The 123,345-nt window shown below is 40.1% G+C and overlaps 6 protein-coding genes and 2 non-coding genes across 13 annotated transcripts; 2 read left to right on the top strand and 6 right to left on the bottom strand.

Annotated features, from left to right (window-relative positions):
* Positions 1–2,282: 2,282 nt before the first annotated feature.
* LOC120443512 lies at positions 2,283–4,044 on the top strand. Its single transcript, XM_039622344.1, has 6 exons — positions 2,283–2,409; positions 2,552–2,644; positions 2,763–2,831; positions 3,295–3,412; positions 3,517–3,840; positions 3,974–4,044. The coding sequence occupies exons 1-6, from the start codon at positions 2,311–2,313 to the stop codon at positions 4,042–4,044; spliced, it is 774 nt and encodes a 257-aa protein (XP_039478278.1). The 5' UTR covers positions 2,283–2,310.
* A 1,179-nt stretch (positions 4,045–5,223) lies between these two features.
* Positions 5,224–11,881, bottom strand: zgc:112083 (uncharacterized protein LOC550461 homolog). The gene is made up of 10 exons (XM_031760107.2): positions 11,536–11,881; positions 10,866–11,050; positions 9,482–9,708; positions 9,276–9,387; positions 9,044–9,196; positions 8,870–8,944; positions 8,523–8,643; positions 6,446–6,584; positions 6,236–6,360; positions 5,224–6,106 (listed from the first exon to the last, which is right to left on the bottom strand). The coding sequence occupies exons 2-10, from the start codon at positions 11,014–11,016 to the stop codon at positions 5,680–5,682; spliced, it is 1,530 nt and encodes a 509-aa protein (XP_031615967.1). The 5' UTR covers positions 11,017–11,050; positions 11,536–11,881; the 3' UTR covers positions 5,224–5,679.
* A 3,594-nt stretch (positions 11,882–15,475) lies between these two features.
* map6b (microtubule-associated protein 6b) lies at positions 15,476–25,769 on the bottom strand. 3 transcript variants are annotated; one of them, XM_039622299.1, is made up of 5 exons: positions 25,309–25,769; positions 24,483–25,235; positions 20,704–20,917; positions 20,094–20,142; positions 17,124–17,252 (listed from the first exon to the last, which is right to left on the bottom strand). In XM_039622299.1, the coding sequence occupies exons 2-4, from the start codon at positions 25,214–25,216 to the stop codon at positions 20,098–20,100; spliced, it is 993 nt and encodes a 330-aa protein (XP_039478233.1). In that variant the 5' UTR covers positions 25,217–25,235; positions 25,309–25,769; the 3' UTR covers positions 17,124–17,252; positions 20,094–20,097. The 3 variants fall into 3 exon arrangements, with proteins under 3 accessions (XP_031615959.1, XP_039478232.1, XP_039478233.1); XM_031760099.2 differs by lacking the exon at positions 20,094–20,142 and having other exon boundaries at positions 15,476–17,252; positions 25,309–25,762; XM_039622298.1 differs by lacking the exon at positions 20,094–20,142 and having other exon boundaries at positions 15,476–17,252; positions 24,483–25,762.
* A 96-nt stretch (positions 25,770–25,865) lies between these two features.
* Positions 25,866–32,912, bottom strand: thap12b (THAP domain containing 12b). Its single transcript, XM_031760088.2, has 5 exons — positions 32,132–32,912; positions 31,258–31,378; positions 31,003–31,110; positions 30,852–30,888; positions 25,866–29,355 (listed from the first exon to the last, which is right to left on the bottom strand). The coding sequence occupies exons 1-5, from the start codon at positions 32,218–32,220 to the stop codon at positions 27,449–27,451; spliced, it is 2,262 nt and encodes a 753-aa protein (XP_031615948.1). The 5' UTR covers positions 32,221–32,912; the 3' UTR covers positions 25,866–27,448.
* A 14-nt stretch (positions 32,913–32,926) lies between these two features.
* On the top strand, positions 32,927–32,998 carry trnap-agg. Its single transcript has one exon. It is a non-coding gene; the product is annotated as a tRNA-Pro (tRNA).
* Positions 32,999–33,259: 261 nt separating this feature from the next.
* On the bottom strand, positions 33,260–33,331 carry trnap-cgg. The gene has a single exon. It is a non-coding gene; the product is annotated as a tRNA-Pro (tRNA).
* A 132-nt stretch (positions 33,332–33,463) lies between these two features.
* Positions 33,464–44,910, bottom strand: dyrk1ab (dual-specificity tyrosine-(Y)-phosphorylation regulated kinase 1A, b). 3 transcript variants are annotated; one of them, XM_031760059.2, is made up of 12 exons: positions 44,071–44,910; positions 42,202–42,271; positions 40,543–40,739; positions 40,173–40,265; positions 39,611–39,799; positions 39,273–39,420; positions 38,877–39,163; positions 38,581–38,727; positions 38,159–38,299; positions 37,727–38,030; positions 37,315–37,439; positions 33,464–37,163 (listed from the first exon to the last, which is right to left on the bottom strand). In XM_031760059.2, the coding sequence occupies exons 2-12, from the start codon at positions 42,209–42,211 to the stop codon at positions 36,576–36,578; spliced, it is 2,229 nt and encodes a 742-aa protein (XP_031615919.1). In that variant the 5' UTR covers positions 42,212–42,271; positions 44,071–44,910; the 3' UTR covers positions 33,464–36,575. The 3 variants fall into 3 exon arrangements, with proteins under 3 accessions (XP_031615919.1, XP_039454147.1, XP_039454148.1); XM_039598213.1 differs by lacking the exon at positions 44,071–44,910 and adding an exon at positions 43,238–43,986 and having other exon boundaries at positions 36,576–37,163; XM_039598214.1 differs by lacking the exon at positions 42,202–42,271 and having other exon boundaries at positions 36,576–37,163.
* Positions 44,911–56,157: 11,247 nt separating this feature from the next.
* Positions 56,158–101,929, bottom strand: LOC116335954 (CD166 antigen homolog). Of its 2 annotated transcripts, XM_031759744.2 has the most exons (16): positions 101,641–101,929; positions 70,661–70,767; positions 70,230–70,446; positions 70,054–70,118; positions 69,552–69,639; positions 69,149–69,313; positions 66,538–66,662; positions 66,274–66,406; positions 65,831–65,943; positions 65,615–65,741; positions 64,905–65,026; positions 61,731–61,863; positions 60,921–60,950; positions 60,359–60,470; positions 57,877–58,016; positions 56,158–57,780 (listed from the first exon to the last, which is right to left on the bottom strand). In XM_031759744.2, the coding sequence occupies exons 1-15, from the start codon at positions 101,699–101,701 to the stop codon at positions 57,914–57,916; spliced, it is 1,701 nt and encodes a 566-aa protein (XP_031615604.2). In that variant the 5' UTR covers positions 101,702–101,929; the 3' UTR covers positions 56,158–57,780; positions 57,877–57,913. The 2 variants fall into 2 exon arrangements, with proteins under 2 accessions (XP_031615604.2, XP_031615612.2); XM_031759752.2 differs by lacking the exon at positions 60,921–60,950.
* Between the last annotated feature and the right edge of the window lie 21,416 nt (positions 101,930–123,345).

Genomic DNA, 123,345 nt, shown 5'->3' with positions numbered 1-123,345 from the left:
ACAAATGGACACCTCGCAGTGGTATGGGTTCATCAGGCAAGTTAAAAACGATCGATAATAGCTTAGACCACATACTGGAGAAAAGGACAAGGTTGCAGTAATTTAATTTCATAATAAAGTTTAGTTTTGCTCACTAACAAAACATGTTTTATTAGTGTTGAAACCACATCGACCTGCTGAATCTTTACACGTTGCGCTGTCCTGCACGATGCTGGACGGGATTCTTTTAACAATAGAAACGGCTGGAGGTGCAGCACTTATTTGCATGCCAGATTTGTATTGTCTCTCTTTGTGAAATCCCTTCTGCTGCCACACAAGCTGTCTTTTCCTAAACTCAATCACAAAGATTTATATGGCTGATGGGATTAGTTTAAGCCATTAGGAGTAGTTAATGGTCTTTCCCAGTGTTGGTAAGTAACACTGACTAATTGACCAGGGCCAGCAGACAGCTGACACCGGTTCACAGCAACAGGTGGTTCCTGCTGACATGAAGTTAGGACCTGCAGAGGGACAACAAACAGGGTTCACACTCCTGCATGCTCAGCTGAATTGATCTGGATTTTTCCCCTCACCATTTAGCTGAAATTTAAATGTAAGGAAGGATATCGCTTTGCTGGGTGATAATCAGGCTGGATGTTATTCAACCATCCGGCGGCTGAAGGACTTGGTGCTCACAGGTAAGACTCAAAAATTTATATAACATACATGACTTTGGAAGGGAAAATGTCAAATATTAAAATGTGAGAGGGACCCCTGCTGTAAGACGGGAACAATTTATATATACTGTGTAAATTTACTTCTCAAACATAAAAATACATCTATTTTCCCCATGTTATGTTAATTAGGTGATTCAGGTGATTCAGGTGATTAAATCAAATTAATTTGTGTTACAGTTGCTCTGATACTGCAAGTGATAGCTGTTTTTCCATTTTTGTAAAGCTGCTTTTTGACTAATTGTTTGACCAATAAACTGCCTGAAAACAGTAAATGTTTCTTAGAAGTTTAGTTCATGATCATATAAAACCAGGAAATATTAACATTAGAAGCAGTGAATTAAACATTTCTCAGAAACGACCTTTAAACTGTTCAGCTGTCGTTTGTGCCAGTTTGTTTTACTAATGACATGTTAAAAAATAAAGGATTCAAATCAATAACCTTTTTTTTGAGCATGAAAAAAAAGAGCACATGTCATGTCAGAGGCGAGCCCCGGTGCTATCTGCGCCCTCCGATGACACAGCAAGATGTTTCCAAAGCCTTATTCACTCTGTTTGCTGTTCGCCTAACAAACAGCTCCTTTACAAGATTAAGGGATTTCTGTGGCACGCTGACATGCACGAAATTTAGAGAACATAGGATGTGTAGCCTCTCGCTAATCTTGTCTTTATGAGAAAGGAGGGATCAGGCTATTGGATTGCTGCAGCGAAGACAGGTTGTTGGAAAGGAGTACACCCGACTGTACGCAGGTTTTCTTTTTTTATAGTTTTTAAATGTTTGTTGTCCCAGTGACCAAAACTACAGAGCCCACTGTGCATTGCAAGCACAGAGACCAATACAGTTGTCTGCCACTGCGTTAATACTGTGTGCTGGTTAATTACCTGTTGATATGAATGAAATAGGTGAGGACTGTCTTATGATCAGGTTATTTTCTGCTTGTTTCCTATGTGTCCCACATTTACAATAAATCACCAGAGAGGAATTTTCTCTAATTCAACACAGATCACTTTGCTCCCCATTCACTAACAGCATTACTAATCATGTGTCCTTGAAACGGATGGATTCTAAATTAATTAAATGGATTGGCACACAAAATGCCTCAATTGGATTACCATCTGTAATGCAACCTAACAAGATACAGTCATTTGCATGTGATTTGCAAAGCAAATTGCCTAAAAGGTTTATTCAATACTGTACAATATGTTTTAGAAAATATTCTTACTGGCTGGTGCCCTTACATCAAAAACCACAATGAACTGGAGATCGGGGAACTCCGTAGTATCCAAAACTTCCCAGGAAAATCATCCTGTTTGAAAGTTCTCTTCAGTTTCAATATAAGAGACGGTGAAACGCCTTAAATGGGATTTTCTGATACTCTAAATGAAGCCAATTTACCAAAATGTAAACAGATATAGGGCAAGAAAACAAGGCTTATGTTGTGGTTAACTAACTTGCACTTGCTGCCCCATAGACTTTCAAATCTCCTGCTCTACAGCATGCGATCTGCCATCTTAGCTCAGAAACTAAAACTCTCACTTGTTTCTATCTCATCAGTCTATTTCCTGCGACCACAGCCTGCACCGTCAACTTCTCCACATGCATCAGAACATTCCCCAGCATGCCTTCACTCCCGTCCTGCACCAGTCCTCGAGCATCCTGCCAAATCCAGCATTGATGGGACCTCAGGACGGAAATGTGAGATGTGTATAAAATTCAGATTTTATCAATTACTTTAACTATCCTCATGTGAAGCTGCTCAGACTTGGAAGTTATCCCAGGCCCCTCACCCGCTTTTACCTACTCCTCACTGATATCCATCTTTCACATTTTGCTACAGTTTAACACAAACCTGCCCGGACAAACAATGAGGACCTTCTTTGCACCCATCACAGCCTCGCACAGAGCAACAAAAAGATCCTTTAACTCAACAGTGAGTAAAAAACTCAAGAATCTCATCAATACAGTAACTAAAATATATAAAATGTTACTTCAGTTTTCTTTTTAATTGATGAAATTGTTTTCATTAAAATGAATGATTTCTTTTCCAGAGACGAGGGAGATGGGGCGCACTGCACGTGTGTATTGCGTGGAAAATTTACTACCACAAACAACTCAAGGTGAGCGCTAAATGCATTTAATTGCTTTTTTTTTTTGTTGGGATTTGTGGTAGTTTTGAATGTTTCTGCATGTTTTGGGAGTTCATATGTGTGGAATCATTGGTGATCCCATGCAAACTGTAGGCTCCAGTTCCTGCTCTCAGCTGACAGAAGTGCACCCTGGTGTGGTCTTCTGCTGCTGTTGCCCATCTACTTTAATATTGGACTTGCTGTGTATTCAGAGATGCTCTTCATCACATCCTCATACTCTTATTTTGAGTGTAATTCATTTCCTAAAAGATAAACTAACTGAGTTTTATTGTTTTTCAGCTCAGAGTTATGTCACAGTAATACTGTTATTGTGAATTGTATTGCTCACAGTATAGTGAAAAGTTCGCAGAGGGATATTATTAATGGATCTTACTGATCTTGTATTGCACAGCTGATCTGTCTTATAAACAACATGTAATATTTAATTTATCAGAAACTGCAACAAATGCACAGCAGTCAACAGGAGCTGACACCTGAGTGTCCTGCTAGCAGTCCCTCTGCCTCTGTGCAACAAAAGGAAATACACCAGCCGTGTGCACACTCATGTTCAGGTGAGTTTCACACCAGTAATGATTAAGTCGTTTTTGCAGCAAAAACAGAAATGTAGCACTGATCCTTTTCTTGGACTTAGACTCTTCATCTGAATTTTCTTCAGGTGGAAGCAAGAGTGTAACTGCAAGCTGTGACAGTTCTGTCTCCGACCTTCAAACGCCTCCACCAGTGTCTACCCACAGCCGTGCAAACTGGGAGAAACTTGACTGTGAGAAGCAGGACCGGCACTCAACACCTGATGAGAAAGAGAAGCACCAGATCCGCCAATCTAGCCCAACAAAGGATTTAACTCATAAAGAGAAGTTCAGGGAATTAATAGTCACTTCTGACCTTGATGGCAGACACAGCAGATCGCTTGACAGGAAGAGGCAGTTTGAGTGTGAAGCCATCAACAAAGCAAAGAGAATGAGGCACGAAATGTTCAACAGTCCGTTTGGTTCTTCTCAGACTTTGCAGTATTATCCATCTCCATTCATCACAACTTATACACGTCCACCAGCACACAACATGCAAGTGCAACACACTAACATGAGTGATTGCTCTTTCCTGTATCCTAACAGCATTAGATTTAATGCGTCTTATCCAGGCACCAAGTCGCATCCCTGCCAAACTTCTTCATGGGAGACAATGAGGGACACACACAGTTTCCATTTAAGGAAACACACCCTTAAAGACTACTCGCTGAATACCTGCAAGGCAATCAGGAAACCTCTTGTAACAAGAGGTATCACGTCACCTCTTTATTTCCTTCGAGGGAGGGAGACACTTCTGTCGAGAGAAGTGTCAACACCCCTGCAGATGCCAGCGGCCTCATACTGGCTTTCTAGCAATGCAGTATTGGGACCCTGAGTCTCCAGAGTCTGGCTGAAAGGGAGAGCTCACATTCTCAAATTTCATCTCTCACTTCAGTTTTATTTATACAGAGCCAAATAAAAACAGTCACATCAAGGCACTAGGAATCTCTGAGTAATCAGCCACAGTGGGAGAAAGTACCTCTGACAGAACCAGGTTCATCGAGGGCAAGCATGTCCTGGAACTGGGTGAAGTGAAGGAAAAATTGAAGATAATGGAAAAAACAGCAACATTTCAAACTCCAAGAGAGAACACACAAATTAAAGACATAAAATAATGGCTTATAAATGCATGTTGAATGTTTTCAGGGAAGGTCTCCAAGCAGTCTGAGCCATTTGCTTCATAGCTGAGGGGTTGATCCACCTCTGAATGTAAGCTTGACCTAAAAACTAAGTTTAATCTAATCTTAAAAGCAGACTGGGTTTCCCAACTCAAGCTGGGAGCTGGTAACAGAGGACTCACAGAGATCATTAGGACATGATGGGTACTATGAGGTATTTAAAAAATATATATTTACAGCGCTTGTCTTGTGTTCACTGGTCATTTAGGTTTCTGTGGTACTCCACACAGTGAGCAGCACTGATTATTTACACCTTCAGTATAAGCAGATTCAGATTCATGTGCTTACTTTTTTTTTTTTAAGTTGGGCTCAGATTGGCCTCTAAAAAAACTGGAATATGAAAAACTGCAGATTTATGGATTTTATACAGATTCTGTCTGTAAGGCTGTATTTTGCACATAAGCTTTGAGCTAAATGCTAAAAATGAGGATGTTAAAAAGCTTGCAGTGCTGATGTCATGTTCAGGTCAGACACCTGACTGAATGTCAATTTTGACCTAATGATGGAAGTATATGCAAAGTCAAGTGAATCGATCCAGTACGAATAGATGTGGATTAACCCTCATTAGCATCCGTACAACCACAAAGCCACAAAAAGACACAAAAACATGGCACAAACTTTTCTTGTTTCAAAAATGTATTTAACTGTGTAACAATAAAATTAAACAAAGGTCACAACAAAAAATAAAGTCTTCAAAATTCAGTGCCTGGAGAACATTTCATGGAACAAGCTTTCTAGTGCTTTTAACTCCTCCCCCATTCATAAAAACGTTAACAGAAATTTTTACCTGGGGTTCACATTTGTACGGAGCCTTTAAAAGCAAGGTTGTGGTATTTCAGTCTATAAGAGCTGCTATGGTGTGCGAATGATGCATGATCTTCTAAATATCTGAAATGCTGGAGAATGTGAGGAAGGGTTAGGATAAATTAAAAAAAAAAAAAACAACAAAAAATACAGCTGCTCCAATGATGTCTCCACTAACAGCTCCACAACAAAATATGCAAAAACAAACCAAATTAATTGCATATAGCCAACACTGGGTGTGGGTCATCTGACCCAGTGCACAGTGAACATTTAAACCACATCCATGCCGAGGCCCCTCGCAACCTCCGTCAGAGCCTGGACGGCTCCAGAAGCCCCAAAACCATCACAGTCCTCCTGCGTCAGTCCTGCAGACTCGTCCTCAATGTGAGGAATGGTGCTCATCACACAGTAGACAGGAGAGTCGCTGCCTCTGGGGCTGGCCTGACACGACATGTCCTCACCTCCTGAGAACTCTGAGGAGTAGGAGGAGCTGGAGGAGGGTGAGGAGGATCCTGTGGGAGAGCTTTGGCCGCTCTCCGGCGTGACAGCAGCGCTCTCGTCCTGACTGCTGCCACTCGGACTTTTCTGAAGGCTCTGAGGCTTTTTGGCCATGTTCTTCATGATCTCCTTTGTCACTTCAACAGTCTCAAAGCGCACCATGTTTAACTTCAGGAAACCATCGACATCCTTCCTGTACCTGTATGATAAGACAGGAGAGGAATCCATTTGAGTCTTTACTTTTTTTTCTCAGATCTACTTAAATTATATTTGTCATGCCCAGAGGACTGTAAAGCAGAGAGGATGACTATTACCACAGGTGACTCACCTAAAGCGGGAATGTCCAGAGGGCCACTTCAGCTCATGCTTCTTACGAAGGTGAAGTGTAAGAGTGTAACACCAAGAGAACACCTTATCACAGATATGGCATTTATATTTAGCCATCCCCCCAACCTGTTGGTCATTAACAAAAAACCATTAGTATATCTACAGTGATGATCTGACCAGGTAATATGTTGGACAACACTGTGTTACAAACCTCATGGACTCTCTTGAAGTGCTGGCTCATTGTTTGGAACGTATGACAAGTATAATCACAACCCTCCACTGTACAGCTGTACATGGTGCCCTCATTGTGAACCTCTGTGTGCTTCTGCAGATCGCGCTGGTTCTTAAATCTGTGGGGAAATAAAGATGGAAACAGTTAAAAAAAAAAATGGCAACTGTAGGTTTTACCCCTCAGCCTCCCTGTAGATGCACCTCTGGTATAAATGTAAAAATCAGAAGTGATTTTCAGAAAAGTTGACCTCACTCAGATTCCAACTTGTGGGAGATTTGGTGTCAATTTGAAATACTTGGTGACATCTTTTTCGAGTTATCGCATTTGCAAGAAAACTTTAGAAAACTTGACCTCTGACCTTGACCACCAAGTCACTGAGTTTCAAACTCATCTGAGACTTTTTGTAGAATCACTTATGGAATTAATTTAAAAATCCTACGTCGCCTCCTTTTTTGTATTCACAAATTTGGGTGTCCAAGCTGCCTGCCCGGCAGAGTTACGACAATACCCCATCAGCCTTTCAAGGCTGAGGGGTAAAAAACTGATTTCTGTAATAAAGATGTGGCTCTGCAGCATTCTCACTCAGATGTCGCGTGTTTGAGCCTCTTACTTCTTACTTAGAGTTGTTTACATTTTCAATACATAGGAGTTAATAATTGCACTGCTACTTAAAAAGTCTCACATTATGGCCCGTTTCTACCCTCATGTGTTCTATTAATATGTATGTTCAGCTAAAAAAATACTAATTCACTAAGTCACTAATTCTTCCATGCCTTTATACCCCTGCTTTTAGCTCTCCTCCAAACAGGCCGTGTCGGGGAGCTTTAAATGCAAACGAGCTTCTGTGCGACTGAGCTCCGGCCAGGAACAGTCAGAGCACACAGCTCTACTGAGTAAATAAAAGAAATAAAATTACACACTGCAGAGTTTTTCCTGGCTCGAAATGGGCTCTTCTGGGGGATGAATATGCACATAAGCATGACTGGTCAGCATAAAGTTAAGGCAGTAAAGTCTGTGTTACTGAACAGAAGTGCCTCCATCTTCTTGTTCTTTGTGGTTACTTCATGAATAAAAATGTCTATTATGCTTGAGTAAACAACGCCCCAAATCAAACAAAAACTGTTACAAACATCTGTATGTCAATCCTGCTGATTTTCCTTTGGGGGAGGGTCAGCTGGAGGTGATGCTTAGGCTGTTCTGACATCACAGGAGACTGCAAACCAATATATCTCATCCAGAGACATAAATGATTGAAAGACAATAAAACAAGGAAGTGGTTTCTTTTTTCATATTTTGTGGCTCTTTCTTAAAAAAAACCCTTTAAACACAATATTTTAACGAGCCTTTCCTAATAGTTTTGTTATGGTCTTATTAGGAGAATTCCTTAAAGGGTATACAATATTTTTAAGATACAACTAAAGACTGGTTACATTTGAAGCAGATATTAAAGGGAGTATTTTGACTAAAAACATGTAATAAAAAGATCTAAAGAGCAGATATTATCCTGAGCTCATTTCCAGCTCCCATTTTTGTTCTTTGATGCTATACTAGAGTAGCTTTGCATAAATCACAGTTAAAAATAATCCCTGTTTATTATATACCAGGCCCACAGTGCACCCACTTTGTTCTTCCTCAGTCTGAAAGACCTCTTTTAGCGAGTCCTGTATTCACAGACAGAGCTGTGTACCTGAGAGCACCATGTTAAGGATACTGACAAGCTAAGAGCAGAAAACTGTTAGAAATCAAGCATTTAAAGTCACCTCAAGGCTGAGCTTTTGCCTCACAGGGATTACTTACACATACACAAACTGAAGGAAATAATGAGTCAGCTGGAATGAAAACTTCTTTCTGACTTTGGATGTCAAAAATGCTACATGGTTCCTCACAAATACACGATTTAAGACGTTAATGATAAAAACATTTTATGGAAGAAAATTTTACTGAAATAAGTGAAACTTGATAACCCAGCTTTCACTGCCATATTAAAGAAAAAGATGGAGTTAAGAGTGTGTTTGCTGTTAACTGAACACTTGATCAGCTGTTTTTGAGAATCTACCTTTTGTCACAGAAGTCGCACGGGAACGGACGCTCATCACAATGGCGGAACCTGATGTGGATCTTCAGAGCAGCCAAAGTGGTGCAGGTCATGTCACAAAAGGGGCACTTCACCTGATTCACTGAGAGTAAAAAGAAAAAACACCTGACCAACCAAATGACATGGCTCAGTATAAAATAAGAGCTCAATGAACCACACAGTAGGGAGCTTGACAACAGAAACAGAAGAAAATCTGTAGCAATGTGAGATAAACTGCTCGTAAACCACTCTCTCCATTTCTAATATTTCAAGATAAACAGCCATAAAAACAATTTAATCCCAAAAGAAATTTTAGAAATAAAACTCACCATGCTGACGAACATGATCCCTCAAAAGCCTCTCGCTGGAAAAAGCTTTCCCACAGTGGTCACAAACCAGCGTCTCTGTTAGGATAAGTACACATACAAACATCAGCAATAAGGCGGCGCAATTAAAACATCAACATCATAGAAATTTAATGCGAGCTTAAGCGTCCGTCTTACCTACTGGCTCAGCTTGCCTGTGCAGGTGGTCAAACAGCTTTGTGTTGCTGGAGAACATGCTGCCACACGTAGGACAGGCGACAAGTCGCTCCTGAGTATGGCTCCGCATATGTTCCCTCAAACGGTATTTGATCTTGAAAAAGGCGTCGCAGCCTGTGAACGAAACAGGAAATGTCACACGGTGTCCAAGAGGATAGCGTCTCATGAACGTTTAAAAAACTCCCGGTCGTACCCGCCCACTGGCAGAAGAGCGCCTGCTGTTGTTGAGGCAGAGACTGTGGTTCAGCACTTTCTACGTGGTTGTCCACATGTCGATAGAACCACTCAGGATTATTAAATGTACACTTTAAAAAGGAATAAAAGGACAAAAATATAAATCCCATGATAATATATCAGTCGTTTAGTGAAGACTGGATAACTTAAACAAAAAATACCTACATCACATTGCTCCCACTGGCAAACATATCCGTCTGATCCTTCAGGGACCAGATTGTTGCTGTGCATGCCTTGGTTGCAGCTGGGAAGATCTGGACGGGACTTGAGCAGCTGTGACCCAATGAACTTGAGCTTCCCATGATAGTTGTGGAAATAAGCATGGACCTCCAGCTCTGCAGGACTACCCATGGATAGAAATTCACATCCATTCCAGAGACAAGCATATTCATCTAACGAAAAAGAAAGAACGAAAGAAAGAAAGAAAAAAAGAAAGAAAGAAAGAAAGAAAGAAAGGGAATCAGTAATTATTGCAATGTTATTACAGAATGTTCCACAAATTAATTTCGTAAAACTTTAAAGGACCCAGATGTCCAGTAACATGAAAACGAGATTAACTGGTGATCAGCATGAGGTTGAGAAGTATCCCACTGTGTAGTCTGGTGATGAGTAGAGACAAATGTTGGACAACTAGCAGTTGCTGTCACAAAACAAAACTAAAGCTATTTACCGGCAAAATCTGACTGTAGATACAAAAGCAGTTTTCAGCTCACCTGTGACTCATAAATACACCGTGAAGCAGGGGGCTTTATAGCGCACTCTGCAGCACCGTTATTTGTAACATTTGTAGTATGAGCAGGTTATGATTAGATGATGCAGAGATGACTGGTAGGGCTCAGTGATCAAAATGAGCATTTACCAGTAAAATAGTACAAACGTCACAAAAAAATTCAAATAATCACAATTAGTTTAATCTATATTGAGATGATGGTTATTTAACAGGAGTTTGCAAAATAGTTTAATAATACTTACTAAATGTTATGAAAAGAATAAACTTAACTTATTAACTTGCCCCTTTCCTGATTTTTATTATTTGCATATTTGTTTCAGAACATGAGACTAATTTTAATATTAGCTAGAGATAATCTAATATCCAGAAAGGTAGAATTACTGAATCACCAAAATTACTTAAGAGCGCATCAGCGACTCATCCAAGAGGTCACAAAAGAACCCAGAACAAAAACATGTGCCACAGCCTGGCCGATGGAGGGACAAAAGTATAAAACAGAGGATGAGCTGAAAGGCAAAACAAGAGAAATAATGCAAAACAGAAAGCAGCACAATGATATTTTTTATCTCTGTAATGTTGTTCATATAAATCACTGGAAGCCAAAATTTTAAATGACAATAACATCCAATCACTTGCACTGATCTACACACAACAACAATGAGAGTTCAGTAACAGAAACACCTCCTTGTAAAATCCAACAGGCATATTTAAACTGGACAACACTTGGACCAAACACTGACCATTAAACCCCATGCTAATAAACTTAATGTGCTGCCCAACAAAAGCTGACCCCTCGCCCACCCCTGCAAAATCGCTTACCCAGCTCCTCCAGGGCATCGTTGTCCCCCAGGTAGTCCTTCAAATGCAGACACATGTGGTCGCTGAGCTCCTCCATGGAGCGGCCCGTGAAACTGCACGAACCCCACTCACAGACCACCTCGAAGTTCCCGAGTCTCTTTGTTGTCATCATGACGGAGAGTCCTGTGAGCTCAGCTCGTCACACCCTAACCAGTCACACAGAAAGTAGGCACATATGTTTAACCCAGGGAGAAGAGTAAACGTTGAACTACGACATCTAAATTAAAAACGCCGTTTTGCTAGTTAGCATGTGCTAACGAGGACTTATGGAAACTGAAACATGTTTGTAAATGTTTGAAGAGTCATTAGCTGAAATTAGCGCCAAAGTCCTTACTATCTGACTGAATGAATAACTAAAACCACACCAAAACATATATTTTTTAAAACTACATAACAGTTAATGAGGCCGTTCCCAGCTAACAACAGTTTACTTCATCCTTAAGAAGTTGTGTTTGTGTAGATGTTTATCTGGCTAACAGCTTAGCTCCCGCGAAACCTGTCACAGGTCTGTGCTCTTTATCCGACTTTTCCTGAATGAATAGAGTTTGTACATTTTAACCCGGAATTGTATAAATTCATACTGTTGTTTCTAACTCTAGTGATACACAAGATTTTCATAAATGTTTCTTACAGCAGTTAATATCACTTGGTGCCGCAGATCTGAGCTCCTCCTTGTTCTTCCCTCCTCTTAGCTTGTTTGGCTTTGTTTATTTCCTGTCGCCTCTTCTTCGTTTATTATTAAAACTGTGCCGGGAAAGCTGAGCATATCGCCACCTACTGCACTGGAAACCAGAGCAAACTAAAGCCTGAAGTAAATAGCATTTTGTTTTTATACACTTCTTCTTCTTTTTATCCCCCTCTTCTGCTTCTTCTTTTTCTTCTTCTTCTTCTTCTTCCAGCTTCTCTCTTTAGACGGTCCCACAATGGATTATCTACATCTATCCTTCTATCACAAATCACCCCTGAAGCTCATCTCCACCCACTCCACCCTGTCTGCACTCTCTTCTTCTCTGGATGGCTGATTCCAGGTATTTAAACTTATCCAGCTCGAATTTTATGGCGTTATTTTTGTGCCACGCCATAGAATTTCAATTTGAAATAAATACATAAACTCAAAGAAAGGTGAAAGAAAAGAAAAACTGATTCTTAATTTCTTAAAACAAATCCTCACATTTATGAGAAAGATGTATTTTGTAGTGGAGGAGCAAGTCAACCGTTCCCTTTGTATCCTAAAATTAACTTTAAAAAGGTCCAATTCAAGACCTCCTTAAATGCTGTGATGATATCATGATTTTGGGCTACAATTAATATTTCTTCATTGTATCAGACTAAAAATATAAATATAATTTAATTTGGTTATTTACTGCAGGGATAATACGCACACTACACACACACAAATATACAATTTTTTATTTTAATTTGTTCTTATCTTGTATTTACATTTTAATAACCATAAAACATAAAATAACAAGATCCTCTGAATGAATATGGAGTAGTATGGTTTAGTTATGGAGTTTCATTTAAGTAAAAATACTAATAAAATACTTCAGTACCTGCCCTGAGTTCACTTAAAGTACTACTTAGGAAAGCATCAAAAAAGAGGACATAAAATAGTCACAAACATAAAATCTTTTATATCATAAGATTATTCATATGCGGTTTAAATCCAGCCAGTTTAGTTTAGTTTAGATGTTGTAATCGACTTTTTAGAAAAAATATATATACATTTCTATATTAATTGATCAGCTCAGTCATGATTTTATAGTAAAAGAAACTCAACCCTGTGTTTAAGTGTAGCACTTAAGTACCGGACACATTCCACCACTTGTAACCTCGGAAAGCCTTCTGTCTGCTTTGTTCCTTTTTTGGCAGTGCAGTTAAACCACAGCTCTTATGCCTGTTTTTATCTTTAAACGCCAGACCAAACTCCTCCCAGGAAGTGACAAGAACTCCTTCTCCCCCCTGTCAGCATTTCCTCATGACACAGAGTGTGAACAAAGAAACAGACCTGTACAATAAAGACTGCTGTGACCGTGCTATTTCATGTACAGTGGACGGATTAAATGATAGCAGTAATTTTCACTGTTAAATAGTCCTCTCTTGTATAAATTCAGAAATGTTTCCTGTCAGTCTGAAAATCATCCATGCATGCAGCTTTATTCTTTATTTTATTCACTTTATTTATTTGGAATGATTTCGATCTTTGAGCAAAATACCTGCATTTTTTTTCTAGTGTGGTTGATAATTATGACCCAGGCTTAATTATTCCCCTTCTGTCGTGCTGTACTTTACTGTATTCTAACACTGGGAAGGTTTCACATGTTGTTAATAGACAGAAAAGAGATGATTTACACCTGAAGGAACTGGTTATCCCTACCAGCCTGAGAAAGCCCTGCCAACAGAAACAGGAAGCTACTGTAAGCAGAAGGAAACCTGAGCTCAGCCTGCAGCCACCTTTCAATCAAGGTTCACAAGGTTCACTGTCAGATTGTGCCATAGATCCCCTCCACTAGAGGTCATGATTTGCTGACCGTCAGTCCCTTGTCTGTCAAAGAAATACAGTATTTCACGAGAGCGCATGTCTCCTAATGTGAAGTCAGTGCTACACTAATAAAGTTGCTCAGTGTTGCACAAAATGCAGGTACTCATAACAGCAGCCTTATACTGTGGTGCGAATTCAAGGTGATTCAGGCCTCTGTGTTCTCAACAATGAGCTGCTATAAAATGAATAAAGTGGGAAATCATCTGCAGTCTCTTCTGTGCTGTGAATATTTAATACAAATATTGTACATGCCATTTTCCCCACACATGCATTCAAGCCTAAACCCTTTTTACTGTCACAGCTCCTGTTTTGTTTGTGACGGTCACTGAAGTTTATCGTTTCCAACATGATGAGCTTCAAAAATATACAATACAATAAGAACTCTTACTTTCACCGACAGTACAATATAGGGAGGGACCATGACCAGCCAGAAATGTGTTTTAGAGTGGGGGGGGCAGAGCCTAGGCAGCTCCAGCGCCATTGCTGATCTCTTATTCAATATTTCATGCTGCTCTGCAAACACGAGGGCCCATAACGACTGAATTATTCATGCAGATTTATGTCAGGATGACTGATTCACAGGAAAATGACCACCAGACACCAAAAAGGATGATAAAGGGTTAAATTAATGTTTCTGTCCCGTCTTACATCCGCCCTTTCATGATTTCATTAACAGTGAGTGTTTTGTTTTCAGATGAGAGCACTTTGGCTCTAAACCGAACTGAACGATGCTCGCATAAAATATATTTTATGCAACCTTTAAATGGCTCTTAATTTTACCAGAGTTTGGAGGAGGGAACATCTGCAGAGCACAAACTGTAAGGTCAACAGAAAACAACAAAATCCAGACTTGAAGGAGAATGTCTCAGATTTCTCTTCTGGAGAAATACAAACCTGCAACCCCAAGTTAAATAGCAATTCAGTACTCTTGCTTAATTATTTAGTTCATGCCTTGGCACAGATACCTTAAGTTTTCAGTTGACTTGGCTTTCTTTGGAAATTCTTTAAGTTACAAGTATCTCTTGATGTAAAAATAATATTTTAGGAGGTGAGATCTAAGTTGTAGAAAGATATTTCAAGGAAAACATGAGTAACCACACAGATTTACAGGTTTTATCATGACTTCAGTTCTTCTGGACTCTTGTGGGCTTCCCCTCCTCGCATTTTTATGTCAGTCTACACTGGCCACTTTATTAGGTACAGAAAGCTAGTGCTAACCCCTTTTGCCTTCAGAGTCGTCCTTATTCTCGGCATAGATTCAATAAGGAGCTGGAAACATTCCTTAGGGATTTTTGATACGATAGCATCACACAGTTGCTGCAGATTTGTCGACTGCACATGTGTGATGTTGATCTCCCGTTCCACCAGATCCCAAAGGTGCTTTATTGGATTGAGATCTGGTGAGTGTGGAAGCCATTTGAATACAGTGAACCTCATGTTTAAGAAACCAGTTTAAGATGATTTAAGGTATGTGACATGCCGCATTATCCTGCTGGAAGCAACCAGAAGATGGGTACACTGTGGTCATAAAGGGATGGACTTGGTCAGCAACATTAATTGAGTGGGCTTTGGTGTTTAGATGCTGCTCATTTGGTTACTAAAGGAGACCAAATTGGGCCAAGAAAATACCCCCCATACCATTACACCACCAGCAGCCTGAACCATTGATACAAGGAAGGATGGATCCATGATTTCATGTTGTTTGCACCAAATTCTGAGCCTGCCATCCGAATGTGAGCAGAAATTGAAACTCATCAGACAAGAAGACGTTATACCAATGTTTTATGGTCCAATTTCTGAACTGCAACTTCAGTTTCATGATAGGAGTCATGTGATCTTCTGCTGCTGTAGCCCATCTGCTTCAAGGTTTGACATGTTGTGCATTCAGAGATGCTCTTCTGCATACCTTGGTTGTAACAAGTGTTTTTTGAGCTGTTGCCTTCCTATCAGTTTGAAACAGTCTGCCCATTTTTCTTTGAACTCTGGATATTTGTGATAAATAAATTCAACAAGTCACAACGCAGGATTCTGCATCACTTTAATCAGTTCATTCAAAGCAAGCTGAGAATACAAGCACAATATCACAACAGCAGTATGACATACGCATGTCATATCATCACTTCACTCTGGTCTGACGCCACGCGCAGTCCAAACCAGACAGCATATAAGATGAGAGATATAGCACCAGAGTGTCGGAGTGCATAGCAGCACTTGTAGTGGTTGGGTCAGACTTGATGCTTAGCAGGCAGCAGGCTGAAGAGGTCAAACACACACACAAAAAAAAAAACTTTCACTCAGTTTATCACTCACGCACTCACACACACAGAAGCTAAAACTGGAAGCAGAGCCACGATGGCTAGTGCTAGACTGGGCCCTCACACACTGCGGCCGTGTCGGCCACTGAGGGTATCACGGTATACGTCTGTGTTTACAACCAGAGAGGGAAGGCTGGGCTGTGATGACTTTTTGAGGTAGAACACCTCATGTCACGAAGAACTCATGCGAGTTTTAGATTTTCAGACAGCAGCAGTTTAAAGAGTCCTGGCCCATTCCTTGTCCTTCGACACATCAGCGCATTCAGAGTGAAAAATGTTGAGCAAATCTAACTAGTTCTGTCTCTCTTTTTTTTTTAGGCCTATGTGTCTTTTCTTCTTTTTTTTTTTAATTATTTAGCACAACTACAGCGTCACAGCTCAGAGGGGAGGGTGGAGTACAATGCCACAAAGTACTGAGTCATCGTGAAAACTATGGTTTTCTTATTAAATCAAGGGAGTGGATCTCCATTTAGATTGCTTGTGGGTGAAACCATATTGCTGGTGTGTTTATTTTACAGCTTTAATAGCCACTAGACTATGATTTTACTCACTGTATGTACCTTTTTGGTGTGATCAGAATCTATTTCTACTCATGCATTATGTTTGAGAAGGATTTAACCCTATACATTTATCTTTGAAAGCTCAATTTACAAGCTAGGATGTGACTGTGACAGACAGTCAGCTAATCAACCGAAAACAGGGTCTTGCATGCAAGCTGTAGTAATTATATTACAGTTCACTTTCTATCTCAGCAGATATCATCCAGAACAATGAAATGAAAACCAGGACCATACAGCAGAGGCACTGTAATTCACTGTGAAACAGATTATGCACTTTTCACAAAAATCCCTTCATGTGATACAGAAAAACAAAAAAAAAGCCTCTCTTTGACCTTTTTCTTTTTGTTTACAATCATTTTAACACTGAGTTCATCATCCATTCAGACAAAGGTAAAAATTCCCTTTCATACACACACTACATGTGTACCGATGGCTCCTTTTTAAGGTTTGCTGTCGAAACAGAACTCATAGAAACAATGTGCAAAATTATGTGCTCGATAATAGAAAGCAGTTCTGTGCGCCAGAATACATTCACGTACTTTTCACACATTCACACACGCATAGTTTGCCGTGAAATTATTTGCATTATTCTAAAAGCTCAACATCGGTGCCCATTCAAAGGTGAACTATATATGACCGGACAGCAAAAACAACAGGTAAGGAAAAAAACCAAGGGGAAGTGATTCGCCTCATGTGACCACGTTAGCTTGTTTTACTGTTTGCCCGCCTCTGCCAGTCTGTTGCTGATCTCTTTGCTCTTCTTTGTGACGGCTCCGCCTGGTTTGGGTTCTGAGGCGCCCAAAGAAGGTTTCTTCTTGGCTGACTGGGAACTAGAAATCTGCTTCTCTTTAGCTTTTTTCTGCATCCTCCCTGTTGTTGTTGGTGTTGATGATGACTTTTTTGGTTTGGTGCGGGAAACTGGTTTATCCACCTGAAAGAGAGAAGAGATGCGAGAAGAGATTAAACTGATGTCAGAGAAACTGATTAATACTTTGGGAAATGGAATTTATTTTGTTTTCTTGCTTGGAGGATGACAACATCATCATTTAAATAAATCTATTGGCTATTGGCTTTAAATCTAAAGCCAATAGCCAATTACCTTAGCTCAGCTAAGCACAAATTCTGGATAAACACCTGGCCTTATTGTTTTCCTCTTTAGACACAATCGAATACAACAACTTAAATATGCAATATGAAATCATGTTGAAAATTCAGCAGCACAAACTGCTGTCAGTTTAATAAAATAATTGATAAATATGTGACTACAGCAGATTCCTAATAAAATAAATAACCTGGTTATCTTCTGATCACAGATTTTTTCTCTGCCTTCCTGCTGAGCTTGACCGGCTCCTAACCACATATGTAAATATCCAGAAGCATCCAGTTCCATTTACTTAAACTTACTGCAGACTTCTGAAGTTTAAGAGTCAATGAATGTTTAAAAATGACTCGCTCTGTAACATGTTTTACAGCATCATGTACCACAGATACTAACTGTGAATGGTGCATTCAATGACAATGGGGTTAGGGTTGATCAGGAGTGTGGCTACTCCACCTCTCTCAGCCCATTACAGGTGGTGCAAAGCCAACAAACTGAGCCAATCACATTTGTTCAAATGCCTTATAGCCAGACTTTCTAACTGCAGGATGGTGCAGACTTTAGCCCCAATGCAAAACTGCCATTTTAACATGTTGAAATAACAAGTTGCAGATCTCAGCTTAGAAGGGAATTCTGATGCTGATGATCAGGCATGTCGTTGACACTGTGGGAATATTCTAGGATTCTACATTTTATTTAGTTTAGTTTTTCACGTTTAACCAGCGGGGGTGACATAATGAAACCAACCAACAGCACCATCACCACGTGGGCTGTGACAAACTAACAGCTAATGACAGTAAGGTTTAGACCGCTATGACTGCTAGAACAGCAGAGGTGAAACTGAAGCGATACACTTTCTTGGAAATTTAAAGTGTGACTTGCATATAAATTAAATGTATTGTACATTCATGTATTCTTTCCACATACTGTGTTACCATGGAATGGCACTGACTCGCGGACCACATTTTGAGAACCTTTGTGCAAAGCTAAGATAATTAAGCCAGCAGTTAAGATAATTAACTGCTGGCTGTGTTTTTCTTTTTTGTAACAGATTTTCTTAACTCCAAGCAAAAAAACAAATAAGCATACTTCCCAAAATGTTAAGCTAACCATTTACATCTTTACTTACTGTAGGCTCACTGATAGATTATGAATCAAGTCCTATTTTATCATGCAATACAAACCTTCTTTTATCTTGCTACTCAAGATAATTTCAGGCAAATGACACCATATGCTATACATGATACTTGCATGATTGGGTTAGTGCAATGAAGATAAAGGTCCAAAAAAATAGCACAAAAAGTGTGTTTGTGCCTTTCCTTCTCTAAAAAGTGGTTCGTGCAGTTGCTTATTTAATGAATTTTTAAGGAATATAAAGCATACATGGTATTTAGTTTATATTACTATATGATGTTAGTATTATGTTTTATAAAATGAAGTAATTTGGTTCAACTACTAATACTGGTGGAGGCTTGACAAGCAGGCCTGCATCGGTGAGATTTGTTCAGATCAAAAGATTGAGTGGGGAAAAGTGGGTGCAGAGATAAACGTGGCCTCAAGCCAGGCGCTTAGCTCATTTCTGCTCTTGAGCTGGAGTTGCCTTAGCGATAACAGAGGGATGGAGGGGCTCCCAGCTTTTATAAATGAGCATCAGCATCCAGCGACAAAGTTGCAAATCATGCTCAACTTTTGCTGAATAAATAAACCTTACAAACAATATTGTAAGAGATGGCAGTGAAAGGTTATTTCTGACTATTAAAAAAAATGTGGAGAGCTCTATTTCTCAGAGTAAAACGGCGGTCGTGTAAAGTAAGTGAGGCGTCGCCATGGCAAACCTTGTTAATAAATTTTGTTGCCAGAGACGGTCAGTGTGGGATTAGGAAGACTATGTTACCATGGCACCAGTGTAAAATAAATAAATAAATGCACTGCACTCCATCAGGTTTGCCAGACATTTTCAGAACAAAGTCCAGATTAGATTTAACACTTTAAATATTTTTTGCTTCTTATTGTTGATGACGTGGGTTCCAAAGAATACAATTAGATCCACGTGGCTGTGTCACACTGACCTGCACACTGCTGCTACATAAATCAGACAGAGGCACAAAGGATATCAAAAATGCACTGCCATATTCCTAGTATTCCTCTTCATAATCTGTACGCCAATTCATGGTCAGCCACTGCATGAAGAAAAAAGAAAAGTGGCAGCTTGCCCAGTGTAGCTTTTACTAACAAAAAGGAGCCTCGAACAACGGTTTTTAGGTCCACTGCTGCAACAAATGTTTTGATTCTTATCTGATACATGTTGATAGCATCTCTGCTTCATTGTTTCCTCCAATCCCATCCTTTTTTAATGTTTTTTTTTTCTTTCCTAACCCCATGATGAACCGTTAAAACTACAAATCTCCACAAAAGGTAGTGGCTGGTGCAGGCTGAGAGGTGGGCAAACAGTGAACAAATAACTTTGGGAGGACTGCATCTGGCAGCTGGGTGATAAATGTGACTGAGGCTCACACTAGCCAAGACGCATACTGTGTGTGTGTGTGTGTGTGTGTGTGTGTGTGTGTGTGTGTGTGTGTGTGTGTGTGTGTGTGTGTGTGACAATATGCATGTTTTGGCCTTATCAACCTTGAGGTCAGCCTCCATGCCTTCTAGAAGAAACAGAGAACACACCTGACTACAGCAGATTTAGAACAGAGCTGCTCTCAGTCTCTGAGAAGTCCTACAAGAATGAGAGAAGGAGTGGCCACATGAACACACCACTGTAGACACATGACTAACCAATTCAAACCCATTACATGCAAAAAGATCTTACTGTATGTGGGAAATATCTTCAAATGAAGGGATTACGTCATATTACCATAATCTAATGATGGAATGTTACTTTAGCTTCTGAAATTGATGCAGTGGCCATTTTACTATTCATTAGTATATGCAGCTTGCTAAATACACAGTATGTATGCTGATTAGTCGAGCGTAGTGTAGCAGAATCATGTAGCAATGACAAATGCACATCATGTAATTAAATAAGAATATTGAGACATAAAGCTGTTCTAGTTTGCGTTTATGGTAAATTAGACCACGTGTTATTAGGCACTGCTTGTATATTGTGTATAACGAGATAACACTTATGGGTTTCAGTGAGTAAGAACTCAAATCAGGAAATACAAACTCTAGCATACAGCCGGGTTAATTTAGGTTTGATATGTGTGCAATTACAAGAAGTCAAAATGGAGATGGAGAGGTATAGTTTCTGCAGATCCGTGCGTGGACGTCATCTCACCTTGGCAGGCTCCTTGCTGGGTTCACTGTACAGGCTGCGTATCCTCCTGCGCTCCAGCAGCTTGTTGTCCATTGGGTGAGCCTTCACCTGCTCCCCCTTGAATGTGGCACTATAGCTGGTTTCCAGACTGGTCTCCTCCCCAGGGGGTTTATACTGGGATGGAGCTTTGATGGGCTTCACTGGCTTCACATCCTTATATGCCTTGAATTCAGTCCTAAGAACAGTGGAAACAAGATTTAGATGTTTTTTTTATTATTGAATATTTAAGAAAAAGTAAAAAATCATAGTCATTAAATCAACTGACTCTAAAATAAATTGAAAACTGATCAATGAATCAGTTATTAAAACTGAACACAGCTGCGGTGCTCGTCATACAACATTAAAATTAATGGCTAGCCAAAATTAAGCATTGAATTGAGAGAAGAGCGGCCACTGATTATGCTGAAAAGACAGAAGGTTTACAAATAATGATAATAATGATAATAATAATAATAATAATGATAATAAAAAGCTTTCTATGAAAGGTTTGCAAGGTACAGATTATCCTTGGCATAGAGGCCTAGGATAATTTGACATCACCACTAGAGGCTATCCTCACTTTTATGCAGACGCTCATGTACCAACCATTAGACATGCACACTGTATTCATGTTGATTACAGCTCAGCTGCAGGTTCTGCAGGACTGTCAGTTTATTTTTAGCAGTCAAATCAAAATTTGACCTTCAGATTTATTGTCCACGCTCTGCAAGACCAGGAAGGGGCAACACGTGCTTTCTTTTCAGGTACACGTGGACAGGAAGTGGACTCGTGAGACACAGCTTACACATGTTTTCTATTACACAGCAGGAAATTAATTAGGAATTCTAATTCAGATTCAGATTATTATTATTATTATTATTGTTATTGTTGTTGTTATTATGCCCCTGAAAATAGTTTTTGTTTGTTTTTTTAATAAATGGAAGCTTTTATTGCAATGTGTAACTGTGTTTTATTCACTGCACAAATGGAAGCTTCAGGTTTCCACTCAGCCATTCAGAAAGATCATTTATGCATACACTCACTAGTCACTTTATTAGGTACACCTTGATAGTACCCAGTTGGACCCCCTTTTGCTTTCAGAAGTGTCCTAATTCACTGTGGCATAAATTCAATAAGGTGAAATTATTCCTCAGAGATCTTAGTGATAGTATCAACCAGTTGCTGCAGATTTGTCAGCTGCACGTCCATGATGCAAATCTCCCATTACACCACATCCCAGAGGAGCTTTATTAGATCTATTAGATTGAGGTCTGGTGACTGTGGAGCACATGTGAGTACAATAAACTCATTGTCATATTTAAAAAAAAAAAAAAAAAAAAAAAAAAAAAACACAGTTCAAGATAATCTGAGTTTTGTGACATTATCCTGCTGGAAGCAGCCATCACAGGATGGGTACAAAGTGGTCATAGAGAGACAGACGTGGTCAGCAACAGTACTCACTTGGTAAGGGGCCCAGAAGGCAGGATGGATCCATGTTTTTATGTTGCTAATGCCAAATTCTGAGCCTACCCTCCGAATGTTGCAGCAGAAATTGAGGCCTGGAGTGGGCACCGTTTTTCCAGCATTTATTGTCCAATTTTAATGGAGGCTATGAAAAACTCAAGCTCATTAAATTTATCATTCTGGCAGCCACGTGATTGGCTGACTTGATATTTGTGTTGATGAACAGTTGAACAGGTGTACTTAACAAACTGGCCAGTGAGTGTGTGTTCTGGGTTAGAGAAACTCTTGTTTACGCCTGTATACATGGTTTACTCCTTCATTGGTTTCACATTTTAAAATTCTCTGATCCAAACTGTTTCTACTTCACTGCCTGCAAAACACAGTGAAGTAGACTAATTCAGTTTTGATCTGTAATGAGCTTTTCTCCATGAAATTTCTGTGAAGCATGTCTTCTCAACTTGCATGCCTCGCCTACTCAAACTTGGAGGAAGCCTGAGCAGAAAAAACCCTGTTAAGGCGCACATGATTACATTCAGATCCTTTTAGTGGTTTTACTCATTCATGGCCCATGGCATTGATTTGGTAGTACTCCCAGGAAGGCTGAAGCAGAAAAAAAAAATCAATACTGGAACCTTTATCTGTAGAAGTGTCAGTTTACATCTGATATCACTGGAGATTGCAACAAGAGACCCTTTCAATAGCCTACCAAAAAATCCTCTAGTGATTTTTGCGTGACAGCTGAAGTACTTTCAGGGATGCTGTGTATATTCCTGCTAACAGCCTCTGCTGCTACAGAGTGCACAGCAGTAGCGGTTTTAGATACGGGCGACACGGGCGGTTGCCCGGGGTGGCATCGTGATGGGGAGCGGCATCACGGGCATCGGCAAAAAAAAAAAAAAAAAAAAAAAATGCTCGTACTCATGCTGCCCCGACAGCAGCCAGCGATATTGGGAATGTCATAGGCACCGATCGGTTTTCTATCGCCCATTTGCTGGGAGTAAGGGCGCCCTCCGCTTATGAGGTGCGCCTGCTGCTTGCGGCACAGGGAGGAGAGGGCGGGGCATGGGGATTCTCTGGCTGGCTGGAGCAGCATCTAATAACCAACTCGCAAAATAAAACAAAATAAAAACAAAACAACAAACACGAAAACAGCAGACATTATGATACAGACTTATAATTTGTAACCGATGTTTTTTCGAAATTCTATACACGAAAACTGAGCGCGAGAGCCCGGGTACGCCCTGCGCTGCTGAAGTCAAAGTAAACTTTATTGTCATCTCCGCTACATACAGTCCAGTATATAGAGAGACGAGACGACGAGGCTCCAGTTACAGTAGTGCAAATAAACGAACAATAAATATAGTAGAGTAAGAAAATAAATATACACTTTAGGACTCGGGGTAAAGGGATCAATAACAATTTAAAATTTATAATTTACAGTTTGATGATTTAAAGTCTCACACATAACCCGTCGAAAGGGAGGGGACCTGCTGCTTCCAAATAGAGCACATTTCATTCATAATGTTGTAAATCCAAGCCCATTATGTATTCATGATTTGAATCCTGGGTTGTGTGAAATCCCAGAAATACACCTTAGACAAAGTTAATCTGTGAACTAAGGTGTAGGTCTATTAGGTTATGTTGTGGTGATCCTCTGGTTGAGGGATGGGTGTTCATACTGGAGTGCAAAATTAAAACCAATGGAAGATGGACAAGAAAAGTTCAAAGCCATCAGGTGCTCAGTTTAGAAAAAAGAGAAAAGAAGAGGAGAAGAAACGAACAAATGATACAGGTAAACAGATGTGTCATTGGATAATGGCAGGTCATCCTGAAACAATCAGAATCAGAATACTTTATTAATCCCTAAGGAAATAATGTGGGTTACAGTTGCCCCAAGAAGAAATGGTAAAATAGTAACAGTAACAGACTAAACTCCAAACAATACATTATGTTACAGATTTTAATATTAATTAGTCATTGTCAATTGTTGATTTGTCCTGTTCTCATTGTATGACTAATTATGATGGCTGTTTGGTAGCCGTTTGCATACTATGCATACTCTCTCTCTCTTCATATGTGTGTGTGGACAACAGTTTTATGTTAATGTACAATCCTTAACATGTTTTGTGTGTGTGTGTGTGTGTGGGGGCGCCAGAGGGAGTGTTCGCCCAGGGCGCCAAACAGGCTAGGACCGCCACTGGTGCACAGTAACAGTTACAGAAAATCAAACATGTAATAGAGTGTAGAATAAAAAGTGTTACCTCGAACAGCGCATTGTCACAGTCTTACACTCTTACCTGTAGCTGCTAGAAGTCGACATAACCTCCTTTATCTGCCTGTTCAGAGCGTCTGCAGCCGCTCTGCCTTTCCTCTGCTCCGCGCTCACATCTGCAGCCACCTGTCCCTCCGTCTTCTCACCTGTTTTCCTCTCCGATGACTTTTCCCTCTTCACGCTTCTCTTGACCACCTCCTGTGACTCCTTCTCCTGCGTCTTCTCCTCAATCTCGCTCTTCTCCACCCCGCTCTCGGCCTCAGCGGCCACCTGCTCCAACTTACCGCTTCCTGCGCTCCTTTCCGGACCGCCGGCGGTGGGGCTCGATTTGGGGATCCATGGGTGGTCATGCTTCTTCGGTATAGGCCAGGGCTTGTAATCCTTCTGATACTGAGTTTCGTTGTTGAAAGGGGCCGGCGATGGCTGGTACTCGTTTCTGGGCTTGCAGCTGGCCTCGGGGCGCACTCTCCACGCCTTGAAGTCTTGGCGCATGACGGACGCAGTAGAGCCATCTTTGCCCGCTGCGGCACCCGTCGCGGGCGGTGCCTTCCCAGCCTCCTGCTCGCCGGGATGGGGCTGGGTTTCTATGGCAATGGCACCGGCCTTCTTCAGTTTCGGCTGCGGGTGATGGGGCACATGCGGTACGTCGGCCACGTCGGAGTATCTGGCGAAAACCAAAGGCACCGCGATGTCTGCTTTATCCAGCTCGGACCAAAAGCGATTGATGCAGCAAGCACGCGTAATGCACGGCCATGCCATAATGTTCGATTCTAGGAAGCTGACCAGAGAAAAGATGCTAAAGGGTAAGGAAATAAATCGGGGATAAACACGTAAATAAACGTCCTACTCACGAATCGAACACTCTTCGTTTTTTGTCCAGTCAGGATTACTCTCGCGTTATGCAATTCCGATGAGCAGATCTAATCTTTGCCCGAGACTTACGGGAGAAGCGCCCACACGCCTCCCTCTCTGCCTCCTCCTGCAGGATGTTTGCTCTTGTTCAAGTTTCACACTTTGGGGGCTTGCTGTGGAGTGTATACATTGGTGTCTGGTTGCGCATCAAAGCGACCCCACCCACATTTGTGTGATGCTTCGACAGCCCGGGGGTCTGCACTGAGTATGCACGATGAACTATCACCTGAGCTCGTCAGCGTCTGGCCAGCAAAGAGGGAGGAGACACGGTTAACCCCAATGCTGCCATGTCACAAACGTAAACCCACAGTGGATGCAAGCCTCGCAGAAGCCCATTGTTCCGTTTTTAGGAAATGGCCGAAAAAAAAAAAAAACCGTGGCTGAAAATCAGAACAAATAAAACGAAATTCACATCGAGTCAAGTCCCACTGAATGCAGCGGGCATGATTAAAGGTACAAAATCTGATGATGAAATATTTAAGAAAACAATAAATAATATTTTGGTCACTGCCTGCGGCTTTATTGGTCTTCTTTACAGAGTCTTATTTAAGCAAAACAAACTTTATATAAAATGCGTGGAGGTGAAAATGAAACCATCTTTCCATAAATGCTAATCACAACAACAAACAAACCCATTTATGCCGACTCCTATCCTATCCCTGCATCAATCTGCACAGTGAAGCAAACATTTAACTGCATTACAATCAGAACAGTGATGCACGACCATTTAAATCATGTTAGCCTGTACAGGGATGAGCTTTCCACAGATTTGCACTTAACTGTACAAAATAATTGACATTCTAATTCACTCTACAGTAGAAAACATTTCCTGAGCATTAATTCAGGGATGCTGCTGATATTGATGGAATTGCTCCCTCTCCTGCTCTTCCTGCTTCCTGCACTGTGAATCAACAGGGGCATCTGCCTCCATCATGTGGTTTGAATTAAAAGCACAATACAAAAACAAAAAAAAACAAACAGAAAACAAAAATCAGGCCATCAGTTAATCTCAGTAGTAAAACCCATCAAGCACAAAACATAGAAAGCCCTTAAAAGTGGACCCATTTCCTGTCATATATGACATAAACTAAATGTTAAAAAAAGAATGCTCATTTTGATATGACCAAACTTTCAAACAATGAAGCCAGCGACTAATCCCTGTTAAGACTTCAGTCACACAGGCCTAGAGATCAGTAGGCAACCCTCTGGTTACTAGCAAAAAGTGTGTATTTATTACGCAGTTGCTGGTCGTCAGTAGGTGAAAGCAGCTGCAAAGAGGGTGCTGCACAAAAAAACCCTCCTTGCTGTACTTTGCATGAAAGTTGTTGACTTGTATGCAAACATTACAGCTTGACGGTTAGTTTGTGACTGACTGCAGGCAAGTTAGGATGCTCCATGTACACTACAGGAAACTGCAGCAATCTGCCAGCAGCTAAAACATTTGCAAAAATGTCACTGACTGGTCTCTAGGCCTGTGTAAATAAGTCTTTAGCAATCAATTTTGCAGCAACCGATCGGGAAATAAACATTTTTCCCTCCCAACTGGAAGCTCATTGATTTTTGACTAAGATAAAATGGCATGTTTCAGACACAGGATGAACTAAGGGGCTGCAGTTGATTGTTTTGAACTGCAAATTATATAGAGCTACTCTAGCAGAGATCAGTGAAAGAAACAGGGAGCTGTAAATGTACTTGACAGATCTACTTTAAGATAAAAAAAAATATATAAAAATTTACAGAAGACTCTTGTCTAATAACACAAGTTGACACAGAATTTGAATGTTTACAGATCTTTTTTTGATTTACAATTTTCAAAAAGTTCACAAGGAATAATGAGTATTCATTTTGTTCCAGACAAATTTGTGAATTTGTTTACAATGCAAGATTAAGTGTGTGGTGTATTTAAATACACCATTTATTCATTTGACCAAATACAATAACAGCTTAACTTCAGAGATGAATGTCAAGCGCTAATTTACATCTCCATTAAAATTTACTAGTACTTGTATCCACATGTTTTTACACCCCCGAAAATTATGCAATCAATTCAGACTGTTCTGTTCAGCTCACTGCATCACATCATTTCATCCCAGCATCTTCCTCGGCTACTTCCTCGGACTCTGCGTCAACTTCAGTGTCATCCTCTGGATACAGTCTGCAGTATTTGTCCACCATGACATCCAGGTCATGTTTGACATGAGTGTTAACATTAAGCATCGCAAGACTTTTGTTCCATTGCTGAGGAGGCATGCTGTCGAGGTAAGCCTGGAGCCTTCCACTTGCCGTGTCACTTTTGCTGTCCTCTAGCTTCAGCACCGGCAAGGTGGAAAGTACCTTGAGGAAGGAGTTCACATTGGGAAAGAATTTAACGTCTGGGAGCTGCAAGGTTTCATGGATGGTGGTGGGCAGGCGCACCTCTTTGCCTCTGTGCTTCCACTTGATTCTCCAACAGTGAAGCTCTGCAGGTAACGTGTCAGGATTGGGGAGGTCATTCCGGTAAACATCTGCGTAGTTCTCCTCAGTGGTGTTGAACTTCATTTGGCCCATGACAGCCGGAACCAGCGACAGACACTTCAGGGCTTTGAGGTTAGTCTCAGAGAACATGTCCTCCACCTCCTGCATGATCCCGTGGATTACAGGCATGGTAACATACTCCTTAAAATACGGCTCAGCTTGAATTTCACCCACATCGGCTGCACGCTGTTTCCGTAGAAACAGCCTCGGAACTTTGACGGGTATCTCGATCACGGTAGCCACGCTCACAGCTTCCTCGTACCAAAATTCATGGTAGACATCTATGTTATCGTTGACCTCATTAAGTGAATGCAGGACAGCTGTTAGACTGTTGGCAGCAAAAAACACATCGAGTGTTTCCCCTTGGAGATTCCTCCCAAAGGCTCTAGTGAAGGTAAGGACATTCTTCAGGATGACAATGGTGACAACAATCTCAAAGTCTGCAAGAGTTTCTGCTATTGAATATCCATCTGCCACCACAGAGGCAGCAAACTTTCCTTCTTCATTGTCTCGAATATTGTCCATGCACAGCAGCAATGGTGGCAACATATCCAGCAGCACATCAAAGACGTTGTGTTCTTCTGTCCAGCCTGGGCTACAAGCTTGTTTTAGTGCAGCTCCTTTCTCTTCATTCTTCTGGTAGTGAGTAGAGATGGCTTTCTTGAGCTCATCCTGAGTTGACTGGGTCTGAAAGAAAGCACCAATCCTCCTCAGGGTTTCCATGACCACCTGGACATTAGGGAATGGAAGGCTGTTGGTCAGGTGAACGTTCAGTGCCATATGGGAGCAAGGCATGTGCAATGCCAAGGGATACTTCTCCATCAGTAATACTGCTACTGCTTTCATCTTGGTGGTGGAAATCCCAGTGGCCTTATGGGCCTGACCACGGCAGTCTTCCATGCTGAGCCCCCAGCGATCAGTCAGCTGGGCCTCCAGTCTCTCGACCAGTGCAGGCTCATCACCATCAAATGGCACAAAGTCCAAAAACTCCTCTCGGAGGACGTTCTGCTGGTTCACAAAGCGTAAAAACAGAGGCAGGTGCTTCTCGTTGGCAAATTCCACAAGGTCGCCTGTCACTAGGGAGAAGAAGCGACTCTCTCTCACTTCCATTAGCATCTCCTCCCTCACCGTGTTCTCACAAACGTCCAGGAGCTGACTTTGCTGGGTTACAGAAAGGTATTCAGAGTTCACGGCCGTTGCCTCAAAGCGCTTCTTCAAAGCTTCATCTCCAGCGTTCATGCGATAATCTAGGAGGGCCTGGAAGTTGTTGGGTTTAAGTTCTGTTTCTGATGCTTTAAGAGGCATTAACGGTATGCTTTGTTTTCCTAACATGACCACGGCTTCAAACAAAGATCTCAGGTATTCCCGAAATGCCTTCTCCTCCGTGGACAGCTGAGGTTCATCCTCATTGGTTGTTGTGCTATCTTCTACTGCATCTTTTTTGGAAGCAATCTGGTCAATAGAAGATGCCACTATGAAGAGAGATGACACAACAACAATCTTTCAAGAAAACTGATAATAAAGTTGGAACTAGAGATGGCACGATACCACTTTTTTATGTCCGATACCGATATCATAAATTTGGATATCTGCCGATACCGATATGAATCCGATATTGTGTGTTTTTTAATCAATAAAACTGTTTTTTTTAATATCTTGCTGCATTTTGTATAAGTTCATACTCAAGTTTAAATAAACAACAACACTAAAGCTATTCTGTTATACCTGTGTGTAAAAAATATACTGCACCCAAAATATTTCATAGTTCAGCAACACTGATCAATCTAATAAACCTTACCTAACTTAAGACCTAACTTAAACCTACTCCATCCTCCCTATTCTGGTATTTTAAAGAGTACTTAGCAGAAATATTAAGCAACCTAACTAATAGGGTTGCAAACTCCCAAAAAAAAAAAAAAAAAAAAAAAAGGGAACCACCCGCACCCTCCACCTCATGATGCTTAATCGATGTAATCAACTTTAATTTGATGCAGGGTGAAAAAAATGCACAGAAACAAATTATTTTTCAAGAATAATTAAATAGATTCAACATCTTTCTTCAACAGAATTGCAGAATTCACAGACGGTACCTTCCCAAAGGAAAAAGTACTATAGCTTACTAGGGTATATTAGACTTAACAGTTACTATATGCAGTAATGGACTTCTATACATTTTACATCAGATTAAAACTTTGGGTGTAAGATTCAGATAATTATTTATTAAAAGCTAGACATTTTAAATGAGAATAAGAAAGAAAAGTATGTCTTTGTGCCCCCTTTTCCCTGTTCATGCCCTATCGGCCCCCCTGGCTAAATTTTGCTAGATCCGCCCCTGCACAGTTACCAGCTGTCAGCTGCGTAGAAAAAGATCCTGGTGTAGAAAGTAATATTAAATAAATTCTAACAACAGCTTATCAAGGTTAAAGGTGCTGCTGTTGTTCAGCCGCTGGTTTCCTCTTTCTGGCGCGAAGTGGACCAAAAACAAAGAAGAGAGACGGACTCCCGACAGAAAAGCCGATCAGCTGATCGTTAAGCAGTTTCACGATTGAAGTAGCGGCAGGAGAGGGAGGGAGAGGCGCAGTCGCTCCATATATCGGTTGTTAAGCTTAACATGGGAATGCTTTACAAACATTCAGAGATGAACTTACACACTTGCTTTACTTCTCTCTGGGATAACTTCCTCAGAGATGAAATGCTGGTTTGGTAGCGAGGCTACAAATACACACAGCCGCTCTATCACGTGAGCACACTGCTGCAACGTGCTACGGTTATGAGCCGAGTTATGCAGTGTTGCAAGTTTTGTGAGGTGTTTTTTTTTATATTTAATGGATCGGATTACATTTTTTATTTTTCGCCGATATCCGATCCAGTAATTTAGGTCAGTATCGGACCGATACCGATACGTAATATCGGATCGGTCCATCTCTAGTTGGAACAAAAAAAAAAACAAAGTAATTTAATAGCTTACATCTCCTTTCTTTTATCTTCCGTATATCTTCTTCAGTCTGCAATTAAAAAAGAAAAGAAGTTATTTACCAAAACTAAAAACAGTCAAGTTATTAACCTTATTTAAAAAGAAAAAAAAAGGTGACCAAAAAGCTATCAAATATCTTCCTTACAAGCTCTTTAATCCGCTTGCGATGTCTGGTGTGAGGATTTTTTAAATGGCTTGTTAGATCAAATATTGTTGGAATTGCCGTATCCTTCAGCACAGTCCGATAAGGGCTCTGGGAAAAATATAGAAAAAAACTAAACAAACAAACAAAAAAAACTCACATAATTCAAATAAGCAACATTTAAAAGATGCACATATTTGAGGAAATAAATGTACACATACTGCCAGAGAAGGCAGGCAGAGCTCACGAAATACTCACCGTTTTGCACACCATAGCCGGGTCAAAGTGCTTAGCACATAGTCTGTAGTGCTTATTCAACTGGTCTGATGTTTTTGCCTCTAGATCGGCCCTGCGACAGTTCTCTACCCAGATTCTGCATCTATAAGAAAATGTGGCACAGGTTTCATTTGACATTCTAAGATACAGAAATGGATTGAGACGGCAACTGTCCATATGAGAGCTGAGAAGAAAGAAAAACTACTGAAACAGCAATATATCCTACCAGTTTCCTTTGCAATACATCAATAAAAGTGCAATAAAGCATTTCTATTTCCACTACAAATCAGGTACTCCAAATGCATTACTCTAGCACTTTTACTAAATTCAGAACTTAATATTTGAAGCAGCACCTCTCAAACCTATCATTACAGACAACTTATTAATTCAAATGACTTGTTATTAAAATGGAATAACAACAACATAATCAAAATAAAACTGAAAATGTGAGTTAAGAAATAATTTGCTTTTGCTACATTTTGAATGTTTGTCTAGAAAAGGAGATGCAGACCATAGCAGAAACAACATTATACCTACATTCCCATTGTCAGGACCTAGTTTACACGTCTTAGATTACATAACAGAAAGTTAGCTCTAAACTCGGTCTGCCATAGAATCTATATATACATAATCTAAACACTTTAAGTTCAGTTAAAAGCTAGTGATTAAACACAGCCCAATAACTGGAAAATTAACAAGAAAATATTTATCGCGCCTTGTTTGTGGTCTTTACGGATTGGTTGCTGGTGTTATGATTTCTCACTCATTTCAGTACAACTTTAGGACACTACACATGGTCTTCCAGACTCTTCTGAATACTAAAGCTCGTAGGGTACTGTCATATTTGCAGACTCACCTCTCCGGGTCCCGTGGAAACCGAAAAAATGCCAAATCAGATTGCGTGCTTTTCCGCGTACAGTTCGGGGCCGCGCAAAAATTCGGCATGCTTCAGGCTCGGTGGTTAGCTTAGCTAACTTGGCTGCCTATTGTCATCCGCGGACTTCAGTGGTTTTCTTGTAGAAAGCTGAGTGGACGATGGGTACGGCTAAAGCTAAGAGATGACTAACATGATCTCAGACAGTGTCTGGCAAAGAAAACACTTAAAAGATACACAATACACCAACACACATTCACAGCGGTTAAATTTGGGATATATCGATTTTAACAAAAGGATGTCCCGCCCCCGGAGCCTCTGATTGGACGTACCTAAGCTGCCCGTGATAACTACTGGACGCCACAGATAACCTGTCAACCAATCAAAAGGCAAAAAACAGAGTTTTTCTTTTTTCTTCTTCTTCTTCCTGAAATGTAGCGACAGCCGCGCTTCCAGGGGCACTGAGCTCACCTCATTAGCTAACGTCTCCGTTAGCCGCTAGGGCAGGACGACCTGAAGAACTACGGGTGTCTTTACTGTTTTTACTAGCCGGCAGCATGTGATTTAAATAGGTAGCTAACAAATTAAAGAAATATGCACATATTAACGCGATGTGTTTTCATAATTTTTCCCCTTACTGAATCATTCAGGTCAGTATTAACTATTTAAATAGTAAGGGTGTTTTCTGTGGTTAGCAACATTACGTGTATTTTGGAAGTAGGCGTTCGCAGCTGGCTGAGGCAGTAATAACTTGCAGGAGTGAGTGGTCGTGCATGTGGCTCGTTGGTCTAGGGGTATGATTCTCGCTTAGGGTGCGAGAGGTCCCGGGTTCAAATCCCGGACGAGCCCGCCTTTTTTGACTTTCGGCTTATCAATATTTATCATAAAAGTATAACAAATGAGTCCAAAAGAAAACCACACAAAAAAACCATGAAAGGCCTCGATTAATGTCAACTACCGCTTTACAAGTGTAAATGGACAAGACTTTAAAACCCAAAGTTATCTCTAAGCATGACAAGTAGGGTGTCTGCAAGTGAGACGGTTTACCATTTATCAGGAAGAGTTCTTTCTTCGTTTAAATCCTATACATTCTCCCGAGTAAAACATTCAGGGCTCGTCCGGGATTTGAACCCGGGACCTCTCGCACCCGAAGCGAGAATCATACCCCTAGACCAACGAGCCGTCGCGGACATTCATATCCTGTATCCCTTTCTAAATGTCGTGTTTTCACTACGTTTTCTAGCACTGCATGTTAATATGCATCTGAATATTTTACATAGATGGCCCAAGGGACAATAAAGACACACAGAGCAATTCAATTAACTTCTTTTTATATATCATACATAAGACTGTCTTAATATAATACAAAGGGCATTGTCATAAACACAGCAAAGTCTTGACTAGATCTTACAATCTGTGGATACATGGACTTATCCTTTCCCCCATGCTGTTCAATTCTATAGTGCATGTTGCATGTACAAAAAAAGTGAAAAAATGTGAACTCAAAAATGAAAAGGATAAATCCAAATTAAATAAGAGGATTTCAACTTCTGTCGGGTGTTCAGATATGTCAACAAGTATACGTGTTTGTGTGTAACCCACAAACTGAACAGGCTTATGAACGATGGAACCTTTTTTTTTTTTCCTTCCAACCATGTGCTTCTCATATAACCAAAAAGTAAGGTTTGTGATGTACATGCACTTACAATATACCCTGTGAAAATTATTAAGGTTTGAAGATCTAGCTTTCCCTGTTTGATTCAAACCCTACCTCATAGTGTTGTCCTGATGTAGTCAAGTACCTTTGCCAAAAGGCAAGGTTTTGCCACTAAGAAAACAGGAGTTCCTGCCCACTGAATGGTCACCAAATTGACAAACATAATCAACATACCAGCAGGAGCAAGGTAGTGAGTTCTATACTTCCTTTATTAAAAAAATATAAGTATATACATAAATTCTATTTCAACTATTAAAAAGGGGCTGCATTTCATGACAACTGCTCTAAATAAGAGGTCAATCAGCATGATCTGAAATAGGCGCACACTTACGAGTCACTGCAGTCAAATTTTTTTTCTTTCAGTCTTTATTTTTGGAATGTTTAGTACCAGTATGAGTGCCAGCAATAAAAACCACCGGCTAATTCTAAATTTCTCAAATTCTGCGGGGTATGAAAAATGATTGCAAATTTGCAATTATAACCTTGACATCCAGATAAAACTCCAATCTCAATATAGGTAGCTTTACATTTGTGTTTATGGAAAATGCCAAGCATGATTTCGTATGATGGTTTTCCTTTAAGATGACAAACAACATGACCTGACCTGCCCTTAAATTTGAAAGGTGGCTGTGGGCAGGGTTTCTTTTCTTTTTTTTAAATCTAATTTCAAAGCTGGTAAGATGAGCAACAGAAGAAAGAAAGCACTTCAAAATCCCTGATATAAAAAAAAAATTATAATAATAAATCTGGTAATTGACTTTAATGTTTTGAGGACATGCTTTTCTGCCTAGGCAAGGCATGTTATTGTGGGCTGACAGACACCCTTTCCCTTTGAATAGGACAACAATCGTGGGGATCTGCCCTACCAAATCAGAACAATACCATTCAACACAAACTGGTTTGCCACAGTCTTGCTTCATGGCAGAAACTAGCCAAGTTGACCAAATGATGTATGAAAGGCAGCAACACCCTTTGAAATAGTATGATGGGGGCAAAAGAAAAACGACGACACAGAAAGAACGCATTAGTCTCCTTTGTTTTGTGTTTTTTTTTTAGTTTTTTAGTTTTTTTTTTTTTTAGTTTTTTTTTTTTTAAACCATCAGCCTCTATCTTGCTACTCCGGAGCCTGCAGAGTAACTACCAAATTCTCTAACATACCAAAGTTTTAAAAGACTCCCAAAATAATCTACCAATTAATATGGAAACAGTTTTGGTAAAACGTTGCAAACAAATCTGGCCAGAATACACAATAGCCAACGGTCTCGACAACGGTCTCCAGTTTTGCTAAAGTAATATATTGCAGCTGTTTGTGTTGACGTTAAAATAAGATCTTGATAAACTTTGCGTCAAAGTGGTGAACTGCTACATTATTGGTTACAGACACCTATATGCTATAAAACAACTGCTTTGGTATAAAAACATATCCAAAGGGAAAATAAATTCTTGTAAAATTCACAGCATAATTTGAGGAGAAAAAAGGCAGTCACTTAACTCATTTTTTTCTTCAGTTTCCATGTTTTGGATGGAGAGACTTGTGCAGGTGGTTCTGATGAGGAACTACATGCAGAAGGGGGGGAAGAAAATAACAAAACATAAAAGGGTAGACTCTGGAATAGATAGTTCTTTCCACTGCAAAATCCTTAACCAGTAAATTTCAAGGAATTAATGTTTAGGAGGTTGTTGTGTACAATAAGACCCTGTTATGTGGGGCCCTGCTGAAGACGAAATCTTTGTCGAGAAAGGCCTCAAATTACCATTCGTGTTTACCTTTTCTAAGTTGTTTTAATTTCTTTAAAGAATTAAGGGCTGTGTCTAGAGAGAAAAATAGAGAAAAGCCATCTTAATTCAAATGATAATGTCCAGCTCCATCCCATTCCAAGTCCATGAGTCATAAGGCCAAAGGGTTATCTAGAACCAGCCACTGACTGTCTTCCTTTCACTGGGCTGGATCCTTTCGTCTCCCACGCCCATCGCTGCTCTCGCCTGTGCCGGGCCCGGTTGCAGCTTGCAGGACTACGGGGCCTCTAGGCCTGAGGGGTGGTGCTTCCCTCTTCTTGGACCCCGGCTGGTGCCAGTATCCACCTGCGGGGTCTCCTCTCCACCCGGCCAGCACACGCATAGGGACTCCACTGCTATGTGCTCCCCTTTGACAGAGTTACACAATACCGACCAACAACAAGAAATATCACCGCAAACACTTCCCCTCATTGTCAAGCTACAGGATTTACAAGCAGCTTTTTACGTGAAACTTCACAAAACAAAAAAAGGGCAAAAATAATTAAGAACCAGTGAAACAGTAATGTCAGGCAGTCCATGGTTTGAACCGAAGGAGGACGCCAAGCATTTCATCACCAACAGCTACCTGCAAAACAGCTTCAAACTTTGCTCTGAAATGCTCCTTAGAAGATTTTGCCACATAATACCATATGGTGATTACTTGGTGGTTACATGAAACTGGTGAAATGGTAAAATGGATGTCTCAATCTCACTATGGTTATTCCGCAGTATTATTTTGTGCCTAATGATTGCAAAAGAAAAACTGATGAAAATTACATATATACTTTTTAACAAAGGTTTATCTCTGTAGTAGCGGTTCAGTGATATCTCCCTTCTGACGTGAGCAGCTTTTGTTCTCAACACACCTTGTAGTAAAAAACACCACCTTAAAAATGACGCACAGGGGGAACACACAGCCAAATGTCAGTGCAGTCACGAGCTGGCCATAGAACTCTGCTGCACACACACTCCAGTCATTGGAGACTCTTCCCGGTCCATGCCCTGCCTCATGCCCAGGTGGCCTTCCGCTAGGTAGTGGGCAGGCCCTGTGTTCGTTCCCATGGAGAATGCAGGGTGCGCTGCCATGCCAGTCTCCTGCCGTGGGTTCGAGAAGGCACCTAGCCCCATGCTCAGCCCACCATTCTGACCAAAGTCAAGGGCTCCAGCGGGCAAATGGCGGAGCTGGTAGGCCTGGTTGCCATGGTTCCCAGTGGAAGAGGACGATGTAGAGGAAGAGGAGGCAGAGGAAGACAGGGAGGTCATGGACAGATGGCCATGAACCACCTCCATGGAGTCCTGTGTCGAGGAGCTGTGTGTTGGGGAAGTGTAGTGGCGTGGGCGTGGACGTGTAGCCATCATCTGCCCATGGTGGTGATGAGTATGTGAGTGGGGATGCAGGGCCTTAGGGTGCTGAGGGGGAACATGGAAGGTGGTCTCCTGGACTGGGTGGGTCTCTCCAGTGACTGATTCTGGTCCGACGCCACCTCCCCACACCAGCGGGGGTGGGTAAGGCTGTCTTGCCTGTCAAATAAGAAGAGTCAGTAGTGGAATACAGCTGAAACCTTTCTGTGAGAGCATAATGAACTTTAAAAAAAGCCATTAAGTTTTGGTTTAATCTATGAGCATTCCAAGAACTTAGTACAACTTTTTAATTTTCAGCTACCTTACTGACCTGTGGGCAGAGGCTGTCACCATCCATGGCAGGCATGGCCGTGCCAAAATGTCCTCCACTATGCAAGTGGTGATGGGTAGGGTCTGATCTGGCTCTGCCACTGGTACTTGTCCCAGATGATCCTCCTGGGTTTTAAACAAAAGTATTTTAAGTACAGCCTCAGCAACTCAAATATGTCAAATTCTGTCCCACACAGCTGTATGGATTTCATACTACGTTGTTTTTCTTGGTCATTTTACTTGTGGTAAGAGTTAAGAAACCAGTTTACAAAAACCACACTTTACCAAACAAAGTTAGCAAATTTTTGGGGTTACTTAACCATGTTACCTAATGCAACAAATTACAAATGAACACATATTACTAATTTAAAGGATTAACAGTGCACCCAGAATCTGTAGCTGGTGGTTGTTACCTGAGCTAGAGGAGGTGCTGGAGGTGGTTCCTGAAGACTGGGACTGCTCTAATGCGGGGCTTGTAGACACACTACTGCTTGTATTGGTCCCCTCATCCGCAGTCTTCTTGAAGAAGCTGTGCTGCAGAGCATAGTAGGGCTGGATGCGGCTCTTAGGGTCATAGTCCAACATCCGGAGGATCAGGTCCTTGAACTTCAAGTAGTCAGCAACAGCATGGCCAGACTCCCCCGCCCGCCGGCCACCTGGACCCCCTGTCTCCACACCCAGGATGGAGTGGAGCTTCCGCGAAGCTGGAGGCTTATACTATTTAAATCAGAGGACCATCACATTAAAGACAACTCGTGTAGCACCAAAATCTACAGTAATGATTCCAGAACATTCAACAAAACAAATTGTTGTAAGAGTACGGCTGCACAAAGAACAGAGCTCACCCTTTTGCCATCTTTGGTCTTCTTAACACTCCATGTACCATCCGAAAGCTTCTCAAAGAACTTCCTGGCTTTTGGGGCTAGGTCCATTATGTGATTAGGTGGGATACCAAGAACCTCAACTATTTTGTTCATCTGGTCCACCTGGACAAAGCGTTAATAATAAAGTTACTTTCTGTCATGCTGACAGAAAGGAATATTTGACAAAACCTTTGACATTTATACTTGCAACTTAAAGCAGACTGAAAACTTCTTATTAATACATCAAGTTAAATTTCAAATTATATCTCAAGATGACTATTCTTAAACATTTATCTGACATTTTAAAGAAAAATGTAAACATGAGGTGAAAAGCTATTGCTATTTGTCATTATTAGTGGTGTTACAGCATAGAACAAACCTAAGTAGCGTTTCAGATTTTTTACCTCGTTAGCTCCACTGAACAGAGGTTCCCCAGTGTGCATCTCTACCAAGATGCAACCCAAGGACCACATGTCAATGGCCAGGTCATAGGGCATTCCCAGCAGCACTTCTGGGGAACGGTAGAAGCGACTCTGGATATACTGGTATATCTACAAAAAGGGTAAAAGAACAGGGACAATGAGACCTTTTATCTAATATAACACCAAGAGTTCAGGGGGAAAAAGTTTATGGCACACTTCCCCAAAATATTTTTTATATATGTTGATTTTAATGTTGCTAAGGAAAACTGTAAAAGTACCCTTTGGCCCAGTTGGCATGAGCTGCCAAAGTCCACTATTTTGATGGCACTCCTCTTGGGGTTACAAAGGAGGATGTTCTCAGGCTTCAGGTCACAGTGGATGATGCTGAGCTCAGGTGTGGCCAGGAAGAGTAGTGCCGTGCATAGCTGCTGGGCAAACTTCCGGGTGAGATTGAGTGAGACGCCACGGAAGTTGGTATTTCGGAGCAGGTCGTATAGATTGTAGGACAGCATCTCAAACACGAGGCAGAGGTGGTTCCGAAACATGAAGTGACGCTTTAGGTGAACTGCAGCAAACCAAATTGTACCCATATGAGTCAAATACAGAAAAAGCGATTTTAACTTCATTGATATGTTTTTTTTTATGATCAGATGCAAATTTCAAGAGTTGATTACCAATGTAGTATTTCATCTCGGTATCATGTTTGTTCATGAGCTCTAGGAGGCGCACTTCAATCTGGGCTTGATTGAGGAAAGCTTTCTTGTTCTTGATGATCTTAATGGCAACCCATTCCTGCTCTGCTCGGTCATATGCTTTCACAACCTAAAGATGCCAAAAACAACAAATATTATTGTTTCTGAAAATTACATGCTGACTGTTGAAAAACCTACAGCTGTTGCTCCACAAATCTTCTGGTGAAGATAAACCATAATTTTCTTATAAAAACTTGCATTTTCTCCATGCCATGAATTCAAATCATGTGTATATGGTGCACAATGTATAAATTAAGTACCTGTCCAAATGATCCTTTTCCTATCAAGGAATCAATCTCATAGCGGTCCATCCACTTCTCCCCATTCTTGACGATGTAGTCATAGTTGTCATCGTCATAGCCATCATTAAAGACCTTTCTCTCTTTTTTGTGACTGGAGTCTTCACCCTGACCCTGTTGGTGCCGTCGCTTCTTTTTTGCATAATACACCTGTAAGTTTAAAAGACAGTTCACATAAGTTTCACTGACTATTACAATGTAGAAAGAATGCCAAACACTTAAGTATTCAGTTTTTAAGGTGCAAAATTCCATCACTTTAATAACAAAATAACAATAAATAGAACAAAAAGGCTGTCAGATCAAGGTGACACCTTCCTACATCTTGTTTTGTCTGACCATCAATCCAAATTCTTGACATATTAACACAATATCACACATGACAAAAGAAACAATAAATATAAAAGTATACACAATTCTACTTGTAAAATTGACTGAAACGTAGTAAAATAATAAAAATAACAGCTTATTAATTTCATATTTAATTATTGCAGCTCTAGATACATGTAATGAAAACAAAACTAACCTCATTGATGTGTTTGTATGTTTTGATAAGGTCAATGGAGAGCTTCCTCAGGGGAGCTGAAGTTGGGTCACGAAAGCACTGGGGCATGTGCCTCTGAAGCGTCACAAAAGGGAAATAACAGCATTTTAGGGGAAAAAAACTATACACAGCAGCTCTGGATGTTACAGCTTAGTGTCAAAGGGCTATCATTAAATGCACTATAATTAATTTTGCACAATATGACATGAACAGAGTGAAGAAAACATTTGACAAGCTACTCTGCCTGGTGACAGCAACAAAAGGTGAACCGGACTTTATTAAACCACAAAAAGTATCTCCGGGTTAAGATGAAAGGAAATCCAGGAGGTGGAGACGGGTAGGGTTAGTGTACCTGATTGGCAGTGAGCTGTGGTGTCTGGTCGCTGTACGGTAAAACCGTAACAGATTGGTCAGTGCTTGGCTGGTGGCGGTCACTGTACTGCTGGTGCGTATGGGGCATTGGAGCAGCCATCTGAAGACCAGCAGTGTGTAAAGAAAAAGAGGGCGCAAGCCGGACGGACGAAGGTTTGCATGCTGAAGTCTCTCCTCCTGGAAGAAATTAACACTCTTTTGAGTTGCAAAATTAACTGGTTCAACATTATAGGTAAGAAAAGAATAAAAAAATGTAATAATCCTGATTTGAAACTATTGTATTACCTCCTCCACACAAAAGATGTGTGGCCAAAAAGACAAAGTAAAAACATATTTGCTACTTACTGTACAGACAAAATACAAATAGCCTTTTTTTTTTTGCTACTTAAACAGGCAATGCTTCCCTTAAACCAAAAAAGAACCTAAATTTAGCTTTGGGAAAATAAAATACTTATGCAAATTATGCATTTCTAGTGTTTATATGTATAGTGAAATAAGATCACTCTTTATAAACAAAAAAAAGAGGGAAAATCATGTTGAGAATAGCAAGGATTAATACATATTTAGGAGAAATATCGGGTTAATACAAAGTGTCTTTTGTTAAGCATTTAAAGCAAAAACAAAAAACAAAAAAACAGCATTAAAGGATTACCACAAAATAAAATACAATAGTAACATATCAACCTTTGTGAAGAAAAAGGAGCAAAACAGCAGGTTTAACAGTGAAAAGGGGTGAAAATAAAGCATCTCCACACTGTACAGTGAATCATCCTTCATTTTAAGCCAGAAGGAATCAAAAAATTATTAAATAGCATGTTCAGCTATCAGCATCTCTCACCAGACAACACAATTCACCAGTGCTACACAGTAACCACTATTCAGAATCCCAGCAACAGCACCTAATTAGCATAGCCTATCACCACAGAGATACAGCGTGATTTGGCAAGCCCATCAATGCACAGACCAATCACAACGCAGTATGCAAATAGCCTACTTTTGTTGCCAGGGCAGAGCTGCTCCCATTTTCCAATGAGAAAACAAGAAATAAACAAGAAATAAAATTGAACTTTGGCACACTTAGACGTTGCTTTCAACACAAGAGCCTGACAGCAAAATAGCTGCACAGCCCAAAACCTGCACTCCATCTGAGAGCGTTACAAAGCTGACCCAGCTTTCGAAAAGCAAAAAAAAAAAAAAAAAAAGATACACATCCACTGACAGAAATAAGAGGAACTGTAAGAACATGGAGCACAGTCAAACACTATGTGAAAAGTAACACTCGTATTTCACTTTTATATACATAAATAGACACATTTTACAACATATTTTAAATTTAAAGCACTTCAATTTGTCATGACTACTTTGTTTTACTGCTTGTTCAGTTCAGACAAAAAAACAAAAACTAAACTAATTTTAATTACTTTGAGCTCTGCAATCAAATAAGTTGCAATGAATTAAATGGTAAATACTATACTGATAATTCTTAATTATTCATCTTTACTTGACTTTTTTACCCCCTAAAGAGAGTCCTACAAATTTGTGAGTCTGAATTTAAAACAACAACAAAACTGAAAGAGAAGCTCTTAGAAGAGCACTACTTCCTCACCAAAGGGTTAAGGCTTAATATATAGCAGCTAACCTGGATGCATCTTCTCCTGTAAAATTTCATATCATCCTGGGAGGAGAGTCCAGCAGCAAACCACAACCCACTACAAAGAATAAAAACAGAATATCATCATTGTGCATCTTTGGTGGGACTTAACTTCATAGGGGTTAAACTTTTCATAAGAAGGGACAGAGAACTGCTAGAGAGCAGAAGACACCCCAAAACTTTAAGAAGCTCACTTGGGGTAGATGTGTTAATGGAGGGAGTTTACAAACAGACCTCAAATTTGAAAATTTTAAGCTACTTGTGCTTTTGTTGTAAAGATAGTTAAAACCCAGGAAATTATATATTTGAAATACTTGCATATAGCTCTTGTGAAACTTCTAAATAGTTCTATCAGAGACATTAACTAAAACAGGATTTGCATTGTTGTGGATCTAGAAGAGCACTTGACCTCCTCTCAGCATGTTCATACCGATTTTAAAAATATAATCTAAATGGGGTGAAATTAAATACACAATATATTTTATTAAAATAGCCATCTGCTACTGTGACTCCAACTGGCCTTACTGCCATTACTGTTTTGACAAAGAACTGAAAAAGTTTGGTTTGAGAGAAATTCACAAACACAATGGCAGGCATTATACTAACAAAACTAAGAGGTAAAATTGTCTTTTAATCAAAAAGACAAACCCCACAGGGAAAATATCAGCTCTATTTTAACACAAAGCCATTTTGCAAGCGCACTTGTGGCTCTTTAGTCTCCCCCTAAATGTCTGATTCTTGTTAATTTTCAGTACTGACATATGAACAGTTCCTTTCCTGGCTCTAGTCATTACGGCATCAACGGGCCTATTTAGGTGTAAATATAACGACAGCTAGCTTGCTATTAGTAGCCGTATCATATCATAAGTGATGGCTAAAGACCTCTATAACAAGTCTGCGTGTCATCTTCTCACGCCCAACTGATTAGATCCATTCCAAAGCTGAATCAAACGAAACCAACCCAAAACAATTAAAAGCCTAACGCTCATGTATAAAGACCGTCCCCGGGTAGCTCTGTACTTACAGATGATGGGGTAGCGCTCGTCATGGTTGGAATTTAGGAAGCATATTCAGTGTTAATTTGCGTCCAGTCTTGCTACATATCGTTCGTGTGTGTGACTCCCAATTCCTCGCATAAATGACAAACGTATTCAGGCTCACGTTACCGTTAGCAGTCTAACTAGCTAACGCTGTCGTCGTTAACGTTACCCTGAAAACTGCGGGACAAGCAAGCATATCTCTCACCAATCCAGTGTTAACGTTAGCTAGTGACGCTGTGTGTGCAGCCAGCGGGTTGCGGGGCCCATTCAGCTGGTTCGTCAACAAGTCAGCGTTAACCATTAGCCGAGTTAGCCGATTTAGCTACGAGGCGTTAGCCTGGTTAGCTTCCGCACTCCATTGCTGTAAAAAACAAAACTACACCTCTGCAAGTAATATAGTTAGACAGTAATTCACAACGGAAATATGAGCCAGCAGAGCAACATTTTCTTCAATCCTACAATGACACTGTGTAATATCGCAGGGCTAGCTTTAACGTTAACGCTGTGCCAGCATGACTCTTCGCCCAAACCCACACAATCCGCTGCACCCCTCTCTCTCTGGGGTTAGTCCAAAAACCAGTTCGGATGCTGTTTCTGTCTGACATTAATAATCAGTTGACCTACTGACTGAAAGCAAACGTTATAGGTGGCTCCAGCGGAGTCGGCGCCGCCACAAAACGTTAGCTAGCCGCCATACCACAAGCTACCTTTCTCAACTTCACGATCGCGTCCATCATTGTTAACCATTGACGTTACACACAACATATACATCCACGAAAGCGTTAACCTGAACGCTTTCGCATAGGCTTTTGCTCACCTCTGATGGCACGATCTTCATTTAAAGTCCAATAACCTGTATGATGAGGAAACTTATCCAGTTTGAGATTCTCCCCTCCCTGCACGGTTAGCGAGTAATGTTAACGTTAAATCCAATTCCCCCGTCCTCTGACCGGCTAAAATAATTCGCCAGTCAGGTTCATTGCGCTCTTCATGTCCCAAGCACTATTGAAAAACATCGCCTGTCGAAGAAACTCTTGACTAACGTTACTATCAGCTGATGACAAGCAACATGCTAACGTTAACTAGCACGCATAACTCACCAGCTAACCTTAGCGAGCTGGCTAGCTAGTTGACAAAATGAACGCAGCTAACATTGGCTAGCTGTAGCTTCCGTGGCTAGCCTCAAGCTAACGAATCTAGCCACCGCTAAATAAATGTTCTGCCAAATTCAGATTTTTACGCCGTCTTCGCAAATTTGGCGCCGGCCACTTCGACAAACACGAGAACACGGTTAAATCCGGAGTATTTTAAACGTGAAACGGAATCCGTGTCCTCTGGTAATTTTGGTTAGGAATTTTGTGTCAATTTTCACAAAATGGCGCGCGGTCCAAACCTGCGCAGTGAACCGGCCCGGTGGACCAGAGACACGGACAACTGAGTTAGTGCGGCGCCGCCTAATTATTTCAACTGTGTTAAAACGTCGGCCTCTTGATCTTCTTAATCCGATCCACTAGACGCATTTCGATATCCAAAAACGTCAGACATATATCCACTGACAGCATTATTCCGGCGGGAAGGGAGAACATTTGAAAAGACTGAGCTGGGGAAAAAAACCCTCCTGACAAAATGGCGATGCTCTAGCTTGTTGCCATGGCAACTGTCAATCAAAAAAAAAAAAGGTACCCGGATGTACCAATGACGAATAAGATCTAACTGGCCCGAGTTACAGGACACACATAACTCCGGTGGTGTCCCTGTCTGTCTTTTTCCACCGCGTTTGGCCTGTTGCTATCAACCAGAAGACATTCAATATTTAGCTGTATCTGTAGACGGTTAAAGTAACTGTCTAAAGATACAGCTTCGTGTAGCAATATAACCACAAAGAGATTCTATCTCAGCCAACACACGGGCATAACAATAACAAAAGGTTAATAACGTGTAAACGTTTTATTTCTTTAATATTTATCTTTGTTAAAAATAGTCATTATTAGACACAGTAATGATGAAACTGTTTAATAAAGCATACACTGCAAAAGTTTTTGGGAGTTGCTAAAATTTCTTAATTCACAAAATTGGTAAGTTAATAGGTAGAAACTTAAAAACTTTATTAATCTTTATTAATTATTAATTAAATCTGTTTGCCTCCTTCCAGTTTTTTTTTTCTTTTTTCTTTTCTTTGCATGCATTCACATCTTTCAGATAAAAAAAATAAAATTAATATTGTTTTAATTCAATGGACTTTTTTCAAGCATGAGCAACTTTTTTAAGGACATGCAAATTTCAATCAAATTTAGTCTTGAACTTTCAACCTGTCACTCTAAAAACCTAATTTTGTTATTTTGTATATTTCAAATCATTGTCCAGCTGCGTAACCTAAGTGCCCTTGAGCTTCATGGCACAACCTGATTGCTGGACATTCTCCTCATGGATTTTCTGCAAGAGAGCAGAATTCATGGTTCTATCAATTAGGGCAAGTTGTCCAGGGCCTGAAGGAGCATAACAGCCCCAGCCCATCACAATACTACCACCATGTTTAACTCTTCGTATGAGTGTCTTTTTTATGAAAGCCTCTGCTAGTTTTATACCAGATGAAATAGAAATCAAACCTTCCAAAAAGTTCAGCTTTTGTCTTGTCAGTAAACTAAATATTTTTTCCCAGAAGTCTTGGGGATCATTAGGATGTTTTTTGGCAAATGTGAGATGAGCTTTTGTGTTCTTTTTGGTTAGCAGTGGTTTTCATGGAACTCTCCTGTGGATGCCATTTTTGCCCAGTCTCTTCCTTATTGTTGAATTATGCACTCCAACCTTAACTGAAGCAAGTGAGGCCTGAAGTTTGTTAGATGTTGTTCTGAGTTTTTGTGATTTCTTGGATGAATCGTTGATGTGCTCTTAGAGTAATTTTGGTAGGCCAGCCACTCGTGGAAATGTTCATCACTGTTTCACATTTTCTACATTTGTGGATGATGGTTCACTGGAGTCCTAGAGCCTTAGAAATGGCTTTGTAACCCTTCCCAGACCGATAGACGCCAATGACTTCTTTGTTTCTCAGCTGTTTCTTTAGATTGCGGCATGATGTGTTGAGATCTTTCAGTCTGCTTCTCTTTGTCAAAGAAGTTCTGTTTAAGTGAAATAGGCTGATTCACTGGCAGTAATCAGGCCTGGGTGTGGCTGGTGAAACTGAACTCAGCTTTCCAAAACCAAAATGTGGTTGATCACAGTTAATTAAGGATTTAACAATGGTTGTCCACACTCCACCAGCAGCAGCTCTATGTACAGTGGAACTCAGTTTGAGAACTACTGTGGTTGACTGCATTCGATTTTTTCTCTCTGTTCCTGTTAAAGATTCACAATGAATGGTGAAACTTAATATTTTTTTCACTTCACTGCCTGATTATTGTGGCCAGACAAATTCACTATAGCAATGTTATTAATGTTGTTTTTTCTCTTATTCTCAAACTGGGGGCTGGAGAGAGTGTTCATAACCATGTAATTGCAATAAGGCATTAAAAAATGACATTATTATTTTTTATTTAAAATATTGTCATGCATGCATCATTTCATTAAAGGAAAATTAGTTATTTTTATTATTATATTATAACAACGGTGGAAGCGATGTATGCATTTTACATTTTTTCAATTATTTAAATGGAAAAGAGTCACAATATCATATATGTTAACACGTTACCAAGGAGGAAAGACAGCAGCAACGATCTCAGAGAAATACTGTAACTAGTACTGACCAGCAGTCTGAAAAGATTATAAGGCCATTCATGAATAACTTGAAATCCATCATTCAAGGCAGTTGCCAATCTTTCCAGCGGTGGATGTTCTAGCAAATTCACCCCAAGCTCAGACTGTGCAGTTCTCAGAGAAACTGCAACCCCCCCCCCCCCAAAAAAAAACAACAACAAAAAACTGCCAAGAGCTACATCTCACACGCTACAGGCCTCAGTTACTATGTTAAATGTTAAATTTCATGACACTACAATTAGAAAAAGCCTGAACAAGTATAATGAACTTGGTAGAGAGAAAAGAACATGGTAGTGCTTCAGTTTGCAAAGTTACCTCTGAATAACCTACAAAACGTCTGAAGTGATCTCCTTGGACAGATGAGACCAAAGTGTTTGGCTTTGTTGTTGTTTGTTTGATGTTTGGCCATAATACACAGTTCTTGGAAAACCGAACACAACATGAGCATAAAGAACAACTGTCGAGCACGGTGGCGGAGGCGTGATGGTTTGGACTAGGTTTGCAGGATTGAGTCAGCCATGAACTTCTCTGTGTACCAAAGTGTTCTAGCACCAAATGTGACTGATAAAGCTTGGCTAAAACTGGGTTAGACAGGAGGATATTCCCAAGCACAGCAGCAGGTCTAAAACACAATGGCTGAAAAATATAAGAATTAAGGTGCTGCAGTGGCCCAGTCCAAGTGGAAAGACTTTAAGAGAGCTGTGTATGAATGAATGAAGAAACACTGTAAAGAAGAGTGCAATAAAATTCCCCCACAATGATGTGAGGGACTGATAAAGTCATACAGAGAACAGTTACTTCAAGTTAAAGTTATAGAAGTTTTTGTATCATGTGGTGAACTTAGTTTTTTTGTTTACTTTTTTATTAAGCCAAACATATACGTGTCCTGGTAGAATATTAAGCCACATCAATTGAAACTAGCACAGTAAGTTGTGGCTCATGTATGATAAAAAGAGTTTAAAACAAAGAGTATTTAGAAAGCTTTTGTTGAACATTTACATATGATGATGTACGTCAGTCAGGTCTTGAGCAGGTAACACTTGCAGGACTTGTCTGAATAATGATTACATATAACAGACAAACGCTTAAAGATTCAGACATCTCAGAGCTGGAGAAACAAGTTGAGCCAGGAAATCTCATGTTAGTGTCTTGTGTTTACCGGAATGGTCTGGGAGTTTATTCCTTACTATCATGAAATAAAGACTTTATAAACACAGAAATATTGATTGAAGATATCTTAACAGCAAAACAACGGGACAAAAACAGACTGTGTAGTGGAATGGGATAATTACTTACTGTAATTACTTACCTCACCTCCTCCATCACCGTGTGGTACGCTGGAGCCACTATCAGGGACAAACTGAGACTGCAGCGTGTTGTGCGCTCTGCTGAGAAGGTGATTGGCTGCAAACTCCCATCTCTGCAGGACCTGTACACCTCCAGGAAACTGGGGCGTGCAGCTCGGATCAGTGGTGACCCTTCTCACCCTGGACACAGTCTGTTTGACCTGCTCCCCTCAGGCAGGAGGCTCCGGTCCATTCGCACCAGAACCTCTCGCCACAAGAACAGTTTCTTCCCCTCTGCTGTTGGACTCATGAACAATAACCATATGACTGTTTCCACCACTAACACATGACCCTACACTGTGTTCACTGCATCATTCCATGTTTGGCACTGATCACCACCTGCACTCATGTACATATCTATCCTCTTAGCACTTTTAATTCTTATTTTTATGTCTATTTAAGAGTTGTATAACAGTATGTTTGCACTAAGTACCGCAGCAATTTCCTAATGTTGTAAACCTGCTCAACATTTGGCAATAAAACCCTTTCTGATTCTGATTCTGATTCTGATAAGTGCAAACAGTGACCTTTTCTAACTGTAACTGACATTTCTCATTGTTACGCCTGTTTTGTGATATGTTTAGGCTATAGAAATAAAGCAGATTAAACTAATTTAAATTAGATTATTTAAATTCATTTTTACCGCAGAAGTTTGAAAGTTTACTTATTTATCTGTATCTGTAAGACTCATGTCATTATCACGAGTCATGCATGTGTAACATGCTTTCCAGTGTCTGTGTTTTCAACAACAGTTTGAGCAAAAGGTCACCATGACTGAGATGCCTGCAGTGATAATGAGAAGTGTTCTTAAGTACTGCAACCACAAAATAAACAAAGTTAATATAATTAACTCATGTTAAGCGCTTAACAAGAGACAAGGAGTTTGAGGCAAGGAGTTTGCATAATTTTGTAATAAAGCTCGCATATCTAATTTTATACTGGATGTTTAACTAGCATGTGGGAAACTGTAAAGTTTTACTTGCTCATTTGTTCATTTTCAGGTCAAACACTCATGTAACAGCGAAACCTATTGTCTGAAAAATGTCCCTAAAACAATATTTATCTTGACACATGTACTGCACGCAGCAGTGAATTTTACTTTAAGAGGTCGCAAGAGGTTCAATTCATTATAATGAAAGGGAAGTTGTAAACTTATGACATCTGCTGGCTGTGTGGATTCCATATTAGGAGACATACATCCAGTTGAGTGACAAAATACAAAACAGTCTCCATTCTGAATGATCAGTTCAACTGATGGTAGCGTCAAGCTTTAAACAAAGGGGCATGGGGCTGAAATAAAATTCAAGCACCAACTTGTGGCTTTTATTGTTAAAGAGCAGGACTTCACAAGCACACTAATCCCTCAGGAAACAACTGCTTTCCCTTCATACTCTACCTGTTTCAGGTATCTGGAATACATAACACCAAACAAAATTTGATACAAAGAATAAATATTTACACAAACATGGATTCATATAGATATTTAAATAATATAAAACCTTTAAATATTTACAGATAATAGAATTAGTTTGACTGAAGTGCCCTAACCTGTCACGCTGGTTTGCCCCAGGGGCGCTTAAGCAGGTGATTAAACTCCTGTTCCTCTTTTGTCTCATGTTCTGTTGAAGAGACAAGCAGGAAGAGGTGAGTACTGATAGTATGTGCAATAACTGAACCCACGTAGTTTATATAATTATAGACTGAAAATTAATTATGATCAGTCATCAGTGTTTATGATCAATGTTTTCACTTAAATAATTCTCCAAAATATGCACTAAACCCAAATGATTCCCCCCAAAATCAGCGTGGGTCGATTTTCATTTAGCTCACAATATCAATCATTCGTGAACTCACAAACATGCAGCAGGTAAAGGAACCCCTGGTTTTAATACGTGTTCTAGCACATGTACATTTTGTGAAGCCAGGACCAATTTGTACTGAAGACGTGCTGGAAATGGCCCCAGCAGCCTTGGGCTTCTGTCTGCCATTAATATAGAAGAAACCATTTGGGTCCATCACTATGATGGTGTAAGACTGTCATTCCTGCTGATAACCTATCTAATACTGATAATTAATCATGACCATTTATGCCATCTGGACGGCTGCATATGGGACTGTTCACTAGCTGACTGAGAAATCTTATTTTTGTGAATCTTTGGACTGTCTTTATGTTTTGCACAAATTAAAGTTCCATTGGCCTTTTTTACTCCATCCACTTTTATGGGACTTGCCCAAATGTAGTAGAAATAACCTGAGACTGTTTAGGGGAAAAAAACCTCAAAGCTCATCAAACTTTTTTTCTTTCATGAACAACCAGAAAAAGAAGGTAAACCATACAAAAGAGATGAAATCTGCTGGATATAAGAATGTTTTAGCCTCTGGGAAATCCCTGCATCAAAGATTTAATTTTTGTATTAACTGGCAGTTACCACATCATGTCCTCATTTATTGGCTCATAGGTAACCTTTTGTTTGTGTCTTTTTTATACTCAAGGCTTCTGTAGATGCACCGTGACGCTGCATCAAGATAGATAGTGTAACTTGATGGCTTCCAAGAACTATGAGCAATTTAGATGAATCATGTGTCCATTCTTTTATCTTGTGGATAGGGTTAAAAAAACAAAGTCATTTTTATGATATGTCCAGTTAAGAAAAAATGAGCTTGGTTAATGGATGTGGTAAAACCTATGCCTGAATACTTAGAAACAAATTCTGTTAAACATATCTGGGTGGAGATCAAGGATGAAAATTTACCTGTATATGAATACAAGTGTAACACAACCTGTTCCGGCATCTTCTATTACCCACTGCTATATGAGTTTGCTTTTTAGCTTTTTCTTGTAATATTTCTCTTTTTTATCATTCCTGACTTCTTTTCCTCAATACTGTGATATGAAATGATCTAATTTTGCCTTCTTTGTCAGACCAGCAGTCGCTGTCACCAAGTAAAACATAACCACCTCTGAGCTAGGACATTAGTAATGCGTTAAAGAAAAGCCATGTCCAAAGTTGTTTTGTTTGACCTACTCCTTGTTAGGCACACCTTGCTAGTACTGTGTTGGATGCCTCTGACCATCAGAGCTCCCTTTATTTTTCTTAGCACCAATTCAACAAGGTAGTGAAAAAATTCCTTTGAGATCAATAATTTTATGTTGTTTACACCATATTCTGACTCTACCACCTGAATCTCACAGTAGAAATCAAGTCTCTTTTTCCAGTCTTCTATTCTCCAGTTTTGGTGAGCCTGCAGCCACAGTTTCCACTTCTTAGCTGAGTGGCACCTGGTGAGGTGTTTTGCTGCGGTGGCCCATCTTCTGCCAAGTTCTGTATGTTGTGTGTTCAGAGATGCTCTTCTGCATACTCTTGCTGTAACAATTGGTTATTCGAGTTACTGCTGCCTCCAGCAGCAATTCAACAGTGTACCTAATAAAGTGGCTATGAGTTTATATTTAATTTATGGGCTTATATGGAATGGACCAGGAGTCTGGCTCTGGCATATAGCACTCTCGTGGACTTCTCAAAGCACCTTATACTACGCATCACATTCACAGATTCAACACACCACCAATAAAACCACAGATCTCTACATCCCTCCCAACATTCATGCATGATACAGTCAAACCCAACGTTACATTCAAACAGCACAGAAAAAGAACAACAACAACATAGAAAACAATTTCCCGTGTTTCTAACCTTTTCTACCTGCCATCCACGGGATTTGGAAAACACAGATTAAATTGATTAATTCAAATGAGGAGAAAGGGTTTCATCAATAAAGGGGACAGGTAACATTTAGAGGGCATAATAAATAATGCAAAGTAAACCAGCTGAAGGTCTTAGTTAAGAACTGTTGCAGCTTTGCATTTCAATTTTCACTAATGATTGTGTTATTTCATCATGGGTATGTGCACCCAGAAGTTGTACTCATAAAAGCTGGAAGAGATCTCCTCAAAATTTTAGGCTTTTCCCCTTCATAATGGACCTCAGTGAAATTATGATCAGTGCATTCGAAAAATGCTTCTGGAAACTGAATCCAAGTTATTGAATCACTTTTTCACACTAGTAAGTACTGTGATTGTGCTCTTTGGGTTTTTGTTTAATCACATGTGGCAGATAGCAAGTTAAAACACAGTGGAAGCCAACAAGTTGTCATTTACACATGCGATCACTTATTCTCAATATGGCTCAAGGAAATTAATTTAAAATTAAAATTAATAAGACTTTTTATTATTAATATTTTTGTTTAGGAGAGACACTTTTGTTGCTTTAATTTGAAAGAATTAGTAAGAAAAAGCTAAGCCCCAGCTACCCTGTGACCCCGAAGTGGATAAGCAGAAGAAAATGGATAAGTAGATGCAGAACTTGCCTCGCTGATTTGGTTCAACTTATAGCTTTAAACAGAAGTGAATGAAAATATACAATGAAGTGGAAAGAAAATCGATATAGTCAATATTTAGAAAAGAAACACAGAAACTTTGCCCTTTTCCTCGTTGCTTTGTCTTTTGTCTTCTTTATTTTGAACTTCCTGTTGATCTTCAACAAGCAAATGTGACTCAAAAACAAAGAGAAAACCTTTTTTTTCACGTCTTCTTTTTACTTATACAGTTACAACACACCAGATGACAAATCTGCATGAACTCTCTAAACATTGTAGCCACTAAAGACAGACACAAACCAGTTTTAACTAGTTTTTTTGTTCTCCCTGTAAAGGTGCAGATATCCCTCATTTAGCAGTGGATCAACTTATGAATGTGTCTTTTACAATTCCCACTCTTTTTTCCTATTCCACAGTGGTCCTACTTGCTGTAGTTAGCTTCTTAGGATACTGCAGTGGTTAGTGAAGCATCAAACATAATGTAAGTTAAGTCATTTTCAGGACTAAATAATGTTAATTCAAAACATTATATAAGTCATTTGTGTAGCTTGCTTGTGGTACGTTTAGTGAACTTCTGATTAGTTTTAGAAACAAAGAAACAAAAAAAAGACCAAAATTTTCTTTCCTTTGACGCCGTCACTACCCACTGCAGTTAAATCTTTGACCACATGGTGGCAGCAAATGTTAATGTTGGTTGTTATGTTGCCTGTATTCCGAGCAAGTTAAGAATGAGATAGTGCTGCAAAGGAGAAGAATGACTAATCATATGTGATTTGTGCTGCTGTCTTAGTGAATGAACCAGTGAATGACAGTGATTATTTAAGAAATAAACTTGCCTCAGAGTGTATGAAAAATCACATTTAAAGTAAACATTCTTCAGTTATTGGCATATAAAATGTGTCTTTGCCTGCATGGCTGGGGCCCTGTCCTCGCAGGCTTTGATGGCTCACTCCAATTGCAGATTCATTCCCTTCTGTTTATTGAAGCTAAACATACAACTTAACTAAAGTGCAATAGTAAAACCCACACAGACATCAGTAGAAGCACAGCACACATTAATAAATATACTGATCTGAATATTATAGAGAATAAAGATCTTATGCTAACCCACCCCTTTCAGAGTGATATTAATGTTAAGCTTCAGTCCACTTTACTGAGAGATTTGACATGCCATTAGGCTATATGTTGTTGTGTTTAGGTTTATGATAAATCATTTCCTGTTTTATTTTGTAATTATTGTTCTTTGTGTATTATTATTAACCCTTTAATAATTGTATGGTCCATATGGTCAACCTCACCTGTGTTGTATTAGTCACACTCAGTGTGTGCGTATACACCTGCAGTTGCTCACGTTCAAGTTGCCAGATTTTCTTGTTCAGTCAAGTCTTCCTGGAATTTTCTCGCGACCTTTGTGTTTAATTGTTGACTTCCTTGTGTGTGTGTGACTTTTTGGGCTGTTTTATGGACTGTCTTTTGCCTGTGCCCTCCTGGTTTAGTTTACTCTTGCTGACTGATCACACTTGTATGACCTCTGCCTGTCTGGATTACAGATTTGGGTTTTACTCTGCCTCTGTGTGTCCTCCCCCTGTTGAAACCTTGTACATCTACTTGTGCAGTTTACTCCACAACACCCTGTTTCATGTGCTCTTCATAGGTTGTGCGTATGAAGTGTAGGCCAGAGGTACATGTTAGGAGCTTTGAAATAAATGCAGTGAAGCGAAAAGTGCAATATTTCACTTTGACATGGAAGAAAAAAGGGATCTCAAAACTGAATAGCGAAGAAATATTCAAGCCCTCTCCATGTATTCTTTATTTGAATGCATCTCATCCTAAACTGTCTGATTAAAAAAAATAAAATAAAATAAACTTCAGTTTATGAAACCCAAGCAATAACTGCTGAAGCAACAAAGCTTATCTAATAAAATATGTAAAAGACAAAAAAGCATATATCCTCTTGGTTACCAAAAATCTAAAATATAGTATCAGCTACACAAACTGACACCTGGTAAATAGAATTTACCAATCAAATTAGGACTTTCTGGTAGCATGAAGTTTACCAAAAGATCTAACTAGTAGATCATAATGTCAAAAAAGGAGAGGTTAATAAATAAGTTTCTGCATCTCTGAGACTAATCAGATTAGAGACCCCATCTTCAAATGCAGAAGCCTCGCAACAGCAGCGAGCCTTCCTAGTAGTTGCTATCCTCTCAGGTTTTGCCAAACAGCACTGGGGTGACAGGAATTCCCAGAAGACCAGAGGAACTTCAGGCCTTTCTCTCATCAATAAAGTTCAATATTCTACTGTCTGAAAGACATTGGGCAAAAATGGCCTCCATGGGAGTGTGCCAAAGCAAGTCACTGCCAACCCAGAGGAAGATTAAGCTTCATCTGGATTTTGCCACAGCACACTTTAATATACCTAAAACCTTTTGGGAGAATGCTTAAGTGACTGGAGACAGGGGATCATTAGAGCTGACAAACTAAATAGAGAACACAACAAAACGATCATTATACTTTCAGTCATGCATGGAGGTGGCAGAGTAATGCTGTGGGACAGCTTTGCTGCTTCAAGGTCGGGGCAGCTTGCCACAGTTGAGAGAAACATTAATTCCAGCGTCTGACAGAAAATCCTGAAGGAGAACATCAGGTCACCGGTGTGAGCTGGAGCTCAGGTTCAGCTGCATTATGCAGCAAGACAGTCATCCCTAAGATCTGACACAGTTTAGTAAGAGATACACACACAAACACACATACACCAAAAAATTGGGATGGGGTTCAATACCTTTTTCATGCCACTGTACCTGTTCATCCATATTCATCCTGACACAACACCTACTCCAAAATGTCAAAGTCAATTTCTGGAAGGAGATGGAAACCTGATACTGCAGACTAAAATATGCTGTAGTAATAATGTCTTTGTAGATCCTGCCCTTGGCAAAATCTCAGATGGGTTTTGAATCAAATCCAAAATTCTGCTAAGTTTTGTGGCCAAATATTTTAACTGTTTTTTTTTTTTGAATAATTCATGGAAACAGGGCTAAATCCTGCCTTCCTCTAAAAAAAAAAAAAAAACAGATGAAAGGACTGAATATATTTACAATAGTTTCCACCGGTAATAACAACAAAAGGTCAGGTTTTGTAATTTTGTATGTCTAATGCAGGAATATTTTTCAAATTTCAAGACTGAGTCTCATTAACTGTTTCTCAAAACTCATCACTTTCCTTGTTTTCTGCATATTTTCTGCAGTATTGACAGATTTGTTATCACACAATCAGTCACTGTACATTAACTCTGTGCCGTCATTTTTCTGCGTATGCGTGCAAGTGAAATGAAAAAGAAAGACCGAACCGTGTTTATTTTTATTTCAAAAGATGACCAGATGAAAAAAATGAGAAAAATGATAACAACATAATTAACATTGAGTGGACATAACTGTTCCAAATGTACACTTTATTTTAAACAAAAGTACAAAAACAAACATCAGATATTTACAATACTTGCATGGCAATGTTCACTTTCTTTGGTCATTCTTCCAATCAGATGGTTTTGCACAAGGTAGGCAACAAACAGCAGCTTGGAGGTCTGAGATTCTCACATGCTGAATATATTATTCAACCAGACACAGAGCAAACTACTGATGACTCAGAACTTAATGACATTTTTTGTAGAGTCTGCAAGCAATTTATCAGTGGTTTAAATCCGAGACATGAGTTATGTGACCATTATTGAATGAGCCTACCAGGATATTTTAGTCTTGTACAATATAAATAGCAAAAAGGAAAAGTAAAATCACGTACGTCACAACTACATCCTGGCCTCGTTGCTTTTTCAAATTCATTAAATGCTCTTGAGGGACCAAAACCGTGACATGTACAGCTGCAGGTATTCCATCGTATTCTACACAAACTCGACATGAAACATGAACCCTAGTGCACATCACAAACTTAAGCTGTTACAGGTAGATTTTTAAAAGAAGGCAAACATATCGTAAAGGCTACTTTAAGACAAACATCCCGGTCACTGGGTGTCTTTGATTACAGAAGTATGCCACAGCTACAGAATGAACACTCGTACCTCAACACTGATGGAGCACAAACTTATAGAGGAGTTACATAAAAACAACCTTTTCCTTACTACTATTTTTTGAAAGAGAAGCATGAAAGTGAACTTCATGTTTAAGTTGCTTTCATGCAAAAAAAACTATGTGTGCAGCCAAACTACAGCCAATAAAAAAAGGTTTAAACTGTGCTATACATTCTCCCAATAATCTACCTGCTTGTGTCGTTAGGTGGCTACGCTAAATGTAAAGAACGTTGGCGAGTTTCGAGTTTCTGCAATTTTCTCCCCTGGTTACACACAATCAAATAATAATAATAATTAAAAAAACACCTTTGTGAAACATCATGTCCTTGCTGATATACAACATCTAAAACTAATGCTAATACCCTTAGCCCTTTCAGGATTTTATCAATTTCTCAGCTTTTTTTTTGTAACCTGAATGAACAAACTGAAATAATGATAGAAGTGAATGGATTTATGACCTCGATGTCAAAGGCAGAGGTTGTTTGACTGTGATGAGGTGAAATGAAAAAAACAAACCAAAAAAACACAAACTATGGCGGTAATGTCCCTTGGTCCCTGCTATGTCCCGAGGGCCGAAAAAGTCGAACACAGACTAACGCAGGCCTACACATCCTTACATCAAAGGCAACTGGTCTAGTAGTGATTTTGCATTTTCTCAGCTTTCCAATTTCCATTCTAACGAACATGAATCCTAATAGTAGACAGGTTTACACATGTATCAGTAGTGCAGACAGGCTATGTATATCACATACAGTATCCATTCTTTTTTTTTTTTTTTTTTTTTTTAGTAATGGGGGGAGTGAGGGGTTGATGGGCTCGGGGAGATGTTTGGATATGCTTTTTTTTTTGTTTTTAGTAAAATTCTCCCTGAAACCAAATCCAAACTGTCTTCATCCCAGTGTACACTCTTTCCCCCCCCCTCCCTCCCCAAAGACAGAGGTGAAGAGAAATGTGCAAAAGTTCCACGTTCTCACTGGAAGGGAAAGATTAAAAATGTGTTATTAATTTTTTCTGTACAACTTTTGTATGTCAATCTCTTTATGTGCATGGCGAAAATGTTTTGCTCTACCTTTCGCATCGCCGTTTCAAGAACAGTTGCTGTTTCTTTACACCTCAGCTTTTTGGCTGTTTTCCTCCACTTTCTCCTCCAGCTTTTTCTCCTCCTCGGAAGACCCGCACTCCTTCTCACCGGTCTTCCAGCTTCCTTGCCTGTTTCGATTAAAACAGTCGTTTATTAATCGGTCCTTGCATGATGATATGACGGTGTGACTGCTTACTACACGTGTGCAGAATAATACACGGTATAAACTGCCCACTTAGGCTAAAGGGAAGCTATCCATCTACAGCTACTGTGTACTTACACTACTGTTCACAATCAATCAAGAGCAAACTCCCTTAATTTGGCAAATGGAAGACTGATTAACAAGCAAGCAAAATGGAGCGCTGCCCAGGTACCCAAGACCTTAATAGTCCTTAAAAGCCTACATTAACTGCAATGATTTTTTATTTATTTTACCATGTATTTTAATTTGTTAATTCATTTGAAGGAACAGCCAAAAGTGAGATCAGAAGATCAATACTACTCGTATACAAGGTTAGAACAGGATGAATAGTGAAACAGCGAGTCTGGCTGTGTCCAAACTCTATTTGGACAAAAATACTGCTCCTTTAAATACTCCTAATCTTTTAATTCAAGTGTTTCTGTTCCACAGGTATATGAAACCGAGCACCTATCCAATATGTCTTTATAAATATTTGTAAAGGAATTCAAGGAGCTCGTTATAAAGATCTCACTGAAGTCCAGTGTGGTTATGTAATAGTATAACACAAGTTGCACCAACTTTGTGAAATTTCTTCCTCCTGGATATTCCACAATCATCTGTAAGTGTTATTATTGCAAAGTGGAAGCATTTAGAAACCACAGCTACTCAGTGTGGTCGCTGAGTGCTGAGGCGCCTGGTGCGTGAAAGCCGACAACGCTCCGATGACTCAATAGTCTCAAACCTCGTCTGGCTTGTAAACTACATTTCCACATTAGCCACTTGTTTCCGTCTGTTTTGAGTGTTAATGTTAAGTCCAACTTTATATTTACTGCACAGATCTGAGAGCGACATCAGTTTTCTTTATAGATAATTGGAAAATTTACTCAAGTACATCAACAGCTGAATAAATTACAGCTTCTATTAACTGGTCTTGGATGAAAATTGAATTTTGAGTTAATTGCTTTTATTTTAGTGTCCTCATATGGTCCATAGCTCATATTTTAAAACAAAGCATTTAATCAAATATCCATTTGTTTATAGACTAAAAAACCTCATGCCAAACAGTGTTATTCCAGCTATGGAGAACTGCTTTTTGAATTATACATGTTGTTGGCAAGAGGAGTTCATATCAGAAGCTACATTAGGTATGCCTGTTCAGTTTCTTGTTAATACAAATGTTTAATCAACCAATCACATGGCAGCAAGTCTATGTATTTAGGCATGTAGACATGGCTGCTGAAGTCCAAACTGGGCATCAGAATAGGGAAGGTGATTTAAAAGGGACTTTGCTTGTGGCTCGGTTGTTGATGCCAGATGGTCTGATTTCACAAACTGCTGATTTGCTAAGGTTTTCCCAAATTTGAAAAAAAAAAATCTCCAGTTATGTGCACGCCCTGGTGATGCCAGAGGTCAGAGGAAAATGGTCAGGCTACTTCGAGCTGATAAGAAGACAACAGTAACTCAAATAACCAGTTCTTACAACCAAGGCATGCAGGAGAGCATCTCTCAATTAACAAAATGCCTAATGTAGAAGCAGATGGGCAACAGCAGCAGAAGACCACGCTGGATGCCATTCCTGTCAGCTAAGATCAGGAACCTGAGGCTATAGTTTGTAAACTCTCACCAAAATTGGAAAACAACACACAGAAGATTGGAAAAAATGTTTCCTCCTCTGATGAGTCTCAATTCTTGCCGCGTCATTCAGATGGTTACGGTGTGAATTTGGCATAAATAACACCAGAGCATGGATTCATCCTGCCCTGTATCAATGGCTCAGGCTGCTGGTGGAGGGTTAATGATGTGGGAGATATTTTTCTTGGCACACCTTGGCAGCAACTGCATGGTGCTGTCATGTCGATATGGACTAAAATCTCAGAGGAATGTTTCCAGCACCCTGTTAAGAATTAAGGCAGTTCTGAAGGCAGGGGAGGGTGTCCAGTACTAGTAAGGTGTACCTAACAAGTCGATGAGTGCATATGTAACACACAGCTTTATCATGTTATGCGCATAATTGCTTTCTGCTACATGAATACTACACAAACCTGCATGTAAAGATTGTTTTTAGGCTAAAATGAATCTAAATAAAATATGTTTGACTGGAAATAGAAAAGGACGTTTTAGCAAATCAGAATAACCACAATGCATGAATATAGACACTGCCTAATTAATGAGGAGATCCAGATGGAGGTAAAATTGTGTCTACAAAGATGTTCATTTTATCTTGTTGGGTTACTGGTGAATTTTATAAACACTGTTATGTAGCAGCATTTGTTTAAATGTGCTTCTTACTTGGATTTCTTCGAGTAAACCCAGTATGCCAGTCCTATAACCAAAGTGGCGATGAGGAGACCCACTATAACACCAACCACCAATCTGGTTTGGTCACTGTCTTCCGACTGATCTGTAAAGAAAGACAAAACAGAAATATCAGAGGCGTGAGTGTCATGTTTCTGTATGCTGCTCCAGCCTGGACAGAATAAAAAAATACTCTCGTGTGCATTAAATGCATTGATGAATGGACACATCCGCACTGTGCATGATTATGACTCATTGATTTGAATGTTAATGGGAGCAGTCCCCACTTTAATCTCGTCAATGGGACTATGAACAATGTTGGCATCTTGTCAGGATGCTGGTAGCTCCATTCCTCCTACTGCTTCATAACTATATTTATTTAAAAGAAGCGCACTGTCTAAACATTGTTTTTACTGCTCTACAGTCCAAGGTGACGCTAAAGATAAATATTTGATAAAGAGTCTTCTTTTAGTGAGCAACATTTGATTCCCCCATAGACTTTTGTCAACCCACTTTCTACTGTTTCTTTACAAGAAGGAAGACCGCGCCAACTTACCTTGTTTATCCATTCTCACCTCCTCAATTACTGAAATCAGATATGAAATAACATTAACGTCCAACCGAAATGAAGGGGGAAAAAAAACAAAACAAAAAAACAAGCTTGAAAAATTACTACTCTACATCTACTCGACTTTGCATGCAAAAGGTTCCAAGAGGGAACAGATTAAATCCAGCATCCCAACATACACCCACTGAGCGAGGGGGGGGGGAGAGAGAAAAGAACGATGTGGAAATGCCATCCCAAACACACAGGAATGAGTAGGCAAGAGAGAACAAATGGTGATATAAACACACTTGGACACCGTCAGACAAGAGTGTGGACTAAGTGCTAAGTGCATGCACTAATTACAGTTTGACAGTGATGGTGAGAGTAAAAAGGCTGGACTTTAATAGACAACTACCACCATTACATGAAGTTCTTGAAAGAACTATTAGTGTTTGTGTATGTTTGATACATCCTGTATTTAACAGTGTTTTTTTCCTGCTTACTCATCAGTGGACTATAAATCCTAAAATAACAATTGATTTTAAATAATTGCCCTTATGGCCACCAAATTGGTGTGCAACGACATGACTCCACACACTCTACAAAAAATCCCAAATTGGGTGGATTTACCCTGGTGTACATACCTGCTACAATATTGTCGTTTTGTCAAGGCATGTAAACATGATGTCAAGTTAACATGCAGATGGAAAGAGTTAGTAAGAACAGTAGGAAAACACTTAGGAAGGCAGATTAGTGACTTCATGAAAGAAAAATGAAGCCGAAGGAGGTAAAAGGACCAAATTATGACTTTGTACTTACAAGAGGACACATTTATAGCTCTGGAATCAAAGCCAAGCCTATTGGTCACTGTACAGTGGACAGTTAGATTTGCAGAGGGCACAACTTTGATCTTGTGTGTAATCTTGCCATTGATGAAAGGACTTTCACCAAGCTGAATAACGAGAGAGGGAGAGAGAGAGAGAGAGAGAGAGAGAGAGAGAGAGAGAGAGAGAGAGAAGAAACAAATGTTAATATTTGCACATCTGATCCAGATGATTTGAAGAAGATTTGCACCATGAGGGGGCGATGTTGGACCAATAAGTGAGTCAGCCCTTGCATGACAAAGAAACAGCGTGTGTGCCTCTGGGATATAGACTCCTGAGTCTCAGAGGAAAACCCCAGACACAAAGACAAACTGCCAACACCCTTTTCACATCCTCTGCATATACAAAAGGATGTTGCATTTTTGTAAATACTTATTACTGATCCCATATTCAAGTCTTCGCATTTTTCTGAATGGGGGGGAGGGGGGTTAAATTGCTGAAATGTGTTACTTTCAAAATGCATTTTTATTTCCTGAAAGACTTCTGTGTATTTTTTTTGGAGTAAATTAAAGATTTTAAGGCTCCTCTCGTGGTTACACAATGACTGAAAGGGCTGAGAAGAACTGCAACCATCCTGCGCACACCCCCAGGTTTATGTGTAATTCACACCGCTTCACTGAGTGACTCTGCTATCAGTGCGCACACAGGTAGACTGTGGAAACAAAGAAGAAGAAAAAAAGAGGCTCCATTTAAAAAACAGACAATTTTTGTTCTCGTGACAGGCTGCTGGAAAATACTGTGTTTGAGCCTTGGGGAAAATGAAGAAATGTACTCTTTCGAAACACTGACCACAACCGCCTGGACCAGATAAGTTCACAAGTGTGACAGCTGGGGAAAATACTAACAGTGCAAACTGCCATGCACAAAACAGGGGGTATTCATTCACTGTGGAGCAAAAAGGGAAAAAGTAAAGAAAAGCAAGAGCTGTCTCTGGACAAAGACAATAGTAGGAGGCTTAAGCACACAGCCTCTGTTTAGCCACACCTTCACATTTCTGCTGGTGATACACTGAGGTTTGCTGTAAGACAAATGCCACTATGTTTTAAACCCATGCAACTCTATTTGTCTTTTTATTTCATATTCACAACCATCTGCTCCCTATCAGGCTCTTAATGAAGCCGAAAGTGGACCTAATTTCTCCATATAAACCATCTATTGGCTACTTTGTAGAGGACATTCAGACGCTGTAATCTAAAGATGTCAATGAAATAGTTACTGCAGGACTAACCTGTTGCCATCTTATATAGGAGAACCACTGTGAGGATGAATTTCTATGACAACCAGTATTGATTCACCAACAAAGGAGTAATGCTTTCAAGGGAAAACGGGACAGAAACACTCAAAGCATTCTGAATGATTTTATATGGCTCGAAAACCTCACTGCAGTCTCAAGAGTGTCTCGAGGTGGAGGAGGGCGGGGTGTGGAGGTCATTTGTTAAAGCCGATACCCATCTTGTTATTTTAACAAATAAATTGCTACACCCAACTGCGACTGAAAACAGGCGCGTTAACAAGCACATGGGGGGAAACTTTCTCCGTAAGCTGCCACTGAGAAATCGCCTGGTCATGACTGGTTTCCAACTACCCTGGATGACAACGATGATGAATTCTGTTGTCCTGTGACTGAAATTAGACGTCACTAAAACTGTAGCAGTTTCATATACAGGTACAGATACAATACTCATCTTCACTGCTGTTATTACTGTGGTCATCTACTAATTGGAAGGTTGGTGGTTCGATCCCTGGCTGGCCCTGGCCAAGTATCCTTGGGCAAAATACTAACCCCAAGTTGCTCTCTGATGCATCCATCCATGTGAATGTTTAATAGAAAAGCACTTTGAGTGCTCAGGTAGAGTAGGAAAGCGCTATATAAGAACTTGTCCACTTGCCAGATTTCAGTATTAAACTTATAATCATATGAAATTAAACAAACAAAACAAGTTGATGTTTTTGGGGAATAGTCTGTACAGGCATTTAAATTAGCTAATTATCTTATTTCTTATATGGTAGTTTTATTATTTGTGGTGGAGTTCACCATGGATATGCCAGATTCAGACAGGCACCCACTTTCAGACTCAAAAGTAATTGGACAATTGAATGATGAGCAGTTTCACAGCCAAATGAGACCCGTTCCCTTGTTATTCATGACAAATTAAGCAGATGAAAGATCTGGGGATAATTCCAAGTGTTGCAAGTTTCCACTGGCAGTCTCTAAATGTTGTCCAAAGAGATGAAAAAACCCCAAAATATACCTATCAGAGCGATAGCAAAAACTTCACAAGTGGCAAACTCAACAGTCGGCTTCTTAAAACAAGAAGGAATTATGGATTCCTTCTCAGAAGCTCAGAAGATAACTAAAGTGGATGAATGCAAAGTCTCTCCTTGTTTAAAAAAAGCTTTAACAACTTCATAAACAAGTCAAGAACACTCTCAAGAATGACTTGTAGCCACCCAACAAGCAAAATGTTTGGTTTTCTACTAAAAAGAATCCCTGAATTTGCAATGTGCTGACAGCAGCTATGCTCGCACTGTGTAAAAACAAACACATCTCCCTCATGACCCTGGTGTAGATTCCATAAACAAGTTTACCTTGAGTACCAGAAGGTACATTGATATTTTCACCATTTCACAAGATTTGATTTTGTTAACGGTATACATCGATCCCGAAGGACCTGCTTTTAGCTGTGTTCAAATTCACAGAATCTTGTGAAGCCTCTAAGATGTATGTCATCACCAGCCACAGAGCAATCTTCGCCATAACAGAAGCAATAACTGCCTGCATTTATCTCGGAAAAAAACCACTTGTAGTTTGTTCTGATGTGACAATAAACTGAAGACTTCACACAACTGTAAGCGTGGTGCTAATGCATGTTTTCTATTAATACAGTGGTTTTCCTTTCATGGCTCTTTAAGTCTGACACAGTGTTTTTTTCTGAGGATTTCTTTTTTTGTGCCAGCACAGGAGGAGTGAACACATAAAACAAATCTTTTATGTACTGTTAGGAAGAATTAATGGATATGACCTTCAGAAACTGCAACAATTATCCAAGGATAAATTTCCTGCAATTCTGATAATAGGTAAACTTCCAAGCATGTAAAGGGTACATACCAGAGTGCCATTAATGCTCCAGGAAACAGCTGGCTTTGGAGAGCCTTCAGCCTCACAAGTCAAGACTTTATGTTGGCCGTCATTACTGCGATTTTTGAACAGGCTCTTTATAACTGCAGGACCTGTAAGGGAACACGTGTTATAAAGCTCGATTTATCGTGGTTTAATCTGATTCACTGAGGAAAGGAATTTTTTTAGAGAAATCCTTTTATATTCGCTGTCATGCCAAGAGTTAGATGAGAAGATGAATACCACTCTCATGTCCCTATGAGTCTAGAGTCATTAGCCATTTGGCTGAAAACTAGAAGTAAAGAAAATCAGCGAGCCAGTCCAAAGGAAAATAATCCCACTAGTGCCTCCAAAAATCAGCAATTAGCATGCGCTGTCTTGTTTATTTTTCAAAATTTGTACAGAAAATAAAGTGTAAAAACAAGATGTGGCTGCGAGTAACCATCTGGAGTCTGATCAAACCGTTAAAATAACTTTTTTTAACCACTGATTTTTATATGAATTAAAAAACAACAACGCAAATTTAATTAATGCGTTAGCTTTAAGCTGATATTTTTTACCCTTAGACAAAGTCAGGCTGTTTCATCCATTCTTAACCTTCACAAACTGCCTGTTGGCTGCAGAACTTAACAAACTTAAAATATGAGACAGAGTGGTACCAGTTTTCTCTCCCTGCATAAGAGTTTTCTTCAAACCCTTACCTTCGACAGTAAGATCAAAAGAAGCTGTCCGGGTGATGTGTCCAACTGTCACCGTCCACTCATAGCGACCAGAGTCCGAGTAACCGAGCTTGGTAAAGTCGGGCTGTTTGTCCAGTTTAGTATTATTCTGAAATAAATCAAGAGAATATCGGCACTGTCAATAACAAGCACAAACCCGAATGATTGGAGCTTTGTTATATAAAAGATCGCTTCTACCTTTGTCCAGGAGACCTCTGCCTTTCCGGAAGAATCAATCTGAAGACTCAGATTCAAGGCATCGCCAGCGAGCTTGACGATATTCCCAGAGGGGCTTAAATTGATGTCTAGGTCTGAAAAGAGGAGAGGATGGCGGAAAGATGGTTCAGAGGCCTGTTAAGGATCAAAACATTTCTGTTGTTAACCATATAACTCTGCACTTGGCTCACAGCCCTGCAGATGCAGCTTATTAGAAGCAGTGCGGCTGACACAACAATTTCTCCCCAAATCAGAAGAAGACAGTCTTGCAAAGAGAGATATTAGGACTTTTCTCTAGAAAAGGCTTTTCGTAACAGATAAGACTGCAGGGAGAAAAGGAAATTATTCGGATACAGATGCAGATGTGTGGGGTAAAATTGCAGTAATTTCTACTTCTAGAGAAATTATTATTTTTGTCTTCTTACAGGTGACGGTGATGTTCCTGGTCGCTTCCATGGACGTGTCATCAATTAGGGAGCATTTGTATTCACCGGTGGCGATGCGTGAGACATTCGCGATGGTGTAGGTATCCGTGTTTTCCACTGTCACCAGCTCCCCCTGCAAAAACAGTGAAAACAGCAGCATTTCATTTACGTTGCTGAGGATAAAAGACTGAATAAATACATTTTAGATGAAGTAAGCACTAGTTTGGATGAACAGAAGGAATTTCAAAGCTTTTAATGAGATACCTTAAGGTGAAAGTTAAAGCTGGTAGGAGCTGGGTTACCATCTGCCACACACTTCAAAGTCAAGTTGTCTCCCTCTTTAAGCTCTTTCTGAGGACTGACCTCAAGCATGATGTTCTCCGTGGAGTCTGTGCAGAAAACAGGAGCAAGAAAGTCAGAAGGGCGAGGGTGGAGGGTGTAACAAGTGGAGCGTGCTCCCCAACCGGCTGAATGCAATGGGGACTGCACTCATCCACTGTGTCAGCACGCTACAGAGAGCTCTAACTTTGAGGCTCAGTATTGGTTATGACCAACTTCAAAATGCAGCAGAGGAGGTGGTTGAATTGCAGTCATAATCTGAGGCACTCAACCAAACAATCCTTTCAAAGCTCAATGTTTCTGCTCCATCTAAGGCAAACTCTTTCAAGAATTTCTTGAAAGAAAGTGTTCCAGCACTGATAAGTTCTACTCTGGGCCGTGTTGAGCAGGCAACTTCAATATTTAATGCTGCACTCGGTATAAATCTCAGAATCCACACCTCATTTTTCAACTTTCACCATCAAAAGGTGCCGTTACCCATGTCTGTCTCGACTGGAAGCGAGAGAATTATAGAAAAAAAAATGTTAATGCACTCGCAAAAACCACATGCACCGTCTGATTACAGTTGTAAAATGTCTCTTGGTCTTCTCGTGGATCACGAGCTGCTGCTGTGTTACACGTGTGATGTGCAAGAAGCTTGACTTCAATTAAAAAGGGAGACTTTTATTCTCTTTCACTCCATTTTGAAATTCTTGTCATGCCATATTAAATAAGCTGTTTTCTCACCAAAAAGCAAAATTTCATCAACAGAAACATACTTTAATTATTGATGCTTAGAAAAGAAAACAGCATCACTGATTCATTTGTGTCAATACTTAAAAAATGTGAATAAAACATGTTTGTAATTCTCATCGCGGTGGAGGAAACAGACGTCAGTGAGAAGAATCTTGAACAGAACCACCTGAAACAAAACAGTGTAGCCAGAGAAAAAAAACGCCTGGTTGTATGTCCTCTTTAAAACTTTATATACATTCACACAGCGCCTTCCTTCAAGTTTGCACCAAATCACAGTACTGAGCAAAGGTCCACCTTTCTTTGTGTTCTGCTAGAAAAATGGCAAATAGGGGCAGTGATTTATTGAAACTTGCAAAACTGAATAGAAAAGCAGTACTTAAGCCAAAAACAGAGTTTGTACAATACTAATGAGCTTAAAAGTCACCAATTGCTATAGCCACCTTTATTCTTCAACACAGCCTGAAGTCTCTTAGGTAAGCTTTCTTCTAATTTCTTTAAATAGTCTTCAGGAATAGCTCATGAATGACATTCAAAGGTTTTCTTTGGATCTTGGTCGCCTTTTGTTCCATTCTCTGTCAAGATGATCCAACACTGCTTCAATGATGTTGAAGTCCGGGGACTCTGGGGAGGCCAATCCATGATGGATAGTGTGTGTTTTTTTTCTATCCAGGTACGGTTTTACTGCATTGGCATTGTGTTTGAGATCCACTGTGTTTTACAGATGGCTCCTGATCTCCTCTGTACACACTGACAATGATTTGAACCAAACATTTTAAATCGCTTCATTAGATCTGTTGCCACTGATTTCAGTCTTCTTCTTTAATTCTGCAAACCTCAGCCTTTTCTCTCTGTTTCCCTTCCTTAAGAATGACTTGACCGAAGAGCCAGACATCTGTTTGGTCTCACATACTTTCCTGTTTCTTAAAGGCATGACTGACACACTGTTCATCTGCTATAGAGAGTTATAGATAGATAGTTTTTTATGCCTGCTACCTCTCATTTTGCTGTCACTTAGGACACACTGCACACCAAGCCGTTATATACCAAGTTTCTGGCTAGTAGCTCTCTGGGTATTGCTTTGTTGGCACAATAATGCTACATGTGGACACGAGTGAACAAGCAGCCCATGTCCAAAAAACCCCCCCAAAACTTCAGAAAGCCTTGAAAACTATTGCTCAACACCACTTTTAAAACTTACAAGATAGTCTGACTGCTTGTAAGCAAAATATAGAATAATGGGGGGCAGCACGAGTCTGGACAGAACTGTATGCATCCCAAATCTTTTTCTGCTGCTTACCTGGCCATGGCTGGTCATTAATTCCCAACCACAGCAGAGGGGAGAATTTTCATGGCTCTGCTTACTTTGCATAGAGTGAAGGTCCCTGTTGTAAGTTCAGGTCCAGCATTTTGACTGTATATAGTTTGTGTTACAGTATACTGTGGATAATTCACAGAGTTATAAGCAGCATTATTACGTTGTGCCTTGGCTACAGCAGCTTGCTACAAATATTTTTGCAATAATTAATTACAAATGAGGTGCTAAAACAATCCTCCGATATGGGCACATTTTATAGTTTTGTCCTGCTACAAGTGGATTACTGAGACTTTCAAGCTGAAGTAGAATATTGTGGGTGTTTGAGTGGGTGTCGTTTTCAGGATATGGCATGTAGTTTAGACAGAGTGTAAACTTTCAGAGATTTCACGATGATCATCTTGCATTTTAAACCCTTTCTTTGAATTTACAGATAAAAAAACAAAAGCAAAATAAAAGGTTTTAGACAAAGTATGCTCAGTGACTCACAGGTAATAGTAAAGTTCATGGAAGAGGATTCCAGCGGTAGACTGTCAGCACGGCATTCGAACTTGGCGCCTGTGTCTTCCTTCATTGCAGAATACTCGAGTATGGAGGTAGTGGTCGAGAGGCCGGTACCAGACTCTACCTCAACAGAAGCTTTGATGGAAATCCCTAGACAGAAAACAAACAAGCACTGTCCGAAAACTCTAACAAGGAAAAAAATGTGCAATGACCAAAACACTGCACACAGGCGCGCCGTCATGAGAGTGCAGCGCAATTCATCACAGCAGAATAATTTACAGCAACTGTCCCTGTCAGACAGAATAAAACCATCTGTGTATGCAATATTTATAAATGTCAAATTTTTTTTTAGAACTCAAAGACAACAAAAGGGATGGTGAATGCTCACCTTTCCCATCAGCCTCCAGAGGTTTATTGTTCTTGAACCATGTGATATTTGCAGGTGGGTTGGCATCTTTTGCAACACATTTTCCAAGCTGCAAAGCAAAAAAAGAGAAAAAAAGTGAGAAACAGGCAAGAAAAGCACTCAGAGGATGAATAAAAAAATGCATTTCATGACTATTTTTAAATGACCAAACATATGAGCAAATTAGCTTTTTGTTAATGCCACTCTGGTATTTGAGGACTAAACAGTTTTCCATGCAATAGACCATGAAATGCCTAAAGCATTTATAAAGCCCCTCAAATCCTTTGGGTCTTTTAATTGTAGCACAAGCGAGATTTCTACTCTTTACTAATTCATGAGAATCACTTCAAAGAAGTCATTACTACAGTAACAGGCACGGTCTCTGTTAGGCCTCAAGACACGTTAGCTCAAGTAAGGGATTTCCCTTCATGACTCATTGTTTAAAATAATGTAGGCATTAAAATGTTTATCATTAAAACTCCACCTTAGTAAGTCTTCCAATCTCTAGCTCCTCTGCTTTATCAGAAATCTCCAACTTTGCCGGCAACTCTGTAGTTGAGGGAAAAAAACAGTATGAATGGAAAGGCTGGATGTTGCTTGTGTCAGTCACAGCACTTGAACGAGGGCATTTCGACACTTTTTCAGCTAATTCAGACTCACTGTGAATTAGGACATTAACTGGGTATTCAAACACGTCTCCGCCGGTCACCACCATGCAAGTGAAAGTCCGCTGGTCGCTGAGCTTGGCGGCAGAGATCAGCAGGCTGGAGTTTTCGTCCATGCTCACACGGACCTTGTATTCATCAGTGGCGCTGATTGAGACATTCTGGTTTTTCTGCTTGACCAGCAGGTATCCTGGAACTCCATCCCCTTTGTCCTGGAGAGCAGAGTGCGCTTGTTATGTGTCGCTCGCATATGGCACTGGCTTCGTGTTCACAATAAAAGCATGCACTGTTCATGCAGTGTCATATGGAGGGACAGATGCATGGTCTAATGCACTCAGACTGGGCGTGGTTCGACTTCAGACACAGTAAGTGGGCATTAGACCTACTTCGCCATTTTGAGAACAACTGACCTCCAGTGTGACTTACATATTTCCATTTAGTGATGGCGATGTCTTCTGCCTTTATGGCTCCACTGTTGCACGGGATCTTGAGCATTTCCCCATACTGGCCAGTAATAAGCTCCAAAGAGGTGACTGCAAAAGAGAAACACCAAAGGCTCATTTTCAATTGCTTTCTAAGAATGGCTAATCTGGTCAGCACGAATTATTAGGACAGAAAATGAAAATGCTTATTATTCTGAATGCTTTACAGCACCTCCTGTTTGCATACATTTTACTGACATTTATCAGCACCACTTAGTGCTCGCCTAAACACATGAGAACAGCAGTTTCTATAGAGTTCTGCTAATTTTTCAGCTCCCTTGGGGAAAAAACAACAACAACAACAACCTTTCCTGCCCTAAATCTCATTCAAAACATTGCCATGGAGACAAAATGTTCAAGAGGGGGATGGGAGGGGGTGCCAGGCGAAGTGTCTCAATGGGCTGCGATGAGGGGTTAGAGCCAAAGGGCTGCAGGGAAGAAGAGGCTGCCATGGCCCGACTGAAAATGAGGTGTTGCTCAGTTTTTCTGGCATTCAAATTTACATTTCAGACCTCTCGGAGTTCAGGCAGAGGTAAACGCACAAGCATATGTGTGGAAGCATAAATCTGACAGCTAAAATCCAAAACAGCTTGAGAGCAGCTCAGTAAAGTGTACGAGAAGAAAACGGTGACCAGTCAGATTCTCTCTGCTGAAACAGAGACAAGTAATGTTGTGTTTTGTGTGTTTTTTTTTTTTACAAGGAAAGTGCAAAACAATGAAGATCCTCCAATATTCTGCGTGCATTCGACCCTGAAATTGTCTGATTATATTCGTGCACAAAAAAACCCAGCTGCACACCAAAATGCCATTTCTGCACTGAGAAAAAAAAAGTTATACTCTCAGTTTCCCTCTGAACACATCAGACTTTTAAAGGTTTTCTTAGTGTGGTACAGAGATGAACTGAATTCATTTGCTCTGTGCGTGATACTCATTTGAATCCTGTTTGAATGAAGGTAAATACTCTTACTCTGGTTACCATTGTCTGTATTAAAACAGAGAAACAACCGGGACCCGGAAGGCATGCTTGCACAGTCGGCAAGTTCAGAGGTGCGCAAATACCTGCCTGGTTTCCTTCGCACACAGTAAACCCCCTGTCGTTAAGTGTCATTTTCTCATCAGGACTATTAAACGAGTCCATAAAATAGTTATGTACATGTGTGATGAAACTAGAGAGACAACAAAATCAGACAGTTTGCCTCGAGTCAACAAAGTCTGCACTTATTGCCGTCCTCCTGACACTAAGCTGAACAAGTTCGCACGCCGACACCTGTCACTCATCGTTACGAGCTGTCAACTCACAAGAAACAGCACCGAGCCCATCGCTGAACTCCGTAAAGCCTGTTTCTGAAGTCACTACTGCAGGAAGATGACAAACACAGACAATTTAATAAGAAGACTTTAAACAAGGCATGTCTGCCTCGTAGCTCTATGGCTTTTTAAAGCTGTTTTCTGCCTTTCCTCTAAACCCTACAAGGAAGTTTTACCTCGTAGGGGGCCAAAAAAACCAAGTTTGATCTTTTTCTTTTTTCTCAAAGTATTAAAAAAAACATTTTTTGGTCAACAAGGAGATTACAATAATTTAACATGGTTGCTCAGAGACTCCTCAAACTTCCTCAAACTTTAATTATAATTAAATTCAAGTAATTAAATAAAAAAATCACTTCAAAAGCCACATGCTATTAATTGCACAGCCCTATTTTCCCACCTTGTGTTTGCTATAGGTGCTTATATATACACCAGCCAACACGTTCTCACTCCCAAAGCGTAACATTTTATGCTAGGTGACAAATCGCTGATATATTACTCTTCAATAACACGTCCCTATATTATGAGATCGGAAAAATTATGAAACATGAGAACCGTTTGGATCGAATCTACACATGTAGAATCTACAGCTTGTGAAATGATTATCTGCCTCTTAACTCTTATTGTGTTGCTTGTCCTTTAAACTAATTAAGATTTTATATAAAAATCTTAAGTAAAACGTACGTTCCTTTTACTTAAATCGCTTTGGAAAACAGTATTTAATGTCATTAAATTGCTGGTTAAGGTTAGGGATAAGGTTATGGTTAGGGCTGGAATACATGGCTGGAACGTGTATTACCGCGGGAGTTTCATTCTACTGGATTTCATCCATAACCCGACGCGTAGCATAAGAATGCAGAAGGTCACCTTTCGCACCTTTTCCTCAGCTCGGCTGTACCAGCAGGGGCAGACTCCTCTGCTTGAAAAAAAAGGGTGGTTGTATAGAAGTCAATAGGAAAACAGCTCTTTGGGTACCTTAACCTGTGACATCAATCAACATTTTCCTGAGAGTCAAACATTGAATACAACATGATACTAAATTTGTAAATATGGTCACAATGGCATTTCCCGGGTTTTCTTTGACATTTTGTTTCAAAAACCTAAGGCGGCTGTAGTTACAATGCTCATCTTGAAGATTCACAGTGAGAATTTGCTAGCCACAGTAGATCCGTCCATCTTTTATATACAGTCTATGGGCTCACTTTAAACCCGTTAAACACCTGGGAAGTTCACTTAAAGGCCCTTCACATACCACAAGACAACACTGCACAACTCCTTATTTCCAGCAGCTTGTGCGGTTCATCAAGCAAAACAATGTGTAATTATTTGCTGACCACTGAAAGCTCTCTGTATGGTTAAATGTCACCTTCGCACACTTCATCTACCTCACACTCTTGGCTTGAATTCAGAAAGACCAACTTAACCTAACATGTGTGTTTTTGGATTGTGGGAGGAAACCCATTGAGACACAGAGAGGTTGTTTGAACCAGAAACCTTCTTGATGTGAGGTAACGGTGCTAACTGCTTCACCACTGTGCTGCTACAACCCATTTTTGCACAACCAACAGAAACACAGAATGCTAGAAAGCAGACACATTTAGTACATGTTCGGCAATAAAAAAAATTAAAAAAATTGCAAGACAAATTTCAGAGCATACGTGCAGTCTGGTGGATAGATAATTTTTTTTCCTCCACTCAAACACGTACTGTATTTAAAGTGGTGTCTGCGATGTAGTTTTTGATTATACCAACGAGGGCCACACACTGACCCACACTGGTCAAGTAATAAAACCGTTTTTTACACTACAAGTGTTTGTGGAGCTTCGACCTCTTTAGATCACTCAGCTCAAGGCGAACTGTTTTCTGTGTGAGGGAGTTTACTTTAGCCTACCTTTTTGGAAGAGTCAGACCAGATGAAAACATTGATATCACTCACATGTGTTAAAGCCTGAAGTGGCCAATTGTCTAAAGTGGACCTCTAAAGATCGGTACTCTACATGTTACACCTTGTTGTTTTTTTTGTTATCTATGTGAAAAGCCAAAGCCTGGCTAAATAATTGCCCTTTTGAACCGTAGGTACTAAGCTGAACTAACTTTGTCTAAAGCTATTTACATGTTGTTAAGAGTCGCTGCGACCTCCTCAACAGGTGCACTGGGAGATCTACTGAAAATAATTACCTATTTTTAACAGCCCAACAGACAGACTGAACTTTCTGAAGGTGTCCTTGTTCACTATGCCATCTGAATAAATTGAAACAAAGTGATGGATGGAAACATCAGAAATTACCAATGCAGAGACCGAAAACAAGATATAGACAGAACAAAAAGGCTCTAAAAAAGTGTTAAAGTCTATCGGCGGTGGTGGCTGTAATCAGTGCTTACAGCTGCATGAAGCAGAAACAGCTTGTGTGAGCATCAAAGCAGAGTAACCCACCCAGTAAAAGCAAAAAAACAAACAAAAAAAACCCCTATCTGAGAACACATAGCACTACCACGGCACTTCACCCACATAGATACAATCCCTGCATTTAAATAAGGCTCGGCGACATTTAATAGTGACAGCACGGGACAAAACAAACCTCGCCACATTTCAACTGCTGACAGCTTTACCAGGAATTCTTCACCAAACACAGGGATAAGCTCCGTCACTTGTCAACTAAAGTACGTGCATTTCCTGCACTGATTCTCTCATTTCCTATAATTTATTCCATGTAAAATCTGTTAAAAGCTTTTCGGGAATCAAGTCGTGCAATGATCAGTCTTAACAAATTGCTGTTTGGGGGAAAAATGTTACCTACTTCAGGTATTCGTGTATTCACGAAATGTACCTTCTTTTTTTTTAAAGCAGTGTAATATAAGAGAAATGCTGCTTTACTGCATGCATGAGCTAAGAATAAATGCACCCACTGGGTCGTTTTCTGGACTGTAAATTTCTGCCTGCATTTCACAGAGTCTTGCTCACTTTCAGTGTTTTGGCAAATGGATGTACATGAGTGTGATCCACCTGAAATAATGCAGATTGCTGGTTGTGAACCCGGCATGCTGATGTAGCCATCCTACACTTGGTTGTTTTTAAAGTAAATGAAACGTGCAGGTTTCTGATCCAGGCATAAAAGATTGCCCACGCTGTGTGGCAAAAAGGAAAAAATGGAGGCATTGTGAATACATTGAGAGGAATCCATTAATGAGCTCTCTGTTCAAGGGACACATTTTTGCATGTGTCATATTTGATGACATCCCGCTAGATTACATTTTAGCATTTAAGGTGCCAAAAATAGCCTCTCACTATCTTTATTGTGTGCATCTCCTGGCCACGTTGATGCCAGAATGCTCTAATGGCTGAGGACAAATCCAAGCGTTTTTCTAAATCAAGTTGCCAACCAAGCCCACATATGCTGTGTCTTAGTAATAAGACGCAAAGCACTCAGGAGACAATACAAAGGTACACTGCAAGCCCAGCAGTGTTGCAAAGGTTATCACACTCTCTGTATAATAAACTCCTTGCATTTCAAATTCAAATAGACGTTTTGAATATTCAAATAAATCTGCATTCAGTGTCTCTGAGAACTTTAAAAGAGTCTGCATTAAGGGAAAAAGCATTATCTGTGCAGATTACACTGTCACACAATGAGAACTAATCGCACATGTTGAGTTACAGAAGACAAAGCTCCTGCTGCTCGCTGAGATAAGGTAATCCTTTTGCAACAAAAGTAGGTGAACTGAGCGACTTCCCATTGACAAATACACACAAGTTTACACCATGCATACCAATCATCAGCTTGTAATCATTGTCTATATGATGAGGAGGATATTTAACATTTACCACTTCCTTATGGTTTTACCTTGTTGGTGTATGTCTGAAGACAGTAATAACACTTTTATATAATATAATACTTACTATATCCAGCACTGTGCAGCGTCTTCAGTCACCCCTCATTTGTTTTAATTTCACTTCCAAGCAGAAGCAAAAATTCTCCAACTTTTTGACGTTTTTCTTTGGACACGGGCTGCTTTTTCACTCATTTTCAGTCCAGTTTCAGCATAACTAAAGTTTCCTTTAGTTTGTTTGTTTAAGCCACTTAACACTAACCTATGAATAATCCAAGAACCAAAAGACACATAATTCCAGTTCAGCCAGTGTTGTGTAAACACATAACAGGAAACCTGGCAAAGCATCAATTTTAAATTGTATCTTTGGGACTTTGTTACCAGCAGCCAGTCACAAAAACACATAGTTTGTTCCCATTTTGTTCTTTATGTGAATCTACGATAAATGCCAAACATAACACAGTTTGACACACATATGTTGGCAGTGCGTCCTTAAAATAACTGAGAAAACTGGACAGGTGACCAGTATCTGTCTTTAAGAAGGAAATCCAACAAGGACCCTGCACAGGATCTGGCCCTTCAGTTGATCAGTCTACTGCTCACTGAAGCCTCATCAGAAATGATGTCAGTGGAAGCGTAGCTGTCAAGAAGCCATTCTTAAGGAAGTGAAACGGGGCAAAAAGGCTGAGGTGTGCCAAATTACCCAAGAACTGGACTGAAAGTCAGTGGCAACAGGTCTGATGGAGTGACGAATCCAACACTGAAATTTTTGGGAGGTGAGTGTGAGTGTTTACAGCCATCTGTAAAACACAGTGGAGGCTCTATCGCAGTTTGAAGCTGCATTTTTCAGCATGGCAATGATTCCAAACATACCGCCAATGTAGCAAAAGCATACCTGATAGATCAGTCATTGACTGGCCTCCCAGAACCTAGACTTCAACATTACTGAAGCAGTGAGGTATCATCTTAAAGAAATTACAAGAGAGTTCAGACAATGTTGAAAAATAAAGGCCATACAAAGTATTGACCTTTAAGCTCATTCGAATTGCACAAGCTGAGGTTTTGCCTCCATAGATGTACTGCATGAACATGCGTGTTTTCATATGTGTCAGTAAACTGCTGAACGTATTTCCCAGTTTCCTAGCAAAATGTAATGACTAAAAACATTAAATGAGGACACATTTCATGCCATGTGTTATATGGGACACAAGAACCAACGTACATTTCTTTAGCAGAAATTAATTCACAAAGAAAATCCCCATAACAGAAATAAACAAACACTAATTTGGGATAGTGCTGTGTAGAAAGTACTACTCCAAAAAAAAACTGCATTTTCTGTGTCAAGCTCATAAAAAAGTCGGTTTTGAAGGCTGCTTAAAAGATTCAGTATTTCTGGGATTTCAAACTAAAGCTATGGGCTAAAGTAAGACAAGATTCTAGTGCACGTCATTTGGTAGTTTTACAAAAAGCATTACAGACTTTTTAGTCTCGTCAACCACCCCAAAAAAACGTGTTTGCTCGTCTGAATTTGAATTTCACTGTACTTTTTTCTCTTTCTTACACTGGACATGAAAAATTAGCTGCTACTCTGGCAATGGTAACTCAAGTAAGAGACAGGCGAGTGACAGAGACAGGAGGCAGCACCGCAGGAGATACTTTTATGTTCCTGATTAAGGCACCTCTATTCCCGAGAAGAGACAGGTGACGACAGCTCAGATATAAACTCACCAGGGAAATCAGCAACCTCCCCGCATTAGTCTCTATATCCCTGTTTTGCTACCTTACGCCCTCCTATTTGTGTGTGTGTGTGTTTGTGTGTGTCCCTTTGAGCTGCAACAACCAAAAGAAAACCGAGGCCCAAACTTATTAAGTGCTGAAAATGAGGATTGTGCACTGAATGGGGATCCCATGGCGCATGTCCACAAAGACTTGATGGCAAATAGCCTTGCTTCAGAAGCGGTTCAGTGTGAAGGGGCAGACAGAACCACTTCAACTGGATCAATAATACTCGAGGAAAGGCTAGATTCTTATAGTGAACGCCGTTTGCCTAAGGAGCAAGAAATCAAAGAAAACCTAACCTCCCGTGACATTCTGCCTCTCGTCCTTGTCTCTTCTTTAATAATTTAACAAGTGCTGAATTTTGATTAGCCATATTAAGAACCTCAAATGAGAGAGATCACTGGTTTAATAAGCTCAAACTCTCATTACTCGCTGTCGTGAAAAATTGTCGCAACGCTTCTGTCACACGGAAAGGTGTCAGAAGGACCACCGGGGTCCCCAAAGAATCCTAGGAGATATCTGGTAATAAATGAGCTTTGCAGGCTGTTGTTTTGCCAACTCTTTCACTGAGTACACACGCTCAGCTCGTGCGTTACTATGACAAGCACATGACTGTATTTAAATTCTGCTACAGTATCAGTTCACGCTGAGGAAACGTTCCAGACCAGCTAGCTGTAGAGAGATTTCTTAAAAAAAATAAAAAAAATACACAGCTACATCCTCACTATCTCCGTCTGTCTCTCTTGAGGGAAGGGGTGTAATCATGTCACTGATGGATAACTGACAGCACAGCTTGCACAACATCCCTCTCGCACAGTTCCTCTTTTTGTTGCAGGCTGAACCACCATTCCAAACGTCAACAATGCGTGCTCTATAATTTAGCTTTTTCGGTTTTTTTCTTCTTCGCTGTAATTGCCTGTCACTGTCTTTATAGCATAAAACTGAGAGCATCAGCTTCTATTTTCTTTCTTCTTTTTTTTACCACACTGGCGTGAGCCCACTGGGAGAGAAAAATCCTTACATCCAAAGCTCTAGCCGCTTTAAGGCATGCATTTCTTTCCATTAGACTGACGGCATCTGACGTGTCATAAAGTCAATTGCTGATTTTTATTTTTGGACAGGTAAAAATTAGTCAGACATATTGTACTAACCTGAGATAATGTAATAAACTTAATTAATACATTCTTCACTGATGGATTTTTGCTTTACCTTGTCAAATAAAGGAGCTTTCTCTCAGAGCCTGCCTGTTTGCAACAAGTGCAGCACGTCTTGTCTAGTGTGGCTCTCACAGATCTAAAAGATGGACGTACCTGTCGTCGGATCCACATTCTTTCCTTTGAAATTCAGTTATATAGTTACAAGTTTGTGAGAAAACAAGGCTACTTCTCTCTTAAGAGAGAAGGTCTCCTTCACCAAAGCAAAAACGTACTCTAAATAATGAAGTCCAGCAATGATACATCCACTTCAGAGTTAACGCTGGCTAACAGCAGCTAACAGAAGCTAACACTGGCAAAAACACCAGTTTATTAACAGTATTGCTGTCATTGGTTAGAAGTGAGCTTCTCTTCAGATTCCTTTCATAAAGTTTTGACTAGGATGTACTGTAATTGTCAATACATTAACATTAAATTGGGAGCATGCCAATGTAACAGTTCCTAAATATGACCAGATAAAACTACTGGCCTGCGCTGCCGCTCTTTCAGCCTTTGAATTATTCTGTGTGAAAGGGTTGATGACCACATTTAGTCACAACTAGACATGTCAGAGCTCAAGGTTACACTTCAGGCCTTTAACATTTTAATGAAATCAACAAAATCCAGACGTGCGTCTTATAAGAAAAAACAGCAAATTATTACAAATTACTACACCAAAGAACATTGTGGTACTTGTGCTTGATAAACGCCGGCAATTATTTATTGATTATCACACAAAGATTGCTGGATAATTGCCATTTTCCACAAGTAAGCAGGAGGTATGAATTTGTTGAAGCACTTTGGGTTCGACAAAAGCTGTAATATGAGAAATGAACGTTTGAGAGGTGAGGATTTAGAACCATTTTTCTCATTTATGAAGCACCATCTGTTTCAGGGCTCAGAAAGCTGCACAACACCCTAAAGATATGGCCCCGTGTCTCTTTGACCTTCAACGGCATAGAGGTCTTTCAGAGAAGAACCAATCTGGAAAAAAAAGGTCCATTTGTGGACAGAAAGACTCGGGACAAAGGTTTCATTTTCTGGCAATGTTCCCCAAAGGCTCTGTCTGCAGTTCAGCTGAACTAGGCCAGCCTAGTCTCTTTTGTTTTTAATAAGTGATCCACTCTCTATGGATTCTTATCTACAAGTTCCATGAAAAACGTTGTCTAAAGTCTAACACATTTATTAGTTTTATGATGGAGAAGACTCTGCAATATTGTTTGATATTAATATGACACTGAATCGATGCATGGCCTTGCCTTAGGATGGGAAATTAGTCTCAAGAATAGCAGGCCAATTTATTTTCATGCTCGCTAGGCCATGTTCTCAGTGTAACGTTCAAAAATCACTTTGCAGACCCGTGTTGAAAAACTTCAGGTATCCACATCCAACATTCAGACAACTGCAAACCTGTCAAATTTTCAACTAGTTGATTATTTAATTAAACCCTTCAATTTATCTAGACTCTTCAAGTGTGAGTGTTCTTTTTCTCATCATATGTAACAGTCAGGTGAATATAATAGAAGTTCTGGATGACACATGCAGATTAAAGCCCTCACAGTTGACCACAAGAGACTGCAAAAGGTTGATTTTTTCCACTTTTATTTTAAACTTTTCATCTGCTAAACCAATTACGGATTGAAAAAATAATCAATAAAAAATCTTTGCACTACCCAGGCTGTGAGCTGTGCTACAGCACCCTCGACACCTCCAACAGGTGCAGCAAATTTCAGCCTTCCTAATGAATCTTTGAGAAACAGCGAAACCTGGCAGATCATCAGAATCACCAAGCTGCTTCTGCAGTACTCATGATGACAGCCCAAGTATGTTGGCTATTCGTTTGCTGACACGAGAGCATTAAACCAACAACTGGATATTTATGACTTGATGAAATGTTTCAGGGTGAATTCTGAAAAGACACTTTTGGGAGTATCACTAATAAGTAAGACCAGTTTATTTCCTGTTCTGCCACCATACAGTCGCTGCAAACAGCACTGCGAGTGACAGCTGACGGTCAGACGTGTTTGCTTTGCTTGTGATTATGCCAGTGCATTTGTGTCGACTGTAGCATGCTTGTTATCACATCATCGCCGCTTTCGTCAGGAAGGAACAGTGTTTTAGGTTGTTTTGCTGCTGCGGCGTCTTTGATTTGTTAGTAAGTTGCTGTTGATGGGTGCATTTTTATCATTGATGTCTACAATGTCATTTGAGCTTCGCCACGGGTGCCTAGTTTATTTTCTGTATGTTGTCTGATGCTTATGCTTCAAAGATCAACATTTTTTTAGCATTAAGTATATGGAAAATTTTGCTGGTTCAAACTGGCGTGCTAAGACGTTCCAATTTCTTCTTTTGTCCAAAACGCACCAATTCAGTTTACAATACCACGACACAAGAAGATGATTGGTGTAATTATTTTCTTGAAGACAGCTTTAATGATTCCATCGGCAATGTGTCACAGCACTCATCTAACGTTACCACATTTGTCAAAATAGTCGCGCATTTTCTGTTGGCCATCTAATGATCTAATCAAGTGATTATTTAGCTGTACATGTGACATTGTTGCTCAAAAAAAGAGGCTCTCATAAACCAGACTAAAATAAAAATAGATAAAAAACCCCTCACATTTACCCAGCCACTGAGCAGAGCCATGTTTGTCACTTGAGGGCAAAATAAGCCTGTGCTCTGCTGAGGAGGAGGATGGACAGCAAATGGAGAATTATGTAGAGTGTGCAACACACGGTATTATTAGTCCGAGTCTATTAAGCCTAATGGCTCCCCTCCTTCACCTCAGCAGCATGGAAACATTTTTTGGGCCACTGTGCTCTAAAAACCAACAAAAGCACTAATGCTTGGCAAACAAAACAGCCGGTCGAAGAATTCATGATAAATCTGGAAATCTCTGCAGTGGATGGAGAGAGGTTTTTAAAACATAAGAATGCAAAGATGATGAGCTGCCCTGAATGCTTCAAGGCTCTGGCTCCTTTTTTATATTATTATCATCGTCATTATTCACATTACTGAAAAAAAACCCAAAAAATGCAAAGTTCACCATCATGATTCATTATCTAGTGACATCAATGACTATTAGATAGAAAGATAAAGAAATGCAAGAGCGTTCGTTACACAAAACATCATCGAAATAAAGATTAAACTGTTCAAGGGTGACATACAGGTTTAACCTAAGCAAGTTCTGAAGTCTACTCCATCTGTGATGTGCAAAAGATGAGAATGCAGCTTGGATTATGGAATATATTGGAATATTAAGTGTAGTGTGAAACTGGACTGTAAGCTATATTTCTCAGTCTTAAAAGGATAAATAACATAGTAGTTTATTGATAAAAGAACTATAGAAGCCTTCTAATCTTAGCAGCACGGCGATAATGGCACAGAACCACATCACAGGCTTAGAAGTTACAGCTTCTGAAAATAATACAGTCTATGGTCTGGAATTAATTCAGAAAGGTGACGGCCAGATATCACAGATTTATTAAGAGTTCGACAATTAACCTGAAAATGATAAGAGATCAGCCTTTTTGAAGCCGCAGCCTGCATGCCAACAGAGAACAACATCAGGTCGCTGGCGGTGGCCAACTGTCATGGCTGTGTTTTGCAGGTGGATCTTTTGTCTCTTGGCCCGACGTGCTAACCTGATTTACACTCCTCTCCCGCCAGATATACAGCGTAGCTTCCACGGTGAAGAATATTTATTCTCTACAGAGACATATAGTCAGCTCTCTCTCTCCCCCTCAAGCAAAAGAAAACAATGTTCAGCTGCTGCTTCATGTGTGGTCAACAGACACCCACAGAACACAGCAGGCGGGAACGGGGCTAATGCATTGCCTGCAGTCTCACCTGTCGAGTCCCCATTGTTCCCTTATGACTAAAAATGCTGGCTCCATTTTCTCTAGTTTCAAATTTGTCCCGAGTAGGCCCCGGTACCTGTGCAGGCCTGCTGCTGAGGGATCAGGTTGCTGCCTCTGCCTCTCATCAGGGATTGAGGCGAGAGAACAAAGGAAGAGACGAGGGCCCAAGAAGGAGGGAAAGATTTATTTTGTTTTCAGGTGTTTTAATCCACTTGTGTAATTAATGACTGGCTCCCTAAAGAAGCACCACGCTGCTGAAGAAAAACCTTTCATGTTATAGATGTCTGATCTTTTAAAGCTGCACAAAGAAGGTGATTGTAGCCACCTCTAACTCCTAATTTAATGCTTCAAATTAGCATTTGGTCTTTTTTGGAGCTGTGAGGAGAGAGTTGAGCGCTAAATTAGAAGCTAACACAAGAAGCTACAAAGGGTTGTAAGTGCATACAAATACATACAAATAAAATACTGAAATTTGAGACTTTTCAATGGCTCGTTGGCCACACATGAAGCCATAATGCATGTCTTTTACTTGCATGAACAATGGTCTAGTGGTCCAACCCTGTGACTTCTATTAACCCTTTAAGACCTACCACAGAACCAAGTCCGCCAGAGCTTATATTATATTTTTACATGCTGTAGTGCCATTTTTGGGAGCATTTCAAATTGCTATACATCAATACAACCATTATAGCCCACATTTTAATAATATGTATGCATTAAGTGCATAGTAAATACATAAATTGCCAAGAAGTGCATAGTAAATACATAAATTGCCAAAAAGTGCAATAAACTACAAAAAAATTGAAAATCGTTTTTGTTTTTTTAACATATATTTCTAGTTAGAGAAATGTAAGAGGCTTATCCCTCAAAACTGTAAATACAAAAAAGTTGCACAAAATAGTTTCCCACCACAGGAAATTTATTTTGAGTGTCTTCATAGTTTTATTTTTAAAATACACCAATTTTTATATACTGCAGGAAAAACGAAAATAAATATTATAGTGCAAATTTGCAAAAAAGCAGCATATGCATCAAAATAAACTATTTCCAGCAGTGCAATATGAGTCCAAAGCATCCCAGAAACGACACAGAAAGTCATAAATTCAAACATAACTTTTAAAAACACCAGTACAGGCTCATGAGGCCCTGATGGTAAAAAAAAAACTACATTTCCGCGAAAATGACGTCACTTCCGGTTTCGGGCAGGTCATGGCGGACATGCGAAAGTTCGGGCTGACGTCTATTCCAACCTAGGAAGTGCTATGAACAGCTGATCAGATCGGCAAAGCGTGTTTCTGGAATATTATGTTTTTGTTGCTGCAAGCGCTTTTTATGCAGTTTTTGCAAAGCTATATGTGGAAGGAAACCGTGACCTAGGACAAGCTGATGGCATGAGATGTAAGTACAACTCCTCCGGTTTCATATGCAAAAAAAATTATTGTGGTTGCAGTGCTACCGGGATTTAAAAATAGTTACCCAAAACAGAGCGTGCCCGCTCCGACCGGTTTTAAAGGGTTAACTGAGGTAACCAGCTATAGTCACCTGTGTGGCATCCAGCTGTCAGGCAAAGGACGATGGAAACTTTAACCCTTATTATAAAAGTTACCACCCCACTTTGCTCCACCATGAAAGCTTCAAAAGATCAAAACAGCGTTTTTGTGTGTCCCATGCTGTAAAAGCTCCTGCTATAAAGTTGTGAGCATTGACTCGCTTCTGGTGCGAGTCTCAAGTGGCCGTTTGAGGAACTGCTCATTTTTTTTAGCCCTGGAGTTGCAGCTAACAGCCAACACTCTTTATTTACAGATTTTATTAGTTTGGAGATTTGGTTGTTGCTTGCTCTTCGAATTGACTCTAAGTGGGTGGGAGTCAGCTGGAGAAAGATGACGCCAAATATTTACACACAAACAGGTTTGAGCAAGCTTTAAATGAAAATGTCACACATGCTACATCTGCTGTCCTGATGATTCAGCTCTAATTGCTAAACTCCAAAAACATTTGTCTTTTTAATCATTTCAGTCAATCAATCATGAAATGTTATATTACCAGCAGTAACCGAGTGGAAAAAAAAAATTGCATTGTGGAAGTTAATTTAAGAGTGCCACCTTCTGGGTAAACACTACACGAGTTGTATCATGTCTTGCTTGCTCATGCTTCCTACAATTCCCGGAATACCTGTTGATAATCCTCAGAGAACAGGTGCAAACACTCTGCACCAGCTGCGGGTTATTCGTGTAGGTGGAACGAATAGCAGCGTGAGCACCGAAATAATTAGCCCAGAGGACGACGCAAGTCCTGCTCCACATCTCAAAACACAGGTTGCCTTGTGACTGCATTGCATTCTGGTCCATTAAGGACAATTGTTTTCACTCTGTTTCACTCTGTTTAACTAATGAAGACGGTGTGTGATTGTGAGGGAGTGAAAAAAGGGAGCATATTTCCTGTTGATGTCTCAGACAACAAAAGTTTTCCATTAAATCATTAAATTAAAGTGAGTGCGGTGGAAAACGCACGGTGTGTTGTCACAGTCTGTGTTTGACCTGTGATCCAGTTAATGAGAAAAACATAGAACTGAGCAGCAAAACAGACAAAAGACAGCCAGAACCAAGTGCACGATGTCGTGAGTTCTGCACAATATAAGCACATATATTACAGCACAAATCAGACTTTTTGCATCATTATTAATCAACTATTGAGCTTTGAAGCTGGTTGATGAGAGACGTAAAGATTTACACCATACAAAGAAAAAACTAAACATGAGGAAACTGCAGCACATTCTTGCATTTTTCCCTTTGATTAGTCAGTGAGTTTAATATGAGAATCTAAAAGAGAAGCATTGTCATATATTTAAATTAATTATGGTCAAGTTACTCTAAAATGCCGTCTCATTCCAGCAGCAATGACAGCACAATCAAAGCAGACGATCCAGCTTTGATTTAGCTTAAATTGCTCTCCTAACCTTCAGTGAAGACCTATAACAAAACTAATATCTGAGTTACAAAAAGAGAGAGTTCTTGTTGGTACTGGGAGTTGAAAGACACATAAATGTTTCCAGAAGGCTCAAAGACATTATGAAGGAAAACATAGGCACCTTTTTATATAGCATATCTGTGACACACGACTCCCATTATTGGCAGTGTCAGAGTCATTTTTCTCTGAGCGAGGCAGATTGCAAAGATAAAAGCACATTACAAGAGTGGTGATTATCACTCTAAATGACTTGCCATAAGGTTGCCTAGAAATTGATCTTGTGGCGTGATCGTTAGTCTTTGAAATGTTCTCCTCTACACACTCGACCACACGAGCGTCCGTAAAAACCTCTTAAAAAATGTCATAAATTGCGTCAGCAGACGAGCTGCATGGGTGCGGGGAGTGCTCTTAAGACTGCAGCGGGCTCGAGCGAACGGGTGGTAAGTGCACTCAGAAATCACATCCATTATGTTGTGAATTATGTATTTGAGGGGCGCAGGCCACGGGACCCGAGGGGAGAAGTGGTTGTGAGTTGCCTGCAGGCAGACTTGGGGCAGATCAGAAGAGAGCTCACTGTCCTGACTCCAAACATCCGCCATCAACTCCCATTAATGACGTACCATTAAAGGCAACATTAGGCCATTAACAAAGCACGGCCTCAACGCTTGCTACTTATCCATTAACCCCTCCTAATGCAACTTGGTGCCTAACATTTTGGCAATGACTTCATTCTTCTGTTTCAGGAAGAGCTTACATTAGCTCACCCAAGGGTCTGGCTTTGTGAATGAACAGACTGGACTTTTTATGTTCCCCGTCAGCAGGAGACACTATCAGAAGCCCTAATGGATCGCCAAGTCTCGACCCTGTCACGATGACCGTGTTTCTCAGGCAAGAAGTTTAAAAACTCCATCACCGTGAGGATATTAAAGTTCTCCACCACACAACCTCTCTCCTCTCTCTGCTTTCAAAGTCATTTTCCTAAAAATAGACACGGCCTGCAAGCAAGTTTGCCGGACAAAAGGGATTATCGTATCATTTCTACCCATTAAAATGGAAAACTGGCCATTTCCAACCTGAATCTGTCTGCCATACAGATAAAGCTTATTTTAATTAGGGTTGTGACATGTGGAAATGATCGCACAACACCTTGAAGGCATTTGAAGAGGCGTAGGGTTAAAGTGAAGCATAAAAAAACGGAAAAGAAATGTGTTTAAACACATTTAAGACTCAAAAATGAACTGTTCCTCCAGTGAAGTTCAACATTCAGTTTCTCATTTAAAAACACAGCAGAAATGACTTGTGAGGAAAATGTAAGAGTTTATTTCAAATGTTGCTTTTGTGTAGTGCGCAGCAAGGCTGAAGCCTGTTAACTCTCAATCCAGGCAGTTCAGACATGTGATTAGAAACTAGTCATTCATTTTTAATTATTTCTGAGCCATTTAAATGTGATAACATTCTCATATGCCAAGGAGCCTTCAAACTTCATTAAACTGAAGGATCCTACAAGCATTATTGAATTTGTCCTGCTCGCTCATGCCTAATGATGAGCTTGCATCCACATGCAACAACTCTGCTCCTAATCACACAGGCTTTGAATTTAAGTTGGCTAATCGTGCACTTGCTGAAACGCTAATAAGAGTCCTTCTATTTTATTGGCCTAAAGTTGCGCTTCATTTCAAATCCAGAGACTTTTTTAAAATCTCTTGTTGCTTGCCAGTTGTTGGTCCCTTCCGTGCTGAAACACATGGTAGTTTTACAAGTGAAACCCATGCATGGTAAAGAATCCCACATTTGTGCTGTGGCTAAGTAGTAGAAATAACATGAGAGGCAACATATGTCCTGAAAACACCATCTGCAGCTCTGATTTGCTCTCCTACTTCATAATTTTGGATTTCAGCAACTCCTGCTACACTCCTGAATCTATCGCAGCTGTGATAACAGGTATCTGATCACATGGTTCTTACGGTTTCATGCTGTTTCGCCTGCATTTGAGATGAGGCCTGGATAAGCGGACGTGGTTTCTCCGAGGGTAGGACTTGCTTTTGGAAAACTCTATTTTTAGCACATTTAATTAAAATTACAGCCCTTCTTCCCCTCTAGCGCTCACAGGAAAGTATAATCAGCCCAATTAAGGCTTCAAAATATAGTCACACGGATAATTAAATAAATGTTTACAGTCTAATAAAACAAATTTAAGGTTTAAAGGGGTGAAGTGATGGAGGCAGCAGTGAGTAGCTCTTCACATTAATGGGTAGAGCGAGCTTTGAATTTACTGACAAGTCTGAACTGATATCTGCAAATCTAAGCACAAGGAATGAATCCTCAAATTCTTAAAACGTCCTCGATTTTTCACCCCTTCCCAGTGAGAGGTGTTAACAGGGAGCTTTAAAATATTCCCGACACATTCAAAACAACCTTCTTGACATCAAAGTGCTCGTCGTTTCACCAGGTCTCTTCAAGAGGTATCACATCAGACAGGAGGTATCAGTTTTTTTTGCATACTGGCCATAAACCTGCCAGCTTCGCTCGCCTCAAGCAACTGAGCCAACTAGAGCAGGACTGACTTGTAGGGTAAGTGTCTGCTGTCTGGACTGGAGGCAGAACATCATTTGTAATCAGTTTTATTAATAGCATAAAAAGGTCCTCTGGAGTCACAGCATGCTGCAACGGAGGGGGAAAAAAGGGAAGCCAGGCTGGTTCTGGGACGGGTGGCCAATTGAGTGAGTTCAACTAAAGAAGTAAATAGTTGACAATTTTGATAGGCAAGTCACTGTCTGTGTCATTAGTCAAGTTAAAATCTGCTTTCAGCATGGAAGATTAAGGACTTGCTGCTTTCCTCAGTTTTATGTAAATGTAAATCGAATATCTTTGGTGGAGAAACACGCAATCTAAAGATGTCACCTTGAGCTCTGGAAATGGCAGTTTTTAACATTTTCTTCAATCTTATTAATCAAAAAAAAGGAAAATTCACAGAACATCTTGTAGTGATGTGACATTTTCTAACAGTCACTTAGCCCTGGCCAAGGCTTAAATCAGGACTACAACTACTGCTCATTGTTACAATCAAATTACACTTTTTTTTATTAGATTTCTTATTATAACAATTGTTTTGTCCATGAAATGTCAAAAAAAATCAACATTTTAGTATAATATGAAAGAAAAGGGAGCACTGGTATTAAATATGAATTATCAAAGTAGATCGTTTTTAAATTTCTGCCAGTCAGCTAAGTCAATTCACAACTTCCCTCTGTTTTGTTTCGCTGTGAATAAATATCCTTTTGGCTTTGGAGTGTTGGCCCATCGAACAAAAACAGCGTTTTGGGCTCTGGGAGCATGTGAGGTTCTTTTGCCCTTTTATTGCGACGCATATGAATGATGACAATCACCAATGCAGTTCTCACTCATACTCATGCTCAGCAAATTACATATGCAAACCGACATAGCCCAACTGGAGGGTCAAGATGGAAACATCCACTGAGTCATCAGACTAAAAGCATCCTCATTCTAGTAATTAATTCAGTGAATTATGATCTTTTTTTATTATTATTTTGAATTATTACCCCAGCTGGCAGCTTCAGATTCCACTATTTACACAACTGCAATCAGCTTTTGTTCAAGTACCCGCCTGCCTGACTGCCTGTCCCACAAGTGCTCGCTCTCCTCTAAAAGCGGCCCCACCCAGTCCCAGCCCCCACACCTCCCTGAGCAGGAAATCCTTTGAACATTTGTAGCCCATTGATCCTGCGGGAGCAGTTGTGTTTACTATTATGCCATCTGTATGACCATATTACAGTTTCAGGTGGTGCCTGAGGATACCAATCAAACCTGCTGCCACAACACACCCCTCTTGAAGCATCCTGGCAACAAACCACACACAGCCTCTCATGGGAGCAGTGGAAAGAAAAAAAGAAAAAAAAGAAGAGGGGAGGCAAATCAGGCCAGGAATCATACCTTTTCTACGTGGGTAAACAAGAATGCATCCACTTATCGATCTTAAAGTGCCTCATTAGATGCTGCATGAGGCATGGCCTAATATTTTCCCAACTCAAAATGGATGATGAATGGAAATATGTGCAGTGCTTTTATTATTGCATGAATTTAATTCACGCCACCTACTTTGCCGTATCAATAATGTATGTCTTGTTACGCTGTAAACAACAGAAAATATTAACAGGTAGGTATTTCCATTTGTTCGGCAGATGGTTTTTGTAGCTTTCATCTCCGGTAATTGCCGCGGTAAGGCTGATACTTTTATATTAGTTGGGCAAAGAGTCGTGTATGCTGTTGTGCACTCATAATGACAGAACTGACCTTCTAACCCTTCACTGTGAAACAGAGCAAGCAGTGTTCCCCATTCCAATGAGCCAAACAGCCTGGTTGGTATTAAGAGTGCATGACGGTTTCAAATTGTGTCCTGCTTCAGCTTTTGACTCTAGGGGGGTCGTAAAGCCTCTGCTGGCTAAATAGAGCGGAGAGCAGTGGGAGGAATACATGGAATGCAGATAATACATACAAAGGATTATATACCTGCTTGCACATCAAGTCTGTGTGGTTTCATGTTTAATACCCCTGGACCAACGTCCGCTTTGATGGAGGACTGTGAAAGGCTGGAGATTAGCAATATATGCAAAAAATTCACCTACATCCAAAATGCATTTTATCTTTTGTCCACACAAGGTCACCATTAGTGTTATACTTCTTTTTTGTTGTTGTCTAAAGACACATAAAACTGTCACAACAGGCCAAATCTGGTTCTTTTGTTTGTGCCTTTTGTTTCTATGAGATGAGATAACCGCTCTTAGTTGATGTAATTCAGTATATGTCACAGTCATCTTGGTTACAAAGGACCTTTAAGGCATAATAATTTCATTAGCGGTGGCTATTACATTTTCTTCTTCCATCATGACATGAGGAGAAGCTATACATCAAGCTAAGTGCTTTTAACCATCCACCCTATGGTTGCAGTGCTTCCCACCCAACCTCACTCTGTTTCTTGTCCTGTGCGGTACATCCCAAACAAGCGCATAAAAAAGCCCTGCAGATCTGTCAGATAGTGAGATGTACTGGCAGCAGCGAGACATCCCGCTTCACAAAAAAAACCTGTCAATAAGCAAAAATGTGCCAACAACTCTTCTGCTACTGAAAGGTGTTCAAAATATGAGCAATGTGGCCTGAAGAGCTCATGAACAAAAGTCTCCATGGGAATGTTGTGCACAGACTATCCCCCTTCAAGCAAAGTGAGTCAACACACTGTTCAGAAAGTCCTCCAAAGCCATGTGCTGCTTCTGCTTCACGGCCAGACAAAAACAAGGTCTCGGGGGTGAAGGCTTCCCTTGAAGTCCAAAAAATGATTTAAAACTGAACAAAAACACCGGGCTTGTCTGTAGGTTGCTTCACCATTCAGTCCTGATATATAGAGAAGGCTGCTGACTTTCACCATCTAATGTCAAACATACACGATATCTTTGTCAAATACATTTTGTGTTACATATTCTAACAAGCCCTAACCCTACTGGCCTCTTACACATCAGGGTGTCTGCCGCCCAATATGCACCAATCTAAACTTTTGTTTGCATAACATGATCCAGGAAGACAATTCAGAAAAGGTGTTGTGAAATATGCAGTCTTTACAATACTGCAGCACATGTAGCAGAGTATCATGACAGCTGGTGTAGAAGCAAGGGGTACCTCTATAAAGACCTGCTAAGTGGTTTATGAAATATGCACAATGTAAAAAAGATAATAACCTGTGAACCTGTCTTTTGTCCTCTTCAATATATAGTAACTTCAACTGCAATTATATACATACTGTATGTATAAAGAATACCCATGCAGACAGTGATTACTTCCTAAAGCTCAGTCCTTGCATTGGTCCCAATGAACAAGTATCAGTAACGCTATTAGGTGGCTTGAACTTTTGATGGCACCATCTTCTCCAATGGACCAATATGCAAATGTTCTATCTAATAAGGTCCTAAAGCAAATATATTTTGACTTTTGACTGAGCAGGAAATGGGAAATTACTCATACACTATATGGACAAAAATACTGGGCACCCTACACAGTACACCTGCAGAAGCTGCTCAGCCGTGGAAACCCATGCCACCAAGCTCGCGGTTTTTGATGTTAATGCCAGAAGAAGTCAGCAGAGCGCTGGCGCCTTTTACGCGCCATGTGGCTCAGCACCACTTTGTGCCTGAGTTGCTGTGGTTCCTAAATGCTTCCATTTAGCAGTGATACCACTTAATATCTAGGGGGGGAAGAGATTTCACAAACTGACTGGTGGTGGCATCTTATTACAGTACAATCGTTGAATTCAGTAAGCTCTTTCGAATGACTCAATCTTATAAATGATTGCAGAGGCAGACTGCATGGCTGGGTGCTTGATTTTATACACCTGTGGCTATGAGGCTAAAAACACAAAACAATTAAAAGATTAAGTGCAGCCCAATGCTTTTGTGCATGTAGTGTCTCTTTGGTGAATCCTTTCCTTTCTATAATGCGCCAACATCAGCAAAGGGTGTTGACAAGTATATAAAGAACTATTATTTGTGCTAAACACCTGCTGGTATTGTTACTACAAGCATCGACGTATGTTGATGTATTTGGGCCAAAGCACTGCTAAGCTTCGTAAAGACTGACAAAAAGAAAAGGCCTTTACTGTCTTCAGTTGTTGGTAATATAAAGAACATGCATATTAGGCGATGAAATGACCTGTGACGCGAAAATGCATTACACAAGAGACATCACAAAAAGAAATATAGCCATTCAACCATGATATCTATACAAATGCTGCCCCAAGGAGAAAGGTAACAAAGTTGTCCAATTATTAGAAACCCACTGGGAAATATTGTATTCTGAACCAATATGCCTGTAAAAACAAACTCTGGCTGTGATGTTGTCTTGGTTTAGCGCATCCATAGGTGGTGGCTCTGTTTATAAATCAGCATGCTCTGGCAAGCCCTTCACAATAAGACAATCAATCCTGAGATTTTCATGAAAAGGAGTCGAAAATCCATTAGGTTTCAACCAAAACATCCCAAACCTACATTTATAGCTTTTATTTTCAGCTCTCAATTTTCTATTTTTTTATTAATTTTTTTGCTGTTTGACCCTGAACATTTAAATGAGATCTTGGCATCATTATAAGAGGAAATGATGTGTTATCTCTTCTATAGCTTCTACTTGTATGAGGGAGGACAGGAATGGCAGGGTAATGGATTCTGGCTTCTTCATTATTCAAAATTACACACTTCAAAGCTCATTTAGCAACATCCTCATTCTATAGTCTAGCCAGCAATAGCAGTAATGCAATTTTTTTATGTGACAAGGGCCAGTGTTAACAAGCTAATAGTGAGTTTACTATTAAATATCCCCGCTGTTTTCCATTGTGACCACTTTACAGCAAAGCCACAGTAAGATTAAAAGTGATACATGCAGAGAATTTTGCATTTAGAGGATAAGTCAAGTCAATTATATGTATTTAAACTGCACCAGTGGGATATTTAATGCTTTGAAATTCTCTCCAGGAACACAAGGCTACTTGACCTCTTAAGTCGTCCCATTAGAAAATTAAGTACTGCATCCAATTACCAGACAAGCATCTCTTCACCTTCCTCGTAAGGTCTGGCAGCAGAACAGCCGAATACTTAACAGCAAAGCAGAGCATTTTATCACGAAGCATCTAACACATCAACAAGTCATGCATCAGCCAAAGCATCGCTTGAGGGGTAGCTGCCACGCAAAAACCCACCACTTGACTCCTCTGAATAAAAATTGAAGCTGAATGCGAGGAAACATTGCTGCAATTGCAGATGCATTAACAAAAAAACAGTTTTGAGTAACATACTGTAATCTGGTGTGAGGATTACAGTTCTTCTAACTTTTTCCAGGCAGCTGCACATTAGGAGATGCATGCCCAGGGGTCCAAACACAAGTCTCAACTGAAACACATACTAGAATGAAAGAAGGCCTCAACTTCAGAAGGGAAATCACAACATCCTCATTTCATGGACTGATTTATGTTTTAGGATTTCCCTTTATTTTATCTTTTTTTATATATATAATTCAGCATATAATTTCAGTAAACAGTTTTAAATGTTTATCTTTCATGTTTAGCTAATTACTTCAGTTTGTCTAATTACTTTTCAAGTGTTAAACTGCCTCAGGTTTCAGTTTGCTTATTGTAGTGGCAACCTTGATGTGTATTTGACAAACCAGAGTAACATTAAAAGGATTTCTGAATCTTTGTGCATTGGAACTTTTCTCATCAAGCATACATTAGTTCTCAGACACTGCAAAGCAGCAGTTCTCGATATCAGCTTATCTACATACCAGTCCGCATAAGGATGTGGTTAAGCTGATACCATTCAAAAATAGAATTGGTTAACTCTTCTAAGAGGTGCTGTTTGAGTTGCTGTTGCCTGTCCAGTGTTGCTACACCTCTGCAAACTGCTTTTCAACCCTTTTTCATACCAGATCCTCCGTTCAAGCTGGTTCTGACTTAATCAGTGTCGTATCTGTTATCTACTCCACATATGCAGGTGGAAAGGAGAGGAGGTCCCAGAACAGTGCCAGGATGGTTGCCGAGTAGCCTAGTAACATTACTATGAAATATAATGTTATTTACATTAACATTAGCTAACAATACTGTCTCAGAATAACGTAAGAACGATAATACTTTGGATCTTTTCGAACGAACAAATCTGGATGCTGGTATTTGCCTGTTTTGCTAAATTGGAAGTATTTATTTGTTGGGTATGAAAAACATGTTAGCATCGTATGTATGTTTTTACTTTTACTATCACCCAACTCTTACTGGGTCACCTAGTCACCTTCTTCTGTGTGTAGTTTTTCCTGTGCTTGTGGCCATCCGTCTTCTTCAGCATACAAGGACAGTGTACCTATGCTGCCCCCTTCAGCTCTAGAAGAATTGCAGCCTTGGTATGTGTACTGCCTGCAGTACCTACAGTACTTATGATACTTATGGTAACATCTCCTAATATGGTTGTTCCATATTATATCATCTGCGATAATATTGGTATATATTGGTATATATTTTTTACATGATATAAAAATGTCTTATTGCTATAGCATTATGTGTTTATGTTTCTTAGTGTGCACAACAAGGAGATGAGCCCAGGCATGTCTGAGAGTGAGAGGGATGTGTCTGCTGCTGTTGAGCACAGTGCTTTCCAAAAAATGTGCGAAAAATGTTCTGGTTAAACGAGGAAACAACAAACCTGTTTCACCTCTCCAGGCAAAAACACATTATCAAGGGCAAACCAGTCTATAAAGGCGGGGATACTAGCGACCCAAAACTAAACAAATAACTCCACCGAGTGTCACCGGAGCACTCATTGTACTGCTTCAGTGACACTACATGAGACTGCTCCACTGCTCTTCCTGTGAGAGGAAAAGCAATCAGTGGATTGAAATTACTGATGCGTTGACACGGTGGAAAAGCAGCTGGTTACAAAGGTCAGCATAAGATTATTATATGACACTATTGTACGGGTCCTGGTGAGTTACAAGGTTAAATTACTTTAGTCATTGTTAAACAAAAGTATTAAGAGGTTATTTTATACTTTTACTGAAAATTTCCAGAGAAACACTACCAAGGCTACATTTGACTCATGCTGTGTCACTGGATGTTGTTGCTGTTTCACAATTATTGTGCTATATTGCTGCTGCTGCTGCTGCTGGCACCTTGTTTTAGTAAATTCACACTTTGAATTAGGCAGTTAATAAAAGGATCCCTCGCAAAAGAAGGATGGAAAATAATCCCCATTTACTTACAGTTATTAAACATTTACAGCATTTCTTCTCTATATCATCATAAGTATTTTTCCTGAAATATCGTGATATAAGTTTGAGCCTGTATCGGCCACCACTAACCCCTATGAAATAGTGCAAGCTGAAATCCTCCAAAGAATATCTTTACAGAGACACCGACCATTTTTTAGAACAACCTGAAAATTCTTTCATTTAAAGACTAAGGTACTCATCTTAGAAGCACGTATTACACTGTTATAAAATGTTCATGGCAGTCATCAGTGTATTGACTCATTGGTGACTCAGAAAGATCCGCCATTCGTTTAATTTTTCCTGTTGTTTGATATTAAACACTGTCAGAATGATGGGCTTTTAATACCAATCACGGATATGCTGTTGCTATCCTCTGTGAAAGGAAGTCGTCCCTGAATGGGAACTCCTGTCTCCTTACAAGTTCAGCCATAGCAGCATGTAATCAAAGATAGCTTCAGGCACTGCAGACTGCTGCTGCAGTCTATGAAGGGAGGATGGTGGACATCAGCACAACACAAAGAAACAGCTTTTAAGATGGCGAGAATGTGAATACTGAGGTCAAACGCAGACAAAACCTCCCTGTTGCGTCCCAAGGGTGGAACGTAACCGGGAGCAGTGCAATGTTTCATGAATGAAAAACTGCTAAACAGTGTCGGAATGAATAGAGTAACTTCTCAGTATTGCAAAAGAGCTTTGGAGCCAACAGAGGGTGATTCAGAAATGAATGGGAAGACAAAACTCTGTGTCATTTTATTAGTGGCCCGAGGCTTGGAATGAATGTTTCACCTTTAGCACAAAAGCTGTGTCAACCTGCCTGGCTCCCTTGAACCACAGACAAAGAAAAAATATAGGTTTGATATAACAGAAGCCTTCTATCTTGCTCAGTGTCTCTTGTACATATATAAAGAAGCAATGAGGTTTTTATGAGAGTGCAGGGATAAATATCAGAGGTCTGACCCCCTTTTAAGGGCAGGAGGGACATCCTGCTACTGGTAGCCCCCATGTGGTGAGACTCTCCTGTCAGTGGTCTTGTGGCTTTGTCTTTCTTTTACCTACAGGATAAATTTGAATAAGGAAAAAGTGGCCCATTAAATGTAATCTACAAAAAAACAAAGGCCACATAAGCAGCCACCATGTGGCTTCCCATATAGATGTGTCCCTTTGTGGTATTCCTAAAACCGAGGTCAGCTCATTAACATCACAGTTAATGGAAGAGGGGGTGCCACTCAAAGAATTCATTAAAACAGAGCAATAACTCTAATGGAGGATTTGAACAAAGATCCAGGCCCTGTTAAAGATGGGTGTGGCCACAGGCTTTTCAATTGGAGGGGAGACGCTCCCCCCAGTCAGGTTGCACATGTGAAGCGCCGGGACCGACAGCAGCGACTCTGTGCCCTCTCTGAGGGGTGTGTGCTGTTCCATATTAATGACAAAGACAGCAGCGGGAGCAAGAAGTCGCTATCATACACTCATTTGTTTAAAAAGAGCCAGCGTCACAATACAGTCAGTGGGAGACCACAGGAATCCAGTGAAAGCTGGGGGATGCGTCAATGACAAAAGACCGAAACAACCTCACTTTTTGTCCCCGAACCAAGGACCGACCAATCTCAGGGTGCCGCTCCTCGTTCACCAAAACCACGAGTGGCTTCGTGCACATCAATGGGGGTTTTCCTGCATAAATAAGGAAGAAGCACCACTGCATTGCACAGTTATCGCTCTCATGTTGTTAAGTCTTCCTTTATAGCTGAAACAATGGAACTGTGGTGCCTCTTCTCAGATAACAAATAAACCATTATTTAAACGACAGTGACAAACAAGAGAAAGGGGGGGAAATGAGACATTAATCTGTCTGGTAAAGTATCATAAAGACTCCTCTCACTTTATTTTATTCAGTGTAAGCATGCGAGTTGTAAAGCGGAATGTATAAAAAGTCAATAAAGTGCTAAATTTAAACAATTTTCTGAACCTGAGCAGTTAATTGAAACAAGAAATGGACAACTGAAAAGGCAATTTTGGCTGAGATTATAAAAATGGAATATATCGCACACTCAGGCTCTGAAAGTAGGGCAAGCCAATCACCAAAGTGTAATTAAGATTCACTTGCTGCTGTTTTACTGATAATCCCGTGTGTAAAACTGTCACAGGCGAACAAAAGACCTTTTTCCTCATTGAGTCATTGCCTGAGAGTGATTACTTCTGCCACCCAAGTCCTTTCATTTTCTCAAGGCAAAGCCACTCATACATCTCCCAGCTTGGTCAGTCCAGCAGAGAGGGAATTGCTCTCTCTGACATGTAGGAAGCTCAGCATGTTCACGCACTCGCCCATATTTCTCGACGCTGTCGCGCTACATCTAATCTGAAGGTGAAGTTTGGTTTGGCAATGACATTTTAGAAGGAATTAAAAATATTGCAAAAATCTTTAAGTGAATAATAGGACTGCAATTTGAAAAGTTATCATTAAGCTTAGAGATGGGAACAAGCTGTTCTTGCGGTAACTATACACACAAACAGGAATCATAAAAAGACCACCCCCCTTCCTCCCCACACTCCTCCACCTGTTCAGTGTCCTGCTGGGGGCCGAGAGAAACAAGAGTGTGGTTGGAGTGCGCCTGTGTGTGTGTGTGGGTGTGTGTGTGCACCGCTGCAACCCTCTGCGTGAGGGGGGCAGAGCAGACAAAGACCGAAAAGAAATTAGTATTACACTGTTTCTATCGAACTGTACTACATTAGAAATACAAATAGCCAAGCTCTTTTTTGCACCACTGAGCACTAAAGCTCTCGGTGTACTGTATGTGGGCAGGCCCAATGCACCACGCCATATGGTAAAGATGCACATTTGTCATAAGCATCGTTTCTCTGGGGGAAAACTAAAGCACCGGCCTGGTTTCTTAGAAACTGTAGCATCCAAAGCCTTTTTTTTTCTCCCTCTCACAGAAGTAGAGCAGGTTAATGATCGCCTTTTATGTGAGCTTTCCTAGTTTAAGATTTGCAATGAAACCCTGCTCTTTGCTCTTTCGTGCCGCATCAAAGACTCTAACAGCTTTAATTTCATCGTAACCCCGGGTTATTTTAAGTTTCACGCAAAACTTCCATCTTTATTTTTAGTTATTTTGGAATTTAAAACGTTGTTTAAAAAGTTGTGACTGCTTATTCCAGCGACGTCCTCACATCCCCGCTATAAAGTCCTGGTGCCAGGAGCGCTGTTAGGAATTCTGCACCCCCCGTTGGGAAGTGACACTGGCCTCTCCACCATAATGCTGCTCTAATTTACAGTATGACCTCGCCTGTCTAAACGGCCCTCTCTTGTTTGAGGAGCCCTTTTGTTTTGTTTTTTCCCCCTCCTCTCCATCAGCAGCAGCAGCTCTGCCTGCTGCTCAAACTTCCACTTCTTATTCTGATCGAGACCGAGGAGCACATGATGCACACAAACAAGCGCACAGAAACCTAAGTCTCTTGTGTGAACATCTGTCTCTTTCTTATATCTCACTTGCTTTGTGCTTCTTGGGTGAGTAATAGCATCTGCTTCACTTCATACTCAATAAAATGGTCTTTTTCATCCGAAACACAAGAGCACTAACTGTGTGATACCAGAAAAGATTCCACTTCACACTTTCGCTCCACACATACGACTGAGAGTCCTACACAGCCTTTTGAGAGACATTATGAGCCGCCAAATACGGGTTAAGCATCCAGCAGGATAATAACTTGTATAGATATCGCTTTTGGGACTATTTGAAGCATTCCTATTATAATAAGTGAGATATATTATGGATGAATGGAAGGTTTGCTCCCTTTATTGGCTTAAGATGTTGCCAGTCAGATTACTCCTATTTGGTGGACCAAATTAGGCATTTAAATTTAGCAGATTGTCTTCCTTTCCCATGCGTTTGCTCTACTTTGATTACAGAATGGGATTAGGTTCTCTACATTTGCAAAAACGTGGCCATTTCCAGATTTTGATCAACAAATGGCTCAGCCACTCGAAGAGATTAGGCCTCAAATTGACAGCAAGTGAAGTGCAGATGCTGGATTTCTATTCAAAGCCATGATTCGCTTGAGTTGTCGTCCTTCCCTTCAATGCATCTGAATTTTGCATGAAGGAATACAATACTTTCCAAGTCACAAAGAAATCTCTTTTCAAAGGAGAAACTACCACAAGCAGTCTTCAAACATCGAGAGGAAGCTGCCTATAAACAAGATGAGACGTGCACAAGCGCCCAAATGAACACTTGTACAAAATCTTACATGTAACTCAAACATACAATTAAAGCTGCTTTCTTTTTTTTTCTTTCCTTAGGAATTAACATCAAAACGTTCAGGAGACAAGTCCTGACACAACCTAGTTAGAGATGAAAGAAAGGAGAGCGAACCCATCTCCGGTGAAATTGGGTGACCCCTTCACCCCCTCACCCATCCCTCAACAGATTAGTCCATTAGCAAAAAAAAGGGGAGAACCCCACTTGCCTGACAAGTAATACCAGCTGTGGCACGGAGCACTGTCTGTCTGTTCAGGAGGGGAGGTGAGGAGGGTGGCGGCGGTGGTGGTGGGGGAAGGGTGGAGACAAGGCGGTGAACAAAAAACAGATGCATCTTTCTGGAATATTTGTTCCAGGACTAATTCAGGACTCTCTCTCCCCCCCTTCTGTTGTGTCTGGTAGCAGCCATGGCTCGGCCTTCAGTGAAGCAAATATAATAAAACACAGGCTTGTTTTTTCATTACAAGTATTGATGCAGTTTTTATTGCAAATCCAAAACTCAATAAACACCTTCAGGCAGATTCTGCTCGCACTGAGCAAATTGGCAAGAGAAAACCGGACAAGTTTCGCTTCACCTTTTGCCCTCTCTTCTTCTCGCCAACTGTGGTCTAAGCAAACGCACATGTTTTCACCATCACTTGAGGCCACATGTGTAAATACACAGCAGCGTGGACAACCGTAAAGTCTGCCCTCATTACCCACTCAGAGCACTCTCCTCCAGTGCTCTGAGCGCACGGCACTGCAGCGGCACCGCCGTGTAAAAACACTTTAAAAAGCCCATTCGTTTCCTCTCAAACAAACCACCTGAGCTTGACTGATAGGTGCTGCATGGTGTTAATTTACAACAACAGGCGCCACCGTTGTGTGACGAGGTGAAGGGGAGCAGGGTGATATGAGCCACTCCGCCCCTTTCCTACCCAAGGAAGCACTTGAAAGCCTATGGATTTGCCTATGGCCTGACTGAGTGACACCAACACATGGCGCTGCTACCTGTTGGCGTGACAGAGGAGACTGTATGGAAATCTACAGGCACACTACATACCACGCCCAACATCAAGAGCACGTTTTCAAAAAAAGAATCATCCTTTGCCATGGTTTCATCACCATGAGCGAGGGAATAGCAAAATCATGAAAATCCAGCTTAAAAAAAACACTGAAAGCACAACAGCTGCACTGAAATCACACAGAAAGTTCCAAATTTCTCTGCTAAAACTTAATCACTTGTGCAAACCATTACAACTGCCCACATCCCAGTGTAATTACTAGGAGCCTGTCAGAAGTGCTTCCCTCCACCTAACAGACAGCCCATAATTAAAATAAATCATACAGGATGTGAGCCAGCATCATTCTGCTCAGCAGCCCGTGTTAACAGAACACACACACACGCACGCACATAAAAAAATTAGACATGGTGGTGGTTATGACATCATGGCTTGAGCACATGTTAACACTGGGTGAGGATGACCACCTCACAATGGGCAGTTTATAGAGAAGAAAAGTCACTTTTAAAGACATGAGCTGCATGCGGAGGACAGTTTTACCTCGAGGTGCGGAGTTTTAGGAAACTACTTAGTAATTTTTTTTTTAAACAGATTACATACTTAAGTTATTCATAATTTAACACAATGGAGAGAGGTGGTCACGAAGTTTGTGGCTCATAGGAAGCCCATTTAGTTTCTTTTCTTAAAGAAAGGGGACGTGTTAGTAGCCTGGTGAATCACATGCTGCTACATAAAACTGTACTGCAGGCTACTAACTTATAACTACGAAACACCCACATTCCTTTTTCCTTCTCTCTCCGGAAATGTGATCGATAACCCCGGGCTGAAGTTTTGGAGGCACCTGCGTGCGGCAGGTACGGGACTTTCCCCTCGTACCTGCGGCTTCCAGCGCCACAGCTGCCCGCTCGGTGAGACAATAGCTTACCTTGGCTGAGAAGCGCGACGAGGAGGACGGCAGACGCGCAGCCGGCGGACAACAAGTGCATCCTTGCGAGTTTCACAGATCCTCAGTGGGCTCTTCCAGAGGTTTGTTTAAAAAACACACAGTTTGGTTTGAGTTTTTTTGTTTTGTTTTTTGGTGGATTGGTTTAAATCGTCCTCGGGAGCCTGGTGCTGCACAGCCGCAGTTTCACTTCAGTTCTTTTTGGCTCTTCTTCCAGCGTGGCATGTGCTCGCCAACTCGCGCTCGCGTCAGTTCTGGTGGAACAGGTAATTGTGAGGGGCTCGCGGACGAGCGCGAGGGCGGGGGATACAGTCTGCAGCTCCGCCCCCGAGATACCCGCCATCCCCTCTCCCCCTTTCCACCCACTCCACCTTCCCCTCCTGAGCCAACCACCCTCCCACCACCACTTCCTCCCTTCCCCTCCAGCAACATCCCCCCTCTCTTCCTCCTCCTCATTCACCTCCTCCCACACACAAGTGCACCCCACCCCAGCTCTTTCTTTAAGACCCCCCTCATGTCTCCCCTTGCACCACCACCCCACCCCTCTCCCTCACCCTCCTTCTCTCATCTGAAACTCCTATTTCCCTCAAACCCTCCCACCCATTCTCTCTCTTTCCAACAGTCACCACCATCCTGACTGCACACACACACACACACACACACACACACACACACACACACACACACACACACACACAAAGGGAACCCTTCAGTCAAGCAGCACCTCAGACTTTTTCAAAAAGTACACAAACACCCCACCTGCATTTTAAACTCACCCAGCTTTCAACTTATGTATTATTTAGCAGTTTATTAGGAGTGGGCTGTTTTCTCAGCGAATCAATCAATCAACCAGTCGGTTTATCAAACATGAGAAATACCAAGGTGACATTTTCACTTGTTCTAGTTTTGGTCCAATCAGTGGATCCAAAACAGTTTACGGTGAATCAAAAGCTTAATGGGGAAAAAGATGGGGACGGGGGAAAGCTGCCGTTTTCTGCTTTTAAACGACTGATCTGTCGCCTGATACTTGCAAATGAGTTTTATTTTGATACTCGCCCATTTATTTTAGCTGTCACTTATCACAAAAATAATCATTAAAAAAAGTTTTTTAATGTTTTCATTGTTCTGGATCAACTGAACAAGCACATTCCTCTTGTCAAAAATATAACCTGTCATTATTAAATATGCAAAGCTGCTTTTTTAGATCATTTTCTGTTGTTTGTTTTTATTTTTAATTGACAGCAGTGACATTTGATGAGCTCATCACAGCGAGGAATCTGAATGCTCACGGCAGCTTGAACGTACAGCCATCATATTACTGCCTCCAAGTAAGATATCCATAAGAAATGCACTAAGAGTCTGAAAAGATGGAAAATGCCAGAATCTCAAAGTTGCACTTTAACAGAGTGCTTGAGTACTTGTTACTTTCTCCCTTTTGCTGCATCCAACATGAACTTTCACACACTTAGAGATGCACACGCACACATGCTGAGGTATATTTTCAATCAGCCCCCGCCTTAGACTTGTTTCATGCAGAAAACACCACAGAGCGTCACACAGCTTTGTGCCTCACAGGCAAAAAAACACACCAAAAAACGAGAAAAAAAGCAGAAGATTTATGAGGAAGCAGCCTATAGGATGTGCATCCAAGGTTAATTATAATGAGGATATTAAATTCCATTCCATACATACATAATTAAGCCTTAATTAATTATACAGTCCTTTTGTCATCTGTTAAATTTTCAATAATTTCATAGATCTCAATGAATGGCAATGCCGGCATGATGAATATCCATTTAATGGCTATATAACACTTAGAATTAATGTAAGAGCTTCAGAGTGCTTTTTACTTCCCTTCGCTGGCAGTCGAATCCTGCTCTGTGTCGTGTTAGCAGTCGTCTGCATTCACTTGCATAGCGTGTCGTGGTTTCCATGTGATGACAAATAGGACGTGATTATAGATGAGGGTTGTTTTCTGTGAAAGTGCAATGCTCTAAAACTGATATAACAATGGCAGTTCCAGCGAGTCCATTTCAGAAGCAGGTAAAAATAACATGTGAGCATGTGAAATGTCATTAAAACCACACTTGCTGCAAATAAAATGATTTACTGCTGTGCTGTAACTGCATGATCATGCTTGTCTGATCGCAAAAATGTGTGTGTGTGTGTGTGTGTGTGTGAACAGTGTGTGTTGGGTTAGGGGGAATCTACTGGGGGTGAAGAAGTAAGTATTCCTCACCCTGGGTGCGAAATTCATGTAGGTCTGTGATGGCTTGTGCAAATGGAGTGAGGGCACAGGCTGTGAAAACCTAATGCAATTTGATTAGAAGTTAACCGCAAAGCAATATTTTTCCTGCCTCAGTGCGCCGAGAGAAGGGAAAAAAATAAGAGAGAGAGAACTATTTGCTTTTTTCTGTGTGACTGAAAGTGAATGAGACTGACTGATGACCAAGCCTGGAGCGTTGTGTTCAATTACAAACAATAACATGTTGGTCATAATTAGGATTTCAGGTGAGGCTGCTCAAGGACTAAACAGTGAAAGAAAACTTGTGCGAACGCTGTGCTGAAACTTCACGTCATGCTTTTTCTTTTCAGCGGAATAAATGCAGCTGAAGCTCAGGTTGATTTTGTATTCACAGGAGAGCATTTTCAGTCAGTCCCCATGACTGGAGAAAGAGATTACACACAGAATAATGAATTACAATATATCATGTCATACTGGAGGAACTGTACCAGCTCCTGCTGTCTTTTATTTGATGAAAGAATGAGCGCTCCTATTTTGACATCTTGTGAGACATCTTGTGACACAGCTCCTGCTATGAGCATGGAAACAAACAACCTTGTGTTGCTATGGACTCAGGCAATGAAAGTACACATTTCTGACATTCAGGGATGCGGCAGACAGATGATCTTTCTTTCTTTATTTATTCGCTTCCCGCGCTCGCTCGTGTTGTAGATACGCACTAATTATCATAGGTTTGTTTCAAGTATAAAAATAATTAACTTCAGCTTTGTCAGAACGGTGGCAACAGCAGTAACCTGAACTGGCGGCGTGGCTCGATTTGCAGACTGAACAGGATCCCACTCATTTACAGCCCCGCAGTAGTCACTTCTCTTTTGCATTCCTTCATTTTTTTTCCCAGTTTAAGGAGCTAATATGGAGTGGGTTAATTTGGCTCTTCTCCAACTTTTGCTGAAAATCTAATTTCTCCTCCATCCCGTCGAGGTGTCGGCCCCTTCAGAACCGCCGGTGGGAGGCAGACGAGTGATTAGTTTCCTACAGATTGGGCTTCAGTAAACTGTGTCAAGAAGTGAACACACTGACCCTGACATTTTCAGTATGGCCAAGGGAGGGGAAGATCCACTTAATGGCTAGTCCTGCGCCAGCCAACATCCCCACTTTGGATCAATAATTGCTTCATTAGTTAATCTGATTGAGTGTGTGAGCAGCCTGTAGTCGATGCAGAGTTACCTCTCTTTCTGTGAGGAGTCTGTGTTTTATTGATTTCATTGTTCTCTGCAGAGCCTAACTTTTCCCCCCAACTAATCCTCACATTTACACGAAGAAAAGGAGAATGGATCTCTTTGTTTGAGCTCCTCATGCCATCCATGCCTCACTCATATTAAATCCGATCAATAGAAACTTCTTCTTGACGGTGACTGTAAAACAAATGATGGAGGACAAATCACGTCTTATGTTATTCTTCTTGTGCTTTAAAAGGGCAACAATTTTTTGCGTCTGCAGGCTTTACAGAATATTTCTGTTCATTCTTTTTCAAATATCTCTGCAAAGATTTGTGCACTGTTTCATGTGCTGTGGCAGTTAATAAACCCTGTTGCCCACCTGTGGTTACTGTAAGCTCGAGGTAATGACCGCGTATTCATGCAACCTGATGTAAAAAGCTGCACAACAAACTGTGAAAACAACACCTACAGATTAGTACCTATTATGCTGATCTCATGAACCTGCTGGTAACCTGTTGCTTAGTCACACAATTAACAGTTAAGGCATATTTTTATCATTTGATGGAATCATAATTTGTCCACCCAGCAAATACAAGTTCAATGCTGCATTAATTTTATCTCCAGCTGGGTCTCCACCAACAACTTTCAGTCCAAAGCACTGTGCCAGAAGACAACAGATGCTAAAGAAGATAAAGAGGAACTGCAGAACCTGGTCATTTCTCTTGTTATCAATATAAAAATACTGATAAAAATACAATTCTTTTAATAAATGCTAAAAGTTTAAAAGCAAGCGACTGCCTCAAGCCTGCCCACATTTCTGACTGCTCCCTCAGTGCCTTTAGCTTCTACATAAATGACTCTTTCCTTGCCTTTAATGGTTTGGCATGCAGGTTGTTTCACTTTGTTTTGTCAAATCTATAAATAGCATTACAGCAGTGGTCTGAAAAGGAGCAAAAGCAGCAAGTGGAGGGTGGGCACTGTGGTACCAAGTGCATCAAAACATCATTATAATGAAAAACTAGTCTCTCTATGAATGACTCAAAAAGCATTTCTGAACACATTAGAAGCTTAAATGCGCCTTTAAAACACCCAAGATGCTGGATTTGAAGCTTTTAAACACACAGGAGAAACTGAATGATTTTGGCCACCTATAGCCAAGAGACATTACCTGACACATTATTTGCTGCATACCGTGTTACGAACATTTGAATACACTTTTCATAGTCTACATGAATCTGCTTGTCTTGCTATCATGCGTGAGGTCTTTATGCTGCCTTTAGCTGGTTAATCCTGTATTGTGGAACTGTCTTGGATGTCGGTGCAAATTCACCGAGACAAATTCCTCATTGTGCTTGGTGAAAGAATATGATCTCTAAACGCCTGTGGCCTGATGGGAAGATGCTACAGGACTGAAAAAACGCAGTTTTAAAGAGCACAAAAGTGGGGTTCCTTGGAGTATTAAATGAGAGCTTTGAAAAGTTTCTGCTGTCTGATATGATGATCACAGCACAGGTCGTCTAAAGAGGAAATTGCGCACACTTTGCTATTTGCCTTTTCCTGACATTTAGATGAAGGCACACGCACTAATATTCATTTCAAGATTTCAAAAGGCAAAGTCTTAATCAAGAGGGGAAAATTCCTAGAAACTCCTCTAATTTCGTGCAATTTTAGGAAGGCCAAGAAGAATAAATGAAGTAGCACTGATTGAGATATTCGTAGATATATAGTTAATATAAAAAATCCCCATTAAAAAAAAAATAAAATGAAAAAAACAACCCGAGAAAACATGTGGCTGAAACGTGAGGGAGAATCAATTACAGCAAGAGCTGAGGGAAAAAATAGAGTTCAGATGTACTACAGGTGGAAACGTTCACAGTCTGTGTCTGCCTGCTTTCTGTGGTGGATGCAGCTGCCGGTGTGTGATATATTTGACCCAGTCTGGCAGGTTTGGCTGCTGTGTTGCGTCTGTTTCCCAAATTACCTGGCTGTGAATGCATAAATGTTATTCATTGGCAACATGAAAGGCAGAGAAATTATTCATGAAGATGTAGGCTGGTCTGCTACAACTCAGGCATCTGTCAGCTGTCAGTATTGTTTATTTCTCACCTGAGCCTGAAACTATTTGTTGGTTTGTCAGTTAATGGCGGCTCGTTGCCGGCGGAATCGGCGGTACTTAAATGCCGCCTGCTGCAGGCTGATGCTTTGAAAAACAACTCCGAATAAACACAATTGGCATACTCTTGTTATCCCTCTCTAATGCGGCACAGAATATTTCTGGAATACATCTTCCGCCACTTTCTCGTAATGACATGCAACACCCAAATGCTCCATGAAATTAACTCTTAAACAACAGATAAGTCATGTTAAGGCAATTTAAAAACTTTTAATTCATCCACATGCGGGGATTTCTAAGTTATTTGAACAATTTGTTGTGCACTATCATTTGCTGCTGACTTTTCCTGATTTTTTTTTCTAAGCAGCATTGTGGTGAAAGCAGGTTGACATTCTGTTCAGCAGTTAATCTTTAAAGCACAAGGGGTAGATACCAGCCGAAGAAAGATACCATCTCCTGATATATTGGAGTGAAAAGGGCATGTCAAGAATATCAAACGGATGACAAAGTAATCAAATATAAAAGATGAACTTTTTTTTTCCCCTCTGCAACAACAGAATCAGCTGGTGCCATTTGTATGGTCTGAGAGGAGGGACTGCGGAGATTTCATAGAAATTTGTGCAATGTAGAAAAACAAGACCTCCTGCTTTCGGAGACCGAGGTCTGCATGCTTTGTTTCTGAGCTTTACATACATTAGAATAATCCCGCTCCTATTCGGCTGTTTGAAAATGCGTCACCACATGAGGTTTAGAGAGTTTGGGAACTTTAATGTTCACTTGTGGCAAAAATTTGCTGTCTTTGCTGATTGTTGTCACTGTATATGTTTGTTTGCAAGATTATTTAACACACTTCTGGCAAATGCCACATTAGCACAGCATGTGTAGCCTAAGCAAGCTCCCAGTCGGGATTTCATTCAAATACAAACAGCAAATGGAAGAAAACTGAAAACACTTGATCATCTATGACCAAAAATCTGACAGTGAGGAAATGTTTCCACTCAAGTTCCAGTATTAATGAACAGAGGAAAACATTTCACATAATGGCACTTTACATGTCCCCATAAATGTGACAGAAACCCGGAGAGGTTTAGCCATCCCGGCGAGTATCTGAGGAGCCTATTTACCTTTATAGGCTATAAAACTGAAATGATGATGTGAGATGGTACTGGTTCCTTATTTGCCTTTAATACGAATTCAAAGCTCAGAAGCTTTAAGCATAAACAGGATACAACATTCATATATGCATACACTTTATTTATTTGAACTCGTCAACTGCTTTTGACACAAATATCTAGGTAGCTGATCACATGGCAAGTAAAGATGAGCTGTTGAAGTGGTGCCAGGTGGGCTGGTCTGAGTAGTTAAGAAACTGCTGATCTACTGGGTTTACAGAGAGTGGTCTGAAAACGCATAGAAAATATCCACTGAGGAGTTCTCTGAGCAAAAATGCCTTGTTGGTTCAGAGGTCAGAGGAGAAAGGTCATTGTGCTTTGAAGTTGGAGGAAGACAATAGTTTCTCAAATAACCTGTTGTTACAACCAGGGCATGCAGAACAGCATATCTGAATGAACAACATGACAAACATTGAAGCAGATGGCTAGCAGAAGAACACAATGGGTGCCACACCTGTCAGGTAGGAGCGAGAAACTATGATATGCATGGGCTCATCAAAATTGGACAATAGAAGATTGGAGGAATGCTACCTGGTTTAATGAGTCTCGATTTCTGCTGTGACATTTGGATGGTAGGGTCAAGATTTTGCCTGAACAGCGTGAAAGCACGGATCCTTACTGCCTTGTATCAAGAATTCAAGCGCCTGCTGGTGGTGGTGGTAGAGGATATCTTCTTGGCAAACTTAGTAACAAATGAGAATTGCTTAAACATCACAGCCTACCTGAACATTGTTGCTGACCATGTTCATGCATTTATGACCACATTATTCTGATAGCTGCTTCCAGCAGGATAACAGGCCATGTCACAAAGCTCAACAAAATCTCAAAACTGCTTATTTGAATGAGTTCCCTGTACTCAGATGGTCTCTACAGTCACTAGATCTCACTCCAATAGGGCACCTTTGGGATGTGGTGGAGCGGGAGATTTGCATCATAGACGTGCAGCCAAGAAATTTGCAAATCTGCTATCATTTCAATATGAACCAAACTCCCTGGGGAATGTTTTCAGCACCTTGTTGAATCTATGCCTCAAATATTTATGCCAGTTCTGAAGGCAAACCCAGTACTAACAAGCTGTACACCTGTCCTGAGACAAAATGTGAACCTAGTTGTTGGAAAAAGGGGCTCCAAATGATCATTTAACATAGAAAACAGCCTTTGAGAATCACTCAAAAAGTATCTTTCTCTTCTCCCACAACATATGGACAATCTTGTGAAACCTATTTAGTCTGAAAAAAGAAGAGACAAAACTCTGAGCAACATGACAAAGAGGAATTGACGTTCTAAACACCAAAGGTCAGTTCAGAATGTTTCATTTTTTCAACATTTTCTAACTAGACTTAGCGTGTCACGCTAACCAATGCAACCATGTAACCCAAATTACTGAAAGAAGACAAATTAATTCCAGAGCTTGCTTCCTTTATTTATATAGGAAGCATTTATCCTTGACTTTCACAGTCTATTACATTCCACAGCTAGCATCTTGTTCTGAGTAAACACTAATTTTCAATCCTTGTTTCCACTCACATAAAACATCATAAACATCTGTTAAAAATATATATAAAATATTATCAAACAGCCATCTGGTCCTCTGTGTTTATTTGTGTTTATGTCATAATATACAGTCAAAGTTAATGCATCTATTCGACGCTGTTAGATTGTGCAAGCCTGTTACTGTTAATTATAACCTTGTTTCCATATTATTAAAATAAATGATCATGTAATCACATCATTGTTTTCTAAGGTAATACAGGATCCATAGTTTTTGTAATCTTTAATTCCTGAACTTTTTTCAGAAATTATTCAACGTTTAAATGCTAAAACAGTTTTGTTTGTTTGTTTGTTTGTTTTAGGAATTCAAGTAAATAACTGTAACTTGGCATCTTCATCAAAGGATAATAACATGATTTACTTTTTCTGCTTTTTTGTAAAATGGATGATTTGAAAAATTAAATTAACAACAGTAATTATATTTTAGCATTAAACATATTTTGATTACATTGCTTGAACATACTGGTGTGTTAACCCTATTAGAAACATAAAAAAATATTTTGGTAAATGCTAGTACTGTTAATTTAGGGCAGCTGTGGTCTAAACCTTACACAGGGTGCTGGTGTAATAGATTTGTTAAGCATTTTATTGATCAAAGATTTGAGCTAAAAAAAAAAAAAAAAAGATAAGAAAAAATGTGTCTTGAGAAGTTGAGAAAAGTTTATATCAGCCAAGTCATATTTAAAATTGAATGAATAACCATTATGAGGGTGAGTATCTTTAACTTAATGTCAAGAGGTTATTAAACAATATTTTTTTTAAATATACTGGTGGGATACTGTTGTGCCAAGCATAGTACAAGAACTAAAATATCTGATCAAAAGTGCACCTTTGGTCCCTGAGCTGGATATATTTTTGTTGATTTATTTAACATAAAATTTAAAATAAGTGTGAAATGATCAGGACCTGCACAGTGTTCCAGTGTCACTCTGAGCACCTTTATTTTTAAATACAGCATTCCCACTGCTTCGGCACCGTATATATTCCACCGGGAAGCCAACTTTCCAGCTCCTTCACACACCACACATTGCTCCTTCCTGGGTCCAGGCACTAAAAAGGGCAGAGTACATTCGTTGTATTCATCACACCTGTCCCCTTCGTCCTCCAGGCACAGCCCTGTGATCTTACTGTACAACCCCTCCATTGCAGCAGAGCCAGAGACCACGCCCACAATAAGATAATTACTTTTATAATGTAACTTTTATTGCCCAAACTGTCAACAAAATTCTGGAATGACTCACCTAGTAAAGTGTCTGGTGAGTGTAGTTTATATCAAAAATTTTTTTTTCACTGATTTAGAGCCACTGTTTGGAATTTTTCTTTTCATTCAATTTCCTTTTAGCTCTATTTTTGTTCTCCACCATACACCGCAAGATTGCTGTATCACTTCCTGTTCCTGTTACAATGTACAGTGGATTTTTTTATGTAGCCAATTTAATTAACAACTAATGTAAGATCTTATGTCATAGCGTAATCTTTGCATGCTTTATCCAAAGCACATCTTTTAATGTTAATTGTTTAATGATTCGCTAGCTTAGCACATAGCTGACTCGCTAGCAGTATGGCCACTTCACCTGAACTTCCTGTAGCTTCCTGCTCAGTGTGTCAGATGTTTATTTGCGCCTCGGCCTCCATTAGTAATAACAATACTTAATAAATAATTGTACTTAGTCAACATAATAAAGCTCCACTCTGTTACTTGCAAACAAAGTCTATCTGCTGTTTGGTGCAGTGGTAGTTTTTATGATATAGTTGAGCCAAAATGGTACATTTTTTAGGCTGAAAAGCACGGCAAAGCTGTAGTGGTGGGAGATAACCTCATGTGGGTTTTTCCACTGAAAGAAAATTTGCTCATTAGTCATTTGAACCATCTTAATGTGAAAATATTGATTAGAGCCTCTCTTTAAGTCTAAAACTAATAACACTGCATAAAACTGTTGGCAGCCTAACACAAAAAGAAGTCATTAACAACTCTAAATGTGTCTTGCTTTACTTTTTGAACCTTCACCAGTTCTCCACATTTAGATATGAATATAATCAAGAACCACCATAGATAAAAATAAAAATATGTAGTGCTCTGTTCACATATAGCAGTGGTCAGAGGTATGAAATAGAATAATCAGAAACTCCTGTCTTCACATGTTTACTTGTTAACAAGTCATTAAATATCTACCTCAGAAAGTTGGTGCTTTTATATTCTGGTTATAGATCCACTGGTTATAGATCCGCCTCTCAATTATTTTTCTTTTGGCGTGATATAAATATAAATAAGCATCCTAAACTAACATGCATTCATCTCCAGTGATGCTAGTTTTCAATAAAGGAAATAAACATCTGTAGGTTGTGAACCCTTCTTTGAGTTTCTGCCTCTCTCCAACAGAGAATAGGACTTGTTTTTATTCTGAGGTGGTGTCAAATTTCTGAATGCACTACTGCTCACAGTCCTTGCTCTGGTCCCAATCGGTGACAGTGGCTCACAAACACCAACACACAGCATGCATTGACAGTCGTCTTGCATTTATTTGCTGAATTCATCGATTGCCTCAAGTTGCACAGTGGCAGAGCAGCTTTACCTCGTACTGTTTTTCTTCTTAAGTTGCAGTCATCACATTTTCAAAATATATCTGCTGTCAGATGCCGGTTGATTTCTCCTTAGACTTTTTATGATTGCTTGATGTTTGTTAGATGTTTTAATTGAATCTCTTGCAAAACAATTATAGATAGAACATCTTTCATATCTTGTGGTGATCAAATCAGTCAGTTCTAAACGTCGGGGACAGAAACCAAGCAACCAGGCTCATTTTACAGACAGAGCTGAATTACAGATTTTCACATTACTCGAGAGAAAGAATTTAACAAATGAAACGTCATGAGAGACCATGGGTATATTGGGCCAAATGATTTCTAATTAAAACAGCATTTTACTGTAATTGCTTTTTACCGGGATGATACTTTAGTAGTGTTTGGTCAGAATTTTTCCATGTTTTTGCACATTGTCATTCCTGCTGTCCTTTCTCTCAGGAAAACAGTGCTGTCTCGAAAATGGCACCTAAAGTTTGCTCACTAACTGACTTACTAATACCTTGTTTGCACACTGTGAAAGAAGCACCTTACAGGTGTCACCTGACACCACAGCCATAAAGCTCCTCATTGTTAAAGGCAACAATGCAGATCTAGCCCTGCCGTCAACAGTCCAACACACAGATCTGATTAAGACTGTTTAAACACAGTCGACTGCACTGCAGTGGAGGGACCACTAAAGCCTCCTGACTCTGGAATGTGGATGGATTGGAGCATCTTTGCCCTGAAGGTTTAATACCAGTCTGGGACATGACCAGTCTTCCGTTTGTTGGCCCAAGTCGTGCTGACATTATCTCTTCAGCACCCTGGGGCTGCTCTGAATAACAAGCTGTAGAGTTTATGCACACTGGTGGTGACCTACAGAACCCAGTGCAATTAGCCACACCTACATTTACACCATATCTCCAAACAAACAGGAATTACCATAACAATAAGCTCTGTTTCTGGCCAGTTCTGCCTTCACCTCATGCCGTGTCTGTGACAATGCGGCTTCTGCTACAGGGAGGCATAGCTGGGTGGTGCAGAGCTGGCTGCTGTTGCAGCCTGCAGTAGTAAAGAAGGCATGTTGTCTGCTATTGTTTGGCTCCAGGACTATTTGAAAGAATGCAAATGACTCTGAAACCAGCCCGAGGCCATGTCAGGGACTCAAGAGTCCCTACATACCTCCCCCTTGCTCAGTGTTTTCATCCTTTACTCTCTTGTTCACTTTACATTTAAAAATTGTGACATGCCTTAGGTAACACCAACCTAATTTGTTGTTGATTTGTGTTGGCTTTGGGGTATGCTTTTACTGAAATGGTGTGTTTTTTCTTTTTTTTTTTTAGTTATTGTCTTCAGACTTATTTATTGTTATTTGATGGAAATATTATAATCAAATGATTCCCATGACTGTAGACTGTTTACACCATCAAATAGTAAAGTATTTTATAGCCATTAAACAGCCTTTTGATTGACAAACTCCACTCTCTAGATTAACATTTGGCCACAACTCTTTAATCTTATCCTGTTTTAAAAATCAACAGAGAATTAATTCTGCCATGTGCCGACTGTAATTTTTTATTATTATTATTATCACTCTGGGCAAAAATAGCTTCCTCGTGTGAACTCACGGGACACTTGCAGAGTACTTCATTATTAAAGCTGACATGTCGCTGCTCTGCTGCCTTCACTCTCTTGTGCTTACTTTCCCCGCACTTTATTCTAAACAATTACTCTTTCCAGCTAATTTTCTCCTTTGTTGTATGCATTTCATATGGAGATTAGCTAGCTGCTCCATTCAACCCAAACCTGCTCTGGCGAGACTGCTCTGAATTTCATGACTTCTTTTTTCCAAGGCTGACTTGCACCATTTTTTTTGAAAAAAATCAACTGACTGAGGAACCGGGTGACTCTAAAAGCAGGTGGTGTTTATTAAGAACAATCTAGAAGGCTGTGATGCATACCTGCAATTGTAGCTAAACTTTCAAAATTAAACATTTCTATTTAGTGAGCAAACATTTGAACGACCACAGAAATTTGCATCAGTGCCATTAAATCAAAATGTAAAAGTCAGAAATGCTGTGTCACCAACTGAAATTGACCTCTTAACCCTGTGTTCATTTGAAATAGCTGACATTCACTCTATAAAATGTCAGACATTTGGGTTTCTTTTCTGTGAAGGACAAATTAAAAAGTACACCGCAAACTTACTTTGCAGTATCATAAAGTTGCAATGGCAAACATGTTAGCAAGCTGCTGAATATTTTAAAGCAGATACAAAACAGAATCAGTCTTTATTCAGAGTGATGTTCAGTGTCTGATTTATATAAATCAGTGATTGCTCTCCTTTTAGGGGCTGGTCTCACAGCAAAACTATAAAGTAGTCACAAAATGTTACAACTAAGTAACTAAAGTGTAAAATCTAAATTAAACGCAAGGTAAAATCTTGTTTTTAATTTGTGAGTGAATAATGAGTGAGTTACGTTACAACCTCCCTTCTCCTAAACTGAGCTTTGTTGCATCATCAAACAGATCACAGCACAGTTTGTACCCATGTTGGTAACCTTACCTGAAGAGCACCTCTTCCCACCAGGTGTAGAAATGTAACTAATGCTACAGTCACACTAGGAAAAACAGTAGTCGGAGTCTCCAGCATGACCTAAATGACTGCAACCGTGTGCAACGAACTTGCAATCTCATTGCCTTTCAAATAGTGGCTTTGAAGAAGGGAGCCAGGACTGTGGCCACTTGCAGGAGTTGGTATCTTCAAAGCAAGCATCAAAATGGCAATAAATCCCTGCAATAAGATAACAGATAACAAAAACCAGTCAGGTAGTTAATTTGTGGTTGAATGGGGTCAGTTTGGCAGTTGCATGCAAACTGTTTGTGATAATACACCAATTAACTGTGATAAACTGGTAAAACTTGCAAATCTGTTGCCATCTACATACACAGAAACAGAAATTCACATTAACTGCTTACATCCAGCCAGAACTTCACAGATTTAAAGCAGAGATTCTTTCACAAATAGTTACATAGTTACTGCAGGTTGAGAGCAATGTGTTGGCAATCCTAGAAGTTAGTTGGCAGTTGGCAGCAAACCTTCACCAATCTCTGGGTCAGACAGTGTGGTCCAGATTAAGTCGGAAGTTGGAATTTTTGAGTTCCTTGTTGGAATACCCCATCAACTCCGATTTCCCACTTGGAAATTTGAACCAGCCCCACAAATCCTAAGTTGGAGGCTGTGAGCGTAAACAGTCATAAAGCTGTGAAACCTTTATCTGTACTTCCACTAAGCTATATGCAGAATGTAGCACATTCTTAGACATAGTCCAAAAAACCTAGTATTATGCTGTATTGCTAGTTATAGACAAATCGCTCTACATTGCTAAGAAGCAAAACAAATCCTGTTTTTCCAAAATGTTAGTGGAACGCACTAACTTTGGTTGCTGCAACTATTTGAAAAATTTTAATGCAAACACAGTTTTTTTCCTTGTTGCAAGGAAGTTGCCGTCCCAATTTTTTCTCCTGTGTGACTGAGCCATAAAGAGTGGGCCTGAAAATCATGTGTTATGAGATAAAAACCACTGCAGAGCTGATGGAAATCACCTGATCATGAGCTTATTATGCGCCACATCTTTCAAATCAAAGGTAGTTTTCTGATCCTTTGTTGATGTAAAAATATTAATGAGTCGAGATTGAAGTGCAGATTAAAGAATCTTCTCATGTTTGCTGTGACATCCATGGTGAAGAAATATCTAACATTTAGGTCGAACTGATGCTCTCTTTTGAAAAACAAGCCTTATATCACTGAAATGGCAAACATTTAGAGAGCCCTAAGTCTGTCTCTGTGAACGATTATTAGTTTGTCGAGCTGCTGTCAGGCTGAATCAGGAGGTGCAGCTTATCATGCACTGCAGACAAAGTTTCTGCAGCGTCTGACTCAACCATGCAAATATCAGAGTCACTCAGCCCTATAAAAAGACTCAGTCCTATTTTTAAAAGTCCTCGGTGTGAAGGATAATATTTTGAGATATCCATCAAACGCTATGCTTTCACACTGCCCATTACAACTGTTCAAACCTTGTTTCCCCCACTTACATCACCGGTGTTTCCAAGACCAAATCTTTGTAATTTAATAAAACAGTCAGTAATTTAATCAGATTAACCCCAACATTCACGAGGGGTCAAAAGCAGCCAAAACAATCACTCATTTTTTTTTTAAAAAATTTGTCCCTCTGAAACACGGCTTGCTGGTGCAATTAAGTGGAAGCAAATGCATTTGCAAAGTAAAACAAGATTACCTCCCTCAAGCAAGGCTGGGCTGCTCTAATGGGCTGCTTACACCTCCCGTGAACCTGCCACGCCTCCAAGGGCTGCACACTGCAAAATATTCAACATCACAGCTAATGTTAGTGGGGCTGAATGGTTTTCTTTTGCTCACACCATATCATCAGAGAGGCCTTTAAAGAATCATAATGGCTCTTCTATATCCTCCAACCCATTAGTTACAAAGCATGTATAGTCCTAATTTGCATTACTGGCTATTTTCCAGAGCAAACCATAAGGTTGTAGATTGATATCCTATCTTGTTGCCAGCCATTACTTTCCATTCATTCCAGTGCACTATAATACGTTTGTAGAGGTTTGAAACTTGTTCCAGACAGCTAATCCATCACTATGAGCAACTTGCTGACTTTGTCAGTGATACATAATGCATCATATGCAAGTAAAGGCTATTTTGAAAACTACCCATTGGTGCATTCAAGGGCACTGATATATAAATGTTAATGTTATTTGCTAGACTAGAACATGTATTAATGTTTTGAAAATCATTCAGTCATTATTTTGATGTTTGATCATTTTTTTTTGTATCATTTTTCAAGCAGTAAAGCCAAACATTTCCACCAATGATTTGATGCCTGTTGGCTACACTTCACAGCTTTAGGTTTGTGTAGTGGGCCCAGACTGAAATATCTTAACAAGCAAGTGGATGAATTGCTACTGACAGTGGAGGAATCCTAGCGATCGTCTGACTTTTCCTGTAGCGTTACTGTGAATTGATATTTGTGGTTTTGAGGGGTTTGACTCGACTCTCTCGCCTTCAAATGAATTTTGAACCTGAATAAAATTGGATTTTGCCTTTTTGCTTTATTGCCCTATTTCTGCAAAATCTAAACTATGTGATCAGTGCTGCTTAACAAATATTGGCAGCCCAACACGATTAAATCACCAGCAAAACATCAGCATGTAAACAGTTGCAGCATGAGAATGGTTTCATTGAAGTGTCACAGAGTGTTGTTGTTTGTAGGCTTACTGTACAAGCTTTGAAAAAATAAATAATTCAAGACTATTGGCCCAACCAAGTTATATTGGCTAATACTCTCTGATATCATTAGCCACTATTAGAGTTAAATTGTTTTCAATAGAAGATCATGCTGAGGTTCTCCAGTAGTCAGAGACAAATACCATCATATGGATGGAAGAAGATGCTGAAAATAGACCGAACTTCAGCCAAGAAAATGTCTACGAGGGCCCATCCACAAACGACAGAAGTCATTAATATGTTGCTGAGTGGTTTGGATGACTCATTTATAAAAAGATCCTGATTCTACATCGTCTAGGACACAAAAGGTTCGAGTGGTCTTCTTTCTGTTAAATACTGTAAAACAAGACACAAAGTATTGCAACATGATTAAAAGACTGGAAAGGGGTTTGATAGATCATCACCACAAACACAACAGCCAGCTGATCTGAGCAAAGTCAGCAGTGCGTAAACAAGCAAATAAATAACTACAGAGGACAAATTTAGTGAATTCTGTGTATTTTTGTGTGTCTGGACACAAAGTCTTGACCCTTATTGTTGTGTTGTTGTGGTTGATTGATCTCCTGTCCCGTGTAGTGGACATTGGACCTTTGCTTGATAACAGAATGATGTGATATGATGCAATGATACTGTTTTCATTTTCCTGTGAATTTCCATGAACTTTAAAAAAGTTCCTGAAACAGGAAACACATCTGAACACTAAAAATAAATGTTTTAACAAATAACTTCTCATAGGTCAGCCTTATTGATAAAAAAAGGGAGGTGAAAGCTCACCACAGCCTGGGGCAGAGTGACAACACTTGAAGTCTGTTGTGGCTAGTAAGTATTGTGGAAGCTCGGGCTCTGAAGATGTGAGAAAGGAAACATCAGCTCATCTCCCCAGGCCCTCCATCGTCTCAGCAGAGTGACACTGCCTTCTGGCACTCTGTTTAAGAGAGGTCTCACCTTGCAGAGGGCATTATTCTTTTTTCCCCGTATCAGAGGAATCAATCCCATTTGTTACATTGATGGACTGCCTAATCGTGAAGAATCTGTTTTGACTTGACCCAGTATATCCAGATCCCTGGGTATCTGAGTCACACCGTGTACACAGATATGGTGACGAATGCTTTCAATTTTAAGGGTGTCTGCAAAGATGAGCACCTCCCTCTGGTTTGTGTGCCTCGACAGTCTCAGAGGTTGTGGTCAGCATCGTCCTGCATGTTTAAGTCTTTCAACCCAATTTCATTAGGACTGAAACTGAAGTGATAAAGAAAGGCGAAGCATGGCTTAGTGCACTTTTAGCAAATATTAATCATATAAATTATAAGAGTAAATAGTTTGAGGAATGAAACTTTTAGCTGATTACTCTGCATTTATGCGTGTGTAAGTGTATTCATTTATTTTCCATTCTGCACATTGGAATGAAAAAACGTCAGAGCCGTGGCTTACACGTTGCTTCTTATCCATATTGGAGGGTGGGTGCCATCACATTGTCCTTGCTCAGGCTCCTTGAAAGCTTGCATGTCCTCTGAGCTCTCACCTCCTCCACCTCATCCCCTGACAGCTATAAGCCCGACTCCCCTTTTACAATTCAGAGTATTCTTCCTGCCTCACCCAGCCCTCTGCTTCCTGAAGTGTGGATGTACGAAGAAAATCAGAGTTAGTAACTCCTGCTGTCCACTGCAAAGGATGCTGAATTAAAGCTTTGTTTTGAAAGGGTTAAAATAACTGTTCCTTTTTTGCAATCCTGCTAAGCTAAAGTTAAGAATCTCGTATTGAAGAAGCAATTAGATTTTTAGCAATAGAAACATAATATCTGCAAAAAATGTATCGCTTAAGCTCCCTTGTTGTTGTAAAATGTGTTGGTGCAATGCCAGTCCTTTTGAAAAGAAAATGCATGTTGTCTGTTAGTCAAACCTCCACAAATGTGGCACCAATAGAAAGCCCAGGACTTAAACAAATTGCATAAATTCTGTTTGACGTAGAGGTCTCAGACTTATGTCTCTCACAGAGGACAAGAATGAATAGCTGAGTCTTAGCAGGACATCACAATATATCAGCATTAGCCTCAAGAATCCTACATGGGTCGAGCTCTATCTTTAACTTCAGTAGATTAAGCCATAAGAAAAAATAACATTGCAGCAAAACTCTAATACTATCTAATCACATTATGACTTGATATCGCAAGAATGTAGCTCATCTTCTTAAAATAATTACCAGGCATCATTTTTGTATCAGTTCCCATTTGCCAATAAATGGAAAACTGATGATTGCCTTAAAAAATAATAAAACTTCCGAAACTGTCCAGGAAAATTGTCAGACGTAATCTAATCTAAATGTTACATTAAATGGCCAGTAAAACTGATACATTAGTATTTTCTCTTTGTCGTGTTGAAGCTGTTTGTCTTTCTTCCTGCTCAGCGGGGGGAATCAGCTCTCTCATTGCATACTGTTAAAGTGTATAAGGGAGATAGAGGTGAGGGGTAATGCAATTACTCACCCGTGTCAACCCTGTTCTCATGTCGGGCGTCTGTATGGATTGATAATGAAAAGGACAACATATCTCTATCTCTAATTAGACAACCCTTAAATCACCCTCTTTGTGTATCCTTGTGTCTCACTTCTGCAGAATCAAGTTGCATTTCATTCATCTTCCCGCAGCCTTGGCAACTGCATGAGGACAACAAAACATTAATCTGGTCTAATGCGTAGACGACATAATGGACTGTTTACATTCCTGAAAACACCTGCGAGTGACTCTGCTGCCTGTAATTTCTAATGTGTGACATTAACCAGAAAACCTTGATGTGTGTTTGTCCTTTCACTCATAAAACTCATTAATGTGCAGTGTTTAGTACATATACATGTACCTCCTCTGTATGCAGCACTTGTTACAGGTTTGAAAAAAATCTTTGCAGTGAATCTGATGACAGGAAAATCGGCTTTGAACTCAGGAAACTCAGAAATCTTCCATGAGTGTATTAAATATGTATCGCTTTTAAATGGATAGTTTGACATTTTAGAAAATACGCTACTTGCTATCGTGGAGAGATTTAGATGAGGAGATCTTACATCATGTCTGGAAAGGACAATTCAGGATCTTAAATGCTGGACAGGAAAATAAACACATTCCCCGCACATTTTAATCTTTCTTATTTCATTCTTGATTCTTGATCTCAGGGCCTGGGATGCCAAATGACCCAACAAGCCAGACCCTAATTCAAAATATCCCAAGAGCTGGTATTTCAGCAATATGCATATAAGATTTGAGTGTCTTGTGAGATGTAGCAATGGGTAATGCTTAAAAACAACCCAGACGTGGGGTGGAAATGTCAAAAAATGCAAATAACTCAGAAAGAAAGGAAGACAGTTTAGCTGTTTTACAGCACGGGGGGATCCAATCATCCCAGTTTCCACAATTCCAGCAGTTTAACCTGCAACTCTTCAGAGAGCATATGAGCAGTGAAAACAGTGGCATGTCTTTTGTGACTTTAGAGAGAAAGCTTTCTAATGAGTCTTATGGGATGTGAATTTTCTGGAGGCACTGTTGCAGAAAGTTGATTCCACAACTTTACACCAGATTAAATTGCTTGAGTTCAATTCCCTTCCCCACAAAAGAGAAAAGGTTTGTTCACCTTATTTACCTGCAGACCTGAGGATCCTCCCTATAGGTTAATGGCTTTTTTTTTTTTTTTTAAAGAAAGCTCCTCTTTTAGCCTCAATAATGAGTCATATGACACAATACTCATTCTGAAGACTGGTTATTTTAAACTAACATATGTCCTGGAAACAATATTTCATTTAATGTCATAGGATTAACTAGCACACACGTTTGATCTTTGCTTAGTCTTAGTTTTTTATTGTATGTTGTTTTCCTTTAATCCTTTATAGTTTAAACATATTTCCTGCTGTTATTACTGAATCTGCTGTGCATGGCTGTGCTGGAGAGGGTTTTTTGGCTTAAACTTAATAAAAAAAATAAAAAAACAAGAGTTCCCCTTGAACAGTCCAATTTCCGGGAAAGCAAGCACACAATTACATCAAATTATATCAATTTTCCAGTAATATCATTAGGACCCATTTTAGCAGACACGTGTACCATGTTACAAAATGTTCATGCGCAGCAATCTCCAAATCCTTCTAGTGTTATTTGCTTGTGCCAACAGAAGCATGAGTTGAACTGTATGTTTAGGCAACTCAAAGCGTGTGGTTGAAGTTAGGAAACATTTAAACCTACTGGTTTAAACATAAAGGCGTCCGCACTGCTTGAAGCGAGAGACATAACGTGAACCCAGAGCTCCATCAGAGCTTTTGAACGCTCCCCAGCTATCCTAATCATCGCTCTGTGCCTTCCAAAGATGTTGCATTGCTTTAACAAATGCATGTAAACATATTACAGAGGGATATGAATGCTGTTTGGAAATGAAAAGGGGAACTGTACAGTCCCCTGGCATGCACTGAAAAACATTTTGCTTATTGTTGCTTCACTTGGATATTTGACCTTCACTGTGCAGTATGATGCATTTTGATGCATTTAAAACTAAAAGGCTGTATTTACATTTATCTCCTGAATAGGGGAAATGCTTTTTTTCTGAGCTTTTTAGTTTAAGATGTTTGCCAACAGAATATTACACCTCGGGTGGAAGCCAATTCTGGTCCAATGAGCAGCTTACGTACTTGCTATGCAGAAATGTGAAACCTTAGCCCAAGGTGTAGTAAGATTGCTGGTTCCATCAGTCTGTTACACGTCTGTCAATCGTACATATGTCACTTAATATTCCTCATACGGTCTAAGTATGTCCTCTGGTGTCAGCTGGCTGCTTTCCCTGTGTCCCTCCCTTGGTCAGTGTGTTTCCCCTTTCTCTCTTTGACCGAGACTGCAGGCTTTTCTCGTTTCTCTAAATTGTGTCTGCTTGTCTCCTCTGTCCTGCATCCACCTGCCTGTGATCTGGAAATTAATCCGAGCACGCCATGTTGAAGGATATCTCAATTCCTAAATTGCAGCAGGGGGAGAGGAGAGAGGAGGGAGGGGGGAGGAGGTAGAGGGGCTTTAGTAGAGGATGAGCAGGTGTATCCCTCGCTAAAGTGTTTTTACCTTCAAGTGCAAAAGAGGCATGGAACACAGCTAAATGGAACAAACCAAGACTTTATTAATTAGTTGTTTCAGTTATTTAAGCTGCAGATAAAATCTGTGCCCTCCAGTGTTCTTGTGTGAGTGTTTAAAAAAAAAAAAAAGTCAGGGTATCTTGTTACATTGCTCCATGTCATAAATCTAATTGAAAGTAACCTAAATCATGCCATGGATACAGCTGCATTTCATAAAATACAACAAGCACTTTATTGATTTGTCAGGCTAAGAATTAACGATGCAGACTTGCCACACCTCATATGTAACTGGCATTACTTGAAAATGAGGGAGTGAGGCAAGGATGTCTCATTTAGACATTTAAACTCCTCTCTCATGTCTCTTCCTTGCCTCCTCCGCTTGCATCGTTACTGGGAGGGACTAAGATGTGACT

Source organism: Oreochromis aureus, linkage group 14, assembly GCF_013358895.1.
Source record: "Oreochromis aureus strain Israel breed Guangdong linkage group 14, ZZ_aureus, whole genome shotgun sequence".
Taxonomy (NCBI): domain Eukaryota; kingdom Metazoa; phylum Chordata; class Actinopteri; order Cichliformes; family Cichlidae; genus Oreochromis; species Oreochromis aureus.
This window is presented reverse-complemented; position numbering and strand designations above follow the sequence as displayed.

Coding starts and splice junctions, on each gene's coding strand:
- LOC116335954 (XM_031759744.2), bottom strand. CDS start 101,701: ATGCACTTGTTGTCCGCCGGCTGCGCGTCTGCCGTCCTCCTCGTCGCG. Junction 61,864..64,904: donor GGAGCATTAATGGCACTCTG/GTATGTACCCTT, acceptor CTCGTTATTCAG/CTTGGTGAAAGTCCTTTCAT. Junction 60,951..61,730: donor AGCTATAAATGTGTCCTCTT/GTAAGTACAAAG, acceptor ATCTGATTTCAG/TAATTGAGGAGGTGAGAATG.
- thap12b (XM_031760088.2), bottom strand. CDS start 32,220: ATGCCGAATTTTTGCGCGGCCCCGAACTGTACGCGGAAAAGCACGCAA. Junction 31,111..31,257: donor CGGCTATGGTGTGCAAAACG/GTGAGTATTTCG, acceptor TATTTTTCCCAG/AGCCCTTATCGGACTGTGCT. Junction 29,356..30,851: donor GAAGATAAAAGAAAGGAGAT/GTAAGCTATTAA, acceptor CTCTCTTCATAG/TGGCATCTTCTATTGACCAG.
- zgc:112083 (XM_031760107.2), bottom strand. CDS start 11,016: ATGATGACAACAAAGAGACTCGGGAACTTCGAGGTGGTCTGTGAGTGG. Junction 8,644..8,869: donor GGATCATGTTCGTCAGCATG/GTGAGTTTTATT, acceptor TTTTACTCTCAG/TGAATCAGGTGAAGTGCCCC. Junction 6,107..6,235: donor TCTGGACATTCCCGCTTTAG/GTGAGTCACCTG, acceptor CTTATCATACAG/GTACAGGAAGGATGTCGATG.
- LOC120443512 (XM_039622344.1), top strand. CDS start 2,311: ATGCATCAGAACATTCCCCAGCATGCCTTCACTCCCGTCCTGCACCAG. Junction 2,410..2,551: donor TGGGACCTCAGGACGGAAAT/GTGAGATGTGTA, acceptor ATTTTGCTACAG/TTTAACACAAACCTGCCCGG. Junction 3,413..3,516: donor GTGTGCACACTCATGTTCAG/GTGAGTTTCACA, acceptor AATTTTCTTCAG/GTGGAAGCAAGAGTGTAACT.
- dyrk1ab (XM_031760059.2), bottom strand. Junction 40,266..40,542: donor CACAGCTCACTGCCAATCAG/GTACACTAACCC, acceptor GTGACGCTTCAG/AGGCACATGCCCCAGTGCTT. Junction 38,300..38,580: donor TGTTCAGTGGAGCTAACGAG/GTAAAAAATCTG, acceptor CGCTTTGTCCAG/GTGGACCAGATGAACAAAAT.
- map6b (XM_039622298.1), bottom strand. CDS start 25,216: ATGGCATGGCCGTGCATTACGCGTGCTTGCTGCATCAATCGCTTTTGG. Junction 20,918..24,482: donor TCGACTTCTAGCAGCTACAG/GTAAGAGTGTAA, acceptor CACTGTTCTTAG/GACTGAATTCAAGGCATATA. Junction 17,253..20,703: donor CCAGCAAGGAGCCTGCCAAG/GTGAGATGACGT, acceptor TCTCTCTTTCAG/GTGGATAAACCAGTTTCCCG.